Source organism: Cyprinus carpio, chromosome A13, assembly GCF_018340385.1.
Source record: "Cyprinus carpio isolate SPL01 chromosome A13, ASM1834038v1, whole genome shotgun sequence".
Classification (NCBI taxonomy): Eukaryota; Metazoa; Chordata; class Actinopteri; order Cypriniformes; family Cyprinidae; genus Cyprinus; species Cyprinus carpio.
Window position 1 is genome coordinate 14,959,138 of NC_056584.1, and position 144,179 is coordinate 15,103,316.

Sequence of the window (144,179 nt, forward strand, 5' to 3'; positions counted from 1 at the left end):
CACGCGGCGCTGGCAAACTGATAAGTAGCGAACAGGATGCACCAAACATGCCAAGCCATAAGAATTAAAGTGAAAAACTTTTTAACTAAGTGCTTGATTGTAGCAGTTATCTTGATGTGATCAACATATTCAGTGGTGAGGACAGAGCTCGTAAGTCCAGCTTTCAGTCACAAATATATAGTTATGGAGCGTTGCTGATCTAATGCACTGAACAGGGCTTAATGCTTATGGTCAATTCTCTAAGGACTTATGAGGATCTGACTTCTTACATAAAAAAAATCTAATAAAGATAATGAACAATGATTGATCTAATAGTGACAAGGAAAAAGGAAGCACCATGCTGAGACATATGTTTGGACCTTCTGTAGATGGACGATGGCAGAAGTATAACAAGACAGTTCGATATCTAATAGACATACTTTAGTCTTCTTCTAGGATAGACCATTTGCTACGCAAATCAAGTGATTTCATATGTAATATTAAGTTTCTTATGCTCATCAAGGCTGTATCTATTTGATAAAAATATTGAATATTATTTCACAAAGTAATATTGTGAAATATTATTGCAATTTAAAATAAAAGTTTTCTATTTTAATATACTTTAAAATATAATTTATTCCTATGAAGCAAAAGCAATTTTCAGCATCATTTCTCCAGTCTTAGGTGTCACATGATCCTTCACAAATCATTCTAATATGCTGATTATAAATCAATCTTGGAAAACAGTTGTGCTGCATAATTTTTTTGGGACTTGTGATATTTTTGTGGGATTCTTGATAAATAAGTTTTTAAAGGACAGTGTTTATTCAAAATATAAATTTTGTGTTACAATATACACTACTAAAATGTTTGTGGTCAATATTTTTTTTCTTTTTTTAAAGAAATTAATACTTTTATTCAGCAAGAATGTGTTAAATGGATAAAAGTGATAATAAAGACATATTTTTTAGAAAGATTTCTATTTTGAATAAATGCTGTTCTTTTAACTTTTTATTAATCTAAGAATCAAAGAAAAAAGTAAAAACGTTCCAAAAAAAAAAAAAAAAAGTAAAAATATTAAGCAGCACAACAGATTCATCACTGATAATAAATCAGCATATTAGAATGATTTCTGAAGGATAATATGACACTGAAGGCTGGAGTAATGATGCTGAAAATTCAGCTTTGCTCCACGGGAATAAATTATATTTTAAAGTATATTAAAACAGGAAACCAATATTAGATATTGCAATAATGTTTCACAATATTACTGTTTTTTTCTTCTGTATTTTTCGATAAATAAATACATCCTTGATGAGCAGAGACTCCATTAAAAACAAGGTCAATTATTTATTAGGTTTATAATATAGGCCTAACGTAATATTATATCAACAAAACAAACTGAAGCTTTTAAACTGATAGAATAGAATAGAATAGAATAGAATAGAAACTGAAGCATTTAAACTGAGATCTGTAAGTTAAATATAAAAAAAAACAAAAAACGTGAACGTCAATGCTTCTATAGCTATCTAAACATCCCTATGATGTACAGTTTGCACACTACACCTGTGTGGACTGTAAATGTCTCTGAGTTTTGTTACCGTTCTGTGCCCATCATCCGCTGTTTCCAGCACTTAATCAAAGCCACTCTTCTTTAATACATGATGACGTTTTTATTTCACATGTCATTGCGTTTGCGTCGGCTCTCGAGTTGAGCTATTTCGTAGGCTACGCAACCATTAAAATATTCGGTTTCAACAGCGACCTCATTTGGCGCACATCATTCCCCTTTCTATGAAACTGTAAACCGCATTCACCGGTTCTAAGTCTATCGTGATATCAACTCTATAGCGGTTTACCCGGGCATTGCAATTCATTCGCTTTCGCAAATAGCTTTCCCAACTCATTTATGCGTGTGCGCGGCACATTATTTCTTCTGCGCGGCAGCGGGTGGAAGAAGATGCGCGGCGCGCGCGCGCAGCTTAGAGGGAACATTGCCAAAGACTATATGGAAAACTGATTAACCAACACGGTACCAGCGTTCAAGCTATGCGTTGGCATTTTATTCTGCCAGTAGATACCTATGCCTAATTTATATATTTCATAGATGATATTACTCCCAAGAACAAATTTTAAGGTACAGATATAATTTGTTGTAAAGACAACCTAGAAAATAAACCCATGGCAAATTGAATGCACAAGCACACATAACTGAGTTAGTGACTATAGTAAGAAATAAGCATGGAAGCTCTACAAAAATAAGCAACAGAGGCTTGAGATGGTATGTGTAAAAAAGTTGTCATAGGCCTCCACACACAAGAGCGTTTTAGAGACAAAACGTATTGAAATACATCAACATTTTGAGGTCTGATAACTGTAGTATAAACAAAATAACTGACTCAGTGTTGTTGAATTATTATAAAAATAATGCACACTCAAGGTGGTAAACCGGCCACAAAACCAGAATTTAAATGACTGGGATGCTGGTAATATATTACTCAGATTTGCAAATAGTTTTTAGTATAACTTAAATTTGAGATGTCTGTTTTTAATGTCTAATGTGTCTCTGTCTTCCTCTCTCTCACCCACGTTATGATCCGTCGTCAATTATTCCTTACGTAGTTTCTAACTGAACAGATAGCAGTCACTACTGGATTACATATTTGGTATTAAATAAGTACTAGAAACAAAAATAGACACTATTTAAATATGTTAATTAGGCTTGCCATAGCTTTCAGCGTACGCATGTGCAATGAGGGATGTGCATAGGGCGACGTCAAATTCAAATTAGATAGAAAGAAAATGAGACACATCAAGGTGCTTATAATAATTGTTTACTTTACTTTCCATTTCAACCAATAAAAATACGTTTTGAGATTTTGAAATCCCACGAAAAATTTAGTTTCTTACAAAAAGTTTCACTTTAGTAAGTCAGAAAGTTGCTGGGATTTTTTTCACTCTTTATGTTCTCCTGCTTATTCAATTGATTATAGAAATGTATTCTTATAATACAGACTTAAAGGGGCGGTTCATCAAAGAATTAACATACTATCGCTTTTATGTTGTTCCAATCCATCGTGTATTTCCTTCACGAAATTATACATTAGTCAACATGACGGCTCCATTCACCATTCATTTTCAATGTATTGAAAAAAGATGCAGCGATATTGAAAGGTGACCGCTGTCAGTCCCTCACATTTTGCTTAACATCTCTTTTTGTGGGTCCACGTTAGAAAGAAAGCCTCTGGAACAGCATTAGGATCAGAAATGACGACAGAACGTTCACTGTGTGGTGAACTATTCCTTTAAAGTACCGGTGATCAACTTTTGAAAGAAAAAAAAAAAAAAAGTACATTAACTCGTTCTGACAGTTTAGCTTAAAGTGGGCATTGTTATTAAAAATGATGACCAGTCTTTTAAACGGTTTTTAAAATGGACGCCGCTTGTAGGCTATTTGCTTAAGTTCACGCCAACTGTTAAACTGGTTAGGGTAATCCCCTGTACGCAGTGGGAATCTCCCACGAACAAGGAAGTTTATGTCCAACAACAAAGAGGATAACACTTGAGAGATAAATTACGCTTTGAATCAATTGTTAGGTACAAAGATATGTACCCATACGCTTATTTATAACTTGGTGTTGAAGCACCTATATGAAGATAATGGTTAACGCGACGTGTGTTTACAACCTTTTTACTAAGATGTACGTCACAGGGATCGCCCATAGTCGATGACGTCATGCTAGGCAATAACACTTGGCATCTGATAACCTTCACTAGGTAAAGAATAGGTATATATAGTTCCCGGTTTTTCTCCTTGTAATGCAAAGACAAATGTTTTGAAAAACAAAAACAAACAAACACAGGAGCCACTCTGGGGTTTTGGGTATTTATGTTCTATGATAAAGAAGGCAGTTTCTTCAGACATACAAAAATACCCTGTTAAAATACAACTTTTGCCCTACAAAAAAAAATGCAGTAGTTTTTTTTTAATTGTCCTAAAGTTACAGGAAGATTCAAACTGGTGAAACTAATGTCTAGAGAATAAAGAAGTTCAACTGGCAATACCTGTGATATGAAAAAAAATGAAATGGTACAAATAAATAAATGTTAAGAAACACAAAACATTGAAACATTAAGTTTGTGTCTCTTGTTTACACCCCACTGAAGTAAAGCAGTAGCGTGTTGGAAGCGGAGGAGAGAGAGAGAGAGATGGGGAGAGAGAGCGAGGGCAGAAACTATTATTTAGTCTTGTTTCTTGTGAAGTTCGAGGAGGACAATGCAATTCAGACCTCCATGGGAGGCGCAGGGGTGATCCAACACTGACTCTGTATCAGTTACAAACAATCGCAAACTTCATTGTAAAAACAAACTTGCCTTTAAATTTTGGCCCAACAAATCCCACACCTCCTGATCTAACACTGTTCTTTGTTCTGAGCTGTTTTCACAAAACTATGGATTGGCAGCAGCATTTTACTGTGATTGGTAATGGAGTCCATGGTTTTTTAGTTACTAATGCTGGTCCATCACACACCCACACACATACGCAACCCCCCACACAAAAGGTCCTGCCGCAGAAACTGTACCAGGAAACAATACGCGAATACAAAAGACTGCCAGGCAAACCTTTGGACAAAAAAAAAATGAAGAATCTCATTTACAGTGACAAACAGGACATTTGTTTTTTTTTTTGTTTTTTCCTTTTTTTTTTGTTAATAAAAACTACATTATGGTGGCATAGAAAGACTAACACAATGATTTTTTAAAGTATATACCAACTACATCTACTGTACAATTTGTGTCAAAAGCTCAAATATATGTTTTAAAGCAAGCATTCTGACACAGTAAGGCCATACAAAAAAAAAAACATACAATACTTTACACACCAACGGTGTAACAAGCCGGAAGTCCGTGACCAAATATCAGTAGCAGTTTAAAAGCAGCACTGCGTGTTACCAAAGTGTGGTTCCAACTCTCTAAGGGACAACCTGTGCAGACAGATGTTGAAGGAAAAGGGGAAAATGCGATTAACGGGACAAACCCAAGAGTGGCAGCAACAGTAAACATTTCATGTTACCTGTAGATAGTTCACTGTTATCGGTTAAGGGTGAGTCTGATTGAATTTTTTAATCACGCGGAGGTTGCTATGTGGAATTGGAGAAGATGCATCGCCGAAGCTCTTTACGGGGGTAGTCTCTGAAAACACAAAGGCCAGCACAAAATCATTTCAAGTTTTTGATGTGGACTTCAAATGATGATGATTTACTAAGGTCCATTACCTGTGATCTCGATGTATCAATGGTTGGGATTGAGTAGGTTGGTGTGCAGAAGAAAGACCCTCCTGTGTCAAAAAAACAAAAAACAAAACTTGGGTATGGTCTTATTTGCTTGTTGATGACAGTTTGAGTGAAAGGTGCCAATTATGGTCACACCTGAGAATAATGCAATAAACCGGAGGAACAAAAAAAAACAAAACCTCACCACTGCTGGCCTCTCTTCACAGTCCAAGCCATTACTATTTGGAGGGTGCGGCTCTTTAAATGCAGAGTCATCAGAAAACACCTAAAGCAAAGAGGATTCAGTCACATATTAAGGCCATGTTTGGAAGTTTTTTTAGACTGGATTAAACATCGTTTTATATTTGTGATTCCACAGAAAGGTTGATCAATTGTACTGGAGTTTCTTGACTTGTGGATTTTTATAAAGAGCTTAGCACCTCTGTATCTTTGTGCCTCTTAGGGGGATCCTCCAGAGATGGAGAGTGAGGTCTCTTTGGTGCTCCATTGTCACTGTTGGGCAGTTCAGTGGGGATAGGGGAGGAAGAGGTAATACGTGGTATCACACTACGGGCCAACCACTGTAGGAATGGTGTTGCCAGTGGGAGGTGCTGGGGGCTTGGCAACTGGAGTGGTGCTGGGCTCTGAGAAAAAAAACAAAAAAAAAACAAGAAACAAAAAAAAAACAAGTATTAGATGAGTGGAATCAGAATGAATGCCAAAAAAAAAAAAAAAAAAAAAAAAAAAAAAGTGTGTTTCCCCCAATAGAAAAAAAGGAACAAGTCCATGATGAAGCACTTACTGGATCCGATGACGGGGAATGGACATTCCCTGTTCTGGTTTTGGAGGAGAAACTTCTGATGCTGTTTGGCTGTCTATGAATACAAGGACTGGATGCTTGGGTGGGGTGATACTACTGACAAAAAGGAAATGAAGGAAAGTGCATACAGAAACAAAATTAAAACATTGCTATAAGACACTGCCAGCGATTTAAGTAAGTAATTGTAAGTAAACAGACATTTTGACATTACAGCTAAACTCATATTTAAACATTTCTTGGTGTTTGAAAATGATGGCATATAAATTAGCTTGACCACAAATAAAAACATGACACTCTACATGCAGTTTGTGACATTTATAATTTCCACACTGCAGTGGAATATCTAAGAATAGAGTAATAAGTCTTGTTTTCTGTTCCAACCCCTAGAACTTCTAAAGGCGTTCTGGCAGTCAACGGTGATACTATAAACTGAAAAATGGCATTTCAGTCCCCTGGAGAGGTATTTGAGTCAGCATTTGAGGTGGGCATAAGATCTTGCAATCTTTCAGAAATTTCCTGAGAATCATTTGGTCTGAACTAGCTAAACAAATATTTTGTCCTGATTCAGTGGACACTACTGTCTTCAGGTGTGGAGACTGGCTGGCATGGTTTGCTGACTGGTATAGGAGAGCTGAAGGGGGTGCCGATGTCTGTGTCCCTGGAGCTGTCAAGCTGCATACCTTCCAGAGAGCAGCGCTTGACCCGCCACCATTTGAGCTCCGGTATTTATTTCTCCCAAACTCTGCCCAAAAGAGAGATGGGATACAGATAGGATATAGTTTAGCTTTTTTTTAGAGAGACTAAGAATTTTAATTTTTTTTTTTCCATAAACAGACTTTTTTTTTTTACCTTCTTCTTTTCTCTGCACAAGTTCAGGAGGCAGGTAATTGATGCAACTGTTTCTTCTTCTTCACATGTGTGGCCTCAATAGTCATGCCATCCTTTAGCATATTGATATTGCTCGCCTGCCTGTAAACTACAATGAAACACCACTTTTAGACATTAAAAGACCATTGAGTTTCCACAGGACATCCACAGGACATGAGCATGGTGGAAAACAATAGAGGCGGAGCAGCTTACCAGTATCTGTGAAGGACTGGATGTCATAGGTCAAGTCAATATTCACACAGTCAGAATTGTCCAGTTTTTTGAAGCTGATTCCAATAAACCACATGGAAACAAATTCATTCCTGTGGGAAAAAATCATGCAAATTTATAAGAGAATTTTAAGATCTAAAGGTCAATTGGGCAGTCTGTATATACAGGCCATTTGAAATGAGCATCTGCTGTTGGAAAACTCACACTGGCCGAGTTGTACTGTTCCATGGCCCCAAAATAAGTATGGGTATTATAAAATGTTGATTAAAGGTAATTTAGGAAGCAAAGCTGAAAGCCTGAGCATACTGCAACTGCTTAAAATCAAAATTTTAGACAAAACAAAACATTAGCCTCATGTTTTATTATAGCAGGATGGCAATACAACAGAAATCCAGTACAATGGTAGAAATGTACTGGTACACAATTTTGTTTTAACCCGAGTGAATATGTTCAAATGACGTTTGTTGGGCCGTGAAATGTCCGAGCAGTGTGATACAACACACAACAAACTCTGACGTAAACTGACCTGGCCATGAACCGTTGCCATGACGATGAGGCAAGACTGCGAATAGGTTCTTGGCGTGCTTAGCAAATTATCCAAAAAAAAAAAAAGTGAAAAAATGGCAAACCGAAACTGATTGGGGACCACCCGAGCAAAATTTTGAAACCTTTGTAAATCTTCCCACTGCAGTTCTCTGCATAAATTCAAGTAGGTGCCCTGTTTTCCCCACAGCAGAAATCACCGGCTTAACCCACAGCCTTTTTCGTTTTATTCACCGTCTTTTCAGGCAAAGAACGACACGCAAAAACATTGATAACAGTAAAGTTTCATTGTGGTTACAGGGTTATACATTTTTTCCCACCCAAGTCATACTTAGTTGAAGTTTTTCAGTTGTCTGTTGGAGCAGTGTGAACATGACAGTTATTTGTTATAAGTTAACTTGTTAGTTGGCATTTGTCTGTGCGGCATAATAGCTATAAATCTGTGCAAGACTACTTGCATTATTTACAGAAATTACCTTCAAAAAGATCTGGTATTGTACCAGAGGCATGTCATGTGATAAAATTGCATTAATCTTATCCATTTCTTTTGCTATACATTAATAAAACAAAAAAAACACTACATCATACCATTATGGTGATAAAATTTTTGGCCGTGCCATCCACCCATCTGTTACTTACTCATTGTGATTCTCTTTTGACCCGGGAAAAGACTGTGGGTTGACATGGGCAAGGGTGATGTACTCATTGCGCTCCAAATTTCCAACCAACACTCTTATCTTTGATTCCACCAGTCCAATCCTGTTGAGGCCAGAACATCATTATATGAAGATTCTGTGATTCCATACCCAGAACCCAATTTTATTTATTTTTTACCAGAGAACTGATTAGAGAGTGCTATATATTTATATCAATCTATCAACAACAACATTTTGACAGCCACTGTGTAAATGACTATATTTCATCAATTAATTAGAATTTTTTAAATAGATTTAAAAATTAATATGAAAACTGCCTTATGTGGAACTTACATGTTTGCATACAATTTATTTCTTTATTTAAATGTTGATTACTACATCAAAAATTAAATAACAATTGAATTTAATAATTTGGGTTCCTATAATATTATAGTAATGTGCAAGTAATGGGACTCCCTATAGTTTACAGCATAACTGAGGTAGATTTTTAGCCTGAAGCAAGCCACACTTTTTTTTTTTTGGTTAAGTCTCTGACACAAATATCATTAGTAGTAAAAGTTAAAATTCCCAAAAACTTTTTGCACACAAACAAAAAAAAGCAAGAAAGGATTTTTTTGCGCTCTTACCACCACTCCAGGTGGTTTTCCTCAGTGGATGCACTGGCAGTGAGGACAATGTAATGCCTGCAAACAAAACAACCAACATTAACTGATTGAACTGATGTTTGATATGACACTGTGGATATCCACTTACTTGTACTTCTGGAAAAAAGTTGGGAGGTTCAAACAAACTTGGACCAATCGGCTTTACCCTGAAGAATTTCATCTGTAACAGTGAGACCCTAAACACAGGAAATTTAGAAAAATTAGCAAATGGTCAAGAGAAATAGCCAATAAGAGACAATCTATTACACACCATTCTTGAACTCTTCACTCATGATGGTGCGTGTGGAAGTGGACACATTGTAGGTAGAGTTCTGTTGTGGATATGCAGGAGTGATGATTGGCATCAGATGATACCCTGTCTGATGGATTCACCTAAAGTTAAAATGACAAACTGTATAGTGAAAAGTCCAGAAAAAACTAGAAAACTGCATTTCATTCCAATGAACATACGAATACCAACCCTTGGATCCCAGACTGGCAGATTCAAATTGCTGTCTTCAGGTTGTTTTAAAAGCACAGGGGTTTGGCCATTCCCTGATGAAGCACAATTAGACCAGAAATGCAGTTAGGGGGGTGGGGGGGGGGATTGTGGATATTCCATGGCTGCAGGAAAGGACTAGACATTATCAACAAAACAATACGTGAAGTTTCAGTTCCACCATATGAACACAATGTGCTATGACCTCACCATTTAGAGAAGACCAGAAAGAACTTATGCACAAGTGTGTGGCGGCAACAGCATTTGGATAGAGCTGACAAGTTCTGGCCACGAGCATAGCCCAGGAAACTCCCCCCAAGAAAACCTAGCATGTTGGAATAGATTCCACGGCCTTAAAAAAAAAAAAACCACCAAAAAAAAAACACGTCATTGAATTGCAGTCTTAACTTGATTTTAGCATGTCAAGCCAAGATTCAGAACAAAAGAGATCAGAAGTCTTGATTTCAATTCAGACAAAAAGCGTCTAAATGCAAGTTTTAATCAGACGTACGTTTGGCCCACAAATTTAATCGCTCTCAATGTTAATCTGAAGTTCTCTTTATTAGGCACCAAATACAGGATCTCATCTGTAACACGGCAACCTGCAAAACACAAAAATAACAAGTAAAGCTATAAAAACAAAAAACAGACAAATTAGTCTGTAAATGTGGCATTTAAATAAAATCTTAGAGGGTATTACCATTTAGACTGCGAATGCATCTGATGTCCAAGGTTTCTGAGGAGAGAGTCTCCTCTCAGGTCCAGGTTATCAGGAATTGACTGTAGAGCGAGCCTGGCAAACAGCAGATCGATCTGGGTGGAGGAGGAAAAAAAAAAGTTTAAAAAAAGATATATCAACCAGGCTGCGTATCATAAACACTTCTTCAACTGTTTTACCTCAATTCCATCAAACTTGAACTTGATGACTGGTACAAATGCATCCTCCACAGCCTGAAAAGGAATAAAAATCCCTCTTTAAACAAAGCAGTGGCAGAGGTATAAAATGACGAACAGAAAAAGGTACTCACTCGTAGATCCTTAATCTCATCATGCCGTTTGCGGTTTTAGTTTTTCAAAGAAGGATGAAAACAGTTCTTTCAATGTGACGTGGGGCAACACACAATGCATCTATATCAGCACCTAGAGAAAAAAAAAACAATTTTATATGCACAATACAGTACATATAACCCCTTTATAATGGTGAAGCCTATCTTAATTTACAGTTGCAGATCTTTAAAGGTCATTCTGTTGCTCTACAGTACAATCAAGCTCATTAAATGTACCTTTTGTGTGCACTCCCAAACCTATATGACCCAAAAGTAAAGATTTTGCCACCAACATTTGTTACTGATGACAGTGGAAGATTCTGTGAGAGAAAAGGGAGGATTCAGAAAAGCATCTCATCACGTAATTAAGTGATCAGGTCAAGAGACCTGCAGTATTATTTACCTTTGAGTCACTGATTTCTGCAATCCACTCCTTCACAAATGAATTCAGCTTCCCAAGAACTGCAAGCCTATAAAACACACAAACACCCTTTTAATGCCAACAAACACACAAAACACTGTGCAAAAACTAGTTTGTGGGAGACATATTAGACACCTAATATTGTAATACAAGTCAAAGGATATTTAGTTTAAACCAGCAACAAATCAAACTGTGTAAAAAAGAAAAAAAAAATGCTTTCAAAAAGCTGTAACATGACCGTTTTACACAATTTCTTAATGGTCTCAGTGTTTTACTGCTTGCAAAACAAATGCACTTCAGACACCAGGGTATGGCAAGATATTTAAATAGTTTTGTACTTTTATGCAAGAGAGTGTCACTGTTGTGAGAAATCAGGTCTTCCCTTGAAATCGGATGTCCATTAGGACACCAAGCAATCCCATTGGAGCTAATAATTTTGATCGGGTATTCTCTTTAGCTCTACTATGAAACCACATTATGGTATGTTGTTTTAACTACGGTTATAATGATTATTAATGTCCAACACCTCTCCAAGTGTACGCTACAAGACTAAAGACTGCTGTCCACGGCACATTTGTGCATCAGTTGGAATGCTGGAGGATGGAATTTTAACAAAACTAGGCTGTCTATGCAGTATTTTTTTAAATGGGTGCTACATGACTTGAGAAAACAGAGAAAAAAGGCTGTGATATTCCCTTTCCCTAAAAAGGTTGGGAAACTTCAACACCAATAATGCATTGGGATCATTGCCATCCAAGATTTCTTTGTTATTCTGACTGTCCATGGGCAGGGATAATAAAAATGTGTAAGCCACATCGTGCAGCCCTATTACACATTCTACTGTGTGGCAATACAAAGCTGGTGAAAAGCTTCAAACTTGTCATTTAATTCTTGTAGTGTGCTTTGCTTTACAGCACTCTATTTTTGGGAAAGATGAGCAGGATAAGATTGGGTTAAATGTTGTCATATGTCCAAACAATAAGTCAATGTCTACCAAAAAAAACAAAAAACCAAAAAAAAAAAAAAAAAAAACACCACTACACATGTCTGAAAGATATTATCCGGTAAGGATATAGAGATTACTTCAAAGGTTTATGTTAGTACTTTCATCAAAGATAACGCACAGTTAGCAACAGAAAGGATAGCAACAGAGAGCAACAAATATTTGGCTTTTGGCACAGACCTGCCTCTCTTACCACTGGAAAGCAGTGACTCAATCAGCAAAGTCACATAAATGAAAGCCCTCACCTGTGATTGAGTTCATCTTCACCCTCAAACACTCCAAATGGTTTCATAGCCTCAGTAAGCTTCTGAGTGTAGATATGGTCTATCTCTCTGGGAAAGGCCAGGCTGATTGAAGAAGTGATGCCATAATGTTTCCGAGGCTGCTGCCCGCCAAGCGTACTGTTACCAGTCCTGCAAATGAAGATGTGATGATGACATTAATAACAGGCCCATGCTGCACTGTTGACATACTAAATATTAAAACAAAAAATCAAATAGTACGGAGCTCAGAACTACAAGAACAACAATAAAACATGAGCACTTTGTTTATGAAACATTCTCTAATCAGAACTTATGACAGAACTAAATATATGAAAGGTAAAAGAAAAGTGTATGTATGACGGATTGCGCGTGTGTGAGTATACACACACATATATACACATATCTCAATATAAACAATGTCGGACCACACTGTACTTCTGTATTCAAATGCGGTTTGTTTAGTGAAACGTAAACAAGAACTACAAGGACCGCGTTTACATCCGCCAGTATTGCCCAATGTTTGTGTAAACAAAGACACGACTACTTGGCCAACACCACCAACATACTTGGTTTAAATGCAGTTAACTACAACACATGTGTATTTAATTACTGTTATGTATGCAAGTGTTTTTTGAATAAAAAACACATTCAGGCCGCTTATCCGCTACAGCCTGCATTCTCTGACCGTTATCTCAGTAAACTGGCTAAACTAGCCTAGCACTGCATTTTTCCTCAACGACTCGTTTAACCTACTAATATCACTGTGAAGCACGGAACACTTACGTTGACATCTCTTTCATGACCTTGCGTAGAAATATCCAAATGTTTTCAGAACAAACACGTAGAAAACATGTAAACTTAGCCAGCAGCAGCCCCGTCTCAATTTATAACAATAGTTGTTGCTCCAATATGGCGCCCACCGGACAGACATCTCCCGACATGCTTTGCGCCCTGATACCCTCGGACGAATGTTTTCAAATACCAATCACGGTTTTATTGGACTAGTGCGAGCAATGCAGCTTGCGATCTGTCAGACACAGTCATTTTTTATGTTAAATATTACATTTGCACTCTTTGGTGAAAAGTAGTAATCCAGAGTAGAAAATTGATTTGTTTATTCTAGTGGATATTTCTCGGAGTGGGTTTATTTTTGAAAGTTATCTTGTATGGACACGTATTTTAAAGTTTTGTTAACAAAAAAATATAATAAAAAAATGTATTCAGTTCCACCGGCACTGGCCTGGTCAAAAAGTAAACTCACAAAGATCATATTGTGACAACATGCTAGCTAGCAGAAGCTGCTACTGCCGGATCACGTGACCAGTGCTGCGTAAGTACATCCCATGAGTTTTGTCCCTTTTCAAAATATGTGGGAATATCGATACTCTGTTTGGAACACTATTGATGGGTGGAAGTGTTATTTATTAAATAACAATGGACATTTGATTTTGAATGAAATATTTTATTCAACAAGGATAACAAAAATTGTATTATGTGCGGCAAAATCAGAAGATCAGAATCAGAAAGAGCTTTATTGCCAACAACACAGAGAGAAAAAAATAAAAAAAATCGACCAATAAATAAATTGTATGAACAGTGGTGCTATAGATGATAATGGAATAGAATAGAGTGAGATGCAGGGATGTACTAGGATGGAGGAGTAACAAATAAATATAAGGATATTGCACATTTTTTTTTATTGCTTAAGTGGGGAACATTTAACTGTTCAAAAAGGGCATATACCCTTATATTTAGTAGCTGGTATTGCTCCCTTTTAGCAGAAATACTTCTATTTTTTTTCTTATATGCCTGCTTGTCTATCAGTCTCTTACACTGAACAGGATACTTGTCTGTGTCATATCTGTGGAGTTTACTGTACTCTGTGTATGGCTGCTTCATTTGTCGTTGACTTTGGAGTGATTTTAAGTAGTTTGGAAATGTGTGTGTGTGTGTGTGTGTGTGTATATATATATATATATATATATATATATATATATATATATATATATTATATATATAAAATATTTATATATATATATATATATATATATATATATAAACGATGGCTGGGGAAAACACAAATAGGTGTGATTGGAAATTTGACTTGAAGATAGAGTGACAAACTGACAATTGTCCCGGGTGACAACAAGCTCACTGCTACATTAATGGTATTGGGCAGGGCTTTTCAATCTTGCCACAGACCCCAAATATAATCATGCCTGTGTGAGGGACCCCTCAAATTTTCCTGAATTTTAAAAGAAATCTTTATATTTTCTTCTATAAAGATCAAATTTATACTACGTTTTTCCTACTCATTCATTATAGTATATTAGTTTATTTTTTATCTAATTTGTTATCTAATATAATTTGTTTTATATATATATATATATATATATATAGATATATATATATATATATATATATATATATATATATAATTTATACATTATTTAACTTAGTATTATTTATTTATTTACTTTGTAATCTTATTTATATTGTTTATTATTTTACTTTCTTTTTTAATCTAATTTATTTGTCTTAATATCATTTGAATTATTTTATATAGCTACTACACACACACACACACACACACACACACACACACACACACACACACACACACACACACACACACACACACACACACATTCACGTTCATTAAGGGTTATAATAGGCTGTATCTGCTCCATTTGATGAGTTTTGGCATATGTTGTGATTGAATCGATTAGACACGAGCCAGGCTTTTGGCAAGATTCTTCCAAAGAATATGCTTACTGTGCGTAATCGCTTATCCACAGCGCCATCTAGTGGTTCCATGTGCTCCAGTGAGCAGCACACGCAACTGTACAGCAAATGTGGAGTGAGAGTTCTTTTAGTATGCCCAATACTGTTGACTATACTGTTCTAATTATTATGATTTGTAGCGTTGGCACTATAATATACCGGACTACATTATTATTATTATTATTATTATTATACTGTGTTTTTGTACCATTTTTTGAACAGAACGTCAAGATCTTCCAAAGAATAATTTAGTGAAATATATAATAATATATATCATATAATATTATGTAATAAATAATATATAGTAGACTACTATATATATATATATATATATATATATATATATATATATTTATATATATATAGTATATATATATATATATATATATATATACACATATATATTGTAATATTACAAAGTTTTATACAGGATAATGTCACAAATTCACAATTTCTCTGTTCCAATAACTAGACTAACAATCTATAAAATCTTCAAGGCGACTTGTGAGATGTTAAGCTAAAATTTATTTTGTTCATTCAGTGACCACTTATTATAAACATCAATTCCAAATTATATGTTTAGCCTATACTACTGGATCTTGTATAAATGTGTAGCAAAGCCGCAGCTTCACATCGTTAATTAAGCTTTCTGTTGTGCCATTTACATTCTCTAATTTTGGGTGATATTTCACGGTTTCGTCACACTTTTCTCTAACACTTTTGTTACACTTTGGTAAACTTTTGAACATTCTTATTTTCTACTCCAATCCTGCAGTAAGTGCAGTCGATTGGGTAGATTTTTACTGTGAGGCGTTTATTTAGTTATTTTTTATAAATATGTAGTCTATGTTATTAGATACCTTCACCAATTTAAGACCAAAAAACGACCCGGACAACGACATTTTATTTATGTCTTTAATATTTTAGCACCATTTTCAAATTTCAGTAATGTTGTTCACTTTATTTTAGATTGGCGGAACAGAATTTACAAAGGAAGTGCTCGAAGCAGAAAATAAAAGGCCCATTTGAACAATGACACTGAGTAAATTGCACATTAATAGAAAGAACTTTGTGAAGTATGAAATGAATATAATTCCGAAAAAGGGATAAATACAATAAAATACAATATTATATCAGGACTCACCGTCTTTAATGCTGTAGCCTATTTCAACAAGACAAGACAACACAACACATATAATATTATAACTGGACTCACCAGAATCTTTTTCTTTTCTTTCTTTTTTTTTTTTTTTTTTTTTTTTTTTTTTTTTTTTTTCTTTTCTGTTTTTTTTCTTCTTTTTTTCTTTTCTTTTGTTTTTATTTTTTTTTTTTTTTTTTCCCCCTTTTTCTTTTCTTTTCTTTTCTTTTCTTTTCTTTTCTTTTCTTTTCTTTTCTTTTCTTTATTTGCAACAGGTAAACAACTGGAGGTGTTCCTACTCTTAAAGGTATAGTTAACCCCAAAATTATTTATTCAGCCCCATTACTCACTCTCATGTCATTCTAAATCCGTATGAATTTCTTTCTTTCCTTGAACACAAAATAATATATTCTGAATAATTTTGGTAACCAAACCATTTCGGTACCCATTGACTTTCATTGTATGAACAAAAAACAACGCAGACATATCTCAAAATGCCCTCTATGTTTCACCGAAAAAAGGTTTGGAACACATGTGGGTGAGAAAATGACGATTGAATGTTTATTTTTAGGTACATAAACCTAAAACCTTTAACCAATGTTCTGGCGCAGCATAGCCTCTAGAGTTTGAAAGCATTTAGTAATCGGAATCGGTGCGTTGTCAGATTAAAGGGTATTGTTATTGTTGGTCATCACGCTATAGTAAAAAGGCAATTAAATAAAAATTTTTCTGCAGTATCGTGAGCCGGAAAACCAACGTGTTTCCTGAGCGTGTGTCTCCCGTGCTTACAGACAAGCTTATACAATGCCAGAGTTTGTGTGGCTGTGGAAACCATTTGCAAGAGTCGCTGTCCATGGTTCTGAAGCAATTATAATCACCAGAATTCCTCAGTCTGATTGAAATTATATCAATTCAATCAGCTTGCCAAATTATTGCTGGATAAGGGGTATGCTAAGAAATTCGGTCCAAATATTTCTGACTAAGAGATTGCATATACACTACATCTCTGTTTTGTGATTTCTAAAAAAATTAGTTTTATCTATAACAAAACACTAGTGATTGACATATTGATGTTCAGTAGCTACGTCGAGATTCTTCATTTTAAGGCTGTCGTTGGAGGCATCAAAATAACAATTTAACCGGCCATAGATTTAAACATTTTTGAATGAAAAATGCATACTACAGATATGTAAAAGATATAGATTTCTTTAAACTTTGACCCTTTTTATAATTGCAATACACATCAATTCGTGAAAATCGTCCAAAACAGGCAAACATTAAATAATCTTTATAATTTTGTCATTTAAAGGTATTTAACATTGCACTACATTAATTTTCATGTTGACTTAATATTGACGACTATCATCTTCCTCCTCATCATTATTAAGAACAAATAAATATAAATTAGGCTATATAAACGTATAAACTCTATAAAGTCTTCTTCTCTGCAATAAATCGTCACACTGCAGTGCGTTTTGTAGTCTTTTTACAAATTGTAAAATAATAAATAGAATTGATCAACCAAGCAAATGAATAGCAAAAATGTTTACACGTAACTTAGCTGTAAAAAAGTAGGATGAAGAAAAAAGTATACGAGGAATATGAGCCTTTAAGTTTTAAATCCCAAACATATATCTTTGTAAAAAGTCGTGTTTTATTTAATTATTTTTTTTCTCAGTTGTTTAATCTAACGCTCTATAATGTCGTAAAATCAAGTTGGTTAATTCACTTCTCTCGTTTCTTTTTGTGAAGTCTAGCGGAATTCCTTGTCATCATAATTCTGAACACTAGAGGGAGCCTGGAGCACGGCACATTGCTTTTTGCTCCCTGAATCTCCCAAACTCCGCGATTCCTTGTCCATCATCAGAAACCTCTTTAAAGACTCCGTGTTTATCCTTTAATCCCGTGTATATAATTAACATGTTTTATTAATTGTAGCATGTTTATCCCGTTTATTTTAACGCATTAATGTAATTATTTTGCATAGGGCCTATTTTAACTTGTATCTTAGCTTATTTTAAAAGTGTTAAGAGTTTTTATGTGTCAGGGGTTATTGTAGGCTAAATACATTAAATTGCTTCCATATTGCCTTTCATGCTAAATTTGGATTAAGCGCAACTGGGTTATCAATGACACTGGATAAATAGATATTGGATTGGATACTCCAGTTGGATTGGACTGGATTGATTATCTACAGAATGGTGATGTAAATTGTGTTGTTCATTTGTTTGTTGTAGGGTTTAACGCATATGTCTGTTTGAAGCTTGTTTATAATATGCTTTACGTATATATGTATGGTTTTACGTTATGTTATAGCTTAAGCAATCTCTTTTCAGTGATAACTTATAGGCTACAGCTACTATGCACAATCTATGAGCATAAAAAAAAAAAACCTTTTAACTCAACAGACAAACGACTGGCGTCCCTAGTGTGCTGTCCATTCATCATCCTATTAATGTAATATTAATAACTACTACAAGTACACCGGCTGGCATGAACTTGTGAAGCGAGTCACCTTGATATAGCCTAACAACACGCAATAATATCGAGTGTGTGTATTTTACTTATTTTTTTCTTTCTCTTCTCACAATAGCCTAATTGTAGTCTTTATGTCTTACAGCATGAGTCCACATGTAGTCTCACATGTAATCTGATTTTCTCCGTCTCTCCTTTTTTTCTTCTCTTTAACACACTCACTCCGTTGCTTTTTGTAGAAGAACCAGTAGGCCTACTCACGTTTATAATTTCTCCCACAGAGACGTAATCCCTTTGATTATATCTAATACCTGCCAAAGCCCAGATGGCATGCCCACCCATCGCTCAATGTGATAATGCCACATTGTGAAATCTAGCCATTAATATTAATTTCAGTCCGCGAATGTGTCTGAACTGCTGAAGCTTAAAATTCCTTAAAGAAGCCAAGGCTTGACTTACCAGGGATTTTAAGAACATTCCCATTTTGCTCCTCTCCGTCCTTTGAGGTAAAACTTGTATTTAGTGGGACATGTAGACTTAAGGTGGTCAAAGTCTTTCACAGGCGACACGAAAAGGCCTAATTCATTTTACGGTCAGTCTGAGCTCTTGTGTCAAATAACATATTCTTTTTTTTTGCGATGGTGGAAGTGGTGAAGTAGTTTGTTTTGATGTCTTTTATGGAGGTTTCTGTCCTTTATTTTTAGGGTCTTTTGTACAAATTAAACATGTTTTGGAAGCGAATGCACTTAGATAAAATAATTTCGATAATAATGCTCACTTTTATAGTGACATTTTACATCGTTAATTACTCAACCGCGATTTAAAGATCTAATATCATGATTACAACCATATCTGAGAGATACATGCATGCCATTTAATTTAGAACTAGCAACAAGACAAAGGCCGATTTAAATCCATCCAGGAGGGCCAGTGTATGGCCTTCACTCTTTATCTGTCTGTAAATTAGTCCAAAGTCTAACTATATGGCATCTACAAACTAACTGTGCGAACCACAGAGTATGGAGATCTTAACATACTAATCGCTACATCTGGCAAACAAAACACTCAGATAAAGAGGCAAATAAATATTTGGCCAATATTTTTTGTGTACTTTTTCATTTTCACTGTATTTGGATTACATCACTAAAATATGCCTCATGTACTGTAATGGCTTTAATAAGAGGGTTAAAGAGAATATAGAAGGAAATGTACACTTTATAAATTAAAAATATTAAAAACGTGCAATAATAATGTGCAATAAGAACGTTGCAATTGATTGAACAAAAGTAGCCATAACATAGGCCTATAAATAAAATAAAATAAATAAATAAATAAAAATTGAACCGAGAAAGTAATTTAGAAAACATTATCCAACTAACAAATTGTTTTCTTTGTTTTGCATATTTGTTTGTTTAGCACTAATGAACACAAACTGGTGTTAGAACAGGTACTAGTATTTAGGCTACCAGACACTTGTTTATCAAATGCTTAATAACGAGTGACAGGTGCTGTTTGAACACTAAAACGAAATGTAATGTGATGTATTGGAATAGTCTTGAAATCTATTACGTTGGAATGCATAAGGGGAACCTATTTTTATTAATAAAGATGACAACAAAAGCCACATAATGTCGATTTTTTCATGAAAACGCTTTCCAGTTAAAGTTAGGCAAATATATACGAACACACTGGCACTCTCTCTCATTCACAAAGTGCACGAGAGTGATAATCTCGCTGGTAAATCATAAATGCCAATAAAGCCCCTCTTTCAATATGACATCAGCGCCGGACAAGAGTTGCAGGAAAACAGATCTGCTGATGAATTGCCAGGGCTAGTGGGAAAATGAGAGGAGTGAAGCATGAACAGGGCGTTTGGCGTTGATTTATCGCATAAGAACCTCGGTCATTTCCATATGTTAAAATGTGCCCAAGGGGCAAGTCAGTCAATTTCCTTGAGCCACTATCCGTGGAAGGCAAGCACATGACCAAAATAAATTCAGCTGTCTTGCTTTTTTCCTTCTTCTGACCCATGGACCAATATTCATTTTTATTAGTCTTAAATAGTGAAACCCTACTATTAACTTGATTTTCGCATTTTAATAAAATGATCTACCAGCAACAATCATGGTATTTTGTAGATTTTGTAGATGTAGTTTGGTAATCTGGATTTTGTGTCATCCACAGGGCCTCGCGCATTGAGCTGAAACGTTATTTTAAGCATGAATATGTCATCGCACTTTCCTCTCAATCTCATTTTGTATATGTTGTTCTGTCACTCTCTCACACAAAAGCACTTTTTCTGTACGAGCGAGCGCGCCTGTCCGTGCATCGGAGAGATGGATATTGCAATGCATTTAACGTCTGGCTGATTTATGATGGGATCAGTCGCATTGTCATTTACATATTGAGATTCTGTTTGTACGCGGCGCTTTGTTGCTGCCTGATAGCTTCCATTCCTGAACGAGGTGTAGACGCTCCGTTTGCGCTGATCAATGTCCGCCTGGAGCAGGAACAGGCTTTCAGAAAAGTAAAAATGTGGAAAAAAAAGGCGGTCCATCAGCCAATGGCCAGAGTGGGCAGGTGCCGTGGTTAGTGTTACATCCCCAAATTTCGCCAGCACCGAAAGCTACTATACAGAAAGATCGTTCAGTCAAAAGCAAACACTATTTCCACACGTTGCATTCTAACCTCACTAATATTTGCTATTCACGCGTAAGGAAATATTCATTTTGAATATTATTGCATGCAGATTCAAAGTTTTCACAATGTAATCACGGTTTCCGACTACAGCTAACCTCACTACTTTTTTTAAACGTTATTATTATTATTATTTTCCACATGCACTTGGAAATATTTCGAGCAAGGTTAAACAATGCAATATTTCTGTGGTATGCATGAACTGCAGAGCACATTCCCTCTCGAGAGGTCCTAAAGGAATCCGTGGTGTATTTCTGTCAATCACTGTAATTATTTTATCTGTCAATTATAATATTCAAATAATCATATAGCTAACCCAAGAACCCTGCATGTTTCTTTGAATATTTTCTTTGCTTTAAGCACCTTATGTATGTGTGTGTGTGTATATATATATATATACATATATATATATTAAAGAATGACATAATTTATGCGCTGCACTCTTAAAAGTGCTTTAAATATATCTAGCTCCCTTTGTGCATGCTGGAGAACAGTGCGCTGCATTGAAACGAAAGCAAAGGCTGTATATACAAAATTCAGATCGATACGGTGCTTTTAATCTTATGCACTTGTTGAGAACAATGACCTGAAAAGCATCGGCACTGTCAGTGTGGTACAGTCGAGCGAATCCATTGGCATTCCCAGATAGCCCTCGCTCAGAGTTGACCTTTTTACCCAGCGCAAACCTGACTCAACTTTCGCGTAAAGATGTGACACCTCGCGCCGAGGAAAAAAAAAAAAACCCACACACGCACCAGCACAGCGATCAGTCTTGGTCCAGAAACAAAGATGTCAGTGTATAAGCCTGCAAAGCAGTTTCACTCACTCGCTCGCTCGCTCACGGGTCACGTATTATCTCCAGCATTCGACTTCAATTCCGATCGGTTCCCTATTGAATTGTGCCTTTTCCCCGCAGACTGTCACTTGTTCACGCAGCCTCTGCTTTGAGTCTCTGGAGCAGTCGCTATAGTCTAGTCGTACTTCTACTAGTTCGCAGGGATGTCTCTCTCTTCCTCCCACCTCGTGCATTGAACTAGCTTGTCATCGCGTTCGGTTATACGCTTCACGTCTCTTTAATTTCGAATGCATCGGCGCTGTTTACAGCATCTTTATATTTCTAAATCCAAGCGGCGGTTTACTGACACCCCCCTCCTCCCCCCAGTCGCCATTCTCTATAATCTGAACACATCTGAAAGTTATTACCCCGGCCCCTTTTCTTTCTAGTGGGCTGCTCCCACAATCTATTCGTCAGTGTGTTGTTATATTTTTACAATTACACTCTTGTAGTATTTAAGTCCCACCTACATCGTTTGCAAAACGCGCGAGCGAGTATCCTACCCTGCTCTATGTGATGTCCCTTAAGTTTCTGTCTGTTCTGGAGGAATGTGGCAGCGCACGCGGCGGTTGAACCCACATGCCCCGGCTCGGAACCTGTCTGTCCTGTTCATGCAACCCGACCGTGTGTCTCGCCGAGAAGCAGCTTGCGCGCTACCTCTGACTGACTGTTTGACCAGGAGTTGAGTGACTGTGTTTGCAACACCATCAGTGTCCACTACGAAACCTTATATGCGAGGTTCCTCTCCCCCTCTCTTTGTATATATAGCATGTCCGGCCCCCTTGAATCTCCTGTCCATTGGCTTTTCGTGCACTGTTTTCCTGCGTCCACCCCCAGCGCGCGCACACACACACACACGCCGCAGCGCACATTGCTTTCATTAAACATATCTCCCCCCCTCTCTCTCTTTCTGTGTGTGCGTGTCTCTCGCTCTCTCTCTCTCGCCTCTCCTCTTGTCCGGCCCCTGATCTTTCTGTCCATTGGCTTCTTCGGGTCTATTTTTCATGTCCAGCCCCTAATGAGTGTCCATTGGTTTTGTTATTTCCACTCCCTCCTCCCACTCCACGGCTTTGCCCTGCCCATGTTCTGTATGTCTGTGTCCATCCATCTCCTGACGTTCAAGTTCGCAGGGACGTCACGTCCGCACTTGAACTTGCAGCTCAGGGGGGCTTTTGCCATTTTTTCATCTCTCTCTCTCTTTTAAAAAAAGCCATGACGGCTATCCCACAATCCATCTTTCCTTCGCCATCTTTGTATTATTTCTAATTTATTTTGGATGTCAAAGGCATTGATGAAGATATTTTCTCTGGAGTCTCCCTTCTAACCCGGCTCTCCCGATGTGAACCGAGCTGAAAGCCACCACCAACCACCATGTCTCGCCGCAAGCAAGGCAAACCCCAGCACTTAAGCAAACGGGATTTTTCGCGTAAGTAAAGACAAATATATGCTGTGCTCGTTCGCTTTACCTGATTTTGGCTCCGTTCTAGTGTTGAGTTGCTGGAGAGCAGCGTAATTCTCAGTGAAGACACACTGGACATTGGGACAGCGCAGATCAAGTGGACTTTAGTGAAGAGAACGTTCCCATCTCTGAAATGCCTTTACGCGCACCTTCGTCCGCCGAAATGCCACAAAAGTTTGCTTTCCATCGCTGTACTTGGAGAAGTTCATGCCGGCTCTGTGTTTAGGCGCATATTTCTTGGCTCTCGTGCCCTAGTCGCCTTGACCACTTAAGAGCAAGCGCTCACATATACCGGACTGTGGTGGGTATTTGCACGCGTGCTTTCGCTCGCTTATTTACGCTCACATCTCGTGGAATGTCCCGTAACGCTGTCTGTCTGTGATTCTGGGCAGGATTTCCCCCCTCTCGCACTATTTTTGGAAGATTTTCAAAGAGTGGAAGTGAATTTTGATTGGGAAAAATCTCGTGTCAGACTGTTTACAAGCGCCGCGTGCGCGTATAACCCACTGCCAGCAAATAGAGCACGATAGTCCACTGTGTGAAGCTAACATTGCAGAGCAAGGGATTTGCACATAAAATTGATTTGAATTTTATACTTAAGCTTTTCTGACATTTGAAGCAAACACGATTCTAATAGACTCGTATGGGCTTTCGCTTAAAAGCAATAGGAGACGATTTAACGCTACGCTCTTTGCGTTTTGTGTGCATTTGTACAAGGATAAATTCGATTTCACTTAGGCCTGATTTTTGTCTTAAATGTCGGTGACAAAGGTAAGACGAAACCTAAATGTAATGCAGCTATTTAGATACAAGTGTATCAAGAAAACCAGTCAGTTTTGCTCTTTTTGTATGCACACATTCATAACCTACTACTAGGCTACTGTTCTCCTAATCATCATTCGAATTTTTATTATTATTATTTATTCTAAACATGCATTGAAGGACTGTGGTAGGCTGCAGTTTTGTAAATAATGTCTGCTTCGTATTTTATGGACCTGAAATGTTGCCAGGAGCATGAAGAAACGTAAACATTTTGGCTCTCGTCTTTTTCTGTTAGATTTTACCTTTTGATATCTCAAACGTAAAGCTACAAAAGCATTAGTTGGCGTTTTATTAGATAAACATGTTTGACACAAATCCCCAGTTGTTGTAACACTGTAAAGTATCTTGTAACAGTATTGGGTTTCCACACACAGGATCTGGGATCTCAGCGCGGGTTACTCCGTGTGTTCGCTGCTGTTCGTGTCAGAAATCCACCGCTAGGGGGCAGACGACGATCATAAACTAGACTCTAACCCGATCAGTTTCACCGCTATCTTTATCTATATTTGACCATATGTTAGCAAGAGCGAAACGTATTGTATATAGACTTGTGACAGTTTTTTTTTTTTTTTTTTTACCCCGTCCTGACCTGGCATGAAAAGTATATTTTTTATATCTTGTATTCTGTAATAGATCAAGTAAACTAGCAAAGGATGTTCAGGCAAATATACCAATTGTAGTTTATCTTGATAGACTTTGTCAACTAATTCATAATTAAATAGAAAGCAGTTATTTTTTAAAGTGAAAGAGACATTCTAAAGAAGAAGCTTTTATTTAATTACTTTATTGAAAACCAGTGTTCACGTTCATAGGCGACACACAGATACTTTTCTGAGTAGAGCTATTTAAAAATATTATCATCTTTTTTTTGGTAATAAGCTGCTTTTGTTTTTAAACACTTGAATTGATTTTAAATCTCTGAAAATATTATAAAAAATTATCTAGACCGTCGAATATTCTTTTGCAACATATTTATATAATTTGTTTATTTATACATGGTCAGTGTGTAAAGTTTCTGTAATATAATTCAGAAAATATGCATTTGTGCGGATATCTAAAGATTGCAGCTGCGATAGTAAAATAAGTACATAATTGTTAAAGCTAACAGTAATGTTGAATATAAGCTGTCATTTTATTATAACGTATTTTATTGCAGCTGAAATATATATGTTACCAATTTTATATGTTCTAGCTCGGTTTCATTATTAAATCATGACTGAAGTTTTGCATATATCGATTATCTCTGTGTTTTATCACAATCACACCTAGTTGGAAGTTCTACAGCTGTTATCATTACGAATTCATTACGAATCAATATCACTATGAATCACTCTGTATCTATGAATCAGATCTAAAATACTTTGAGTTCACTTCAAATCGGGTAGGCTTTCTATTATTTATTAACATGGCGAGCATTTAATCTCGAAAAAATAACAACAAAAACTACGTAATAGCGAAAAGAAGTACTACATAGAAGGGAAATTTATGACACGTTATTGTTCTTCATGTGCAAATGTGTCGTATATTTTCCTCATAAGCACGTCTGGGAGATACTCCACATCTGCCCCTCAATATCTGACCCAGACTGGGCTGAAGTAAATTTAACCGCCCTGCACATGATCCTTTTTTTTTTTTTTTTTTTTTTTTTTTTTTTTTTATCAAAATCTGTACCAATCATCACAGACTACAATTAAAATCTATTTTTTGATTCTCTGTGGCTTTAGGTTCATTAAAGCATGAAATTGGCAGCTTATAAAGAAGGTCAAGATTCTTAACCATTAGGAAGCTAGTGTAACCTATGTGCAAAAGATTTCACTAAACAGCCATTATAAAAAATACCTGCATATGTGTGTGTGTGTGTGTATATCCTACAGCTAACTTTATGGTGAGGGGCAAAAAAGCTAATAGTCCCTATTGTGTGAAGCATTTATTGCTGAAGCTGTGACTTGTGTTGGGTTTTCCAGATATCTACACGTGCTGTCCATGCAGTCATTTTATGATCCAGATGTGTGTATGGTTGAGTGCAACAAAGAGTCAGGCTGAAATTAATTTACCTCAGTTTTGGACACAGATGTTAATGCACCAAAGCAAATATAACAACAATTTTGTTACCTTTACTCTTATATCATAATAAATTATATGTTAATAAGATGTCAAGCCCTTGCTATTAGTTATGTGAATATTATGTTTTTAGGCTTGTTCACTGAAGTTCAACTGACAGTGACTAATAGATTTTTTAAATGTTTATTATTATTATTATTAGTTATAACTGGTAAGGTAATTATTGATCTCAAATTAAAAAGATAAACGTGAAACTAAAACTAAATTAAAAACTAATTTAAAGTGGTGGATTAACATAAAATGTTTGTTCTTGTTGTTTTATCCTGTTATGTTCTCTCTCATCTTGACTGCGTTCATTACAACACCCAGTCTCTAATATTCCCTCTGCTTTTCATTCCCTCTGTGTCGCATATGGATTCTTCCTGCGTGCAGCCGAGCCCCCTGTCTGCCGTGGTCTCGGAGGAGAGGAAGGAACAGCGCGGGCTGGTACAGGTAGCTCCAGAGGGAGACCAGGACCTGCTCACCTGTGGCCAGTGTCAGATGAACTTCCCTTTGGGAGACATCCTTATTTTCATTGAGCACAAAAGGAAGCAGTGCAATGGCACTTTGTGCATGGACAAAGCAGTGGATAAGCCCCCATCACCCTTGAATGGTGAGCTGAGGAGAGCCTCCAACCCCGTGGAGGTGGGTGTCCAGGTCACGCCGGAGGATGATGACTGCTTATCAACGTCTTCTCGAGGAATCTGTCCGAAACAGGAAAACATTACAGGTAACTTTATCTCATGTGATTTTTCTTTTAAAAATAGAAGGGCTGTGCGTGTATTTGTGTGAGGAACATTTGTGGTGGAGCCGAGTTGTTGTGTGGGCAACATATCGTAGACACATGTCCTTTCTCGGTGGGTCGCTTCGTTCGCAGCTCTGGAGATGTATCAGAGTGCTGAATATTTAAAAGCTGTGGGGCAGGAAGGGGAAAGGGGGTATATTCAATCAAACCTCAAAGTGAGAAGCCATTACGAAGACCAAAAGAGGAACTGGCATTACTTCATAGAGTACAAAGATTAAAAAACAAAAAAGCATTTAAAATCAGATTTATTATCTCAAGATCATCGCTGCTTGGAATCAAGGATGTCTTTCAGATTCTGTGGGATTTGGATAATTAAGCTCAGATTCGAACCGTAGATCACTTGCATGCTTCAGTTTAGCACATTTGCCCTTTGTGTTTCAAATCCTTTACTTGTCGTTCACTCTTCATGGTAATCAGATGAGACCCAAAGTGGCAGACTGTGACTTAAAAGTTGTAGATTTGTTGAAGTAGAGTGCAAAGGGTGTGTTCTTTACGGCATGGTGGACTGCTCATCCCTACTGGGAGAAAAAAAGGGGGGATGGGGGGATTTTGGCACTGGAGGGGTGGTTCGAGGAGTCCTTGCTGTGACAGGAGAGGCCATCCCTCTTGGTGTGTGTCCACAGGCTCATGGGAAATGCCTCTCTGTGCTGCACAGCCTCTCTCATGTGGTCTCGACAGATGTATCTTGATTTCGTTGTGGGTACTTCCATAGCCACATCTTATCCGTATAAATGCATGCCTGCACATTTTCACTTTCTGTCAAAAAAAGAAAGGAAATGGAAGGCCGTTCAGTTATTTTGGTTTGTCAGGAAACAATAACACAACGCTAATTATTTGTTTTAGTTTTGTGGATGTGCATTTTAATTAGCATTTGACTTTATGCACTATATAAAACACGGAAAATACAGTCATAAAAAAGATAGTCCCTAATTTCCACTGTGAACAACTTAAAATTAAAGACAACCCTGGAATCTTAGAGTAGCGTAAATCTAATCTTGCTTAAGCTGAACATTAAGTGAAATGAACTGCTTTTAGTTGTCAGTGTGTTATTATGTGTCCATGAGTGTCTTGTGCTGGTGGGGTTATTTAGAGTGGCTGTTTTTTTGAATATAGAAAATGTGAGAGTGAGACTTTCCAGTCTGTTTTTCAGGCCTGGCTTTACATTTGGCAATTCTCTGGTCTGCCTCAAAGATCAGGTTCCAGGAAGCGTCTGGGTCCGGTTAGCCCCATCAGCAGTCATTTGGACTTGACCCTTTGCTTTGGGCTAATTATCGTCTGCTGAGTTCAAGTATCAAGTTGTTTTCCAACAGTTCCCTCTTGCATAGTTTGAGATACAGAAAATAAGCCTCCTAGATTGTGTGTATATATATGTTTACAATAATCTGCTGTGGAACACACTTTTGTGCTATAGTACATTTAAATTTGATCAGATATGGAGGCTGAATGGGGTCATTTGTGTCTGCCTGCCCTCTTTGTTTTAAGCATGTTGATGCAGTTTCAGCACAAATTATACAACCTTTATGCGAGCTGGCTATCGAGTACGTCTCTAGTTTCTGTCAGCCGTTAAACTGGGTTATTAAACTCATTTACATCATAATGTATCAGGGTTCAGCTGATAGCGTTGGGTCACTGGTATTATGTATGCTTGTTATTATTATTATTTTTTTTAAACAATTTTGTGGGAAGGTCCATAACAGCTTCTCAGCATGTTACTGAATCTGCTGCATGGCAGGTCAGACAGGGAAGAGATATTAATTAGTCATATTATAGACGATTTCAGACATAACATATCCAAGGTTAGTTATGACTGCAGCTTACAGTGAATGTATAAACCATAATAATTTGAGAGAGAGAGAGTGAGAGAGAGAGAGAGAGAGAGAGAGAGTGAGTGTGTGTGTGTGTGTGTGTGTGTGTGTGTGTACCTGGGTTAGAGAGGTGGTCTAGATAGAACATCTCAAAACTGCAAGGTTGAAGGAAAGGTGATAGTTCAATGCTTTTAAGATATAGTTTTTTCACTTGTAATTTTTTTTATCATTTATGTGTCTGTTTCATATATATATATATATGTGTGTGTGATACAGACATATAAATGATAAAAACGTAAAAATGTGTGTGTGTGTGTGTGTGTGTATATATATATATATATATATAACATTTTTATTCTGTTTTCTACATTTCTTTCTATTTATTAATTTTGTAAATATTATTTTATTATTAAATTTTGTTTTTTATTTTGTATTCATTGTTTATATTTTAGATTTTTATTTTATCAATGAATTGTTATTATTTATTTAATCTGTTTTTAAGATAATTAGTTAGTTCAGACAACCAGATAAGGAAATTGGTATGTGTGATATAACAACTCGATTTCCATATAGAGCTGCTCAGTGTGAGAAAAGGCAATAACTGCCACAGAGGAATGGATTTGCTGTGTGAGCACAGAAAAGTGGCAATACACACGTGTGTGTGACTGTGTGTTACCCCAAACAGCACAATGTATCCTTGTGAGGGGGCCTTACTAGACAGGACTGAGACACTCTCCTCTCCCATGCAGTGATTTGATATAGTCATATTTATTTTTTAATTCCTAAAGGAGATTTTGAATCCTCTCATTTCTTTAAAATGGCAAAAAAATTAGACAGGTTGACACAAAAGTGTCTTGTTGAATTAATGTTGTTCCCAGAGCTTTGAATACACTCTGTTGATATAATCAGCTTCATGTCCTTTGCTGCACAATATAAGATGTCTGATGAAATGTAAAAATTATGCAGTGTAACATCCTATGATCTTCTGTTTCGCAATGCGTTGTCCAAAAACATGTCGGTGGAACAGATTGAATTCGCTTTGGCTCGCGATATGAGGCCATTTGGAGCTCTGAACTTTTTTTTTTTTTTTTATCAAGCGCTTTTCAAGACTCTGTCTTTCGCTATGGCAGCCCTTCAATTATGACTGCTCTCCAATAAATTGGCAGATTAGATCGGACTAACACTGAACGGACCTCAATACAGATAATTGTTTTTTAAATGGCCTTTGCTGGGTGGGTTTTTAATGCCTCTAACTCTCCTGCTCGCTCACTCACTCGCCCATTTTGTCACTCTCTCCCTCTCTGTTATGCATATGGCTGTAGCAGTCAATGTAAATCAGGGGCATCCAATTAATATTGAATCAATTACACTGTGTGTGATTGTCAGGCATGTGAGCCGCCTGCAATTTTCTGTGCCAAAATGTGACCTAAATGAGTGGCTTAACAAAGACCCCAGCAATTTAAGCTTTTTTTCCTTATTGTTTTTTTCTTCCTCCTTTTTTAAATCACATATTATCTGCAGCTTGACGATCTGTCATGATCATAATTATCATCAAAGTGCCTTTTTGGAGTTCAGCTGCAAGGGAGCGAGTGTGCTGACACTGATCGTTTTTTATGAGGACTTGTAAGGAGCAGCGTTAACTGACGTTCGGTCATCAGTGAGAACCGAGGCAGCCACGACAGTTGTTTTTATTTTCCAATATGCCCTGTGCAGCATGGGAGTGTGTGTGTTTCTGACAGACGTAATAGACTTTCTTTAGAGGCACGTGTGGAAATATGCATGTATACAGAGGCTGCTCAGTGTCACAAGATAATTTTATTTGTGCAGGTGTGTGTAGCTGCCACGGCTTAATATGGGGCGACACCTAAACCTTGCATGTAATTTTTTTTTTTCACAATCAAGAAAATTAATAATCAGGAAGCGACAAAGAGACATGTCTTACCCGAGCGGCGATGGTGCCCTGAAAGCGGCTCTTTATGAATATGCATTCGAACTGGGGGGGGAGGCATTCGCCTCTAATTTTCCAAATCTTTTTATTTCCTTTCACCAGCAAGATTTCTTCATACACAAGACCCGTTGTCCCTTTCAAAGAACACTGTGCTGTTGGAAGCTCATGTGTGTTTGTGTCTAGTCCCTGCATATGTGTACCATCTCCTGTCTGATCTTGGAAAAAATAGCATTACCGAATGTGTGTGCGAAAGGTGTGCAGTGCTTTTCCAGAGGGAAGAGGTGTAATAATAGCACAGAATGATGTTTAATTCTCTTGGAGCTGTTTTTCTGCATGTGGTGATGTGTCTCTCAGCATCCCTCGCAGAAACATTGTGATATTCTGCATCCTCGGGCTTGATTTGCATGATACAGTCGGCTCGGTGCTGTGGGGGTGGACGGCTTCCTTTCATTCGCCATTCTCATCTAATGGGCTACAGCACACATTTTTTGTTGGGTTGGGAATTTTGTGTTGCATGGGGAAAAAACGAGAATCCATTTTTGTTGTTGTTGTTTATGCAAGACTTATTTGTATTCAGTTGAAATTGAGAGATATTATATGAAAATTGTATATTTGAAGGCTTTATACCTTAAAAATCACATTGTTTTTACCTGTTTTTTTGCACCAAAGCCGGCGTGCAAGGAAACAAAGGTATTTAGCAGCCAGACGGGCACTGCCTGGCACAGTGCCACCCGCTCCGTCTCAGTTCTCCCACCCCCGCACCCCTTCATACGCTCTTAGCACCCAATGATGCTCTCACCCCCCCGATCCCTCCCTCCTGCAGACAATGGCATCGCCTCCTCCATCACAAGAGGAGAAATACCCAGCTCTCTCCTTTCTGTCTGTCCTCATCTCCATAATGCCACCTGATCACGCCGTCTTTCCGGGACTACCTCGAGTGATCGCTTTGTCTTTCCGGCGGATGTTAGATGAAAAATAAAAGCTATGCAAAAATGCTCCGTATCTGTTGTTGTTCGCAGGTACGTGCTGGTGTAGAGTTCGATTTTAGGTCTGTGAGAAGTGTGATTATGCCTTTCCGGAGAGATTTTGTGATCGTTTTACTGATATTCAAGCTCCCATCTTGTCTGATCTCCTCGTGTTTTTTTTTTTTTTTTGTACCAACATGTGTGCGTGTTTTTTATGTGGGTGGACGCGCACAGACCCACTGGGTCCTGTCATATTGCAGCTCTCAAATTGTGTCAGATGTTTTCGAGGAAGGTGTCCATAAAAATGTTTATGTACTACAAAGCATATTTATAAATCTCAGCGGATTACAGACAGCTTCTATAAACACAGATAGGAATGGTGTGGAATTGCTAGGCCATGTGTGTGTGTGACTGTGAGAGGCCTGTGGTTTTCTGCAGCCGGTATATGTGTGTGTGTATGTGTGTGTGTGTGTGGAGTTGGCACTAGTACTGCAGGACATCCCTCAGCGGCCAATGCCAAAGAGAAATTGGCACGGAGCAGGGCTGGAGGCATCGGGTGGGCTTCAGGAGGGTATCCTCCACTACTCTGTTTACCTTTTGCATACATACACACTGCCAGACACATGTAATAGCCTCGTCACTGCTCCAGAGCTAGGCCAGTTCATTTTTTTCCTCTTCTGTCTTCTTTCTTTTTATTCTATCTCTCCTGGTATCACAAGGCGGACACAACTCCACTACGAGGTCACCTTGACCAGCTATGCCCCCGCGCCAGCCGGGTTGCTCAATACGATCAATTCATCTGGGCTCTAATGGTTACAGATGGCAGGACTTTGAGTCTCTACAGACACCTTCAGCGCTTGGTGTATTTTTTTCTCTCTTCTCCCTTCCTCTCTGTTTTGTCGCTCCTTCTATCATTCTGTCTCTGCTAATCTCTTAAGGGCGTCTGCTTCCCACCTGTAGAGAAGAAAAATCACAAATGAGATCGCTTTAATATGTCAATAGTTGCTCCAAATGACACAGAGATGATTTTTTTTTCTTTTTCTCCTCAGAAATACCTTGGAAGAGATCTCAGACTGTTTCAGATTTGACAAGATATCAAAGTTTGTAATCAAATGCATTATTAGTATGAACTCAAACATTTCAAATTCTTTGAGAATTGAATTATCTGAGATATAGTTTTAATTTGATTTTAATTTATTTAACTTGATATTTTGTGTTGGTATATAAACAATTATCTAATATGTGTCTATTTTTATTATACTCCTAAAGAATATTGTGAGAAATAATTCAGAAAATGTTAACTTTAACTAACCTTTTCTCCTAAAATTACTTTTTTGTTCCATTTTAAAGTTTTTAAAAGTCAACTGAGCTACAAAATAGCTCAGTTTGTGTTGTATTCCTATGTTTTTCAGATTTTCATCTCAGAAAATTTCTTTAGGAATCTCATAGTTTCTAAATACTGCTAAGATTTGCCAAGATATCAGAGTCTGCAACCAAATGAGATCTCAATATGAATTCAATCATTTATCAAATTCTTCCAAAATTTCATTTTCTTGTTTATATGTAAACAGTCATCTCATTTGTGTCTATTAGTATTTCTCCTAGAGCATTTTCTCCTATAGCAAAACAAAGAATTTTGGAAATTACTCCTAAAGCAAAACATTTGGGGAGAAGTCAACTTTTTTTCAGATGTTTCTCCTAAAATTCTTTTATACTCTTTAATTTGTTACTTGAAAATTAAAAGTGAAAGAGCATGAGGTTTTTGCTACAATCTTGTGCTTTTTCTCAAATTATTCTACTCAGAAAAAGACTGTAGGAATCTCAAAGCTTTTTTAGAACAGATCTTCAATGTATCAAACTGTGCTCATTGTTGCCAATATAAAAAGTTTACAATCAAATGAGATCTTAAAATAAACTCACATTTCTTATCAAATTCTTCCAGAACTGAATTATCTATATTCATCTGAATTTAACTAATTTATAGTTTTACATATAAAATTTTTTTGTCAAGAAAATCCTAAAGAATTTTAAACAAAATATCTGATAAAAGCTCAACTTTTTCTTAGAAGTTTCTCTTAAAATTCTTCCCCCCTCTTTTAATGTTGTGAATTAAAACTCAAAGTCACCTGACCTATAAAATAGCAATCTCTGAGCAATGCAATTTTCCTCAAGGAAGTGCCCTCAGATTTCTCACACAGGTGAAGACAGGATGTTAGATACTACCTTTCTGATCCAGTTCTGTTAAAAACAACAACACAGTGTTAAGCAGGACAGGCTGTCTCTTGCAGGCTGGTGGATCCCTGTCAAAATCTTTCACTTAGACTTTTACTTGAAGCCACTCCACACCCCTCACCCATGTGAGGTTCTCAAGAGCGTGCGTGCCACAACTGCTGCTGTCCGTATCTCCCTCTCTGTGTTTGTGTGTGATTTGGGTGGTTGACTGCTCTGCTCATGTTGGTATTGGGTGCCTGCCTAGTTTTAGTGGGTTGTAGTGTTTGTGTATGTGTGTGTGTGTCCACGTATTTTCATCTGTGTGTGTATGTGTGGTTTTAGGCTCTGCAGCGCAGACTGTATGCAAACACTTTGCGTGACGAAGGCTCAGATATTTCACAGATTAATGATTAATTATAGTTTAATTTTAAATTTTTGCATATTTCTGTCAGATAGACAGTATATGTTAAATTTAGAAAATGAAACATTAGTTTGCATTAGATACATTTATAATGTTGGTTATGTTTATATGATTATTCTTATTGTGTTTGATATTGGTCTGGTGGGTGTTCAGATATTCAGTACAATAAGCTCACTGTAGCTTGTGTGTTGTGTATGCACATACTGTATATCCGTATGAATGCTCAGAAATGTCCTGTTCTGTCAGTTCCAGTGGTGACTGGGCTCTGAATCTCTTCTTTACTGTGCTGGAGAACTGTGTGGGTCACAACCCCTCACCTAGAGCAGGACGGCCTGTCATACTCTTTTCCCCTCCTGCCCGCCAATAAGTTAATTGCTTTATTTTAGATTTGAGTGGGATGAAGCCATCCAGAGCCCAGCTGCAGCACACACAGGCTCAACCTACCTGTGACCACAGAAGCTCTAATATTTGATCAGTGTACAGTTAGACATAGATATCAACCTTTAATTTATTGATAAAGACTCCAAATTATACTTTTTTGTGAGCGCTCAATTGAAAGCCTTCTTTTGTTTGTGTAATTGAGGAGAATTGAATTTATTTATCATGCGGCTTTTTTATAATACAACTTTTTTGTACGTGTTTTTTTTTTTGATAAATTCAATGTATTTATTATTTAGCTGTTGCTTTTATTTAATTTAATTGCTTGCATTGTAAGTATAATATTGGCAGTGTAATTCACATAACTAATAGAAAATGATCAACCTTCAATTTCATTGATAAAGACACCAAATCATCTCTTTTTTAAGACGTTGTTCCATGAGTGTTGAAAACTGAAAGTTCTGTTGGTATAATTGAGGAGAACTGAGTTTATTTCTCAGTGGTATGGCTTGTTTTGTGTGTTTTTTTAATAGTACAAAATGTGACATTTATATGTACAAAATTGTCTTTTTGATGCAGTGTATTTGTATTTTTTTTTAGCTAAAGCTTTTATTTGATTTAATTGAATTGCTTTTATTGTAAATATTATAGCAGCACTGTAATTTGCATAACTAATGGAAAACAAATGATTATATTGGCACTAAAGCTATTTTTTATTACCTCTGTTACCACTCTACCTCCTCAGATGTCTGCTACCACAAATATTGAACTGCTTTTCAAATGATCATTTACTCAATAAACCGACAATTGCCAGAAAAGTGTTTCCTCTTTATGAATGAACGGATATGAAACAGGATAAAGATTTCGAAGAGTCGAGTAAAGCTGAGAGCCAGCTTTGTTAAGCAGCCATTATTGTGTTGATTGGTCTCTAAGCTCACACCTAGACCCTCACTAGCCTCTGTCAGGCCCATGGGACTCACATACTCGCTTACACATACACACATTCTGGGCTTTTCCTGTTAACAAATTTGAGGAAAATGGTGCAACATCTACTTATAAAAACATGTGTTAGCGACACCACCACACACACACACACACACACACACACACCACACACACACCACACAACACACACACACACACACACACACACACACACACACACTGCTACTTCCTGACTGAATCTTACTGATAATTTGCTCAGGCTCATTTGAATTTTAAGCACTTCTTTAATCATCAAAGCCTAAATTGCTTTATGAATATGCATGGTGTGGGCAGACTTTAGTTCATTACCTAGTTGTAAATTCTAATGACCATTAGGTCTTCTCAGTAATTGCCAATTGTTTTGCATTTTTGATTGGCCTATTACCATATTCAATTCTGAACACATCAGCGTGGCCTGTGAGACCTTCTGCAGGGAGCTGTGTATGAAAAAGCATGCATGTGTTTATAAGTGTGTGTGCATGCTTATACAGGGGAGGGGGTCCTGTGGAAGAAAAAAGAAAAAAAGAAGCAAAGGTATAAATTGCTTCTGAGCTTTGCCTTTTTCATCCCAGGTTTTTGAACGAGAAATGGAGGTTGTAAATGAAAGCAACGTTTTGTATGTGAAGATTGAAAGTTCACCGGGAGATTTGACATATTTAATTTACTTGATGACTCTGCACACCCTCATTAATGCACTTTGCATACAGCGGCGCACTTAATCACAGCTGATCAGACCCAGCTCAGCCCGCTGCTGTAACATACTGCAGAGATAGCAGAGAGAGCCTCGTCTAACCACTCAAATTACGCACACACTGACAACAATTCTGCATTATTGATATTTGGATATTCATGCATTTTTTTTTCCTGCTTCAAACCGACCGTAAACCCCCTCCCCAATGAGGAAGCAGATGTTGAACACCTCCTTCAACCTAAACACACACACACACACACACACACAAACCCCCTCCCCAATGAGGAAGCAGATGTTGAACACACACACACACACACACACACACACACTAAACACACACACACACACACACACACAAACAGTCTTGCTGGGACTCAAATGCTAGTGCCATTTTTTAGAGAGTGATTTGTCTTACTAAGTGAGGCTCTCTGTTAACATGCTGAGGGAAATTAATTAAATCTTTCAGCACGTTGCGTGTGTCCCTCCGCATGTGGACACGTGGCTGTATTGGTTCCAGATCTCAAACATGCATTTGTATAGTCGGAACCCATATGGAAATGCACACGTAGACACGCACGCAAGTGGGGACATCCCATAGGCATAATGGTTTTTATACTGTACGAACTGTATATTCTATCGCCCTACACCAACCCTACACCTAACCCTACCCCTTACAGGAAACTTTGTGCATTTTTACTTTCTCAAAAAAAAACTAATACTGTATGGTTTATAAGTGTTTAGAAAAATGGGGACATGGGTTATGTCCTCATAAGTCACCCTCTCCTTGTAATACCTGTGTCATACCCATGTCATTATACAAAGTTGTGTCCTGATATGTCACAAAACACAAAACAAACACCACACACAACACACACACACACAACACACACACACACAACACACACACACACACACAACACACACACACACACACACACACACACACATATATATATACATATATCTAGACTTGTATCAGTTTATGCATTTCCCAAAAGAGAGTATGTCATCTGTAATTGAACCAGAAAGAGACTGAGAGTGGGCTTGTGGACAAAAAAATGTCAGTCAAATAAATTCATGCATATATTACAATGAGAAATAATCAGATAGAGAGCTGAAAAAAAATTAAATAAAATAATAAAATAATATTTTAATAATAAAATAACAATGAAATAAAAATATATTTCAATAATAATAATAGTCATAATAATAAACAACTAAAATAATACAAACAAACAAACAAACAAAAACCCCCAAAGATAAATAGTTTTTTTTTTTCATATTTTGCATATTGCTTTTTTCTCTTTTCTTTCCTCACCAGTTTTCGCCAAAAGTGCTTTGAGGGAGTGCTAAAACCTGCATTGCAATGAAAAAGAATTCTTAATCAGTAAAAAAAAGTAAGTTGTGCACGGCTGCATGGTTCACTCCTTGGACGGACACGCTGGTTTCAGGAGAGGAGGGGAGGACAGGGTTGGAGGGGAAGGAGAATATATTCAGGCCGGTGGGACTCGGCAGGCACTGTTTCCTCCGGACTCCTTTAGCCCTACCCTGGCTGTGAGCACGCTTCAAAGTTGTTAATATTCAGCTGGGAAACCGTATCCAGAACACAAATAAATTATTAAGTGCATGAACTTTTTAGGCAGTAAGATGAACTGATGGGGCACATCTGTGAGATCCAGGGTCTTTTTTTTTTTTTTGGTGGGTTTGTGTGTGTGTGTGTGTAGCGTGGTGTAGTATGGGTTTCTTTGCATGCATGTGTGTTTTTGTGCATGTGCAGAGTGGATCTGCCCTTTTTCGACTTCCCAGCCTCTGGTCTCCGGCCAAGGGCATGCATAATTGATTCCACACGCGCTATCATTTTCTTGATGTAATTGCCTTAGTAAGATATGATGAAATCTAATGGATAATTTATTGTCTCAAAATGGGTAAAGAAAGAACGAAACGGCTGTGGATGTTTAGGGGAAGAGGGCTGGCTGTCAATTTGACTCAGTCCCGGGCGGCATGTCTGATCTCTGTAATGTGGGTTGATTAGTTCCCTTTTCTCCTTGATTAGCAGACTTAAAGAGTAAATACTTTATCAATCTCTCCATCCTGTGGTCTTTTCTTCAGCCATCTGTGTCTAATTCCATCTTCAGTTCAGCTTTTCCCTCTTTGTCACCATCTCTTTGCACCTGTACAGCAGAAAGTGTATTGTCCTCCTTTGGGAATTATATTTTTTGTTTGATTGAGATGTCTTGCTCTGGACTGCTAGCAGTCAGCTTGTGTGATCTGTTGTGTGCTGCATGCATTCACTCGTGTGTGTGTGTGTGTGTGTGTGTGTGTGTGTGTGCGTAAGTGTGAGATGAGATCCTGGCAGAGGCTCTGAACTGTTTGTTTCACAGTGGGGGTTGTGAACCGTGTCTGTTTGTGCTCTGAACAGGAACCTATCCCTGATGGGTGCTGCTGTCTCTAGTCTGTTGCCTGAGTTCATACAACACACACACACACACACACACACACACACACACACACACACACACACACACACACACACACACACACACACACACACACACATGCATGCATAAACATGCAGTGGGGCTTTACCTATGTGCTTGGAACACGCATGTTATATAGACGACCTGCTCATGTTGTGTCTACCTTAATCCTTGTATCAGTTGTCAGCAGAAACCAGAACAATCTGAAAAGTGGGAGGAGAAATATTTTAAACTTTATCAGCCTGGCTAATAAATTTTACTTAGGTGACATAGTCACTGCTGTAAAGGAAGAAAAGTGAGCACTATGCGTTTACTGTGGTATATAGTTAGGAACCAAGAGTCGGTACTTATTCAGAACTTTCCATTTTTTTAAAATAAATACTTAAACCAAATGATTTTCATGACGTTCTATTCCGTCAACAGTTTGCACATATGTTGACGGAATACTGTACAAACCCGATTCCAAAAAAGTTGGGACACTCTATAAATTGTGAGTAAAAAAGGAATGGAATAATTTACAAATATCATAAACTTATATTTTATTCACAATAGAATATAGATAACTTATCAAATGTTGAAAGTGAGGACATTTTGAAATGTCATGCCAAATATTGGCTCATTTTGGATTCATGAGAGCTACACATTCCAAAAAAAGTTGGGACAGGTAGCAATAAGAGGCCGGAAAACCATACTGGATTGCCCCATGATCTTTGGGCCCTTAGACGGCAATGCATCACATACAGTAATGCTACTGTAATGGAAATTACAACATGGGCTCAGAAATACTTCCAGAAAACATTTGTCGGTGAACACAATCAACCGTGCCATTCGCCGTTGCCGGTTAAAACTCTATAGGTCAAAAAAAGAAGCAATATCTAAACATAATCCAGAAGCGCAGGCGTTTTCTCTGGGCCAAGGCTCATTTAAAATGGACTGTGGCAAAGTGGAAAACTGTTCTGTGGTCAGACGAATCAAAATTTGAAGTTCTTTTTGGAAAAACTTGGACGCCATGTTAAATCCGGACTAAAGAGGACAAGGACAACCCAAGTTGTTATCAGCGCTCAGTTCAGAAGCCTGCATCTCTGATGGTATGGGCAGCTTACACATCTGGAAAGGCACCATCAATTCTGAAAGGTATATCCAAGTTCTGTAACAACATATGCTCCCATCCAGACGTCATCTCTTTCAGTGAAGACTTGCATTTTCCAACATGACAATGCCAGACCACATGCTGCATCAATTACAACATCATGGCTACGTAGAAGAAGTATCCGGGTACTGAAATGGCCAGCCTGCAGTCCAGATCTTTCACCCATAGAAAACAATTGTCGCATCATAAAGAGGAAGATGCGACAAAGAAGACCTAAGACAGTGGAGCAACTAGAAGCCTGTATTAGACAAGAATGGGACAACATTCCTATTCCTAAACTTGAGCAACTTGTCTCCTCAGTCCCCAGGGACGTTTGCAGACTGTTATAAAAAAAGAAGAGGGTATGCCACACAGTGGGTAAACATGGCCTTGTCCCAACTTTTTGGAGATGTGTTGATGCCATGAAATTTTAAAATCAACTTATTTTTCCCTTAAAATGATACATTTTCTCAGTTTAAACATTTGATATGTCATCTATGTTGTATTCTGAATAAGATATTGAAATTTGAAACTTCCACATCATTGCATTCTGTTTTTATTTACAATTTGTACAGTGTCCCGACTTTTTTGGAATCGGGTTTGTACTAAAATACTTCGTTTTAATTTTTTTTGGTAAAAATATGTTTTCTGCATTACTATCGTTTTAATTTTTTTTGGTAGTAATGTGTTTTTTGTGTTAATATTATGTTTATGGGGCAGTTTTTCTTTAAGTGAGTTTACTTTTTTTTATTTTTCAGCATGTCCAATTTCAGTAACCATTCTAAGTCATTGTAGTTTCTGACTTGTTGTTCATATGTTAATGTGTAATTAAAGATACACATTATAAGTTTTGTTAGTTGTATATTATTAAATGTATTACCACATTTTTTTTGGTTCTTTGTTGTTTTATATTTATTATTGAAATAATCCCAGCATTTGGCAACAGAATTGCATTCCCCCCCATCATATACAACCCAAAAAGAGGGGGTTGAACTTTCTTAAAATGTCTAATAGTATGGGTGACATGTCTTATATACCACATTATTTATCAATTGTGAAGAATATTGGACAATATGATAAATGTAATACCTAACTGAGGAAAGGTATGAAAAGAATATATAATACTGTCTTTGATTGCGAGACAAAAACTGCATAAAATCACCCTCTGTTTGAAAATCCCCACGAGCAAGGACTAAAATACTCTTAAGTCCACTTCTTTTTTCCCTTTTCTTCTGTGCTTTTTCTCAGTCTCCCTCCCTTTTATACTTTTCCCTCTCTTGAGTTTCATTCTCTCCTTTGCATGTCATTCCAGGGAAAATCCAGGAGCCATATGTGCCTCGACACGTCTGAGGCTAATGCTAACCATTCTTTTTATCTCTTCTCTCCCCTGCTGTATCTCTCACACAACTCTCATTTTCATCCTTAATTCTTCTTTTCTAAGTCTCATTAATTCTAAGTCTTAAGTCTCATTTTTCTTCATTTCAAAATTACTCTGTATTAAAATTCCACCTAGTGTCTATGTTAAAAATCTTATATTTCAAATCTAATTTAAACCTGTGAATAAATAATGTTTTTGTGTTTTGAAAATTCTAATGTTATTATTTAAAATGATGAAGAAATATAAAGATTCTGCTCTATTAAATAAGCAGATTTGTCATATTGATCATGTGATTCTTTGAATAGACTTAAGAATAAGAATTGTTTAAGAATATCAGATGTTCTTACTTCCATTGAAACACAAAGATGCTTTTTGGATTGTTCTGGAGAATGTAATCGGATTTGACACAAGCATGTGGAGTCCATGCAGCTTGAGTGCTTCTGTCAATAAAACTATAAAATTCTGAAATTTTTAAATTCAATTTTACATGCAAAATTTCAGCTGACAGTATAATTTGTAGTTAAAAATATTTTATTACATTACAAAAATTTTAAATAGTAGCATGTTCACTTTTTGGACCCCACTGTATGTAATAAAACCAAGGAAGGAATGGATCCAGGTCAGAGAGGGCCTGGTCAAGCACATCTGTGCCTGTGACGGGGCATTGGAACAGGGGTGGCAGAGTGGAGGGGGCATCCACACAAAGACAAAATTGTACAGTGGGTCCATTAGCCTCCTTGGGCTCAGTGTGGTCAAACTGGCTGAGCCAGACAGGATGATAGATTGCTTTGTCAGAGTCCCAAAGTGAGCCCTGAACCTGAAGTACTTTGTTTATCTCCAACAAAAAGCGAAAGGCTTTAGAATAATCTGTCTGTTTCTTTTTTCAGAGAAAGAGTGAACGGCGAGGGGGTGAGGGAGGTGCTGGTTGAAGGGGGAGTGCTGGGGCCCTATGGTGGTTGTCCATTAACAGATGAACTTGGCCAAGGTCCAGCTGTTTGATGAGACAGTGTCATAGCCTGCACTCACTCTAGCCTTTACAATTCCTCTTCAGTCTTCTCTCTCTCTCTCTCTCTCTCTCTCTCTCTCTCTCTCTCTCTCTCTCTCTCGTCGGTCATGTTGTCTGCTTGTCTTTTTTCATACCTCTAATTTTCAGTCTGCTTTTCTGCCTCTCTTACTGGATTTCTCTCTCTCTCTCTTACACTGTACCTGCAGCCGATTCCTCAAATGCTTCCAGGTTCCTTTTCACTAAAGGCAAAACCAATGCTACTTTCTCTCCACCAGCTGCACCCCCTCCAATGTCAGAACCAGTTTAGACCGGTTAGCTGGCCTTGTAGCCTGGGCTCCGTCATGATCTTCTTTAGCTTGGAGGACTTTTGAGAACAAAAACAAGACACCAAAAGAAAATGAAAAGCAAAACTGATAATGCTCGCGACCTGTGGGTCCCCGTTGGTGATTTAAAGTAAAGAAGGAGCTCAAATTAATACGAAAAAAAAAAAAAATGCTATTTGGTTGAGGAAAAACACAATTTGGGGAAATCAATGTGTTTTTGGTGATTTAAAGTATTTGGGGAGATCAAATTAATACGAATTATAACAGGGCACTAAATGGGACATGAAGGCCTTTTGTGTGTGTTTTGCTGGACAGGGTCGCATATAGAGTGAGCCATAGCAAGGGTATTTCCTTGGTGGAGTCTGTCACTGTCCGCCCAGCTGCGCTGTGACCGCTTGACTGATCGCCACTTGCTAAGCAGCTTGCTGAACCCGGGACCCCTGATGTATGACCCACTTACCCTCGGCCAACAGAGGACACCATCGATTTCTCCCTCTACTCTGAGGAATGGTCAGTGAACCCTGGGCCAGCACTGACCAAGCAATAGTGATTCATCAGTAGAGAGTGTGCTTCATGATTCAGTACTAGAGTAATGTGAAACTTGGGATGGATTGTTTAATTTAGACATGGGTCTCTACAAGATTCCACAGTCATTAAAACCTGGAAATATCAGGAAAATTTAGGCATTTGTGTTTTTTTTTTGATGTTGTGTAATGTGATACTTGGGATGGTTTTTTTTATTTATTTTTTATTTTTTTAAAGAAATGGATGCATTAGATTGACCAAAAGTGACAATCAGGACATTTATAATGTTACAAAAGATTTCTAATTCAGATAAATGCTGTTCTTTTGAACTTTCTATTGTGTTAAAGAATACTGGAAAAAAAAAAAAAAAAAAAAAAAAAAAAAACTATGTTTTTAAAATGTTTCTCGAGCACCAAAGCAATATATTGTAATGTTTTCTGTAGGATCATGTGAAACTGAAAACTGGAGTAATTTCTGCTGAAAATTCAGATTTGCCATCATAGGAATAAATTACATTTTTTCAAAAAAACATGTAAAATATTAAATTACATAATAACTGTTTATTCTTTTCTATAGCATATTTCAAAAGGAAAAATTACTTGACTTTTAGCTTTTTTAACTTTTTAGTTTAAATGATACACGAGGTTGTCATTTAGATTTTTCCAGACCAAAAAGCAATGCTTTTATATAGTTTTATTTGTATGTGAGATTGTGAATATATACACTCTGCTACGCTCCTCAGAGCATTCAGTATGTCACCAGATGTTCATGACACAATCGCAGTTATGTTTATGCATTTTTATTAACCTGCACCAGTTTTAGTGGAATGATTTCCTGGTGAGTTTTATTTTTTTCTCAAATATGTGTTTGCCTGGAGGGCAGTCACATTTATTTGTATGTGAGTGAGTGTGTGTGGCTGACCTGAATAGTCAGTCCAGAAGTTTTCTCTAAGTACTCTTTAGGGAACCGGCTGTGTATATCTCCAACTCTTTCCCTCAATTCACAGGGACAGACCAGCAAATGTGAGTCTTCGGTCATATGCTCTGTGTGTGTGTGTGTGTGTGTTATGCATCTTCATGAATACCAGTGTCTCTGTTTTTAAAAGCAACAATTCACTCAAAAATGAAACTGTATCATTATTTACTCACCCTCATGCCATCCTGAAACTGTAAGATTTTATTTTCATCTGTGAAACAAAAAAGAAAATATTTTGAAAAATGTCCAAAACAACACCCTACTGACCTTAATTGTATGAACAAAATCACTTTCTTTAAAATATCTTCTTTTGTGTTCCACAGAAGAAAAAAAGTCATACAATTTGGGACGACATTTACAGGTGAGTAAATAATGACAGATTTTTTTTTTTGTCAACTGTCTCTTTAAGCAAACCAGCATGTACATGTTCGGCACCCAGAGATTTGTTTTGGTGGCAGATACACAGGTCACAGTGTGTGTGCTACATGAGAAGCCTGGCATTTCAGAGTGTGTTCTTGTTGCTGCTCATGTAGGTGTATGGAAGATCGGACTGTGGTACATGTAACCCGACTGAGGTCAGAGATCTGAACCCCAGATGTAACCACAGGCCAGATACGGCTCAGCTTGGGCCAGACTGACAGGCTGGTCGGACACAGAGAGACCAGAGTTGTACGTATAGGAGGACAGGCTCAGCATAGACAACATGGAATTCATTACACCCTGCCCACCGTCACTGTAGCTGGCTTGGATTTCTAAGGATAGATGTGATCTGGCTATGCATGTATTAAATAGCACAGAGCAAACGTGATACTATTTCTTGCAACTTCGGCCAACAGTCTATTTCTGGACACGATGTACCTGAAGACACACAATGTCCAAGTGACTGCAATAACATGCGTCTTATATTATTTAATATTAGCATTGCACTCAAACAAACAGGAACTTTCAAAAAGCAAAATCCAACTACACCAACTGAAAAATAAACTCCTCTACTTCCTCCTCTTCTCAACCGTCTCTTTCCCTTCACACTTCAATTGCTCTCTTTAAAAACTTGTGAGCAACGTTTAAATATTTAAAATGAGATAGATAGATAGATAGATAGACTAGTATTAGTATTAGATAGTAACAATATATTAAAATGAGATAAATGACAATAATAATAATAATTAAAGTTGTAAAATAAAAAAGTATTTGAGAAATATAATATAATAAAATTATTATTATTATAATTATTACCTGTAAAATTACAATAATAATATTTATGGCTGTCGTAATTAATTTCTTAATTTTCAAATGTTAACCCACTGAGCACTGAACCACAGAAAGCCCTTAAAGCTTCTCTTTTGTTGACAACAGCCAGTTTATATGTGTTTTTCATTACAAATTGGGAAGATGACAAGAAACTGGTTATTAGCAACACAGGGGACGTGAGTGATTTTTAAACCGCTCATCCCTTCAACTGCTTCTATTCACATCAATAGAGAGAGAACAAGGTAATGGGGTTGCTGGTGTTGGAGTTTGATGTATGGATTATGTTTACCGTGGCATATTTTGTTTGTGTGCGGGGGTCGTAAGATTGGGCCGTTTGATGAATGGACATGCCCTCCAGATTCACATCAGCACCTGCGCACCCTTCCTTTCCCTCCATCCTAAACACAGCAGCCAAAACTGCCCCCTCACACCCCTGGTGCACCTCCTTTTATGGGGTAATAATTGGCTTGAATTAAAAAAAGTGCAGACACAAAGAGGCTGCATCTTTTTTTTCTTCTTTTATAATTGTGTTTATATAACCCATTTCTGTTGTTTACTGTCCGTGCCATGAAAGGATATAGTTGTGTTTATCTTGGATACAGGTTCACCCACTGTTAGATGTATCTGTTTAGTTATGCAAACGTGAAGTCTTTCTGCTTACAGGGGCCAGAGTATCTGTGATGTTTGCTTTTGGGCTGTGTGAAGTCTTGTTAAAGTGCCTTTTATTAACAGTTTGCCTGGACAAGAGCTCTTTGGCACTGAGGCATAGAGTGAGAGTGAAAAAAAGGGAGAGAGAGAGCAGTTTTCCACAGCTATTACTCCTGCAGAAGGACCATCAAAAGCCACATCAGTGCCCTTAATGGGGTCCAGTCCACAACTGATAGCTTCAATGTGTCCAACAAAACTATAACCCTGAATACTAAAATATCCAGACAGCTTTATGTGTGTAATTCATTAGGTATAGAACATGGTATGTATAGAGAAATTAATCTGAGCAGCTGTAAAATGTGGGTTTTAAAGGAATAGTTCACCCAAAAGGGAAAATGAAAAACACAGCAAATTTTGTTTGTGTACACTTGGCGAATAAAGCTCATCTAATTCTGATTCTAAAAATCTTCTAATCCAGTTGGCATTTAACCGCTGTGATCAATGAATCAGTTAGCTGATTCTCATTTTCAGAGAAAAACAACTTAAAATTCAATTTGTTTGTCTTTTGCATCAGATCTTTTCAATTAAATGCTTCATTCAGTTCACTAAACCATTTAAATGATTTGTTCACAAATGATCAAACAGGTTTTGGATGAACCAATTAATGATCAATGAAACTGTCACTAAGAAAAGCTAGGGCAGATTTTGAGTAAATAACTTCTGTTCAACACACACATCTTTTGTAGAAGATTAGGAATAAATTAAAAGTGTTTTGGTTTTTTTTTGATGTTTTTTTTTTTTTTAAAGTTTTTTTTTCATTATATTTTAAATTTGTTTATGTTGAATTATAGTAGCCGCTGCATTCTTTAGAAATTCTCATTTTGTGTTCCACAGTAGAAAGAAAGTCATACCGGTTTGAAATTACATGAGAGTGAGTGATGATGTAACTTTTATTTTGGACTGATCTATTCCTTTAATTCCGAAATGTGGCAGAGTTTTTTGGCGAATGCAGCGCAGGCTTTGTGGTTCGCATTAGAGCAGAGGCCGGTGGCACTCTGTGTGGGGTGGAGAGGTGAGTGTGTGAGTTTGATCTGCTCCATTGTCTTCCCTCTTCACACAGTGCTCTCCAGTGAGAAGTAATCAATAGCAGCAGTGGCTGACTCTCTGCCTTTGTCTGCGTCTCTCTGCAGCTACTGAGAGACAGTTTTGACATCTCGGCATGCCGCAGGCAAACTCTTACCCTCTCTTTCGCTTTTGCGTACACATACACACACACATCATGCCAGCCTGACTGTTCTTTGTTCAATGTTGTACTGCTCTGCCTTTCCTGCACACACAGGGGCTTGTGTAGGAGTGTATCTCTGTCTCTCTCTCTCCCTCTCTTTTTTCAAACATTTCATTTTTATAACTCTGCGCTGTTAAATGCATTACACTGATTCCATTAAGCCGTGCTGTTCTGCTCTGAAGAGCTGACGCTGTGAACTCTGACCTCTGCCAGACTTTATAGCCTTTTATCGAAAAGTTGTTAATGCCTTTGATAAGTTGCGGATCGGCTGCATGTGTGAGGCAGCGTGCGTGGACGGGCCGTGGGGGAGGAGACTATGTGTAACCTCACTGCTAGAGTTGAGGTTGTATCGGTAGCCAGAGAGTTACTGGCTCTTGAGTTATTTTTAACTGTACAGTAGTTTCTTTTGCAGGACAGGGGGAGACGTACTGTAAAAGACACAGTTCTACTCTATTGTGATGAGACTGGTGAGATTAAAGTTGCACAAACCTCATGCATTTGGCTTTTTGCCCATTTGTACCTGGCTGGATTTTTGTTTTGTGTTGAGGATGAATGTGGCTGCAGCTTTTTAATATCTTTGAAGACTGTAGTAAAGAGTTGTCCCAAAGCAGTTATTTATTATTATTATTATTATTATTATTATTGTTGTTGTTGTTTAATTAACAAATGCATATTAATTGAATTGTAATGAGTCACTAATATTCAGGACAAAAAAGTATATATTAAAAAAATAATAAAAAAAACATAAATAATAATAATAATAACATTTTATCACAACTATAAAAAATAAAATTTCACAGTAATATATTACAAAATTGCTTTGGATAAAAAATGTCTGCAAAAATTGTAAATATTATACTTCTCTTCCAACTCTATTTAAATATAATGAAATCCAAATATGTTTTTCTATGTAACGTGTTTATATAATATTATATATAGCAGCCTTTCAGTTTCATTAATTAGCATTTTATTTTATTTTATTTTATTTTATTTTATTTTATTTTATTTTATTTTTTTGTCTCATGGTCCTCGTGACCAGACACAGATGACTGTTTCTGCTTGACCAGACAGTGCTGTTTGAGACCCGTTAACAGCGGAGAGCAGAATTCTCAGATGACCTCTCTGCCCTGCAGACTAAAGGACTGTGTAACACTCTTCATATGTCTTACACTCCCTTGTACTTTATTTATTTATCTTTTACACAGAAATGAACAAAAGAGGATTACTCTCTGACACTGAGCGTTCACAGGCCTCAGCGGAGGTGAGCATGTCACAGCAAGAGAGAGTAAACTGTAAGAGCAGTCCACCGGGGTGAGCTCTGCATTCAGCTGGTGGTCAATAAACGGATCCGTGTCCCCGGTGACCTTCACAATGGAGTGACCCCAGCATCCCACTGCAGTCACACACAGATCTGACCAGCGAGCCATACTGTGCTTGCCGCAGATACAGCCCAGGCTGCTGCTAACAGGAACACACGCAGAGCTGTTATAGACTAAAAGGCGAGCACAGTTCAGGATTGATTTTCTGTGGGTATTTGTGTGTGTTTGTAAGTGCGTGTGTGTTTATTTTAAAGCGGGAACTGGAGTATTTTCCTGACCACAGGAGCGGCCATGTCTCCTGCACAGATGCCCCGCTGTTTATCGGCTCTGCACTGTATGCATAATTTAAATGGAGACCTTAGCCACACAAATTAGAGATGGGGCTCCGTTATCATTCATAATTCTCATCTGATAACCACTAATAACAGCTCTCTCCCTCCTCCGACGATGCTTGCTGCATAATGGACCTAACAGCTTTAACCAAATTACCTCCAATACGCATATGCCACAAGGCTAATAAAGCCAAATAAATGTATCACAGGCCGGGTAGCCCAGTGCCTCCTAATGCATATAAATCCACGCTGGCTGGCTCTCATTACCCTGTGTGTGTAGCGGAGGCTAAATCCTGCCTCTATCATGTCCTACTCCCCCAGTGACCACTAGCTGCCAAGTCAGAGAGGCAAGCTGCCAGTAATCAGCGCACGATTCCCCTCGCTCGTCAGCGTGTGCCGAGCAGCCCGCCGCTGTCGTGGCCTAGTCCGAAAAGCGACACTCTTGGTGGAGATGAGGGAGGTTGTTTTGCATAACAGGTCCACCACCATGCTTCCTGTACAAGAGTAAAACTCACTTCTGATGTACTATAGATAAACTCGAGACCGTGAGACTTGTCTGTAAGAGAACTGCAGTATAAAAAGAGTAGTATTAATAAGTGATATGTCATTTGTCATTTTCAAAATCTGTTGACAACCTTGTCAATGGAAAATAAACATTTTCTGTTTTCATATTTATAGCTGATGCTGCTTGCTGAATGTACTATTTTTTGATGTTTGATGTTTTTGAAAGAACTCACTTCCAAGGCTGCATTTATCTGATTTAAATACATTAAAAACAATAATATGAGAAATGAGATGTGAAATAATATTACAATTTGATGAATAGAAAGTTCAAAAGAACAGCATTTAATTGAAACAATGTAAACAGTTTTTGTTTAATTGTTTTTGTAACAATGTTTAAGCCTTTACTGTCACTCTTGGTCACTTTAATGCTTGATAAATATGATCCACCCACACACACAGTCATTAAAAATAAAAAAATGGAATGACAAGAAAAAAAAGAGAAAGAAAAAAGGAGAGAAAATTATCAATTTACTTTATTTAGTAAGTATTTTGTAAAGTAATTTGATAGATTCAGCATGTTTGTGTGCATTTCATTTGCAATATTTAAACTGTATTATATACATACATTTAATTTGCAATATTTAAACAATTACATAAATATTTGTTTTCAAAAAGTTTGCTGCTAAACTGCTTTTAGATCTCTGTTTCAGTTGTTTCTGTGATGTACTGAAATATAATTACAAGCACTTCATACGTTCCAAAGGCTTTTTATCGACAATTACATGACATTTATGCAAAGAGTCAGTCCTTTGCAGTGTTGGCCCTTCTTTTTCAGGACCTCTGCAATTCGACTGGGCATGCTCTCAATCAACTTCTGGGCCAAATCCTGACTGATAGCAACCCATTCTTTCATAATAACTTCTTGGAGTTTGTCAGAATTAGTGGGTTTTTGTTTGTCCACCCGCCTCTTGAGGGGGGGCTTGACCCACAAGTTCTCAATGGGATTAAGATCTGGGGAGTTTCCAGGCCATGGACCCAAAATTTCAACATTCTGGTCCCCGAGCCACATAGTTATCACTTTTGCCTTATGGCACGGTGCTCCATCGTGCTGGAAAATGCATTGTTCTTTCACCAAACTGTTGTTGGGTTGTTGGAATGAAGTTGCTGTTGGAGGGTGTTTTGGTACCATTCTTTATTCATGGCTGTGTTTTTGGGCAGAATTGTGAGTGAGCCTACTCCCTTGGATGAGAAGCAACCCCACACATGAATGGTGTCAGGATGCTTTACTGTTGGGCATGACACAGGACTGATGGTAGCGCTCACCTTTTGTTCTCCGGACAAGCCTTTTTCCAGATGCCCCAAACAATCGGAAAGGGGCTTCATCGGAGAATATGACTTTGCCCCAGTCCTCAGCAGTCCATTCACTATACTTTCTGCAGAAGATCAATCTGTCCCTGATGTTTTTTTTTGGAGAGAAGTGGCTTCTTTGCTGCCCTTCTTGACACCAGGGCCTTCTTCCAAAAGTCTTCGCCTCACTGTGCGTGCAGATGCGCTCACACCTGCCTGCTGCCATTCCTGAGCAAGCTCTGCACTGGTGGCACTCCCGATCCCGCAGCTGAATCCTCTTTAGGAGACGATCCTGGTGCTTGCTGGATTTTCTTGGGCACCCTGAAGCCTTCTTTACAAGAATTGAACCTCTTTCCTTGAAGGTCTTGATGAACCTATAAATTGTTGATTTAGGTGCAATCTTAGTAGCCACAATATCCTTGCCTGTGAAGCCATTTTTTATGCAACACAATGATGGCTGCACGCGTTTCTTTGCAGGTCACCATGGTTTAACAATGGAAGAACAATGATTTCAAGCATCACCCTCCTTTTAACATGTCAAGTCTGTAATTCTAACCCAATCAGCCTGACATAATGATCTCCAGCCTTGAGCTCGTCAACATTCTCACCTGAGTTAACAAGATGATTACTGAAATGATCTCAGCAGGTCCTTTAATGACAGCAATGAAATGCAGTGGAAAGGTTTTTTTTGGGGATTAAGTTAATTTTCATGGCAAAGAAGGACTATGCAATTCATCTGATCACTCTTCATAACATTCTGGAGTATATGCAAATTGTTTTTTAAAAACTTAAGCAGCAACTTTTTCCAATTTCCAATATTTATGTAATTCTCAAACCCTTTGGACACGCAGCATGTTTGTGTGCATTTCATTTGCAATATTTAAACTGTATTATATACATACTGTATATATTCATTTTTTTGTTGGATAGTATTGATGCAGTAGTCACTCTGCTGATGCAGTTTACTGTGTTTGTATAGACTGAGTACATGTGGACACTGTTTGGTGTAGTGATGCGTGTATGTGTGTGCGTGTGCGTGTGTTTAGAGGAGAACATCTGGACATGACAAGAATGCAGAAGTGAAAATCTCCCACAGCAGACTAAATCACCCCCTTCATTCACTTCTTTATGTCTTCATCAGAGGCTGTGAGAGGCCCCCTGCCCACTCTCTTCCTCCTGTCTTCCTCCTTCTGTCCATCTCTCTGTATCCAGCCTGCTATTGAGCAGATATGTTAGAGATGTCCACGAGTACTTGGAAGTTACAACAATGATCGATTATTAAAATTCATAAATTGCGTCGAAATACACCTCGAAACACTCGTACTGATTGAAAATCATTCATCATTACATGAACATGGAAAAAATGAGACCTCGTTGTTTTTGTGATTTGTTATGGTGCCATTTTGGGATCTGATTGTTAAAGGGGCTCACAACTATAAGACATTTACCTTTTAAATTGTGAAATTCTTCTTAGGAATATCTTAATAGGTATCTGTAATTTCACATGAGGGATGCGTGAGGCAAAACATTTCCCCTGGTGTATTTTGCATCATATTTAAAATTGTTAAACTTTGCAAATTCATCACATTGACCAAGATAAAGCTGCTTAGTTTCGAAGTGACCTCTAAATAAACAGTGCTTCATGCCTCAGGGACAATGGAGATTCTTAGCCTGCAAAGTTCGAATTTCGTTAATATGGTTGTGCCCTAACGGTGACTTTCAGTTCAGGAACATCACTACTAGAATATATATATATGTATATGTATATATAGACACATTGAAACCTCACTAATGTGAAAGTCATACCCCATAGTGTCTTACTCCTCCTCTCTCGTGATGTTTCTCACAAGGTTTTCCTGCCACATGTGTCCACTCCAGACGGCTTCACCTCTCTACACCTGAGGAAAGCAAAGAAAAAAAACAGGTAGTGAAAAACAAAACCGAGAGAGCAGTGTCTGTGAAGTCGTTGAACCGGAACACTTTTTTTCTTTTTTTTTTGTTGTTTCATTGGTGTTCTGTGAATATTTTTTTTTTTTATTTTTAGGTTGGTTTGTTTTTCTTTATAAATACTCTCTCTCTCCTGTGTGTGTATGAGAGAAAGAGAGTACGATGATGTGTCCGTTGGGCTTTTGGCTCTTAAACACACATGCAGTGGTTTTAGTGTGGTGCTGTATTGCTTCGAGCTCATCCCTGACCTGCCAGGCCCTGTCTCAGATTCCCACGTTGGGCGTGTTGAGACCTTGTGTAATGACACAGTAAGCTGCTCAAACCTGTCCCCCCCACCACCTCTCCTCCTCCAATTTTCATCCCTTCTTCCATGCGCTAATCTTTTGCTCCTTGACCGGGTCCAAACTGTCACAGCTTGACAGACCTGTGACCGGAGAGCCAAGTCTCCATTCAGACATATGTGGGCTTAAGTTGAAAAGGGGACATTTTTATATAATCTATAAATCCTCACTCTTTCTTTCAGCTAGCACCTCCTTGTCTCCTGCTTGCCCCCAAATTTGCAGGCAAAAGCATATAGGTCTATTGTTGCATGGCGGCCAGGGGCTGTAAGAGAGACCGCTGGTCATTGGTGGGTTTTGGATTGGCTAACAGGGGCAGGGGAAGGGTGGAGTTTGAAGGGGGTACGGGTGCAGGTGGTTTGTGAGAGGAGACCCGTTGGGGGAGCTGGGACCATCCACTCCCTTGTTTCCCAGGCACCCGGCGTCTCTCTACGGTTACACAAAATGTCTGCCACCACTCCTATCGGTTGCCACCATCAGCGAGGCAAAATAAGGGACACCCCCCACCCCCAAAAAAGGACACAAATAATCAGTGAAGAACTCATAGCTCAACAATACATCATGAGAAAACATGCTCAAGTATGTAAACTTGCAAAAGAGCACATTAATATTGTTATTTTAAATTTTATTATTTTTATCATTATTAATTATTATTAGTCTTTTTGACAGTTCTGCAGCTGTTTCCTGGATTGGATGAATTTTTTATTATTTATTTATTGATTTATTTTATTTATTTTGCTTAAAGTAGGACTACATTATTATGGTAATTTATTTTACCATTTTTATCTTAATAATTTAGCATATTTTTTTTTTTAACTTTTTAAAATGCCAAATTGTATATGACATTTTATTTATTATTAATCTATTTATGATTAATATATATGATAAATTAATAAATAGGGTCTAACATAAGTTATAATCTAATAAAGTCTAAAAATATATAATAATTATGTCTACCAAGCTCTGATAATATATGGAATATTATATTGACAGATTATCCAAATTTTAATAAAACAATAGTGACCAAAAAAAAAAAAGTGACGTGACATACAGCCAAGTATGGTGACCCATACTCAGAATTCGTGCTCTGCATTTAACCCATCCAAAGTGCACACACACAGCAGTGAAAACACACGGAGCAGTGGGCAGCCATTTATGCTGCGGCGCCCAGGGAGCAGATGAGGGTTCGGTGAAAAATACTGTTTAAATAAATACTATAAAGTCATGGGGTCCAGAAACTGTTTGGTTACCCACATTCTTCAATGTATCTTCTTTTATGTTCAAAAGAAGAAAGAAATTATTACAGGTTTGGAACAACTTGTGGGAGTGTAAACGATGAAAAAAGTTTCATTCCCTTTAAGTGAGACAGTCCGCCATGAGCAAATGCTTCTCTGCAAACTGCGCGTTCATCATTAGTTACTGGACAGAGCCACTGATAACTTTCCCATTCAGCTCTACATCTGGAGAGCCTTGTGTTCAAAGGGCAAATGTGAGCTCCAGATGTTTTAAAACACACAGGTTTACTGCATGCTGCTTTAACGGCGCACGTTCTGGAGACCCAGTCGCTATGGAAGCAAAGACGCCAAAAAGCAATCACACACAAATGGGATTCTCTATTCTTATCAAACTGATTTCATTATAAACAGTGCAAAATACTTATTTGTTTATTTAAATATGTGTTGGCTTTTGTAAAATATGGGACAAATTGCATCCAGTATTGATTTGATACGGGACACATCTATTTACCTTTAAATACGTGACGATTCCGTATTTTAAGGGACGGGTGGCAACCCTAACCACTCCCCTGTTGCCAGGGTCTATTATTAGCAAGTGTCAGTCAGTTATCTGAGAGTAGTGCTTTTAGCTGCCATTTAAGTGGCTGACACTCTTTTTTTGCAGCAGATTAAATGAAATTTTAGGCCAGTTTGGCTTGGCTGCGAGCGGACAAAGGAGGCAGCTGTTGTTGGAAATGTAATCTGGCACCACTGGGAAAAGGGTGCCACGGCTGACGCTGCTCACCAACTCTCCCTCAATCTGACGCCTTATTTCCAATAGCGGCAAAAAGTCCCATTCCATCCTCATTAAGCACACAGAGAGCCCTGATTTGAAAAGTTGACATGGTTTCTCTAACCCCATCCCCCACCCCGTCCTCTCAGAGTTGGACATACCGTGAGATACACTCCACACCCTGTTGATGAGTGAAGCTTATTTAAGAAGCATCTTATTTTTTAATTTCCTTCTCAACACTTTCACATACTCATAGTTGCATTCTGTTCTGTCAAGATTCATGCGATTTCCTCAGAATTACGCTTTTATGCCAGAGTAAGAAGCTCCAGACAGGTGAAGGAGCCTTTGTGAATGTGTGTTTGTGTGTGTTCTGTAGGTCAGAGGGGATTTCCTGGTCTGATTTACTGTACCGTGACACTTATAGTGTCACCACACCCTACCCAGCACTGCATATCAAGTGACACGCCAAAGTTTCTTTCGGCCATGTTTGTACTTCTACCTCTTCCCTCCAGAGGTGTGTCCAGACGTTTTTGACTATAGTGGCCCCTGTAGGACTCAGACTCATGCAGGGGTGATTCCCTGATTTAAATTAGCAATCGGTTAATCAAGAAATTTTTCATGTTTATACCTGAAGACTCCAAATAACATGCATTTTTATTTAACTTTTTTTTTTATTCTATATGTTTAAAAAATAACTTAAAACGCTACAAACATAAAAAAACAGTAGTAACTAGTAACTAAATCAGTAACTAGTTTTTATTGAAGAACATACAGAATCAGAATCTTGAATCTTCTGGAACAACAAATTGAATTACATTACAATTAAATGTATCTACACCCACAGTTTCTGAATATTATGTATATTATGTATATTATGGGCAGCCTTTAAGTCAGAAAGGTTGAGAAATGCTGCGCTGCACTGATCAGTGACATTGAGATTTCAGCTAAGCAGACCTACATGCTTTTTCTGGATAACACTGATATGACAAATTAGAGTCTGATCAAAATAAACATAGTGAAATGAATCAGATTTTCTGAGTGTGATTTATTTTCTATAGTTTGCACATTATTTTGGTTCTTTGTATGCTACTTTTTTAAATTCTGGTTTTGTTGTAGGTCGGCCAGTGTTTAGAGTTTTAAGATATGCCTGTCTGGACCTGCCTCTTTAATATGTAATATTTGTTTTTGTATACAAAGTACTGAACCCTATTTTGTGTATATTAAACATATATAAGTGTGTGTGCACAGGGATCTTAGTTTGTTAGAGGCCTCTCTTTGCCCTTTTCCAGCTCCGATGAAACGCGTGAAAAGAGACAGTTGTAAATGAGTGCAGAAAGTAGAGGGGGTCTGAACTGTGAACGGCATCAATTTTAGCCCGCCTGCTTCCTCACGCTACTGCAGGGCAGAGAGTATTGATGTCAGCGGCTGTTTGAAGCCAGTCTGCGCTAAGTGCTCTGTTCTGTGACTGGAATCTGATTGTCTGTTTTTAATGAAATGGATTAGTTCCACTTGTCCACTGTGAAACGAAATCATTTCGGTCCATTCAGATTGGCTTCTAAAAACAGCCTGATACTGTACAGAGCTGTGGTATTTACAAATACAGTCCTAGTTTGCACCGCAGCCTGAATATGCATTATCTGTTTGGCTGGGAGCCACAAAGGGCAGAAACAGCACAGCATGCGCTTTGCTCTACTTACAACGCTTTATATAACTTGTTCTTGTGTTCTGTAATGCAACGTGGGGTCGAGGACCGAACTCAGAAGGGCAAGGTTGGGGTCAAAAATTAGAAGCTGAAACAGGATCATATGCACATAGTGAAGTCTCGCCTACACATACTCGTATAGAGAGAGACCGGTGTCCTTTGCTCATCTCAACTACTGGAAAAACCTTGTAGTTGAAGGCTCAAACGGGTTGAGTCGATTTTCTAGAAATGGTAAACACACTGCATCATAATAAATGTCAGAAACACACACCTCTCTCTTTTCTCAAGGCAGTTTTTTTGGGGAAGTCCAGGCACTTGAGATAAACATCTGAGATATTTTGCATCAACCTGAGCGACCTTACAGAAAGCTCACCCCCCACCCCCCATTCTCTTTGCTTCCTTGTACCCTGATTCACGCCACCCCTATGAGATCTCTGATCTATAGGACCCCGGACACATTTTTGGCAGAGTGTGCAGGTAATGTTCCAGCATGCTTTGAGTTGTGGCTCCTTGCCGTGTTAAAACCTGATTTATTGCTTTTAGTCGTTGAAGAGGGCTTGCAGGTACATCTGCGGTAATTAAAATTTCTTTATCAGTTGTGTAAGCATCCTGGTAGGAACAGGTCACATTTTTGCTTATGAATGGCTAGTTTTCTTGGTGTTCATACATGAAAAGGCCTTCACGCTGAGTTCAGAGCATTTGCTTTGTGTCCAACTCATACCGCTAACTCTGTCTCCGAGCAGAAAAATGGACGGAGATGAAACAAATGGTAATAGGTTTGTTTTTGCAGAGGAGGGCTCGGACTGTGGCCGTACTGGCTGGTTGTTAGAGGCGGAGTGTTTGCAGCCCGAGTGCTGAGCTGTCAGCGGTAACATACGATGGGATGATATGGATTAGAACACTTGTATTGAATTATCTGTGGGACTGGGAGTAAATGTGGGTAGAAGCACTGCCATGAAGAATTAGACTGAGCTGCAAAAGCCACAGCCCTGCATGTATAGCATCCATATTACCACCCCGTTATTGATGGTAAATGTTATACTGTAGTAACGTCTTATGGTAAATGTTGTACTAATGCCTGTCCCCCCAGCCTTCCAACACACTCATACAGTAGGACAAAGGTAAATATTTGCAGCATTTTCTTAGACTGTCATGCAATGTTGTGCTGTAACTAAAAGCAGGAATTCTAGTACCGTCACAATAGCTGCTACTTTTGACAATAGGTAGCATGACATGGCAATTCTAAATCACATTTTATTTATTTGATCAAAACTTTGGAGCCAGTCAAGCTTAAGAAAATAGTCAGACACACTACCTTTTCTTATGTGTAACTTTGGGAAGTCTGATTGATTGGTTAATGCAGATGGTTCATTTAAATGTTAATAAAAAGTTTTGTAGATAAAGTCTGAAAGTTGTAGATAAACTGCAGTGTTTTAGTTGTATTTAGTGTAAATGTATCTTTTTTATTGTAATTGGCATTGTTTTGTGCCAGTATTATATAGTAAGCTGTTTTGGAGGTAGTATCTTTTTTTTTCTTTTTTTTATATATATAATTTTGTAAATTAATTTTAGTTAATATATGTAGCTGTTTAAGGCCTTTGTATATATTTTATATATTTTAAATGGTATATTATTGTATGTTTATTATTCTATTTTTATTTAAATATTTGTTAGTAGCTTCAAGTGTAGCTGACAACTTTTTATTTTATTATTATATATTTTTAAAGAGTTGCTTGACTTTTAAATACTTTGAATTTTGGCTTTTTTACTTTGGATGCTACTTTCAAACTATATTCCCCAGCACTGTTATGTCAGACATATGGAGGAAGTGCTTTGGTGTCACAAATCCTAGAGGTCTCGCTCTCTTTCCTTCATTCTCTCTAGTCTATCGCTCTCTTTCTGCTAATGGCTGTGGCCTGTTAAAGGGGGTGGTAGAAGGGTCAGCCTGAATTTTTATCCCGATGAAGTGCATGGCCACAGAGTGGCTTTGAGTCATGCACTCTGTCCCGCATGAATAAAGCACACACAAATACACTCAGACAAGAGCTTGTCCATTCACCTCTGCCTCGCTGCCTCTCCACGGGCATCTGATTGCCCTTATCAGCATATTGACACTTGGCTCAAATTGTTTTATGACCATGTGGAAGGGGTTTGTTTCCTGGTCTGATGCCCTTATCAGCATATTGTATCATTTTCACCCACGCTCCTCGTCTAAATTTTGTTTTTCTTACGTTTATACATCTCAGTGGCCTTGGCCCTCGGCCCTGATGGACATGTCACCTCTCTAGCACCAACATGTACTGTAAACGACGATACTGAAAATTAGACAAGCAGCAGATTTCAAGCCCAAAGATTGATGTGAAATGAGATAGACAGAGACAATCTTTCTAGCCAGGTCATTCATTTATGCTTTATGAACTGGTCTACCTCACTGCCCTCTGGACACTAGCCATAATTCTATTTAATGGTATAGCTAAATGAAAATTCTTTCACAGTTTACTCTTTTGTGATCTGTATGACTTGCTGTCTTCTGCAGAACACAAAATAAGATACTTTGAATAATGTTTCAACTGTATTAGTCAATGAAAGTCAGTGTGGTTCAGAACAACACTGGACTCCACTGACTTTCACTGTAAAAAAGTGAGAATCCTTCTTTAATATCTTCTTTTGTGTTTTGTATGATATGAGGTTGTGTATTTTTGGTATGATTTTTGGGTAAACTATCCCTTTAACTACTTTATCTTACAGGGAATTCCTCTTTGGCTTCAGATCCGTCACTAATTTATTATAAATTCAGCTGTATTTATGAGAAGCTTTAAATGAACATGTAATTTCCTGGTATACGCTCCAGTATTATGGATCAGGCTGCCAAAACATGCGTCTCCAGGGAGAGAGAGAATGAATGAGAGCAGACCCGGAGTATTTGAGCGATTGAGACGAGGGGCAGCTCTGCAGGCCGCCTGCACTCAACTCTCACCAGCCGGCCATGCGCCAGTCGGGAGGAATGCAACAGCACTGCCTTGGCTGCTCTTAAAACAGTGCTCTGTTTGTGTGTGGCCTCGTATCCCTGCTGCGCTCAATAGATGTGCTCTTGAAGGCATGGATGTCACATGTTCTCCCCAGACCTGGTGGACATGTCACACAGCTTGGGGCAGCAGTCAGGAGGGTGGTGTGATGTATCAGGTCAGCCGGAGTTCTGTAGGGTTTGGTGTCCTCGCACTATTGGAAAAGTTTTGTCAAGTTTTACATCTTCACTCATCCTCCTCCAACACACACATCTCTGGTAGTAGTCGGTGTGGTTTCTACGTCAAATTTGAGGCATGTATGTTATGGCTACACAGAGAGGTTTTGGAGTGAATCGGGGGCTTGCTGGAGAGTGAGTCACAGAGTTCCTTTGGGAATGAGATAGGGAGTGTTTGTTGGCTTTGACATGGTTTGTGTGTTTAGATATGTTTGGCCTTGGCTGACATTACCTTTAGTTCTTGCCCTGGCAGATCCAGCCCGTTCGTCCTGCCCGCCCCCTCCCCCTCCCCCTCCTCCAGGCCATACCAGAAAGCAGAGAAAGGCAGGAGCAACAAAGAAACCCAGATAGCGAATGTTGAGGGGATTCTGGGAGTGGAGCATGGGGAGCGCAAAGACAAAAACAGGACAGGAGAGACATGAGAACAGGAATTCCACTGAAACCTGAAATGGCTTCAACGAAAAAAGCCAAGGTTATTTATGTGATCGCACTCGAGGCTATTTTCCAGAAGGGTGGCATCCTGCTGAGCCTGTTTAGCAGTGATAGGCCACATGCTATTAGCATCTGAGACCTACCGGTATGTGAGGCCGGGTGAATTTATGTGAATAGCAATTTAATCTTCTGGTTTTAATGGGATATAAAATCCCTTCCCGGACAACTGTCCTCTAATAGGTCTTAAAAGTTGTTTGTTGGTGTTGAGATGGGGGTAATTAGTAGACCCATATCTTTGGGAGAGGGCGTCGGTGGTCGGGCCCTGGCTCTTCCTGCGTGGCCAGCCGATCTTTTGGGCCTGGCTAAAAGGCGCTGGCCACTCCTCGAAGGGAAGCATTTGGAGGGCTTGTGACCGCTGCGCTCAAGGGGGTGGAAGGGGAAATGAATGGCAGAGCACTTAGAGTATCTCTGATGGGAACATTAGCCACATTAGACTGCTCTCAAAATGCCCTAATGGAGCACTCACACTCAAGCACGCACACACCACTAAAAAAAGGATTGCAAATAGTTTTCTGGAACTTTTTAATGTGTGATTTATATATTTCTGTAATTTGCAAGCTGACCTCTCCCTTGCCTCTTAAGTAAGATAAAAAACTAAACCAGGACGGCCGGTAATTTCTCTGGACGAGATTGATGATAAGAGACAGCGGTAAAGCGAAGGGATCTTCAACACCTCACAATCTCCTTACATGCCCTGTCTTTAAATCAACTCCTGTGCAAAGACCCGGTACTTACTCTTGTCCGTAGCTTCTTCTTTATCATCCCCGTTTTGCTCCACCATGTGAGGAGCTACTGTGGGCTTCCTTTAAAGGTGGTGTATATATGTGTTTTGGGGGTGTTTGTTTGGCGCTAGTGGGCGGGGCCTTGGTGTTTGTGTAAATGTCAGGGGCTGTGTCGTTATTGACTGCTCTGTAACGGTTGTGTGCCTCTGTGTTCTCCTACAAAACTAGCCCCAGGCGGCCTGCTGCTGCAATACAGCCTTTCTTCTGACGTTCATCAAACTGCTGCCTCTTTTCTCTCCCCCTCTCCCGCTTTCTCCCTCCCAACCCCTGCTAGCCTCTCGCTTTCTTTCCCACTCTTTGGATATGTTCTTTTTAGGGCAGTGCCCAGTTGATGTGCGCTTGTCCACCCTGAATAATTTAGAGAAATTTTTGTCCTCTTGTCAGACACAGGCCTGAGCCGTGAGGCAGAGTGAGTGATCTATCTGTTTTGGACCTTCTCTCATCGCTGTTCATTTTTCACCAGCCTCACCAATGTAGTCTGCTCACTGTGTTCTAACAAAGTCTCTTATGTTTTTTTTTTCTTTTCTTTTAGTTACATTGTTTTTTTTTTTGTATTTCTTGTTATTGTGTATACAAGGAAATGCAGTGTAAATTTAATGAAATATTTGTGTGTGCATTGGTCCTGACATACATAAATACAACAATTTTAATATAAAAAAAGACTTTAAAAAAAACCAAAATATTGTTTTGTATTTTCTCATTTATTCATTGATTTATTTTGACAGACAAAAAAGTTTTTTTTATCCCTATTATATATATATATATATATATATATATATATATATATATATATATATATATATATATATATATATATATATAATTTTATGATTATGGATGTGATTTACTTTTTTAATGTGTCTTGCAGTGGTTTCCAGTGTACGCTGCATTTCCTCCGCTATTGATTTGACTATTAGCTTCTGTTAGCATATCAGGCTAGCTCCAGTCATATATCAGGGGTTTTACCCATGTGTTACTCATAAAACACACACACAGGATCCTCACACCTCTCTCTGCATGTCTGTCAGCTCTTGTAGTGCAAGGGTCAGTGGCTCCAGGAGGCAGTAAGAGGCAGTTATGTGAATAAACTTTTTTATGGCTCTCTCACCCCCCTTACTGCCATCAGAATCATTGAGAGGATTTTACTGTTAACGGGGCAGCAGTTGCAGTATATATATGTGTTAAAAATGTCCTTTTATTGATTGTTGCTCTTGGTTGAATATATTGAAGATGGTTTTCTAATACAGAGAGAAAAAGAGAGAGAGAGAAAATGCTGAGAGATGAAGTGGTGAAACTGGCTGAAGCCTACACAGTGTTTTCCAGTGTTTTTAATGATCATGTTTACGTGTGCACAAAATTTTACATTATGATTTTTTGACATATTCTGGTTGTATTCTGTAAACATATATTTACAGCTATTGAACATTTACATATTCCTGTTGCAATTAATATTTAATGTTTTTTAAATTAGTTTTAGCACAGTAATTAATTCCCACTCATGTCCTTAACACGAAGACAGAAATTTCCAACAAATGTCGCTCTTGAGACGAAAAATTTCTATTCTAATATTCTCAATATTCTAATTTAGTTCAGAATCAGACTCAAAGTCCCATTTGCTTCACTTCATTTTCTCTTACTTGCTTTTTCTCTCTTCATCTTTTCTTGTTATTTTGAGAGCTCTGGGCATCTGTGAGACAGAAAGCGGCCTCTTGGTGAGGCGAGGTTTGTGTTAGATTGTGTATGTGTGTGTTTATGAGACAGGGTCAGTCTTGCTGAGGTTTCTTCTCCTGAGACCACAGACCAAAAAGGGCTCTGACTTACAGGTTTAACTTTTCCTTTTGTTCTTTTCTCTCACTTTCTCTCTTATCAACTCCCCCCTCCACCCTGCTCCTTTCTGAACCCATGAGGTTGAGTCAGTGCAGACCTGCAGCCAGATAGTGGAGGATTTTTTTTTGTTATTTTTTTTTTCCAGAATTAGTCTGGGCTGGAAAAAACAAACACCTGAACCTGAATGAATAAGAGCAAAAGAGAGAGATACCAGAGACGATATAAGGGGGAGGAGCTGGACCACTTGTAGGAAAATGTATAAGAATAATTGTATTGTTTAATGTGGCAGATGTAGGAATGAAAGTCCTTGCTTTCATTGGGCCAGTCGGCTTTTTTTCAAAAATCAACTCTAGAGTTCACATGCAAATTATCTGAACCAGGGCTTTAACAGTATCATATTTTCACTACACAGATTACTGTGGCCAAAAGAATTCATGATAACATTGTAATTTCATTATCTAGACGGGCTGTTGCATGTTTTTAGTAAGCCACTCGCAAGTGAAAATTTCAAGTAAAATGATAAACAGACCTAGAAGTTTATTTCATTTATTTTTTTCAGTGTATGATTTATGAACACACACTGGCACAAAGTTAGTGGATATTGTGTGTATAATGGCAGCTTCGGGCAGCAAACGAGGTGCCAACACGGCTAGCTTGGATGACCCGAGAGGTACTCATGGGGGGAATCACTCTCAGCTGAAATGTTCAAACAATCACTTGAATCCATGAAAAAATTACATTTGTATTAAGATTGGAAGTGCCATTAGTGGTCTACAATCAGACAAATATGGTGTTAAAAAAGAGTTGACTTCGGCTGATGCCACAATACAGCAATCGCTTAGTTCAGAAAAAGGAGCAACTAAGAGCTGTTGAGGACTCGGCGATGGCTGCGAGTGATACTCGCGTGCGCCTTGAAACTACCATGGCCAAACTTCAAACTTAGGTCAACTCAATATCTTTAAAGTGCAAGGATCTCGAAAGCAGATCAAGCAGATCACTGTTTCGGACTTTCCCCGCAAGCTGTTTAACTTGGGAAGAGAAGCTGCTGCTCAATCAAGCTCATAGGTCACTCCAGCCAAAGCCCAAACCCGGGTTAGCCACCAAGGCCCTTCATTATTAGGGTCCACTTCTACCATATTCAAGAACAGATTTTCCAAACGGCACACCAAAATGGAAGGCTGACCTACAAGGGAAAACCTGTCTTTGTCCTCCCTGATCTTACAGCTAACTAGGCCAAGAAAAAGCAGCTTTTGGTGATGTGTGCAAAAATCTACAGAATGTTCAAGAAACTCGATTCGTCTTTCATCATCCTGCCATCAATTTTTTTTCACTCGTAAAAAATAGCTGTTTTTTTTGCACCATGCGTTGGTCTGTAGTCTGTCTATAGTTTGATTTGAAACTGATTTGACTTGATTCTAACCATTTTGCCCATTCATGGCATTTTTGGCTTCATGGCATGGTCTTGCATACACCTGGTTGAGGGAGGTGTTGGAGTGGGTGGGGGTTACAGGTTTGTTTGTTTTTCAGAATATTTTTTTATTTTATCCTTTTTTCTCTCTCCTTTTCCTACTGTTGTGGCTATATATTATGCATTGCACAATCCATACTTTTTGTTCATTTTCAACATGTCTGTATATATATGTGAAAGGACTTGGCCATCCTTCTAAGCTTAACAAAGTGATAACTCAAGGCTTACAAGCTAAAATTGTCTTTTTGCAGGAAACCCATTCTCAATGTCTCTGACCACACTAAATTACACAGAAGATGGGACTCATAATATTTTTACTCCTTATTTCCTAGTATAGAAAAAGGGGAGTTGCTATCCTTATTGATAAAGATATTTCTTTTAATCTCTCAGATGAGCTGGCTTACCGTAATGGTAGATACATCATATTATCTGGGCTACTGTTAAACACCCTTGCGGTATTGAATAATATCTATCAAAAAAATATTAAACTGATTATGATTTTGTTTGAATAGTATTTATGTAATTTTTATTATTTTCAGTTTCAACTGAATATTTATTTGTGTTATTAGTTTTTATTCTTTTTTTATTATTTTGTGTGAATATAGCTAGACAGATTTTATTCCTCATTTGAAATGTTTAAACATAATCCATTAGAGCAAATAAAGAATTATACTTGCATGCCTGCTAACATAAAAATAGCGGCTTGTTAGAGTGATTTGTTTTATGTATGTGTGTCTTTCCGAGGGCATGAGTCCAGTACCTGTTGTTTGCTGAGCTTTATGATGGTACTATAAGGCTGATGAGTGATCTTCTGTGGCCGACAGCTGCTGCTGCTGACTGCCCTGGTCTGCATGTCCCTGCACATCCCTGTTCTCTTGTGTATATATGTGTATGTGGGTTTGTGTGAAGGTGACCGCTGACCTATTGCGTGTGAAGGAACAGGAAAAATTACTACTCCGAATTTATTTGAACACCTTCCATCACAAGTGTCAGCATTTGTGTGCTTGTTTGTTTATCTGAGCATAGGGATTAAAAGGGGATAAATGCAGACTAAATGCAGAATAAGAGCTTAAAAAAAACCCACTGGAAGCCCCTCTTGTGTACTATACTTCATATACACTATAACACAGTGACAGAGCCGAAGGTAGCTGAATAATTAATGAAGTACAAGCGAACAGACTTCCAGCTGTTCAGCCACCGTAGGACACGCTATTCATGAATGTTTGAATGTCCTATAAGAAAATATATTCAAATTGAAAAAGCACAAAAAAGCCTTAATGGAAATATGAATTGCCCAAGTTGAATACGATGGGGGACAGAAAGGGCGACGAAAAAACGCTGAGCGAAGTGCAATTATGTGAAAGCAAATGTTATGGAGCCTCAGAACTGGCTTTGGTCCTCTAATTAAAATGGCTGAAAATGTTTTGACAGTGTCTGAAGCCATGCCCCGGGCCCCAGCTCTGCGCAGCTCCAATTTCTCTTCCTTACAGATGCAGCGATACATTTATGCAGAGCGTGCTGTGAATATCTCACTCACCCCCTCCCTTCCTTCCCTCTATTTCATTCCCTCGTTCTCTCTGGCTCTGAGAGAGACAATGAAGAAAAGAGGTCTCCATGATCTGTGCTTCAGAGGCTGCAGCCGAAGCCCTGACCGTGTGCTGGTTTCTGCATTGTTATAGGAATGATCTGTGTGTTTGAGCAACACTGATGTCGTTTTGGTGTTTGTGCGGGTTAAATGAGTGCTAAGGTTTAATTAGTACTCAGCCATATTGAAAAGTATATTTCAAAAAAAGGCATTTTTGTAAATCTTCTGGAATACTTCAGACCGAATCTGAGATCTAATTCCAATAATAATGACTTTTTTTCAGTAGTAATGATTTTGGGCACAAAGCCCTGTGTTCCTTCACAGGAATAAATTAATTCTGGGTGTAATTAATTGATGCATTTGGAGCAGTGTAGTAGTTTGCACAGTGATTAATTAGGCTATTCATGACAATGAATGTCACTCTTTCTTTACCATCCTCTACAGTCTTCTCATTCTTTCTAGGGTTCCATATATGTGTGCGTTCATCTGGATGCTGGTATTGCTCTCAGCATTTTTTCCCCTTCATTTAAAAAAAAGGAAAAGAGCAAAGCACACAACCCTTCTATGCTGTAATTTGTGCTCTCTATAATTTTGACATTTTGGTTTTGGGTTAAGAGTAGTCTACAGTTGCCACCAACAGCAGTGAGGTTCTCTCCTCACAAGAGAGAGAGAGAGAGAGAGAGGATGTGCACACGGTTTTACGCTCTGACGGTTATATAAAGGTTTGGCCATTTAATTACAATCATAAACACAGTTTAAGAGGCTCATACTGTATTATTGAAATTATGTTTATGTGGTTATGTGGGAATTCATTTTTAAACAATCCATTCCAGTGTCGCAGGAACGACAGTTACAATAATCTGAGTGACGGAACAACGTTTTTGTTCATTGTTCACGGGTGTCTCCTCCAAGAGTACTCCATCTATCCCTCTGGGGCTTCTGCTCTCCAGGCATGTTCCCCAGTGGTAAAGCGGATCCCCAGTACCGTTCCTGGGCTGCTTCTACATGAAGTTATCATTAGGATGCACACACTCCCTACATTCACATACATGAGCAGAGGATGTTTGACTGCTGGTTAAAGAAAAGGTTTCACTAGAATTGTTCTGCCTTCATATATAGTATTTAGACACTTTTTTGGACACTTAAGTCTGGTGTATGAATGCCATTGTATTAGAACAATATTTTTTGGAAATATCTGCAATTTTTAGAACATTATCATTGTTTTATGTTAATTTATTTTTTAAATGGTCTCTAAATGATTTGTAGAGGATGTACTAAGTTCACGCAGGTGTCCTGTTTAGAAAAATAGAAAGTGTCTACACAATTTTACTGTTCAATAGCTTGGGCAATAACAAGATTTTTAAATCTTTTTAAAAGAAGTCGTCTCTTATGCTAACCAAGGCTCCATTTATTTGATCAAAAAAATAAATAAAAAAATAAAAATACAATAGAAACAGTAATACTGTGAAATGGTATTAAAATTCTCTATTTTAATATATTTTAAAATTTGATTAATTCCCGAGATGGCAAAGCTGAATTTTCCGCATTCTAATTTGATGATTTGGTGCAAAAAAAAACAACATTTATTATTATTGTTGCAAACAGTTGGTTAATATTTTTGTGGAATATTTGGTTATACTTTATTTCGGTAATCCACTTCAGACATTCTACTAACTGTAAGTAACTTTGCAATTACATGACAACTAACTCTCATTAGAGGATTTGTAGACTGTTAGGTTAGGGTTAGTAGAAGAAGTTGCCGTACTTGAAAAAGTGACTTATAGGCAGTAGAATGTCTGTTGAGTGACCATCAAAATAAAGTGTTAATAGATATTAAGCAGACAGTCTGCTAATACTATGACTACTAGTAGACATGTAGTTGCAAAGTTGTTTATAGGTAGCAGAATGTCTAAAGTAGACTATCAAGTGTTACCACATATTTTTTAAAGGATTCATATATATATATATATATATATATGTATGTTATATAGTATATTTGATTTTTGTGTATGACCTGCCACCAGTGCCAAAGGGTGCAGAGAAGCACAATGTGGATCACAGCAGGGACTCTGGAACTCTCTAGCAAACAAGTCAAACCAACTACGACATGCTCACGTGTGTCTCACATGTGCAAATATACATTTACACACATATAAAGTCCTGATTGGCCTCCTCGCCAAAACAATGATGCTTTTATATCCTAGTTCTTTATAAGCACTCGGGGGTAATTGTGTTTTGTCTTCATTCTTGTGTGGCAGATTGTACAGCAGCACCTAATGACACACCAAGAGTATTGTGAAATTAGCCTCATTGTTGCTCTTAAATACTGTAAACAACTTCTCGTATTCAGCAATAGCAGAATGCGTGCACACGTTACACTCGGGACTGATCAGCCAGGTTTGATTTGACTGGATTGAGAGGGAAACATATGCCACTCTCTGTGGTTATCATTAGCTGGGCAGACCCTGTTTATCAGTGTGTATTTCTGATTGGAGGGGACACATCTCTCCTCACTGTAATGATGATAAGGAGAGGGGAGTCAGGTGTGTGGAAATCCTCTCCCGCTCTTAATTGTGCTTGCTGTCCGGCAGGCAGGCAGATGGGAGACATGGTGTACATTGGAGTTGATTTTTTATATTTTCTGTTATTAGTGAAAAGTTTCGTTGTTTTGGAACTTGAAATGTGACCCAGTTGCTCATCCTCTTGCTGAGGTGAAAGTAAAAAAAGGCTTCTTATCAGGGTTTGGGATGGCTAAGGTTAATAAATGTGAAAGTCAGATTTTTGTCGGCCTGTCCAGGTTAATTACTGACATGCTTCTGCCCCGGAGTACCAGCTCTTGTTATCACATTATCTCTTTTAAGTCAGTCTTTTTTCCCTTTTTTTCCCTCACTCTGTCTGTTTGGAAAGCGCAGTTAATTGGCGCATTACATCTCATTGTTTAGATATTAGTGTGCATTCTTTTGCCGAGGCGGTGCATAATGTTTAGGTTTAGAAGACACACAGTGTGAGAAGTGTCTCAGAGTCTTTTGTGGGATTTTTATGGTTCTTCCTCTGTCCAGCTTTGTCATTGAGCAAGTGTTGGTCAAACAGGCCTTTGTTTGTGGCCAGTCATTCGGCACTCCACAAAGAGTCTGGAACCGGACAAAGAGCTGAGTGTGTGAGAGCGGTGCTGGACCGACCCAGCCAGACTGCTTGGAGGAATACTGATACAAGCCAGAGACACACATGACCTAATCACTGACACACGTGTTAAACACAGACACCCATTAGATGTCTTGTTCTGGTGAGAATTAGCTAATATTTTACTACTTATTCTTCTTATTTTATATCTAATCAAATCAAAAGACAAAAATTTTGTCAAAAAAACACTTTTTAATATATGTGTAGTCAGCATGAAATAAGGTTCTTATGTCCTGCAGCATGTTCATGCTATACTCCTTATAAAAGTATTTTAAATAGCATTTTGCTATTGTTTATTATTTATAAGTGTGTGTGTGTGTAAATGAGAAAAAAATGTATGAGTAGTTAGATTAGTACAACAGTTTTTAAAAAGTGCATGCATTTTACTTGAAATATTTGTCTTTTAAAAATTTATTTGTCACACTGCAGGACAATTCATAATGAATAAGCAAAAGCAAAAAGTTATTTAAAAATTGCAAATAATTTAAATTAATGTTGACCAGTTGCAGAATCTTGATATATACTACTAATCAAAAGTGGGATTATTATTATTTATTTTTTTTTTTTAAAAACACTGAAGACTAGAGTAATGGCTGCTGAAAATTAAGCTTTGCCATCACAAGAATAAATGACATAATAATAAAATATATTAACATAGAAAACAGTTGTTTTAAATTGTAATAATATTTCACAATATTACCCATTTTACTCTATTTCTGATGAAATAAATACAGCCTTGGTAAGCACCTTTATAAAAAATGACCCCAAAACCTATGAATGGTAATGTGCACTTTATCATGCACATTTATAGATTTTTTTTTTTTTTTTTTTTTTTTTACCCAAAATCTAGATTAAAAAAGTTTGACATTGACTGATTATTTAATGTATTTTATTTGTAAGTGTTAACAGGATTCATATGCATTGTTCTTAATTTACTTTATGAAAATGTAATGCTTAAATTGTAATGTCATAATTTTGAGACTTGAGCAGGTGCAGAGGTGAAGGGACACCTCAAACACAAATATATGTAGAGGCTCTTGAAAGCATAAGCCGCTGATAAAATTCAAAAATGATATTACATGGCACTGTCCTTTCTCACCCTGCATTCGGTAATCCTGTTACTACATTGTTGCATTACTTCAATTACCATTATCTCTGAGAGCTGTTGAATCTTAACATAATCGTCAAGGACAAAACAAAAGGAGCCGCAGTCTCAGCTAGTGACAGCAGTGAAGCTGTCGAGATGGAAGGCTGAGAGTACAGCTCGCTGTCCAAATGACCTGCGTCTTTGCATGTAGGAGGTTTTGAATCGCTGTATGCAAGTGCTTTCGTATCCGGTACTTTTGTTTGCCACGGACGCCGTTTGTGTGCGTGTGTGAGTGAGGGGGGTGGATTTTTTAGTGGTGGGAGGAAGAACAATGGATGAATCTGCATGTCGGGGATATTGGGCTGCCCGAGCTGTTTTAATCTGGCATTCATCTTAGTCTGCCAGCGCCATCGATCCAGACGGCACACATAGAAATGCACCCTGCTCTCTTAACAAAGCCAACATGAGACATTACTTCAAATATACACTCTCTCCATCTATATGTGTCAGTCATCCATGTGTGTCAGTCAAGATAAATCCATTCGTTTCATGCACTTAGCTGTATTTAAGTGTATTTTAATGAAATTGGTATGACAGTAAAACAATTTTTCATTTGTAAATGCACTTGTGTAACTAACACAACAAGTACCAACAAACAGGTTATGTATGTGTGTTTGAGTGCAGTTTTACAATAAAATACAGCTGACCTGTCCCCTAGGTGGATTTTATATGTTTTCCACCTCAGACGAGCTGTCTGAATTTTGCACGAGTCATAACTTGACACTTTTTTTTTTTTTTGCACTGTAAAGCTATCTGTTTGGTGTGCTAAAGTTTTCCTGCACAAGATGCAGCACTCAGCAAGGGGGAATTTGGTGGATGGGGGGGGGGTTCACAACATATTTCCTTCCTCCATGTCTCCGGTTTCACCATGGGCACCAGTCACTCTCTGCCAAGCCATCACCGCTCTGTAATACAGCCTTACTTTTTGTCAAGATCATTCAGTGTGGCTTTATCTAGCTGCAGTTTAATGTGTTTGTGTGTGTGTGTGTGTGTGTGTGTGTGAGTGTGTGTGGTGATTTAGCTGGATTAGTCGGTCCTGTGAGGATGTGGTTGGCAGAGTGATTGGGGGGAGTGGGGGGTGCTGTGAGGGGTGTTCTTGTTTTCTCGTGGCTCTGTGCTGTAACATTGCTCTGACATTTCCCTGTGTAAAAACTGCCAGCAATGCACTGAGCGCTCGCATCCGTCTGTAAGTAGCCGTGCTGCTGCCAGCTCCTGCAGACCAGTCCAACAACTGTCACCGGCAGTCTCTGCCTCAAACGTCGTGGGTTGCCAGCTTGTCCGGACTGACCCGCTTTCACTGCAAATTGGAGAGCTTTCTAATTAACTGAGGAATCTGTGAAAATTAGAGCAAGGCCGCTTTCCGAAATTCTCTATTAAATGTTCTAAGTGTCAAGGCACAGATTATCATTACATTTAGCAAACTTGTACACTCAGCGGTGGCCGAGAGACTCGAGCCAAGCAGCTGTGAACCCAGTCTGCTTTTACTGCCCATCCGTCTCAAATGCTCAGCTCTCAACTTCTCCTCTCAAAAAGACAGTCAATGACACAAAGAATACTCTTTCAACTCTCTTGAGAAAATTAAAATTAGACCGAAAGGAGGGGGAGGCTGATTTCTTTGGCAGGCTGCTGCTTTTAATTCCACCCAGTAAAATCTTCAGAGTCTAATAGCAGATTATTGGAGCACCTGTCGGTGGCTGGCTGACTCCTGTCATCGGAACAGATTGTGACAGTTTTGTCAGAAGAAGAACCTGGCTGTGAGCGTGCCAAGCACGATGCCCACATGGCACATGCCGGTGCTTGCTAGAGGCGCGCCAGTCAATAATATCGCCGCCTGCGTGAAGCTATCAATTATTGTTGCAATTATTTGTCTAATTATTCTGAATGTCATGTGAAAAAGATATCCACTGAGTATTGCCATGTGTAATGAAATGAAGCGGGCCCTTGTTAAACGTGGAGATGCGGTAACCTGTCCTGCAGAGATCCCTGTGGCTGGTGAGGAGACGGCAGACCCTCAAAGTCTATTTAAAGAACTGAACCTTTTGAAGACCCTATATTGAAAGGGAATTGGGATGTGTTCGACATGAGGCAAATTAAAACTCTTCGTCAACCTCGACAACAACAGATAGCCATTACGGTTGTAGCTGTGTGACAGGAGTGAAAAATACCCTTTGCATGATAATACAAAAATGTATACTAGTTTAAACCTTCTGCAGGTGGCAGCAATTAAATGTAATTTCTGCAGATTGTAATGATCCATAATTTAGCTGGCCTTTGCATCAACCCCCCTGATATAAAGTAGTGCGCAGTCTTGATTTGGTGCAGGGATTTCAGCTGTTGGTCATGAGTTAGATTGTCAGAAGGTGCTCGTGGGTGGCAGGGCCATAGAGCATCAATGTGCTGTTATTTTTCTCTCTGTACACAACAACCATCACCACCCTCACTGCCCATCTCTCTCAGCTGAAAGCTGGCGTGTGATATCCTCACCATTGCGCTCTTGACCTTGGATTATTTATTTTATTATTTATTTTATTTTTTATTTATTTAGATGTCTGTTAGATTTGTCTGTCAAATCTGAATGGCTTTGTCTTTGATATATACCAGGGGTATGTGCAGGTTTTGTGGTTATTTGAAAAGATTTTGATTTTTGTCTTTTAAACATGTATGTTTTGTTACCTATAATTAATAAATATATATCTCTTCTGAATTTATTTAAAAAAATATTTCTCAAAAAAAAGTTTCTCTTATATTTTCCCTTTCAGTTCTCAGTGAAAGACAAACAAGTTCCATTGTCTTATTAAAAAGATAGGAAGCTCCTCAGTGAGTGACCTCAAATGATAATAATGCTAAATGATGACCAATATAATTTGAGTAAAAGAGAAAACATTTATGGTTTGATGTCACTGATAGGGCTTAAAATGATTAAAAAATGTTTTTTTTTTAAGTTTGGGAAACACCGGTATATGTCATATTATTTTGAGCTTTACTCCTGTTATTCCTAACAGTCATTCCTAAACACTATCATTTATTTGTTGTCCATATTTCTCATGTAGAGTGGGTATGTGTTTTCATTTACCATGTTTAAGAAGTGCCAAGGCAGAGACAAAATGATGACAGCACAAAAGGGTACAGCGATGTCCGGAGGTGGCTGTCTGCCCGCCACAGAGCCTTACAGAACCACCCCCATTTGTGTGCATTAACAGGATTATCTGAGAAAACCCACAGTGGCTCTAGCCAGCCTTTCCTCCTCTGAGCAGCAGAAAGGCCTTGCCTCGTTACATGCTTTACTGGCTATTGAAGACTTCAGAGAAAGCCCCTCTGAGGAAAACAAACGAGATGAAAGAGTGCACACTGCCTGTTCGGCTCCGTTCAGCACCTCTTTCAGCCTTTCTTCCCGCCATCTCTCCATTTTTTGCTTTTTTTCCATCTACCCTCTTTCTCTCGGGATGGTTGTAAACAGTACATGATAGCAGTTTAGAGACCTCTGGCCTGTGGGGGGAGTTAAATCCATCTCCCCTGTCCATTTTCGCTGTTTGTTGTTGTGGTTCCTGTGTGGATGATGGCTCTGTTCCTGACTGCTTGACCTTGCATTTTTAGGAGCGTAGGTAAAAAACTGTACCTTGCATGTAACATCCCTTTTAGTGCTGGTAATTTTCAAAGTTCAAACCGCTACCTCATGAAAATATCCATTTCATTACCTCATGAAAATATCCATTTCATTGCCATTTGTGAGTTAATCGTGTGTTTTTTAACTATAGGCAACCTGAACCTGCTGCTTGTTTACCTGTTGATGGTGCAAATGGTATTTGCAGCATTTTGTAATATATATATTATTTAGGAATTTATTAATTGCAGTTATCAAAAATGTTTCTGTAGCTTTTGACAGTTTTCCATCTAGACTAAATAAAACATTTAGACTTGAGCATATTTATGAGAGAGGTGTATTTTTTTTTTCTCCAGTATGTTTTGTAGTAATGAAGATGTTTTTCCTTTTTTATTAATATTTTTAACCATTTTCATAATACTTAATATATGTTGTGTACATGTGTGGTACAAGTGTTGAAAGAGTTGTTACAGCATCTGTTAGTTTGCTACCAGGGACCAGACAATTGGCGTCTGCTAGTTTTTAAAGATAATAAAGATATTATAATATAATGTATCAGTTCCTCCAAAATGCAGAGATAGAAATAAATAAATGAATAAATGGGTACCATTGCATTCAGCATTTAATGATGAAAGGCTCTTGTTTCCAGCCTACTTCATTATTTAATCTCATAAATGAGGTGATGGAGGAGTCACAAACATTAAATGAGATTACAAATGCAATGGCAGGAAAATCACTGGTCATTGTAAAAGTGCCATTGACAATGAAACATTCCTTTGCTGTTACAATTATCTACATACTTTACTATTTCACTTATAAGGGAGTAGATGGTCTCTCATTTTGCTTTTTTTCTCCCTATTCTATTGGTAGAATCCTTCATTTCCATTTTAAGCAACTGTTGCTTAAACTAATCTTTTTTTGCACTTTTATTTATACCAATTTATTAAATTGAATTCAAATTTTAAAACAATCTTTTTTTTTCAATGTGTGAAGTGTTTGCAACAAATGTTCCTATTCTCCTATGGCTTTGCAGTGACATAAACACCTGCATTTAGTGTAATGTAACCTTTAACACATCTTAACAATGTGTGTGTCTCCTCTGCTGCCCCTTTACAGGATATATTTCTGTAATCCTTCCAGATTTTGTTTACTGTATGCTTCCTGTTCATCTGTTTTTGTACATGGATGAAAGTGTTCAGCTTGAGAGAGCACTATTTTTTGCTTTTATAGCTCTGCTGACAATGGTTACAAGAACCGGCTGAACTGTGTACAGCCAAAAGCAGGAGTGTAGTACCCCATGCAAAGACCTGAGCTAAACCCCAACACAGTCTTTCTCTGCTGGACTACCAGTGCTTTGTCTGGTCTGTTGTGAAAAGCTCTGCTCCACTGGGTTCTGGCCTGTAGTGCTGTTTGAGAGCATGTTTATAATAAGAGCTCTGTTTACTGTTATGTGATACATACTTTAGCCTGCTGAGGGGCTAAAGCCGATGAGAGACTGTTAGTATGGGCCGGGGGGCTGCACAGGCCTGGGGTCTACACTGGAGATGAGGAGGTTCATAAATGATTAAGATACAATTTGTAGGCTTTTTTGTAGGTCCGAAATACACTAGGGAGCAGCTGAGAAAGGAAATGAGTATGAACAAACACATGTAGAGATCTATTAATGGTTCTATTCTAGATCTAGAGATCTATTAATGGTTCTATTCTATTCTATTCTATTCTATTCTATTCTATTCTATTCTGCTGTTCCTTTAAATGAGTTGCAGTTAATATCTTTGGTACAGTTAGAGAATTAACTCTTCTCTTTTGTTTTCTGCAGGTAAAGATGAGCCCAACATCTACACTTGCACAACCTGTAAGCAGCCATTCAGCAGTGCCTGGTTTCTGCTGCAACATGCCCAGAACACTCATGGCTTCCGCATCTACCTTGAGAGTGAGCGTGGAAGTCCGCTCACGCCCCGTGTGGGAGCTCCTTCGGGAATGAGTGCAGATTGCTCCTCTCAGCCCCCCTTGCATGGCATCCATCTCCCAGAGGGAAGCCCATTTAACCTTCTTCGGATAGCCAACTCTGGACGCGATGGACCCCCTCTCAGAGAGGGCCGATTTCCCCCTACGCCGCCTCTTTTTAGCCCTCCACCCCGCCATCACTTGGACCCTCATCGCATGGAGCACCTGAGCCCGGAGGATCTGGCTTTGGCCACCCACCACCCGAGTGCCTTCGACAGGGTGCTGCGCCTCAACCCCATACCAATGGATCCCCCAGCTATGGACTTCTCTCGTAGGTTGAGGGAACTGGCTGGTAACACCTCAGGGTCATCTCCTCCTCTCTCACCCAACAGGCCCAGCCCTATGCAAAGGCTACTACAACCATTCCAGTCAGGAACTAACCCACCCTTTCTCTCCACCCCTCCTCTACCTTCCATGCAGTCCCCCTCTGGCTCCCAGTCCACCCCGACCCCTCTTACGCAACAGCCCAACACGCCCATGAAGAGCAAGTCTTGTGAGTTCTGTGGGAAGACCTTCAAGTTCCAGAGCAATTTAATTGTGCATCGACGCAGTCACACGGGTGAGAAACCCTACAAGTGCCACCTGTGCGACCATGCCTGTACGCAGGCCAGCAAGCTAAAGCGGCACATGAAGACACACATGAACAAGTCATCGCCGATGACTGTCAAGTCTGACGATGGCTTGTCCACAGCCAGCTCCCCTGAGCCTGGAACCAGCGACTTGGTGGGTAGTGCCAGTAATGCCCTCAAGTCTGTGGTAGCCAAATTCAAAAGTGAAAATGATCGTCTGATTCCAGAGAATGGAGAGGAAGAAGAGGAAGAGGAAGAGGAAGAAGAAGAGGAGGAAGAGGAAGAGGAAGAGGAGGAAGGTGAGGAGGAGGAGCTGGAGAGAGATGGAGGTAGAAACAACTACCACTTCAGCCTCAACCTCAAAGCTGCACGGCACCACGAGAACAACGGCGGACGTCTGGGTGGGGGCGAGGACGGGATCCCGCGCTCACTGCCTGAGGTTATGCAGGGTATGGGCTTGGCAGCCAGCATGCAGCACTACAGTGAGGCGTTTCATCAACACAAGCGAGGAGCCCTAAACTCTGACAGTGATGCACATAGGGACATGTGTGATGAGGACTCGGCTCTGGAATCAGACAGAGTGGACGAGGGCTGTGGCCCAGCTATCAATGGTCGAGGCTCATCCCCCAGTGAGTCTGCCTCTGTTGGTTTGTCCAAGAAGCTCCTACTGGGCAGTCCCAGCTCACCTAGTCCTTTCTCCAAACGAATCAAGCTGGAGAAGGACTTTGACCTCTCCACCCCTACAATCCCCAACACTGAGAATGTCTATTCCCAGTGGTTGGCTGGCTATGCTGCCTCTCGGCAGCTGAAGGACCCCTTTCTGAATTTCGGGGACTCCAGACAATCGCCTTTCGCCTCGTCTTCAGAGCACTCCTCAGAGAATGGAAGCTTGCGCTTCTCTACACCACCAGGGGACCTGGATGGTGGCATCTCGGGCCGCAGCGGGACTGGTAGTGGTGGCAGCACACCACACCTTGGGGGTCCTGGCCGGCCCAGCTCAAAAGATGGCCGACGCAGTGACACCTGCGAGTACTGTGGCAAAGTATTCAAAAACTGCAGCAATCTGACAGTGCACCGCCGGAGCCACACGGGTGAGAGGCCTTATAAGTGTGAGCTCTGCAATTATGCCTGCGCTCAGAGCAGCAAGCTAACACGGCACATGAAAACGCACGGGCAAGTGGGCAAGGACGTTTACAAATGTGAAATCTGTCACATGCCTTTTAGTGTGTACAGCACCCTTGAGAAACACATGAAAAAATGGCACAGTGACCGTGCATTGAACAACGAAATTAAAACTGAGTAGCGGTGCAGTGTGATGGCTCACTTGCCCGTTAACAGAGAATAACACCCCACTCCCACCCTCATCCTTGTAGATTTCCCTGTTTTGCTAGTCCAGTGGCGGCTAAGACAACTTGCTTGGCACCACCAGCACACCCTTTTCATTTACCGTTGAATGCATGATCTGTATCGGGGCAATACTATTGCATTGACGCAAACTTGGAGCCTTTCTCTTGTGCAATAATTTACATGTTGTGTACTTTTTCTTTCCCATTTTGGAAAATTTGACAGCATGCATGATATATTTTGGCTAATTTTAAAAATAAATTGTCCCTGGTTGGTTAGTTGTTTAGTAAATGTGTTGCTGTTTTATTGTTCATTATTTTGATTTTTTTTTCTTTTTTTTCTTTTTTTAAGATCAAAAAAAAAAAAAAGAAAAGAAAAGAAAAAAACAACCATGCTGCATACATTCTGTAATACATATCATGTACAGTTTTGTGTTGTAACATGGAGGATTACAGGCTATCACTTAACCCTCTTTGGATGGACTGGATATATCGCACTTAAACTAATCTTTCAAAAAGATGTTCTGTCCATATAGGGTTAAAATATACTAATTGGGCCCCAATCACAGAATAAAAGTAATGACAGCCTTTGAATTTCTTAAAAAGGAAACAACATTAAGATTTGAATTTGTACTATCATTTGGTAAAAGAAACAAAAAGAGTGCCTTGGATATCTTGAAATTGCATTGGTTAATCTCATCTGCTGTTATTCTGGAGTCTCAGCTGGATAATATATAAGGATCGATCGGATCCTCAGAAGGTTCTTGCATCAAGTACCTGACAGCTATAGTCAACATTGACTTAGTAAAATAGTAATAATCAAAAAGCTAAGGAAATTTCTAGTTAATCATCATTAGGTACCTATGTAAAACGTATCCCTCCATTGTGGTTTATGTCCTGGGCATGGCACATGCAGTATATGGTGTGGGATTTAGCCTTCTTTACTTTGTCTATCTGAAGGTACTGTACTTGACGGTACTAGTTTTCAGTCCACAATCATTTGACTTTTCTGTTTGTTCAAGTCTTTTCTTCAGTAGCACAAGATTTTGATGTTTATTTTATGACCATTGTTAGTGTGAACAACCATGGCGAAGGAACACCTAAGGGCATTTGGAGCAAACTAATGTAATGTACACTTGAGAATTGGTTATTAAGAAAGCATTGAAATATTTGCAGCTGTCAGTGATGATTAACCATGAATTGCCTACAGGTCTGAGTCAAAATCTTATTTCTTTATTATTGCCTATGTCTGAGCTCCCTAAAAGACTAAATGAACCTGAAAGACTGACTGAGCGAGAGAGAGACAGAGAGGGAAAACCATACACTTCACTTTTGTTCCTTTGTTTTATATGAGTTTCAAAAATAGTGTGGTATAAGTTGACATTCAAAGGAGACTCTTTTTCATTGTTGCATTATGACATTGATGACTTTAGACAACGTTTTTTGGTGTTTAGACGGCACTTGAACTCTGCCCTTCTTTTTATATTAAACATGCTATTTGGAGGTATAGTAGCTGAATATAAATTAAGATTGCTTGCTTGTTGGACAACGAAGTGCACTGTTAAAGTTTCCCTGTTTACAGGTATTCACGAGAGGGAAAACTTCCTATTGAATCAAACATGGTGTCATTATTTAATGTAAAAAAGCCAACTCCTCCTCTCACCTCATGAAGATAAAGCCCAACTCTGATATATTATTGTGTCAAAGCACACAGTGCTTGACAAAGAATGGACAATTGAAACTTGCTGCTTTCACTGCAAGAACTTTTTTTGTACAAATCTTTTTTTAAGTATGAAAATAAAATGACTTTTTTAAAAAGTAACATTTCATTATCTTAGGGGAAACTGTATTTAAGTTTGTTGTTTCTCTTTTCCTCTTTGACTTGGTGGTGTTCAAGACTTGATCACAATATATATATAATGGGAAAAATCTGTGATTTTTTTTCATTCTTTTCTTTCTTCTTTTTTTCATCTTGGTTCTTCACAGCTCTTCAGGTCAAAATTGCATTGGGGAAAGGTTTAAGACTATATATAAAATATATAATAGAGAAACTTAAATATAGGAAAATGCACATCATGTCAGTTCCTATGCTAAAACACATTTATGGTCTACTTTCTTCTGTATTTCTAGAATGGTATTTGAATTAAATGTTCACCTAGTGTAGGTACTACAGTATTTATATTGAGGCTTGTATTTTTAACTGTTGCTTGTTCTCTCAAAAGGTATTATTGTACCTTTTTTGGTAGTGGAAAAAACAACAAGCTGCCACGGTATATTTTTTTAATTTGGCAGGATAATATAGTGCAAATTATTTGTATGTTTAAAAAAAGAAAATGGGGGAAAAAAATCAAATTAAAAAAATGAAAGTATGTGGCATTGTACAAAGGAGGCCATTCAATGGTTTCCCCGAGGAGTCTTTTGAGAATGTCCACACTAGCTAAAACAGGTGGTTGTACATATCTTTTTTCTGTTCTTTTTTTTAAAAATCTCCTTTGCTGCCATTCTGTATGCAGTACAGCAAGCTAATGTTGGGTTGTTCTGTAGTGTGCTTCTGTCTTTTCACCCATCTCACCTGAATACATTCCAGCATCTTGAAAAAAAGCTAAGGTCATATGCAGTAAGCAATAGGGCTGTAATAGGGATGTACAAAAAAATCATTCAAATAAATGAATTCAAATAATCAATGTTTTGCAGGTGTTTTTATTTTTCATTGCCAAATATTAAATGGTGCTTTATATTTAGATTGGGATGACTTTCATATGCAAAGCATATTTAAAAATGAAATGGAACTAAAGGAGCAGCCCACTTAAGTTCATACTCTTTTGTAAATGGCAAATGCGGAATATTTTGTTATCAGCCTTTTCTATTCCTGTTATGAGAGCTGTTTGTTGTAACTTGAACTTGAACTTTATCTTTTTCAATGGGAGTCACTATTTATTATTGCTTAAATACTCCGTTCAAAACGGAGACATAGAATGGATTATTTTTTGTTCGTTTGTTTTAATTTTTCTTTTTTTTCTTTTTCTTCTTCTTCTTTTTTTTTTAAAGAAAGAAAAGAATGACCAAAGGTCATTGACAGACTTGCTTTTTTGTTGTTTTTTTTTCTGGTCTATGTTGAGTTTTATTGGAGAAACCACTGTCGCTGTTTTCTGGCAGTTGTCTACATTATCCTGTTCACCAACCATTTTTTTGTCCCTTTATTGAAAACAATTAATAAAAAAATAAAAAAAAATGAAAGTATATACCCGTGTCTGGTGGCAAAGATTTCTCTCTACATTTTTGTAGAGTACACTTTTATTTATTTATTTATTTTTGTCAAGGACACACACACACACACACACACACACACACACACACACACACACACACACACACACACACACACACACACACACACACACTTAAACAACTCAAAGTATTCTTACTAAAGCCATGACGGTGTTTAACTCTCATTTGCTTGAACTCCACTGGGTGTGTGCATGTCAAATAATTAGGACCGTCATCCTGAGCAGCTCTGGACTCGTGGCACCTTTCCACCTTTCCCCTCCCCTGTTCCATTACCCACTACTGTGTGTTCATGTGGTTCAGCAATGCAGTGTTTAGCCCAGCATGGGCGGAGTAGGGCCTTCAGGCTGCTCTGCAAATCTCTGGGGTCATGTGACCAAGTGACTTACCTTAAAAAAGTGTTACCCTTACCTGTTCTATAGGTCAGAAAAAACAGCTTAGCAGATTTACCACATATGCAGATGGAATCTCCAAAAATGTTGCCTACATTCACCAGTTCAGCATTAGCTAAATGAACAGAAACTTTTTTAGCAGAATAAATTCTTGACCACAAACTGAGTGTTGTTTATAATGATGCACACTCAATTTTTTCTCCTTTGTCTGTTTCTTTAAGATTCCTCTTCAAACACAAGAAAGAAATAGCCACTTGTGTTTAGAGAAGTCTATTGTGTTTTGGCAGGTGGGAAAGACGCAAAACTTCAACCCCTCCCTTACCCAATCATTCCCATTTTATTCATCTGGCTCTTGAAGACAACATGTCACTCTACTCAAACATGCTTTAAGACAATCACTGACTTTTCTCTCTCATGACTGAGAAACGAGTGCTCATTTTAAAACATGCACTGAAATTCCCTCTTTTTTTCCTTTAATGTTGATTTTTGAGAGAATCATTTAACTCACACTCATGTCTCACATAAATGCCTTCTTTCTTATGTGGAACAATTTTCAAAAAAAAAAAAAAACAAAAAAAAAAACTTTTTGGATTAACTATTCCTGTCATGGCCTGTTTAATAGCAACCAATACATCAATTTATTTTTGAAATTCATGGCCTGTCAAAAATTAAACTAGCAACCAATACATCAATTTATAAACAGACAACAAATCACAGTATCTCCAAATATTCTTCTTTTCCCCTTTTCCCAATGTTTTGTAGTTCAGAATTCTCCAGCCATTTGGAAAATGTGAGTCTCAAAGCACTAAGGTGCATGGTTTGTTTAAGTTTTGTGTCTGTGTGGACTTGGCTGTGCAAATTGGGTCTCCTGATCAAAAGTTCCTTGTGTTCATGGTCCACTGGCAGACATTCTGCTCTGGTCTGTTGAGCATGGGGTTGCCAAGCGGACTGTACCACTGTCTAAACAGAGGTTGACTCAGTTGTTTAAACGTTACACGTTGTCAACTTTATAGTTGGTTTGAGAGCTTGTGGTACTGCTAGACACGAATGCCCTTCTTGTGTGTTGAACTAGCTTTGCATCATTTCCTTTACTCCAGCTTGGCTTTGCTCTATTAATTGTGTGGTGTGAGGTGAGTGGGCACAAAGTAAGTGCACCTTAATGGACAATGACCACCTCGCACCCACTCTCAAAGTATGTGGCAGTTAACCAAGGCAAGATTTACAGCACATCATCTGAATGTAAACTATACTCTCACTCTCTTCACATGGCAATTTACACACAGATAAAACCTCCACACCAATTTGATCTCAATGAGAGACAAAAGAATAGAGGTGATTCTTTACCCTTGGTCAAAAGGGCTTGGTTAAGAGGTTATGGTGACTAGATTAGGGCTCAAACGTCACACCAAGCTCAACCTTTGACACTGACAGGCCTGCCCAAAGGTTTGTGGGGTCAATTGGTCAAGTGTCATTTTATCCTTATTCCAGTGAGCCACATCTAACATGTTTTTCTTCTCTCTCTCTCTCTCTCTCTCGCTCTCTCACTCTGTCTCACTTTCTTTAACGGCAGGCTGTCAGGCTCCTGGAGTCATTAGAAATGGACACCTGCTTGCTGAATGGGGGTCGAGCAATGCCACAAGAACTTGTATGCTGACTCCAATCTCATTAAAGGTGGAATCAGTCTCTTCATTGTTGTTTTCCCCCTCAAGCACAGGACAACAGAAAGATAGTTAGGAGCAACCATGTGTGTTCTATGATTAGATTTGTGAGGGATAATTAATCACAAATGGTGCAGGGGAGAAAAATATACATACACACACACACACAAACACACACACAACCACACACAAAATCTCAAACAGCAGCAGCACCATCATTTGAATATGTTAGTGCTTTAATAAGCTAACTGATTGATCCCAGGTGAACACTTTGTTGTGGAGATTGCAATGCCCTTTAGGTTTGAATAAACAGAGCCCGCAGCCCACACTGAGCCCTGTTTGGAGATAACAGCCTGTTTGAATGAGGCATGTTGAATTCTGAGAAGCTGTGTCATTCGAACTGTCCGTAAGTATGTCACATATGGACTCTCTCTCTTTTTCTCTCCAGTGGTGTGAGGCCCTGGAGAGACGTGTCATTTTTAGAACACACTGTATATACAGTGAATACCTTCTGTGAGCATTAATGAAGATTTTAGTTTCACATATTTAAAAGACGAATGAGAAATGACTTTTATTAAGTTGTCACTTAGCCCAATAAAACCTGAGTCGCACACTACTTTCAAAGAGGCCAATAGGTTAGCCATCTGCTTGAACAAACCGAGTGCAGACTTTTTCCACATTTTCTGTGCAGATTTTTTGGGAAAAATCAATGGATTTCTGTGAAATGGAATTAAATATAGTAAAATGTGTTAATCTACTGAGAGTATTATCCAATTTTAATGACTTTTGATATATGTAGATATACATTTACTTGAAAAGCAAAACTGCATAAGATATTAAATCTGACTGACTGACTGAAGGGAATAAATAAAATAAATGTTAACATTTTTATTGAACAAGACAAAATACTGATTAAAATCATATTATTAATATTATTATCATTATAAAAAAATCATTTATTTCACCATTGGTAACTTGTTTCCCACATATATATATTTTATTATGCAAAAACTAATAATTTATTAAACAAACAAATGCTGTACATCTTGTGGCAGTAAAACTTTTAAAAAAATACTTGTTTCCAGTTTTCTGGAAATCCATGGACACAGATTTCATGTGGTCATGATCATCTATTGACTAAAGTAATAAAAGAACACTTTATGTTCACAAACACACACACACCTCAAGCCTTGAACCACAGACATTAGATGCTGGAGTTTAGTGTTTGGTGACTTATCCAAGTCCCCTGCCCTTGCATGGCCAACAGAGTGAGTGTGTCATTACCATACATCTATCAGTGTCTTCCTGTGTGTGTGTGTGTGTGTGTGCTGTGTGTGTGTGTGTGTGTGTGTGTGTGTGTGTGTGCATGCGTGTGTGTGTATGCCTCTCTCTCTTGTCCTCTTTTAGCAGCCTGGGTCATGTTGGACGAATGGCTGGCCTTGTTCTTACCCTGGCTGTTTGCTGAGCTGGGAAGACTAAAGTCTATAGATAGACAAGAGACTTGGAATGCAAGGTGTGGACAACCAAGATAAAGTTAACACTGTGTGTACTGAAGGGAAGGGTGTGTGTGTGTGAATGGTCTGGAGTGTAAAGGTCAGAGAGTCAAGTTCACTCCCTAAGGAAAAACATTTCTGGTTTATAAGTGTGTGCACAGTATTGTATCTAGATTAACTGGCCAATAATCTGTTTTCCAGTATCTGAGTACTTGTCTGTGGTGACAGTCTGTAGTTTCTCACACATCCACATATACAACTTTGACGCTCTTCTCCTCTCCACAGGGCATCTGGTGCAGGCCTTAATCCCAAAGTAGCCTGATGGTTGAGAGCAAGTGAGTGTGTCCAGGCAGACTGGAGCTTATCTGCTGGAGAAAAAAAAAGCCTGTCCGTGCTTGCTGTTAACACGTCTCGTTCCTGCTCAACTCTGGGAGCTGTGCAGGGTGACCTGGGTTAATTGCAGCTGCAGAGATGAACAGCCTGGGTCACCTTCGCTACGAAAGAGATGGGGAAAAAATGAGGTAATCATAGAGGACGGCTGAAGCTGAACTGCAGAGATTTTTTCAGGACAGTTTCTAATGGCTGGTAGAGGACTTTAGAGGGGAGGAGAGGACGAGACAGGTGTGAAAAGGAGGCATTGCTTACAACTGGTATTAACTGAGCTCAGGTGATTAAAAGTGTTCAGTCCTAAATAGAGATGTAAACGGAGTCCAAAACCACATTCATATGTTTCACACTTTACAATTTCTGGAGAAAACTACAGCCATTTTTTAGTTTTGTTTTTTTCATTGTTTGACTGTATACATGTATTACTTTCTCCTTCTTTACCCAGTCAAGTGTTTCATTAATAGCCATTGATATCTTTTCTTTTGGTAAACAAAGTCTAATGTAAATGCAGCTATAGAGAGGGAGTTGAAATTATTCCATAAAAATAAGAATTGTCCATTTTGATTTCATGGTGACTTTAAAAGAAAAACGTCTGATCAGTAAATTCAGAAAAGTAGATAAAATACTACCTTGTCCATCTTGTTTGATCATTTGTGGTCTAATAATATGGGCTGGAGAAGAACAGTGTGGCCAGATTTGAGGCTGTGTTTTGTCTAGTGGTCCTACTGTTTTGTGTTAAAGTGACCCGAGCGCACTCTGTCTGACGCTTAAGACTGTTTTGACACTCGCTCACGTTTGTATCCCTGGAGTCACACACATAGGCACACAGAGAAATGCGTCAGGAACACAGTAAACATTTTTCATGTGTTGTAAGCGATTTCAAAAGGCCATTCCATCTTCATTTTACAACTTCATGGTCTCCCTGGTATGTTCTCCATGCTGTTTCCTTCTGTCTAAGGCACAGCTCTTGCTCTTTCGCCCAGTCTTAAAACATTTGGTTTAGATTGTATTTTGTTTATGCTTTTTAGTTGTGTGTTAGGCATGGCTATTGTTCTTTCGCCCAGGCCCACAAGAAAGGAAATGTCTTGCATATCTGAATCCAAGAGGAGGGTCGTGCAGCTCCTCCTTCTGAGTCCTGTGCTGAGATTGGCCACTGTTGCAGCATGGCAAATGTAAAAACGTGAATCTTTTCATTTCATTTTTTTTTAGCTTTTTTTATCTTATCTGTTGTCAAAATATGTAATTAGATTAATATTTTGTAAAAATAAATAAATAAAAGTAAAGTAAATATGCTGTAATTTAGGTGATTATTTTATTCAAAGTGATTTAAAGTATTCTTATAACAGTGACAGTCCTTCTGGAGCAACTTTTTCTCTCTTTTTTCTTTTTTATGATAAAAAAGTAGTTTAAAAATTAGTGGTTATTTTATCTGCTTTTGGAGATTAAATATACACTGCCATTTAGAAGTTTGGGGTCAGAAAGACTTTTAAGGAAAACAAAAAACAAAAACATTTAAGAGCAAGGATGCATTGATCATAATTTACAGCAAACAGTTCTTTTGAACTTCATATTCATCAAATAATCCTGAAACATTTTTTATCACAGTTTACACAAAATATAAATAAAATAATAATTTAATTAGTTATTTTAAATTGTTATACATTTTCATAATACAACTGTTTTTACTGTATTTCTGATATATACAAAAATAAGCCTTGTGGTGATCATAAAAGACCTTTCTCAAATTTTTGGGTGGTAGTGTACAAAAAAATCTTTATGGCTATTTGCCAGCACACAATATCTGTAAACAAACAGATTAAATGCAAGATCAAGTCTGGTCCTATTCATTTGATCCTGTCCACCACAAGTCAGCATAAAAAGATGCTTACCTCACTTCCTCTATCTGTTCCACCTTCCTCATGCTGACATGTGAACTTGTGAAAAGACCTTACATTAACCTGTCTGGTAATGACTAAACAACACATTGCATCTTAATTTCTGAAACTTGACTCTGTAGACTTCAGTTTATGAAGTGAGTGGATGAGGTTTGCTCTCTGTCTTCTCGCCCTCCTGCGTGAGGGATTTTCTGTTTACACACCCACACTGTGACTATTGGGCCATCAGGGCCGAATTAATTTGAGTGATCAATAATTTCTTCATCAACATTTTCATTTCCTTCCTCTGCTGGAATGGTGGGGGCCCATTAGTTGTGGTGTCTTCAGCATGGTGTGTGTGTGTGTGTTTGAACAGCGATGACATGGCCAAGGTCGGGCAGCCAGTGGCCAACTAGAGATCACGCTCTGAGAGGTGAGAGATATTTATTTCTGTGAAGACCCTCTCATACAGCCTGTTATTGAACGAACACACACACACACACACACACACCTCATACAGCCTGTTATTGCGCACTCACACAACGCACACGCACGCACACACACACACACACGTACACACGTTTGTTTTTGAGAAAAGTGGAGACATCCCATAGGCGTAATAGTTTTTATAATGTACAAACTGTATATTCTATCGCCCTACACCAACCCTACACCTACACCTACCCCTTACAGGAAACTTTATGCATTTTTACTTTCTCAAAAAAAATCATTCTGTATGTTTTATAAGCGTTTTGAAAAATGGGGACATGGGTTATGTCCTCATAAGTCACCCTCTCCTTGTGATACCTGTGTCATACACATGTCATTATACAAAGTTGTGTCCTGATATGTCACGAACACACACACACACGCACGCTGGGTCTGAGGGACACACACACACACACACACACACACACACACACACACACACACAAACACACCAAAGTTTATGTTGTCCAAGACTTTTTCAACTCTGCTTAAAGTGATAGTTCCAAACCTGTATGACTTTCTTTCTTCTTTTTGTTTTGTTTTGAAAACAGTGTTGTTGTTGTTGTTGTTTAAGTCCCTCTTGACTTACACTGAATGAACCAAAACAGTTGAAACATTCTTAATTTTTTTCTTCCAAAAAATGCTGTGGTTGCCAGAAGCATAAGGTATTTTTAAATAAAAAAATAAAATAAATCAATGGTATTTTTAAAATAAAATATATATAAATGTAAATGTATAAAAAAAAAATACTTTTTTGGGGGTGAGAAACAATGACAAAATTGTTCACTTTTGAGTGAACAATCACTGTAATGTGTTTGTGTGTGTTTTGTTCATGTATACAACACATGATCAAGTGTGTGTGCACTTTCTGACCTCTGTGCTCAGCCCCACAAATCAGTATTTGGAATAACTGATCATATCAGTGGTCCCGTCTTCTTGGAATGCCGTGGATGGCCACAGGTGCCCATTACTTATCATGCTAAATGATCCAGGTCAGCTCGGTCAACATTCCGGAATTCTCTGAGACAAGACAACCCTGGAAAAGGGGGCAAGATCCCCCTCTAAATTTCTCCTTCTCAAATGGGCTATCATTTATAAGAAACTGAGCTTCTGTGTTGAAATAATGGATGTTTATGACCATCAGATTCGAGCAGATTCCAATGTACTACTCCTACAGGGCCCACTAATGTGTGCCACTTACCTACCCGGCAAGTGGCATTAGTGCACTGGCCCTCCATTTCCCAGCAGTGCACATGGAGCCTCGCTTGCTCAGAACTCAGTTCTTTTGAAGGCTTGTTCAACTTACAGTAGGTAAGTCTTTTAGGTCATCTACTTCTGTAAATTTTTTAACTTTTTTTTCCGATGGGTTACAAGTTCTAATTATAAGGATGTGTGTGGAGAATCTTTTCTTCCTTTCTTTTCGTCTCTCTCTTTCTCTCACATTATCAAGCCAACTCTGTTACTGAGAACAGGCCCAGATTCCGGGCCCTTGAGATGAGCTGTACTACTTTAAATTGCCTACACAAACCCATCTCTTTTTGACACCTAGTAGCTGTCTGTAGCCCATTACTGACTGTATTTCTGATAACTCAGCTTTATGTAAATGATAAAAAATTCTACTCAAACAACTGAGCCTAAGCGCCACCCTCTTAGTTACTGTTGCTAACACAGACAAGCTTTTCAGAATGAACAGTGTGAGTTTCAATAAAAAGTGCTCATAAAGTGCTAAAACAACAATGACAGTGCAAAGCATTTGTTCTACTTCTTTATAGGAATTGTTAAATTATACAGTGACAATTAAAAACTACTTAATAAAAAAGACTGTTTGTATTATCTGTGGATATAGCTGTCTGAAATAACCCAGCAACAACATCATATTTGTTTTGTTGTATTGTATTTACTGTATTGTTGGAAAATTTATGTAAATTTTGTGTTGTAAAATTATTCAAACACACAGATCTCTCACAGACTCATTAAAAAGAGCAAAGGCTTGTTCGAGAAAATGGCAGAGATTTTAAAGCTTAGTGAAAGGTCATGCTTTTGCAAAAGAAATACTCTTTAGCCTGCTTAAAAAACAGTACTTATTACTGAAATAATATAAGAAGAATATACTGCAAACTGAATGTAATGTTTTTGAACACTTAAGTGCATGTTAATTGCAATTAAATGAAAAGATATAATGGTTTAAATTTATATTAAATGCAATTAGCCAAACTTTAGAGTACATTTTTACCCACTTAAGTAGGACGCAAGTACATCTTTGTATTTAATTTCATAATTACTTATATTGTCTTTGAAATATGGTTAAAGTGTACCGCTGAATGTACTGACAAACATTAACTAAAAAGTAACTAAAAAGTAATTAAAAGTACTTTAATGTAATTTCTATTGAAACATGCATGTCATGTATTTAGGCATATGACAGATCTGAAATGATGAAATTGCAGTTTAGTAAAATATATTTACATTTTTAATTTGACATTATTACAAAGTGCACTTCATAAAAGTGTACTTAAGCATGCTAATAAGTCATGCAAATGTGCTCTCTTTAAGCACACTTAAGTGGCCTTATATTTCATTATTAACATTGTATTTCTAATATTGTATTATATTATGCAAGATGTGAAGTAAACTGCAAGTGCACATTCAATAAAATTAAGTGCACTTCTTTTTCATAAGGACAGTCATAATAAGGTTGTCTGAAGATGTGCATCATATATTGATGCCTGAGTTTTATGTGTTCACTGCACAAGTGTAAGTGTTATGGGTCTTGTGGACGCTAAAAGGTTAACCTGAACATGAGAGCCTGACTCATCTCCATCCATTTTTGTTTGTGAAACAGTGGAAAATGCCTGAAGGCTTGTGTATGTGTTTGTGTGTTATTTGTTATTTTTCTTTTTCTTCAGGGACAGGTTGTAATTGTACCTGAATCTTAATCGTATTGGATTTGCTTTCGTTTATCTTTTCTGTTTGGTTTGCACCCTCTGCCCGCCGGTGCTGGTCACATGCTTGACCTGCTCAACTGGCCTGGACCACACCCCGTCCTACATACCTGCTCCTCACCTGCACTGTACTGAGTGACACTTTTGTAAGTACACACATACGCACACACACGTACACATGCAGCTGCATGCAAGCCTCTTCAGGAAACAAGAGTTTGAGAGAGCGGGCAGCCCAGCCCAGTGGCTGTTTATTTGCTCTGCCGTGTGCGTGAGGAGAGCTGATGATTGGCTCCTCTGTCATTAGAGCACATCGCCGTTGCTGTTAAACCTTCATCTGCTAGATTAAAAACACAGCAAGCCCTTTAATGTTCATGAACTTGCACACTGGAAACAATTACCTAAAAATAACAAAATTATAATAACTTGAGCCCCTCTCTGCCAAGGCAAAGGGCAAATAATTAGTGCGAGAAAGTGTGTTTTCATTGTGTAAAGCACACATGCAGTAGGTCCAAATTGCCAGTGTCTGTGTCTCATCTGGTCAGTCAATAAACTTTGCTGAAATGCTTCCCTAGTTTATACCTCTGTTTATGTCTCAAATTTTCCACGATCACACATTTAATCTTTTCTTCAAGAGCTCATTAAAATGCAATGGTAATGAACATTTAATGAGAACACTTTAATCCTAAAGCAAACCTGATTTTATTTATTTTTACTCCCTTCCTTGATGCTAAACATTTTTAAGCTCTATCTAAACATGGTATTAATGCTGCGTTTGATTTACTTCAGAAGTCGGATGACGGATATCGGAGCTGGGAATGACGTCACACCCAAGTGGACTGTGTTCCAGTAGAGAAGTCAGAAAAAAATGTAATGGAGATCACTCATGTTAGCATTAACAGTGTTAGCAAAAACAGAGCATTACACTACATTTTATAACCGTAGACACTCTTATACACCATAGGGAATTTAACAGAAGCTTTATAAATATTATTATTATAGCTTTCACTTTGGCTCACATAGGGAGCAGCCATCTTTGGTGTTGAGCAAGGCGGACCGAGTTCCTGAGAAGAATCTCCAACTTGCGTGAGCATTCCATTTGAAAAACCAGACATGGAGCTCTGAATTTCCTGCCTCCAATGACAAATCATACACAGCATAACATGCACCTTAAATGTGTCTCTTGTGACCTCTTTGGATTTTGAGGGGAGGGTCTACATACACAACCATTAAAACATTTGGTAAGAATTTATTTTTGTGTCTTTTACTATATATATTATATATTCTACTTGACTATATTTTAAAATGTAATTTATTCCTGTGCGATAGCAAAGCTGAATCTTCAGCACTCATAACTCCAGTCTTCAGTGTCACATGATTCTTCAGAAAATCATTCTAATATGCTGATCTTTCTTTTCATTATCAATGTTGAAAACAGTTGTTCTGCTTAATATATTTTTTTAATTCAAAAGAACACCATTTATTTGAAATATTTTTTTTGTAACATTATAAATGTTTTTATTATTTCGATCAACGTAATGTGTTCATGCTTAATAAAAGTATTCATTTCTTTAAAAAAATCTTACAGACCCAAAACATTTGAACTTTCGTCCATTTGTGATGAATCATAAAATAACCAGTATATTTTTAAAATTATTATTTGATTTATTTTAAATAAAATTTAAATTAATTAAATTGAAATAAAATAAACAAAACATCACCACTGCAATGGTCCCAAAATGAGTCTTAATACCAGGTGTAAACGGGGGTCATAGTATTGTGTGAAGATCACCCTCGCAGTCTCCTTTTTAAAGGAAAACTCCGCCTTCTCTTTCCATATCTCCTTCCAGTTATGTGTCCCTGACTGACAGCAACCTGGCTTACAGGTGTGACGATCACATGACCCCAAAGACCATCCTTCTCGAAGAGCACTTTTCTCTCAGATACTGTTGGTGGTATGGCAGATGCCTGAGGATAGCGACTTGATTGACGGGTTGCACAGCGTGAAGGGGAGGGTCAGGGGAAAGCCGGGGGCAGCAGTGAGGCTCAGGGATTGAATGTCCATTTTCTCTAATAATGGGTTATAGTGAAAAGGTCAGCTCCAGTCATCTGACCATGAGAATGGGAGAGAGAGAGGGAGAGAGAGAGAAGAGAGAGAGAGGGAAAGAGAGAAGAGAAAAGAAAAGAGAGATGAACGCTATGCCAGGGGCGGAAATTGATTGTCTGGCAGGGGGAAAGGAAATGAAGGAGAGAAAAAGAAAAATGGAAGGCTGGTAAGCAAAGAGAGGGAGAGGGGGTGGAGGACAGAGGGTTGTCATGGCCAGTCTCAGATATGCATGCCTGCTTTTTAAATTACCATCAGCGCTTTATTACTCTCTCCTCTCTCTGTACCCTCACTCTGACATCCATAGCACCTGAGAGAGGACTTCCTACTCGCACCATGGCCACTAAATCTCTGCAAAATAAAAGCAAGAAGCATCCAGTGAATACAAAAAACCAGCCTCTAGGCCCCAAGTGGAGTTGCATCTCTTCAGTGGGTGTTGAACACCCATGGACAAGTAACAGCTTTTTGGCATATATACCAATATTACACAGTGATATTATTTGGGGAGAATTGCTTTAGCTAAATATGTCATGAACAACTTTGGGCCATTTACCATCTATTTCCTCTTTGATATTTACTGTAAGCTTGACTCATTTTTCCACCTAGGCTTTCTTACTGGCACCCATATACCAAAAAGGCTCCATCAGTCCTCAAACCTCTAAACAAAACTGCTTTTGCTATCTTCATTTTAAAATTCAGTCCAAATTCAAGAGTTAAATCTCATTTCAATTCAATTCAGAATGCTTTTAGACAATAAAGTCTAACAAAATGCATACATGTTTCAGATAATTTAATAATGAGTTCAGCTATGAATAAGAATGTTAGGACATTTTAAAGTAAAATGTAAATTCACCATATCAGTTTTGAAATCCTATTTTGAATGCACCCCCCCCCCTTCACATTGCAACTTATATTTTTAAATACATTCTGCGAAATTTCTCAGACTTTCCTTGTGTGACGCACAGCATATCACCTTCAGCACTTGTATTATGGGGGCCTATGATTGTGGTAGCTGTATATTCCTTCTTTAAAATTAAAAGTATCGGGTAACACATTAGCTTTATTAGCATCCACTAGTGCTCATCTGAAGCCTTTGGGGACAGTGGGGATTTTCGTTTTTCAGGGGGCTCTTTTGATACGCTTTGGCCTTTAGCATTTCTCCACTGGATCTCCCTTCATCTGCAGCAGACTAAACACGGGCCAACTCTGTCAGAAGCAGCTCTGCTCTCCAGTTACAACCACCAGCAATGACCCACAGGGTGGGTCAAGTGCTCTGCCCAAGGTCATGATGGGAGGGCAGAGGTGTGATGGGGCTGGTAGCTGGAGGGAGGGGGGTGAAACAATCTCCAGGGATCTGTTCCTTTTGAGCCAAAATGGTGTGCAAGCCACAGAAACTGAAGACATCCTTAATGAATGATTGTTGCTTCTGCTGACTGTTGGGAGTCCATGAGGAACTCTTGTGAGATAAATATGAATATACAGGTGCTGGTCATATAATTAGAATATCATTAAAAAAGTTGATTTATTTCACTAATTCCATTTCAAAAAAGTGAAACTTGTATATTATATTCATTCATTACACACAGACTGATATATTTCAAATGTTTATTTCTTTTAAATTTGAATTATAACTGACAACTAAGGAAAATCCCCAAATTCAGTATCTCAGAAAATTAGAATATTTACTTAAGACCAATACAAAGAAACGATTTTTAGAAATCTTGGCCCACTGAAAAGTATGAACATGAAAAGTGAAAAGTATGAGCATGTATAGCACTCAATACTTAGTTGGGGCTCCTTTTGCCTGAATTACTGCAGCAATGCGGCGTGGCATGGAGTCGATCAGTCTGTGGCACTGCTCAAGTATTATGAGAGCCCAGGTTTGCTCTGATAGTGGCCTTCAGCTCTTCTGCATTCTTGGGATCTGGCATATCGCATCTTCCTCTTCACAATACCCCATAGATTTTCTATGGGGGTTAAACTCAGGCGAGTTTGCTGGCGAATTAAGAACAGGGATACCATGGTCCTTAAACCAGGTACTGGTAGCTTTGGCACTATGTGCAGGTGACAAGTCCTGTTGGAAAATGAAATCTGCATCTCCATAAAGTTGGTCAGCAGCAGGAAGCATGAAGTCCTCTAAAACTTCCTGGTATACGGCTGCGTTGACCTTGGACCTCAGAAAACACAGTGGACCAACAACAGCAGATGACATGCCACCCCAAACCATCACTGACTGTGGAAACTTTACACTGGACATCAAGCAACATGGATTGTGTGCCTCTCCTCTCTTCCTCCAGATTCTGGGACCCTGATTTCCAAAGGAAATGCTAAATTTACTTTCATCAGAGAACATAACTTTGGACCACTCAGCAGTAGTCCAGTCCTTTTTAAGCGAGATGCTTCTGACGCTGTCTGTTGTTCAAGAGTGGTTTGACACAAGGAATGTGACAGCTGAAACCCATGTCTTGCATACGTCTGTGCGTAGTGGTTCTTGAAGCACTGACTCCAGCTGCAGTCCACTCTTTGTGAATCTCCCCCACATTTTTTAATGGGTTTTGTTTCACAATCCTCTCCAGGGTTTGGTTATCCCTATTGCTTATACACTTTTTTTCTACCACATCTTTTCCTTCCCTTCACCTCTCTATTAATGTACTTGGACACAGAGCTCTGTGAACAGCCAGCCTCTTTTGCAATGACCTTTTGTGTCACCTCCTTGTGCAAGGTGTCAATGGTTGTCTTTTGGACAACTTTCAAGTCAGCAGTCTTCCCCATGATTGTGTAGCCTACAGAACTAGACTGAGAGACCATTTAAAGGCCTTTGCAGGTGTTTTGAGTTAATTAGCTGATTAGAGTGTGGCACCGGGTGTCTTCAATATTGAACCTTTCCACAATATTCTAATTTTCTGAGATACTGAATTTGGGATTTTCCTTAGTTGTCAGTTATAATCATCAAAATTGAAATAAATAAACATTTGAAATATATCAGTCTGTGTGTAATGAATAAATACAATATACAAGTTTCACTTTTTGAATGGAATTAGTGAAATAAATCAACTTTTTGATGATATTCTAATTATATGACCAGACTTTTGTCAGGTATTATATACTGTATATGCTAACAGACCAATAGAATAGTAGTATATCTAAGAGTAATATCTAGTAATAAGAGACACTAAAGGTCAGTGTGGAAAATTTGGTGAATTTGTCACTAAATTATGTTTAAAAAATATTTTTTTAATTATTTATTATAATTAAAAAAGTTATTTATTATATATATTTTTTTTTTATAATTTTTTATTCTGCTATACTTTGATTACATAATATAATGTTGTATTATACATTTATTATATATATTAAACAGAAATGCCTTTAAAAAAGGCTTTTGTCACTTTAAATAACTGTAAGCAACAGAGAGTGTTATGTCATGTTAATGACTACATGCACTATTTTTTTCCCAATGCAAAAATGAAAGACGATAAATGACCCAAAAGAGATGGGGGGGGATAGAGAACTGAAATAGAGTGGTAGCAGAGTCCCCACCTCTCAACACACACACATTAATAACAGGATATTAAAGAGGTGAAATAATTAAGCTAACAAGAGCTTGGCTAAGCTGTCTCCTAAGGTCCAATATCGATACATTAGCTTAGACAAGTGCAATGCATTTTACATGGGGCCCTGGGAAAATGATTGATCAAGGCATAATAGCAGGCCCCACTCCTCTTCCGCCATTAGCCGGGTCAAGCTGGCAGGCCAGTTTGTCTGGGCATAGGTCAGAGCCATGCTATAATAGCTCTGCTGCCATTGCTAGTGAGTCTGTGTGAAAAAGTACCATTAATTAGCATTACACAGCTTTACACACACACACACACACACACACACACACACACACACACACACACACACACACACACACACACACACACACACACACACACACACACACACCACACTACTCATTCAGCTCTCATTGACTACAGAATGGCCAGAGCTCTGGCCTTCTCTCTCAGTGCCTAACACAGGCACACAGCCATCCTCTCATTTGTACAGACAGAAAGAGATGTAGGGAATTAAGGAGAGAGAGAACGAAAGAGAAAGAGACCCGGGGTCTGACTGGCTGCCCGCTTGCTACTCCTGTTGGTTTCACTGGCTAATTGAATTGGCTTGTCAACAAAGCCGTTGTCATTCAGTAAGTGAATTTGTTGTATTATTGCGCATCACAGCTGCTGCAAATTGTCTGCTATTTCCTGGAGGCAAAGGCAGCCCTCATGCCCTGTCACAAAAAGCATGAGATACCAAAAAAAGATTAAACAAATAAAAGTAAAAACGCTAAATGACATAAACAAACAGAAACAACAGGGGTGCCACAGACAGCGAGCGAGCAGAGAGAGATTCAGGAAGCAGGGAGACGGGCAGGTGTAATTGCAGCGCTGTTGTTTCAGCTGGGACTCAAAGACAGAGCCCACACTGGCACAATGGCTGTGCCCCCTGGCACTGCTTGAAGGCCTGTCCATGCCCCTACCCATTCAAAGAACCAGCTTTATCTTTCTCAATCTGTTTGTCTCTCACATACACGCATACAAAACAACCACTCATTGAAGTGGCCACTGAGCTCTTTGTCTGTTCCGTTGGTTAAAGGTGCACTCATTTTTTGTTTATGCTGCGAAAGGCCACAATCACACACATCTAAAGAGCAGATGAAAATAAAAGTTTTTATTTTATAGATGTCGTGTTTATGGCAATACAACTCTGATCTTATTTTAGAAGTGCTCTATTGGCAGTTGTTGTGATTAATTTTTTATTATATATATATAAAAAAACAGAATTACTGACCTGGAAAAAAAAAAGGATTAACCCCCTTGTTTCAATATTTTGTTGAAGCACCTTTTGCTTTAATTACAGCCTTTAGTCTGTTGGCATATTTCTCTATTAACCTTTGCACATCTAGACTTTGCAATATTTGCCCATTCTCTTTTTGATTTTCAATGGGATTTAAGTCTGGGCTCTGACTAGGCCATGCAAGGACATTCACCTTTTTCTCTCTAAACACTGTGTCACTGTAGGATCTCTAAAAGGAGGCATGACACCATATCTATATTCTGAGTCTTTGCATTTATTCTGAACAGCAACTTCACTTGTTCACGCTAAACATACCCTTCTTCTTCTCCATCTTAACTCTGACCAGTTTCTTCATGGCTCTTTCATCTAGACTGGAGTGACATCCTGATCCAGGGAGGATCTGTGTTGTACCAAATACCTTCCGCTTCTTAATAACAGACTTCACCGTGCTTGTATCCATCTCCTGATTTGTGCCTGTCCACAACTTTACCCCAGAGATCTTCTGACTGTTCCTTGCCACCCATAGTTTATTGTTTGCTTCAGATGCACTACCAAAGAAACTACCCTGAAATGCTCCAGGAAAGCTAATCAAAATGACCGCATCTGCTTACAGTTGAAAGTCAAATGGCTTTGTGTGCCATTGAGAAGGTGATAAGCTACACCTGATTGAGTTTGCAAGTCATCTTTAGGAGAGAAGTGATCCTTTTTCCAACTCAGTGATTCTGTTTTTTATACAGCTGGATAAATCAAAAACTGTCTCCGTGTTCATTTCAGGCTGAAATATATAAATAAAACAAATATTTTTGATAACGAAGCACCTTTAATTTCCACCAAGCGTGAGAACGAATATGAGGTTTTTGCACGTTTACCTGCAGTGGCCTGTAAAACAATCAAAGCCTGTGTGTGATGTGGGCATTTTTAGCAGTGTGAGCTGTGTTGTTATAAAATCTGTGTTCCTGTGTGCACCGCTCACTCCATCCTCTCCCTCTGACTCAGTGCAGGGCATCCAGTACTAGAAAGCATGCACATGACCCCATGCTTATGTGTATGTGCTTATTCCAGGCTAACCTTTAGGCCAACACTATTTGTGGAAAATTACTGTGTGTGTGTCTGTGTGTGTGAATCAAACCCTGTGTACATCACTGACTGCAAAAGCTGAGTATTTATTGGATGTTTGCTTGTTTCTCACCTCTGAAGTAACTATGTTAGGCAGTATTTCTGTGACACTTTGCAGTCCACTCTGCCATGGCCACTTTTAGATGATCTGCTTCAGCGGAAGGCTTTTAAAAGGTGTGCAAGGCCATGGCCTGATTACCAGACACTCACATACTAAACTGCTGAGGCCACATGACACTCCGCTCTCTCATCCTCCTCCTCCTCTCACTCCCCTTCTCCTTCTCTCTTTCCTCCACCCACATTTTTAACCAGAGTACCCTTACTCTGGCCTGACTAGGTTACACCACTATGCAGTTTCTATTGATTTCCACCATCAAAGAACCCTACAGCCAAAGACTCTGTCTTTCTTCTTTAACTCTCTCTCTCTGTCACACACACACATAGAAAAATAATAAACATGTCACAGTAGCCTCAGATTTCTGTCTCTAACTTCTCTCAGTTTACATGAAAAGTCTTGTCCAGTGTTGAGTGTTATTAGCTTGGCCTTAGGGACTGGCCAACCTCGGGTCACATTAACAGTTAATTTTCTCAAGTGCAAGTTTGTTAATCACTGTAAATGAATTATACATTGAAAGGCCAGTCTGTCAGCTTAAGCTTTAAAAGAAAAAATATGCTGTTAGCTTTAACATTTTGTCAGAAATTGAACACTATTCATTAAAATTTCTCACTTGTGCATTATTTAGTCGATGTGGAAGGAATACTAAAATACTCTGATACTGAAATAATCTTTCCGTAATATGCAATTCTTATAAAATGGCTCTTCAAAACAGCTGCTGAATTTACAACGTGTAGATAAGTGTGATCAGTGCAGTGGTTAATGAATTAAATTATTAAATTAAATTATTAATGAAACTTTTAAGCAATTGGAATGATTAAGAGAAATCAGAACAAGAAAATCATTTAATTCTTCACAAGTCCCATTCCTAATACTGAAAGTTAAATTTTAGGAGGAAGAGTTATAAGAATGAAGAAAGTGCATTGGTGGGCCAGTACTTTGGATGGGTTAAATGCAGAGCACAAATTTTGAGTATGGGTCACCATACTTGGTTGTATGTCACGTCACTTTCACTTTTGTCACTTTTACTTTACAAAGTAAAAAGGAATGCCAAAAAGTGGCACCATCCTTGTTTAGATCTCACAAAGGGGAGAGTGTGTCCAAATTTAGGTTTAGAAATTATTCATAAGATTTTAAATCATGGCATCATTCGCTTTTAGGGAAAATGAGATTTTACTATGCGGTTGCTTATGAGCAACTCCCACCCCAGACAGAGGAATGAATGGCTTAATGCCAAGGCCAATTGAGAGACACTGTTGAGGGCCAGGGGGTAGATTTTCATAAATTATTCATCATTATACAAAATAATCCTTAGCAGAATTGGGAAAGGGGGCTGAGGCGACGGTTGGGGCTGGAAGCTGTTTTTGGTTGGGGATTTGGGGGCGGGGTTGCTGTTTGAGGATTAGACATAAATATGTCTTTCATAGCATCCAGGTCCAAATAGTCTCCTCTGAATATGGATTGATATGACTGTAATTTAATGTACATGATGGCACTGGATAGTGGACATATCGGTTGTAGATGGCAGGGTGGAAGAGTGTGATGACCCGGTTAAGCCGAGCGTTCTCTCTGTGAGATGTCCCTCTCCGACTGGAGTCCCAAATTCAGACACTATGCCTGAGAGACCAGACACTTCATCACGACCTGGGGTGAGACCCAAACACACCCCGCCATACAGTCACATGGACACACACACCAGGGCACACCCTCACACAAAATCATTCACACACAGACATGTGACACGCATAGGCTAAAGACAAACCCCACAACCTTTAGATAAAAAAAAAAGTTACACGTATGTTTAAAGAGTGAAAGTGAGGATGAGAACAGCCAAATTGGAGGAAAGATTACTAGTAAAAATCTAAGGCCATCTACAGTATTATAACAATGTGAAGTTAGACAGGGTCACCTAAGCTGTCATAAACAGAGTTGCTCTAGTCACTTTCCATGAATACAGTACATAGATCTGGAACTCTTTAAATGAAGTAACTTTTATTTTCCAGCAAATGGTCAGTGAAAGGAGGTATTTAACCTTCAGAAAATGTTGATTCTCAACCTGAGGAGGACAAATTAGATTGTATATGAGCTGATTTATTTTGTATTAAATTTTTATGGGGTTTTACAACACTGTTTGTAGAATTCTGGACATGTCTAAAAAATATAAAACCTTGAAAATGATACATTTATGTAAGAAATGTAGCTAAGCACTTTTTATATTTTATTTTTTATAGAATAGTTGAATTGAATAGTTTTGAATAGTTTGAATAGTTGAGCTTAACAAATGCCGTACAATTTTGATAAAAATTGAGAAATTGAAAGAGATTATTGATTTGTCCTCCTGCTGTAGAAAGTGTCCAGTATTTCTTGGACCTCACAATATTGAATTTTACAGATCCAAAAAAAAAAAAAAAAAAAAAAACTAAACAAGAAAACAAGCACACAAAACTCAACTCCCTGCTTAAAAGATGAATTTCTATGTTGGTCCAGACTAGTTAATGCTAGTCTACCTGGCAGGACAACAACATTTAAAACACAAAATAAATACTGGTTACCCGCAACACAATTTTTCCTTCATGGTTGTTGAGGCTAAGCAAAACCCTCTAGACCAGGGTTCCTCAAATCTTACCCCTGGGGGGCCAATGCACTGCAGTGTTTAGCTCTAACCCTGATCAAACTCACCTACCTGTGATTTTCTAATGATCCTGAAGACATTGATTAGCATGCTCAGGTGTGTTTGATTAGGGTTACAGCTAAACTCTGCAGGAAAGTGGATCTCGTGGGCCAGATTTGAGGATCCCTGCTGTAGACTATAATTTTCTGAGAATTTATTATTATTATTTTTTTTTTCTGAAAAGATGGCAGATCATATAAAGTTTACTATCCTGTTACCAAATCCATATTTTTTATGACATATGAAATCGTGCAATGTGCTTGAAGGGTCATCTGCAAAGGAGCCTTATCAAAACCAGGTGCTGAAAATAATCTTGTTTGAAAGTCAGCGTGAACCCCTGCTGCTCAAATATCTGCTTGTGTTCATCTCTATACAAGACCTTACACATCTGGCCCTGAAATATCTTAAAAAAAAAAAAAAAAATCAAGAACAATGCTCACTGATGGAGAATTTAGCATTGGAGCCAGTAAGCGGCTTTTAGTCTTGAATCAGAGTGATAATTCTCCCCTGTCACCCATTGCACAGGGTTGTAATTACTGTCCCTCTTGTGTGAAAGGCCTGGACTGATCAGTCCCCCCCGTTGGCTCACCTCTTCTCTGTAACTCTGAACAAATGGCCTAAAGAGTATCCCGAGCTCCCATGGCCTGCTAAAGGGCCCTTGATTTATGAAATTACTGCAAACATGATTGAGGTAGTGGTGATGATTATTGTAATAATAGAGCCACTTGATGAAAAAGAGTCAGCGCTAAACTAGGCATACCTAATGAGGACTCGCAGATTGAGGGATGCTTGTGCGAAAAGTGTTTTACATGAGAATGAGTGTGTCAGTTCCCTCTCTCTCTCTCTCTCTCTCTGTAAGAAACTGGGAAGTAGTTTGGCTGGGGTGAACCGAATACAATGTGGGAACTAGCAGTGTTTCTGAACCCCCTCCCATCAACTCAATTTACCGCCAAATTCAATTGCCCATCACCACACTTTCATCAGATAAACCTATTCAACAAACATCTTAACAGAAAACTCTTTTCTATACTGCAGTATAATGAAAACACAACACTGTTTTGTGAGCTTCATTATAGCTTTATAATAATAATAATAATAATAATAATAATAATAATAATAATAATAATAATAATAATAGTAATTATACAAAAGTTTGGGTTAGGTAAGTTTTTTTTTAATTATAGATGTCTCGTGCTCACGCATTTATTTGATTATTTAATATATTTTAAAATGTCATTTATTTTAGTGATGGTAAAGCTGAATCTGGTAAAAGTTAATTGGTAAAGCTGAATTTTTTTTATCACATGATACTTAAGAAAACAATCTAATACATTTAATCTGTGCTCAAGAAACATTTCTTATTATTATCAATGTTCAGCTGTGCTGCTTAATATATTTGTGGAAACTATGATTTTTTTCCCCCTCAGGATATTTTGAAAAGTTCAAAAAGAACAGAATTTATTTGAAATAGAATTTTTTTGTAACACTATAAGGCCTGGTTTCACAGACAGGGTTAGGTTAAGCTAGGATTAGGCCAAAGTTCAATTAAGACATTTAAGTATCTTTTATAAACTTGCCTTAGAAAATAACATTTTCTAAGGCAAGTGTGCATCTTGAGACAAAACAATGGCACTGACATATTTTAATATTTGTCAGGGCAAGTTTCTTTCAGATAACACAGCCCAGACATGCATTTTGGTCTGGGACTAGGCTTAAGCCTGGTCTGTGAAACTGGGGGTAAATGTTTTTAATGTCACTTAGATTAATTTAATTTATATATTAGTTAATATTTTTAATATATTATTCTATATACATTGATGAGAGCTGAAAGTCTGTTGGTAGTGAGTTTCGCAGTTTTTGGGGCATAAGAAGAGCCCTGTTCCTCAAAGGATGAAAAAAAGTCTGAGAGACAACTAAAAGATGTCTTACATTAAGTAAAATTAAGTTAAGTGAGATCCAGACTGAAATCACCATGGTTGCTAAACAGATAAGATCTTAACAGATAAATCTTCAGCACTCCCTCCTGCCCAGGCTCGCTGGACCAAGCAGAGCGGCTGTGTGTTAAGAGCTATTGAATAATAGTGACCTTTAATAAAGAAGGGGATCCCCAGACTTCTTTTTCCCAGACACCGCACTGACCTTTCAAACCAGACGAGGGCCAAGAAAGGAGGGGGCAGGGGGCAGGGGGCAGGGGGCAGGGTTTCTCTAGGGTTTCAGACTGTGGACTTTGAACTGGCTAGTCCCCGCTGTCCTGTTGTGTGTTTCACTCTGCCAGGGATCTCTCTTATCCCCTCCTTCTTCCCCCCTCTTTTTTTATTGTGTTTGGGGAGTGTTCTGCATGTTGAGGCCTGAGCTGCCGGGCCTGAACCCTTGCTAATCAATTTCTCTGTGAAGACGAGTTCAGAGGCAGGACGAAGAATGCAGCCAGCGCTCTCTGACATCACTGGCTTTGACACTCGTGTCATTTCAGACAAGGCTAAAGGATTACACCAAACAAGAGTAAAGATGCACAAGAGAGACGGTGCCAGATTTGAACCCCTCTTTGTTTCAACACAGCCCCGGCCCATGAAAAATAAACAAGAGAAAAAGTAAATCGCGGGCGACATCTGACACCGAATGCTAAACTGTCACTCCGCCCTGTCCATTCATTTCGAAAATGCTGAAGTGGGTTGCCATGTCCTTTTGTTATCTTACACTCTCAGACAAAACAGCCCTGTACACTGTACACTGGCCCTTAATGAATACCTATTGTTCAAACACTTTAGCTAGCTCAAACAGCCCTTTAAGATGCCCATGAAAAACTGGGTTGGAGATAAAGCCTCGGGTCTGCGTGACATTCCCTCCTAAAAAAAGAGGTAAGCTCCTTCAGAAGAAGCATACACTGAAGGTCATGTGAAGGATCTTGCGTGGTTTTTTGTTTTTTATATTTAAGTTATTAGTGATTATGGAATGTGTAATGGATACTATAGCGATTGTGTTTTGTTTTTAGTAAGCTTGTACTATGCAATTTACTTTTTTCTTTTTTCTCTTTTTTTCTTTTTTTTTTAGAATAAAATATTTTGTTTTTTTTTTTTTTTTTTTTTTTATATTTTTTGTTTGCTGTTGAATGATGATTCTATTAAAGAGTGAAGTGAGGACAAAACCATTAAGACCGACTGTAAAACAGTTCCCATTGGAAAGAAAACAAATTATATCTCTTTAACGTCTCAGTTGTTTCTCCCACACACCAATTAAAGGAAATGGAGAGCAAGTTGAGACTTTTACAGAATTACCTTTCAGATGTTACTTTTGAGAAAAAGACTTCAGTTGTGTTCTTAATGTCTCCTATAGCATTCCACAAACCATCAGCAATTAAACATTTGAAAGTTTCAACTCTCAGTGTTTCTCATTAAATGCTTCCAACACCAAAATAATTTGATCTGACAACAAAATTAATTTTTATAGTGCTATGCTCGTACCGTACTGTATGTCAAAAATGTATGCATTTGTGACTATTATTATTTCTCCTAAAGAATTTACAAGCAAAGTCAGAGATAATAAGCTCTAAAATAGCAACCCTTGAGCAATACAATTTCTCTCTGGGTTGTTATAAGATAAGATCATTCTAGAGGTCCTCTCCTGGATATTCTTATGACATGTATGATCTGATATACATGAGCGGCTGATATTTCTTTGTACTCGATTCATTGTCTGTGCAACTTTTACACTATTTAATTTGGTATGCATGAGATACATTCTTGGAAGGTTAGTTTATGATTATATATATATATATATAAACATTAAAAATAAACATTACAGAGCATTATGCTTAGGTTATCACAAACAAAACAACAACAACAACAACAACAACAACAAAAAAAACCCATCTAACATTCAGGGAATGCTAGTTTATAGATATAAAACTGAAAAAACAAGACCAAAAAAATAAAATAAAAAACAAATCCCTTAAAAAGCATTCTGTACTATAGGTTCCCTTTAGGTTATCACAAAAATATCCCAGTAACATTCAGGGAATGTTAGTTTTTGGTTATAAAATAACACCTAAAAATAACCATTAGAGAATATTCTGTATAGGTTCTCTTTAGGCTGTCACAAAATCGTCTTTGCAACATTCTAAGAAGGTAAAAAAAAAAAAAAAAAACCCTACAAATAACAAACATTCAAAGAAAGTTATAATTTGCGTCCCTCCCAAAAAATAACCAAATGTTCTTTGTTTCCTGGAATATATGATCATCACCTCTATTTTTTCCTCCCTCTCTGAGAAGTGACCTGCCATCAGTGGACTGCTGTCAGCTCAAGGACATCTCTCCACACCATGTGCAGAAAAAATAAAAAAATAAAAATAAAAATCAAAGCATGTTGACTAAGAAAAATAATAACAGCATCTTCTTTTCTCCCAGGGCCTGTCTGGTAATGGGGGTAAATCTGGACCACTATCTTCACCTCGTCTAATTGCTTGCAGTATGACAATTGAAATAGAAAGAGGAGAAAATCTCAGTCTGTATTGACCACATATTGGCCTCTATTTCACCAAGCATCCCCCAATTTACACTCTTGATTCGAGCTGCTGTGTGAGAGTGTGCTTGTGTGTGAGAATGTATGAGTGTGTTGAGTGTGTGTGTGTTTGATCATTGATCAATATCTGTACCCTTTTGAGACCCTGTCTAGCCAGTTTCCTCCTGCTCTTCAGGAGTCTAATGAGTGGCCTTGTCGTGGTAGGATGGGGGAAACGGCCAGGCCCACTGCAACACCTAAAAGATGGGAGAGACCTGTGACCTTAGACCCTTTACCAAGGACAAAACCAAGATGTAGTACATCTTGGAATGTATTTATATTACAAACCTACACAACGGAAGTATACACTTTGAAATAAGCGCATGAATGTATGTACACTGCTGTTAAAAACTTTTAGGTCAGAAACTTTTTTCTTTTCTTTTGAAAGAAATCAATATATTTTTCAGCAATGATTCATTAATCAAAAGTGACAGTAAAGACATTTACAATGTTATAAAAGGTTTCTATTTCAAATAAATGCTGTTCCTCTGAACTTTGTCTTCACTGAAGAATCCTTAAAAAATGTATCACTGCTTCCCTCAAAAAGTTAGATTATAGAAAGAAATGTATTTAATTTATCCAAAATATGAATAGTATTGAAAATATATTAAAATAAAAAATAGTTTGATATACTATAGTATAGCTTGATAAAAAATATATTGAAATATAAAATAGTTATTTTTATTTTTAATATTTTACAGTCTAACTACTGTATACATTTTTGCTGTATTTTTGGATCAAATAAATTCAGCCTTGGTGAGCATAAGAAACCATCCCCAAACTTTTGAATGTAGTGTTTGTCTAAATAAAAATATCTATTTGTTATTTGTGCAAAGATAAATTTACTTCTATTTTTAGACAAATAATAAGCTATAATTTAACAATCACTTCATTAAACCACTCCATTAAATGCACTGCACTTCTGTAAGAGGGTGAGAACAAAACACATGGCCATGATACTTTGCAACATGAACAGCCGATCAGAACTATTTAGTTATACTGGGTTGCTACGATATATCTTTATATACTAGCATCTCTTTAATTAAATTTGTTTGTGTATGCATCTGTTATCATGTGTTAGCATACAGTAGGTAGATACTGTAGATATCTAGTATAGATCTGTTCAATGATTGTGTGAGCATTTATGCAAACAACATTTCTCATTGTCAGTAGTCTGGGAAGCTGTAATCGCTAGATGGCTGCTGTTGCTTTCTTGTCTTCATGACTGTGAGATTGCAAGCATGTGACATCAGTTGAGGAGCTAATGAAAGATACTTTAAAGCCAGCTTTTCTTTCTCCTCTTTCCTCTTTTTTGGCCACTGACTCATTAAAGCTGGCCTATACTTTAACCGTTGTCTTGATGCTTTTCCTCTCTCTCTTTCTCTCTCTCTCTCTCTCTCTCTTTTCTTAAACATCCTCTGTGGCCTGGTTTGACTTTATGGTTTGACTCCTAAGCTGTTGGATTATCTTTATCCTGCACTTTCTCTCCTGTTCCTTTTCTCTTTCATTTTGCTGGTGAGATCCAGGAATACATTTCTAATCAGATGTCAGGGAAAAAAAAAGAAAAATGAGGAGGAGAGAGAAAGATAGAAAGGAAAAGAATGACTAATTGAAGCGAGGGATTTCTCCTGATCTGTGCTCGGTTTTCTGTACTTACAGCTCAGTCAACTTGCCCTTCATTTCCATGCCTTTATCTGAGAGCCGAAAGAAGAACGCTTGCCGTCTCTGGAACATTCTGCTCTTTCACTGTTGTTCACACTGATCCAGCAGCTGTGAATGTCACCCAGATCTGTCCAGTTTGAGTTGGTTTAAAGGGGACTTGGAAAAACACCATTTTTATTGCTCTTTAGAAATAAAAGAATTTGAGAATCTATGTCCTCATGATCTAATGTTCACAAACACAAAGACCCCCCCCATAATTATGCTGCAAAAATTCCATTGTATTGTCACACTCACGAGCATGTTAAAAAAATGCTGATGTTTACTCATAAATGCCTATTCAATATTTCATAACTTGATCCAGCCTAATGAACAATAACATAACATAAATTATGCTAATTATAACATAGACATAAGGGAATAGTTCACCAAAAAATATGCAAATTCTTTCAAAATCATGTTGTGATTTCACAGTACTCTTTTCCATGCAATGCAATGCATTCCTTACTAATAAAAGCCACTACCAGGCACCAACAATTACATAAAAGTAGTGCACATTATTTATGTATTTTTTCTGAAGCCATATGACAGCTTTGTGTGAATAACAAAAAACAAACAAACAAACAAACAAACAAACAAACAAAAATATACACACCTACACAACAGAAGTATACACTTTTGAAATAAGCACACTGTAAGTACACTGCTGTTAAAATTTTTTTTTTTTTTACCTTTTTTTTTTTTACCTTTTTCTTTCTTTTTCTTTTTTTTGAAAGAAATTTATATTTTTCCCCCAGCAATGATTCATTTATCAAAAGTGACAGTAAAGACAATTACAATGTTACAAAAGGTTTCTCTTTCAGATAAATGTTGTTCGTTGTTTATTTGCACTTTCTCTTCATCAAAGAATCCTTAAAAAAATGTATCAGCGCTTCCCCAAAAATAACTGCTTTCAACATTGACAATAACAAGAAATGTTCAAATCCACCACACTAAAATTCCAAAATATATTGAAGTATAAAACAATTATTTTTATTTTTATTATTTTACAGTCTAACTCCTGTATACATTTTTACTGTAGTTTTGGATGAAATAAGCCGTCAAAAAACAAAACAAACAAAAAAAAAATCTACTTTTGTGAATCATTTTTGGGTGAATTATTGCTTTTTGACATTAATTCTTAAAAATTGTTAAAGAAGCTGGAAAATACTTCAAATAATGAGGCAAATGTTTTTGGTAAATGGGCGTTGTGGGACATTACTACAAAAAAATCATTTTAAGAAAGGTAGCAAGCATGTTTATTTATTAAAAAGGAGGAGATTGGGCTTCATGTAAACAGTACAGCAAGGGTGCCGTTAAGGTAGAAAGTGCTCAGAGACGTAAAAGTGAGAGAAAAAACGAAGGAGGGAGCAGTATAGAGGAAGGTCTGGTCATTCTTTTGCTATGTGGTGGATTGAGAGAGGTTGGCCGGTCTCCTCTGATAAGGCAGTTTGTGGAAATATGAAGGGGTTAGCCGTTTGTTGCTTCTATCCCTTTTTTTCACCATTTCCTTCAGCGTAGTTACTCAAGAGGCCATGGTCAGCTATAACAGACTGATAAGGAAATAAGGGGTCTGATAAACGTGCGTGCAGAGGCCGTGGGGAGAACAGTCAGGGAGGAGAGAAGCCGGCAGAATAAACAAAGCAGTGCCCTGCTCTCTGTTTAAGAGATTAATTGCAGTGGTGACACCTTTGCCATTGACAGGCATCAACAAGGAACATGTCTTTGACTTTGTCTCATTGTGGGGAGGAGCAGCATGCGTGTTAGTTCATTGAGGAGCCCCGTTTCACTGCGCTGGGAGCAGATGCTGCTCATTGGCAGGCATTCAAGCCCTTTTATGAATGTTAAAACTCACAAATCAAAAGAGCCTCGCGACAGCTTGACAAGTCTTACAAAGGTCCCAGAAATTAAAAATTAATATCTATTCATTATTGCCCACAGTTGATTCAAAGTCATGGTTGGATGCATGGAGGTTTGCACGAGGTTTCTCTCTAGTTGTTGGGAGGTTTCCGGGTAGAAGCAGCAACAATTTATGCATTTCAAAAGAGTGTTTTGATTAAAACAAATAAGAATAATAATGTTAACAGTACTGTTTCCAAATTGTATAAATCTTAGAATCTACATTTCTTTATGCAAAGAACTTTTTTGAGTCAAGACTTGTATGCGTGTCCATGATAAAGAAAAGATCATGAAAAGGATGCAAAAATCATATGATTTTGAAAGACTTTTAATGGCTGAAAAAATGTTATTAGTAATTTTTTCACACCTTGAAAAGGTCAGATTATTTATATTTATTCTGCATGTTGGTTTCAACATATGATTGTGTTGGTCCCACAACATGAACTGCATTTTTAATGCATTTTTCACGTCATGTGGAGGAAATTTTATTTCTATCTGAAATATTAATATTATTATTATTTGCTTCACTGTACTAAAGAGTGTTCCTTAGACTGTCTCTGAGTGCTTCAGTATGCTTGAGTTTTCAATGAGCTGAGAGATAACATGAAATCTATTTGATGTGTGTGTGTGTGTGTGTGTGCAATACAGGTGTGAGACAGAGATGTTATTTTAGTTTCTTAGATGTCCTGGCTACTTAGAAAATTATTTGGATTAAATTCTTAGAAACTCAACTGGAGGACATAGTTGGACACCTTAAATGGACATACTGTATATGTTGAATATGCATTATGATTGGATAAGATCAAAGCATCCGCATTTGATGAAGGTTTTCAATTCAATTCAAGTTGATTTGTATAGCGCTTTTTACGATACAAATCATTGCAAAGCAACTTTACAGAAAATTAAGTTTCTACAATATTTAGTAGTAGCTTATCAGTGATGACTGCCAGTTTATGTGCATACGGCAGAAATGTTTGGAAAAATCAATAAAAGACGTAAACAAACAGATGATTAACACTATTAACAGCAATTATGCAATCAAACTTATAGGAAAATGTGGTAGTTCTGTATGTTGTTTCAGGGTTAGCGTCATCTAAGGGCCTCTGAGGGGTTGGCATCATCTCTTCTCAGATGTTCTGGATCCATACTGGAGCTTGTGTAATTCCTAGTTACCACGGGAAGGTATAGATGTTGAGTTTGGGTGTTTCCTTTTTGTTGCAATCTACAACCAACCCTGAATGACTGTATGAATGAACAGACCTTTTCCTGCAGGAAAATAAATATTCAAAAGACTTTTGTCTCATATACCTTTAATTGAAATGGAAAATTGCCATGACATTGGCCCCTTCAGTATGTGTAGTTGCTGCATTGTTCAAAACATACTTATTGTTAAAAGTGTCACTTTTTATTTCCTTGAAATACATTGAAAACATTAGTCTAGACATGGGTTCTTTTGAGATGTTTCACTCAGAGTGTTATGTTCAGAAAGTAAAGCCTGTCCTTAGGACAACTCGGGGGGTGGGGGGGAAGACATGATTGAACGACCGACGGAATACAAAGAATGACTTATATCTTCCTTTTTCATGCCCCATACTTTTCAGCAGCCTCTTAAAACACTTTCCCCTCATTAAATACTGGAGTCTGGTCGCTGCATGTGGTGTTTATATTTTCACTCTTTGGGCCTGTGAGAGAGCCAGGAGTCTGCTCTCACTCTGAGGGGGATGGTGTGGTCACAGCCTTGAGAGACTTTAGCCGAGAGGCTGTCTGTTTGATGGAACCACTGGCCCCTGTTTCCTTCCTTCCCCTTCAGGACAGCTTGCATGGTCATATTGGCTCTTCTGCTCGATCTATCCCCCACTGCCAGCACCTCCTCTGGGGCCAGTTTCGTTTTTAAGCCTGTCCTTTCGACACTTGGCTGAGCATGGTGGTCCGTGCAGGACCCATCTAGTTCCTGATTCTCAGAAAAGAGAACACCTGTGTTACAATAAATATCTCAAAATAAACCTCAGGCTCACCAGCCAGTATCAAATGCAAAACAGTTCCTGATCCGTGTGGCGGTTTCCTCCTAGAAAATGAAGGTCATGCTTTATGAGAAATGCGTGGCCTTAATATCCACCGCTAGAACTTCAAAATGTCTCCTTTGACATTGATGTATTTCATGCTTGGTCTGGAAGTAAACCTCCGGTTAAGGTCTTAAAGCGAATAGTGTCATTACAGACCTTTCACAAAGTCGTACGGAATCACTTGTGCATTGCAAAACCCTCATAAGAGTTTGATTGCATTTAAAGTGCCTAATTAAATAAATATGAAATGTATTTATTGTTATAGCAATATGTAAATGTCTTATTCCTCACCGAATGGCTTCAGGCAAAAGCAATTGAGGGTTTAGGCACTGGGGGTGGTGTGTAAATGTGTGTGAGGTTTCTTCTTTCGGGCCTCTGGAGTGTCTCACACAGTCTTGAGGGCTGGTGGCAGGGTCTCTCAGCTTATATGTTCCTATAAGCACTTGCAGGCTGAATCTTATCTGCTCTTAATCGGTCCTCAGACTGTCCCCTCGAACACTCTGCCTGCCCCACTGGCCTCTTATCTGGCCCACCACCACACTCTCAGCCCCTGGCCACATTGATGCAGCACTACATGGGTGTGTGAGTGCATATATGTGTATTTTTTAAGTGTACACTGTTGACTCACAAGTAACAACAGAACGATAAGATATGGGACACATACTGTAGTTACATATCTTGAAGTGACCCCAACTCACAAACACACACTCAAAGATGGAGAGCTTAAACATATTTGATAATCTAAAGACACTTACTGGATTGGCTCAGTGGTTGAGGAAAACATGGGGGAATTTTTTTAAAATCATTTTAGACCATATGAGGTTACAAATATTTAAAACAGGCAAGTTTCAGAGTAGTGCGGCATTCATTTACGAGAAATCTCTGGTTGTTCATAGCCACATGTGGTTGTTGCATTTAAATTAGATAAATCTGGCTGTTCAAATGAGAAGTTACATTTAAATTAGATTGCTCTGGATTGTTGTTATTTACATTTGTCTACTCTAAAAAAATGAAAATTTCTGTCATTATTGACCAAACAGTTTTCAGTTACCATGGAGACCCAAAATGTCAACTTTCGTTAAAACTGTGTTCCACAGTAGAAAGAAAGTCAAACAACTTTGGAACCACATAGCGGTGAATTAACGAAGACTAATTTACATTTCTTTTGTGTAAACTATTCCTTTAATATTAGAGTTTTTGGAAGTTTGCATCACATTAGTTTGATTTAGTTTGTCAAATGTTTTTCAATATTAATAGCAGTGAAGCAGCTGTTTAAATATGCCAAATAATTTTTTTTAATGAGGCTTTTTTTTCTTCATTAGATATCAGGACAGTTGTATCTTTTTTTTTTTATTTATCCCCATCCAAAGGCATCAAAATACATTTTAGTACAGACCTTGAAAACATTACTCATTATAGAAGAAGTGCAAAAATGTATTTTTTTGAATAAATTCATATATAGGGACCAAAACGGGCAAGGGACTCTACATCACTTCCTCTGCACATAAAACAGAGGGCTGGAGGCTTCACACTTTCACAGTTTCACAAGACTCTCTGTTCCTCTGCACTTACGGTTTACTCCAAACTGTGTCCATTTCACAAGAATAAATTACAGCAGCCTGTTGGCCTCTCTTCTCTCTCTTTGTCTTTCTTTCTCTGTTCTTCATTTTCTCTGAAGCTATGTTAGCCACACTCTTTCCCAGAGGGAACCAGCACTGTCAGCTCCATGGCCTCACATCTGGAGCTTCCTGCTGGGCTGGATCGGACTCTCCACCCTCCGGCCTCCCTCCCCCCCACCCCTGCTCTCACTGCCACCGAGCTGGGCATTATCCTCCTCCCCAGCTTCAGAGTGCAGGCTGGCACTCCCTGCCTCCTTCTTGCCAAAGTCCCTTTCATTTAAATAAGATTAAACTCAAATGTGGAGTGGGGGCACACACACTGGCTGGCCTGGGAGTTGAAATGATGTTGCAGAGCACTAATCTATTCCATAGCCAATCAGCGAGAGAGAGAGAGAGAGAGAGTTTTTTAGTTTTTTAGTGGGAAAGAAAGAGAAATGGCTTTATCTAAACAGTCTTTAAAAGGAATAGTTTACTAAAAAATAAAATTCTCTCATCATTTATTAATTTACCTCCAAACCTGTATGACTTTCTTTTTTGGAGCACAAAAAGAGAAATTTTGCAAAATGCGCAAAAAGAATACACTATATAATAAAATAATACACTAATAAAATATAAATAAAATTACATTACTTTTTAAATAATATTAGTGTTTGTATTATATTTGTATAAACTTCTCTAAAGAACATTTAAAATCTTGCTCAAAATGCAAAATTGCTCATTTATCATAAAAAAATATGAAACATAGGACTTGTTCTAGTATATTTGAAATACACATATCTTAATTTTTAAAACAGGTTTAGTGTATATTTTTTGTCATATTTTGCTAAAAATGTCTATGATATAAGGATGTTGAGATATTTTAAGACAAAACCACTGATTATGAAAAACATTTTGTTGCAGTAGGAAACAAATGGGAGATTCAGAGTCAGAGAAAGAGAGGCAGTGAGGAGAGAATGGGAGAGGGCAGGCTGTGTGCACTGATGGTCATATTCGTCACATGGCCCGTTATTCAGTGGTCACACTCTTCACAGCGGCCGACTATTGATCCCGTGATGTTCAAAGAAATAAAAAGGCATTGATCTCGAGTCACATGAAAACATCTTAAAAGGATGAGAGAAATTCCTCTCAGGATGAGCAATGGCACTTTTCTAGCTATTGACTTGTGCACACACAGTCAAGAAGACATTAACTCTCTGTCTCTAACCCTTGCAAAACAATTCAACAGGATAGCAACAAACCCCTTAAAGGCATAGTTCACCTAAAAAAGAAAATTCAATCTTCATTTATTCACCCTCATGTCCTACCAAACCTGCATGACTTTCTTTCTTCAGTTTGGACGTAAATGAAGACATTTTGAAAAATATTTGTAGTTCCCATTGACTTCTGTTTATATGGACAAAAAATACAATGGAAGTCAATGGGAACTGAACTGTTTGGTTACCAAACATTTTTCAAAATGTCTTCTTTTGTGTAATGCAGAAGAAAGAAAAGACATACAGGTTTGGAAAGACATGAATATGAGTAAATGATGACAGAATTTATATTTTTGGGATGACTGTCCCTTTAAAGATACCCAGCAATGAGTTGTACATTACAACAATTAGCATTTCCTACCCATAGGACATTCCATCCGTCTTCTCTACCGAGGCCTTTTACTGCATATTCAGCATATAAAACACTGCATTAAGAAGCCAGCAAACAATGCACAGCACATAGATGCTAATGTGTGGGTCAGGGGGATGGCTGAGGAGAGACTACTGATTCTGGGTGACACAGGTCAGGGAGAAGGACAGCGTTCTGTCCATGGGGCATCAGCTGCTGCCTCTCTGCGAGGCATATCCAAGACTGATTTGCATGGTTGTGTCCAAATATCCATGTATGTGTATCCGAACGGAAGATCCAGGGAGCAGGAGGATATTCCAATAAGCCTGCGGATGGGGCTGCTTGTTCAGACTACTTGACCTGGTCATCATCATCCTCATTAGAATTATTAATATCTCAGATGGAGGCAGAGGGGTGCATTAATGCGAGCGACTCTTCTCATGCATTGTGACAATGCCTGTCCCCTGTGTCTGGCTCTGGATCCAACTGAATCTGATCAGCTCGATTCTGCCACTGTTGCTGAGATCATGCAGTCAGGGTGAGGAGAGAGAAAATCATGGGTGTTAGTGCAGTGTGCGGCCCGGCCTGGCCGCAACCCACAGCCCACAGGATATGCTGAATCCAGAATTCATTCCTTTCATGTCAGCAAATGAAAAAAGTTTGCATGGCATTTGCATTAATAATCTGCATGCATTTGCCAGCTTTACATATCATATCTACAGATGTGCGTATTCATGGGATGAGAGTGAGAAGAAAGAAATGTTTGAGCTCTTAATTGCTCACACAAAAGCAGCAGCTTTGTAAACAAACGTAAACTCGCTGATATATTTGCATATTCATGCGGTGAACGTTTTTTTTTTCCCCCTCAGAAGGTGATGAGGCTTGAAGTTATTTATTTTCTTTGACAGTGTGAATCTTTCAGTTAGGGGCCACCTTTTTATTGTTTTGACTCATTTATCACACACAGACACACACCCACCTCAAACAAACACACACACGCACACACATACCTTTTTATTAAAGTATTTTGGCTCTTCTTTAAAGCTTAACAATGCTGCTACTAGCTTTTTGAACCAATAAACCAGAACCCACATTGACACACACACACACACACACACACACACACACACACACACACACACACACACACACACACACACACACCACACACACACACACACACACACACCACACACACTAAATCTCTTTCTCAGCATATTTATGACTCTATTGTATAATGTCTTTTGTTTACATTCAGTGTGTTGGCTACAGTGCCGTTCCTCTCTGATCCTGAGCCTGTAGTGTAGGCATTTGTCCACTAGGGTGTGTTTTAGCAGGCTTCAGTTGCTTCAGTAGTAACATGCTGTGAGAGCTAACAGGGTCCAAATGTCATTATTAACTCATGGCCTTTGGAAAAAATAAAGATTGAAATGTGAAAGAGTTGAAGTGCTTCACTGTACTGCAATGTATCAGTTTCATGCATCTGCAAGCACTAACAAATGTCTAACAGTAACTCCCTCACATAAACAGTTAGAAACATTACTTAGGAACATTACTACAGATTTTCTCTTGATGGGGTAGAACAGAATGGGATATGTTTATTATGTAGTGTGTTAGCAATTATTAAGTTTATTAGCTTCACAGAGTGTCATAGTAAAAATGTGTATGTGTGTGTGTGTGTATTTATAAATAAGAAATTAATGTTTATTCAGCAAGGAAGAATACAACTGGACAGAAACATTATATTTAATATTTCATAGATAACATTACTGTTTTACCCAGTTTGGGTATTACAGTTTGGGTGACACTTTTGTTGTGTATTGTGTTGTGCTGCTTAATGTTTTTTTTCAAGATTATTTGATGAGTAAAGCTAAAAAGAACAGTGTTCTTTTTAAAATAGAAATCTTTTCTAACAATATAAATCTTTATTATCACTTCTTATAAACTGAACACATCCTTGCTGAATAAAAATAATTTCTTTCAAAAGAAAATAATAATAATAATAATAAATTACTGACCCCAAACTTTTGAAACAGTAGTGTAGTGCTGTTATTTTTTAACTTTTTACCTTATTCATGCATCAAAAATCCTGAAAAAAAAAGTATCACAGTTCCAAAAAATATTAAGCAGCAAAAGTATTTCCAATATTGATATTAAATCAGCATTATAATAATGATTTCTGAAGGATTATGTAACACTGAAGACTGAAGTAATGATGCTGAAAATTTTTATTTAATCACAGGAATAAATTATACTTTAAAATATATTAAAATAGAAAACCATTATTTTAAATTTCACAATATAACTGTTCTTTTTTTTCTGTATTTCTGATCAAAAAATGCAGCCTTGATGAGCAGAAGAGACTTCTTATAAAAATATTACAAATCTTACTGATCCCAAACTTTTAAACAGCAGTGTACATATACACAAAAGTGTGCTTTTATGTTAAATTGTGCTTTCTAGGCATGGAAAAAAAAATCTTTTAAATTAATGAAATCTAAATAATTCATAGAACTTCTACTGTGAACACACTCACCTTTAAATTTTTTCATTTTCACAAAACTTACTTTCTTGCTTTTTAAATCCACTGTGTAAAAACAAAACAAAACATTGTTTGTTGTTAGCTGTGATGTAGATTGTAGATTGACTGTGCTTAACTCTCCCGAATCATGTGTAGCTTAGCTTGTAGCTTGAACAAGCTTTTAAGTAGCTTTCCCAACACTGCTTCTAATCACACAATAAAAGGACAGATATAGTGTTAAAATTCAAATCAACTCTTTTCTGAACAGAGGAAAGCTGCCAGTACAGAGCTGAAGTTTAATCATGCAATGAGTGACATTTTTCCTGTACTTCTGACAAGTGCCTCTTCAGCACATTCACACCTTAACTTAGTTATTTTAACCTCTCATTCGTAGCCATTATCTGGATTTCTTTCCACCAGCTACAATATTAAAAATCTTTGTGCAGAGAGGACAGGACCAAAAACTGCTCAAACACAAAGTGAAGACTATTAAAAAAAACAACAAAAAACAACAAACACTGCAACCTTCTGTTCTAATCTGCAATAACACTGTTAAATACGATTGTTTCAATCCCTGTGCTTCTCTTTCTGTCTTTTTTAACACACCTTTTAGTGAGGCTAAAACTTTTTACTTTCACACCATTTGCATTTAGTCACATACACACACATGTATACACAAGCACACAAGTATCACAAACTAACAGACATACAAACACACAAATTAGCTACTTGAGTAGTTCCACCAATCCAGCACAGACTCATAGTAAACAGGCCAGATTCGCACCAAAATACACAGTTTGTCTTGGAGTGAAGCCAAGTACTAGTGAGGCTTGTTAGGAAAGCTTTCAGTTAAAAAGCCACTTTTTGGCAGGAGTGGGGGGTGGTAGGCCACAGCAGTGGGTCAGAACTGCTAAAGTAAATAATGGGTTAGGGGAGAGAGAGAACCATTCCTGTTAATTATATATGTCAGCTGACACAACGAGCCACCCCAACTGCTCTCTCTCTCTCTGTTCTCTGGTGTCACGCTCTTCTTCTGCTTCTCTCTCACTCTGTTTCTGGACCTTTCTATTCATCAGCTTTTCGTTCACTAGCCCTGCCACATTTTTCATGCATAATTCATCGTTCTTTGTGACACATGTAAGTGAAGAAGAGCAAATAATGTTGCTGCAGCGGGGTCTCAGGGACACAGTTCCAAGTGAGTCCTTAATGTTTGCATACAGTTGTGCGGTAAAAATATATAGGTAAAATACTCACTCACACTGAACAAAGGCCACTATAAATCGTTCCCTTTGTTGTAAATCTGCGCGGGTAGGAAACATCTCTCAATCACACACACACACTTAATGTGTCAATATAAAACACAAAAATCAGAAAATGTCTGAAACGTTCACCTGTAGCAAGAAGACACCAAATAAACAACTAAACAACAATATTTATACTTTATTTATTTTTTAGTTAATATGCACTAATTTTATTCAGCGAAGTATGCATTCAATTGATCAAAAGCGTGATGTAAAGACTTATAACAAAATAGAGTTTTAAATAAATGCTCTTCTTTTGAACGTTTGTAGTGTAATAAAATCCCAGGGGGGAAAAAGTATCAAGGTTTTCCACAAAAATATTAAAGATAAAAAAACATATTTTATCATCAACAACAGGTTTCTTGAGCATCAGATCAGCCTGTCGGAATGATTTTGACGGATCATGTGACACATGAGAACTGGGAATAATGGCTGCTGAAAATTCAGCTTCGCTATCACATGAATAAAATTATATTTTAAAACTAAATAAAAATAGGAATCCGTGATTTTGAAAATTGTAATAATATCATTATTTTAGAAACCTTTTGCAATTATATGTCATGTATTTTCAACAGTCAGATAAATGCGGCTTGGTGAGACTAAGCATTAAAATAATTGTATCCACCAAAAAGTTTTAAACTATAGAGTATATTAATATTAAAACATTTAAATTAAATTTGTAAACAAGGAATTAAGATATATTTTCAAGTTGTATAATTTCTACATATGTTTTAGGGGCTTAAGACAGGAAAAATTTCAGAATGGCCAATTGCCCCAAATTCCATAATATATGTGAACTTGGACGTAAGTAAAGTTATGTGCAAGTGTTTGTAAGTCTTTATCAATCTAGAATTATTGTTGTGGGTTTTTTTTGTGTTTTTTTTTTTTTTTTTTTTTTTGCTTCTCTGATGGCATTATGCTCAGAGATTTTCAGAAATTAGGGAATATCTTTGTGTTTACGGTGGTACTTGGAAGGTCTAGATTTGATCAAAGGTGATAATTTGGCCTGAAAAGTTTGAGAATTACCAGTCTACAATCTATTCAGACATGACAATGGGCTAGGGACAGGGACAGCCATAGTTGCTATGAAAGACAAACTAAGAAAGCAGCATGAAAGACCAGGGATGACGCACAATGGGATACAGGTAGAATGGGAAGAAATCTTGACGGATGCCTTCATCACTTGAAGAGAAAGGACAGACAGATGGGGAAGAATCATAAGCAGAGACAATGGGAGCTTCCTGTTAAAGGCGATTAGCGCAGCAGTCAGGGGGCTCTTCCTGCCCGCGCACAGACAGCCTGCGCAGGTGAGAGCAGCCATGCATGCCCACTCTTTCCCTCCCAGTCCATTGAGGTAGGCTGCCCAGCAAGACAGGGTGGAAGGGGGGCAAGATTAAACAGTGGGAAGAGTTTGGAGACCTTAGTACTGTTTATTCTTAGATTTCAAAACATGGAGGGGGGGTTGGTGAAGCCAAATCCCTGCCGCGCTCATTCCCCTCCTAGGGTCTCCTCCTGCTTTCCTCTGGCTGCCAATCATTCCTCTGCCACGGGGCCAAACGCAGGCCTTTCCAAAGGGGAAGCATTAGCAAACACCACTTTGGGCTGGTCCTCCGCAGATTTGTTTATTCCTGTCTGACGAAAAACTTATGCATTTCAATATGATCTTTTTGGAGGCTATTCTGCTTGGTGAAGAGTTCTTTTAAAATGTGTGTATTTACCACATTATGAGGTGTTTTATCATCATTTTTCATCTTCCAGCAACTTTCCGTCGTGAACTGGTCTTGACCTAGGGGAGACCATGAAATGTGCGCGTGTGTTTTCAGTGATGGTGTGCATGGCTGTTCAGGGGAAATCAGAGGCCAGGTGGCAGGTCCTTTGCGAGGGTGACGGTTTGTTTTTTGCAAGACTGCTCTCAGCAGATAAGCTAGCTGACTGTGGGATCCAATGTGTTCAAAAACTTTTCTCTGCTGGGACCGCTTTCATCTGTGTATCATCTGCTACTTATCTAAACAAAATCTATTGTAAAATATTAAGAAGAGATCAGATGGACTTTCTAAAGTGAAGCTAACGTTAAAAAAGCAAAATGTTTAAACACACACACACAAACACCCAACACACACACACACACACACCCACACACACACACAGCATCACACACACACACACACACACACACACACCACACACCCACACACACACACACACACACACTGATGCAGGGGCATGAAATATCATACTACACATATATTTCATATTATATACTTAAAATTAAAAGGCACTAACTCAAAAAAACATACAGTGCGACCAGAGTAGTCCTGATTACTGAAAGAATGACTCTAATGAGATCTCTTATTTTTAGATAATTAAACACATCCTATGGTGATGTACTATGTTATGCTGTATTTACGACTCATAAATCTTCAATCAGTGTAGTTACTGAGCTGAATGTTCAAATGACAATGTGTAATTATAGAGTGCACATTTTTCTCAATAGTTTTTTAAAGTGATTTTGTACAGTAAGATTATTTGCAGCGCATTTTAGAGAAGAAAAATACAATTTCAGTCTTTTTACTTCAACACATTTCCAAGTTTTATTCAAAGTTTTCTTGCAGTTTCTTTGTAATTATTTGTGAAATTTACTTTTTTTTTTCTTAAAATGTTCATTCTTATAAGTACTAAAAGATTTGCTAATGAAACCGTTTAAACAAATTAGAACCTGAATTTCTATGAGGAATCAGATCTGGAACCAGAATTGTTAAATTATTCCCATTTCATATCCCTAGGTCCTGGGTTATTTGATTTTCTATGTGCGATAAGACACGGACTAAAGAAAAAAAACTTAAAACAACAGTTGTTAAAATTTACTCAAAAACTTTAACAACTTAGTGGTTCCACTAGCACTGGTTTGAGCCTTACATTTTTTATAAACACACAAATATTATATATTTTTGGAAGTTGCTTTAAAATCAACTTGGCTCAAAAAATCTGAACGTTTTTGTTAATGAGCATGATGCTTCTGTATCCAGCCATTCCTCGGGTGAACATGTTGAAAAGAGCTGAAAGGTCTCTGAGAGAGTGTGAGATGATGCAGTGGATTGATTCAAGGTACCATATGTGAGTCAGAGCCCCTGCAGGCTTACAGCCTCCACCAAGAGAACAGAGTCTCCTTGATCTTCTCAGCCCCAGGTCTACTGCACTAGGAGAGGCACAACAAGCCCTGAACCCACCCTAAAACGATTGCATTTGTTTACCACACGTCTACTGGATGAGAGCATCCGCTTAACACTGACGAAGACCTGCCCGTGAAGTTTTCCTCCCAGTCTGACCGTGCCGAGAATACTCCAAGCCTCCCACAGCCCCTCCTCTTCCCCAGGCCCGGCTACCAAAAATAGCAGCATGGTGGAATGGACTGTGACCCCCTCACCCTGCAGTGTTAGTCTCGGTTATGGTGCAGATGCCTTTTCCCCCTTCAAAGGTTGCTAATGCTTCCCTTTGGATCAAAACCCAAACTGTGCAGAATGTCCTCTTTCCTCCTTTTTTTCTCTGCACATTTCTCTCTCTCTCTCTCTCTCTCTCTCTCTCTCTCTCACTCTGTCTCTTCTAGTCTTTCTCCTTCGCTCGCCTCCTTCCTCTCTGTTTGATGCCAGGGGGCAGCAGAAATTAATTCAAACTCAATGCATATTGCAAGCGCTTTTGGTCAGTGCTGCAGCGGGCGAGTAATGACACATTAGTTTTAGCGAAGTGACCTGGCCACCTCACGCTCCATAATAAATAGCTGGGGTCTGAAACAAAACTTTGCCCGTGTCTGCCATGCATGCCTTCAGAGTATGCGGTACTTAAAGGAATTTTCAACCACACAAAGATGACAAAAAAGAGGAATGGAGGAAAAAGAAGAAAAAAGAAATAGCATCCCTTTAGGTAACAGAATGATTTCTGCATTGTTTAATATTTAATCACCTTGCCTTCCCAACATTCAGAGTTTCTTTTTGGCATATTCTATATGAAAAATATATACTTAATGTCTGAGGAAGCACATAAAAGAAAAACAAAATTCTCACAAGAGCTGGGGAAAAAAATCATTTGTTGTTCTAAAGAACAAAAATAATGCGGGTGATAAAAGCAGATGCTTGAGGCCATGTTTTTTTTCTTTTTTTGTCTTTATTATCTACCTTCAGATCCTGGATTCTTTTGGTTTCGAGGTTGGACGAGGGTGTTGGTCATTTTGTAGTGTTTTGTCGAGCACTTTTTTTTTTCAAGGTGTACCTTTATTTGGACTGTGCATCCTCAAATCTGTGTTTGTTTTCCACATAATGCAAAAAATCTCATTAACGCATGTTTTTGACCCCATGATACCAGCACCAATTTGAAATAGCATATTTTTTTTGTTTGGAATATTAAGCTTGCACCTTCAAGTTATATGAGTGATACAATCAAGTTAAAGCACGTTTGGAGCTTGAATGAAGCTTTGAATATGACTTTTGCAGAACTATGGTTAGAATGACTGAACCTCATAAGAAAACTGTTGTGAAGGCCACAGAAATTCAGTTTTAGGGGGAATGTCAAACTGCATTTTTGCTACTCAATGGACTTTTCCGATTTTACCTGGTATTTAACCCCCTCAAGCACAGTTACAGGTACAGAGACAGTACACAACTTTAAATACATTTGAATGAATCCAGATGTAGTCACTCTTCAGGACTCTCACTACAAGCCCTTAAGAGTGAGTATGGAATACAAAACTTCCGTTTGTTGTCACAGCCATTGAGCTAAGTTTTTGTTTGGGATATATGAAGCTCGCGTATTGAAGGTAATTTGACTGATACCAATCAATCGAAAGTCATTTTTGGAACTTTTGAAAATGGATCTTGGCCCTACGGTTAGAATGACTGAACCTCATAAAACAAACGTGTTAAAAGGACACAGGACATTCAGTCAAAAGAAACCTTCCTAAAAACGGGGGGCCCTCCCACATGGAACGGCTGATAGTGAACGGTATGTGCAGGATCACTGCAAGAAAATCCAGTTTGCTATTTACCACTAATGAAGATCCTAGGTTTGAATGTCCTTTATTTATTCTTTAAACCCCATCAGATAATTAGTTAAAGATCTTGCCTGGTTTTAAAACCCATGCCACGCCGCCAAGGGCCAATCAACAGAAACATAGTACACAAGGTTAAATAAAAAATTTTTGAAGGGAGTTCAAATGTACTTACCCTTCAGTGTGCTTGTAACAAGTGTTCTGCCTTCAGAGTGAGTACAACATAGTTATGTTCATTTCGGAATACATTTCGGCCGTCATCGGTGTATGTCAGCTTGTACGTGGCAATCCCTCAGTGTGGCCCGTTTCGCGGACGGAGGCTATATCTGCTAATCGCCCAATAAAGATGAATCTCTCTTCCCTCACCGTCGTCTCCTGTAATGTTGTTCACACCCTATTGGAGCTAAAAATTTTAATAGGTTTTTTAGCATACCTCCATATTCCTTTAAGGAAGGGGGTAACTAATGACCAGCTGGGAGTCAGCCCTGAGCGCTGACCCCCTGAGCAGACTGGGCTGCCTGGCATCATTCTCAATAAGGGCGGACCTTCCAATTATCCTTAGCAGGCCCCCCGGGTGCAGGCTTAGCGGCCCCGTCCACTGACACTGGCCACATTGCTGCACGCCAGAACAATCTGCATCTGATAAGGAATGTGGGTTCAATTTACTTTCACATGCGGTGTTGTTTGCAGCCAACCTGCTCATGGGTGGGAACACATGCACAGCTGTGGACTATAAGACATTATAGCTGTTACCTCCATCAATAATTTTTAGTGGAACATTTGGTCTGGCATTGATTTGTCACCAGGTGCATGCATACTAAAATGTTCAAAGCGCCATGTAAAAAACAAAAGTGCCGGTAATAACAGTCACAGTATAATATGTGTTCGTGTTTTGTAAAGACACAGTTGTATATTCGTTCAACAAAAGAATTTAGGGGAGGCTGTCAAAGTATGGCACTGTCAAGGTTTTGATACTGTAGCACAACCTGTGAATAAGTGGTCATGCGGTGTTGTCTCATTAACGTCCATTGGATAAAATAGTGGGATATAAATGTAAATAGTAAGTAATTCTCACATAAAGCATTGTCCTCCCCCCCGCTGTTGTCTGCAAATATCGTCACTAAAATTCTTGTTCATTTGGGACAGTAACAAAATATAGTAAGATATTAAAATTAAATTACAATTTAGAGTTCTAATTTAAACTTGTCATGTTCTTTTGCATTGAAAAAAAAAAAAACACTTTGTCTTTTTTATCTCATATAAACAATGTAAGCTGCAGTATCACATTCAACAACTGAGGTGTAAAAATATATTCTATTTTCTTGTGGGGCAGTTGTTACTGAAAGATCAATACGAATAGGGGCATACGAACGGTCTGCCGCGGAGAATCTAGTAAGACTGGAGTTGCAAGGGTATCAGGTGCGGGACACTATGTGAAACAACTTGGTTTCAGGTCTAACGTGATCGAAAAATCCGTGTGTGGGCTTTTTTGTTTAGCAACATACAGTAAAAGGTTGCATTTGATGTCAGCTGAGATTAGAAGGTTACCAAGAGGACCACAAAACGTGGACAGAGCTTTTTCAGTTCCTGGACTGCAATATGCATTAAGACAAGGGTTTGAAACAGACAACGTGGGGGGTCGGCGTTGGGCAGGTCTCTACCTGAGGCGTCAGACTATGGTCACCATGTTCATAATTACACGCTCAACGCCGGGTACTGTCCAGCTCCGCTCTATCTGCACGGGTCGTCTTCTCACAATCATTGCACCTGACCATCACATCGTTGTGCATGCCTTGTCTTAAGGCACCTCCGATGCTGCACGAGCTCATGGCAGGCTGTCAGAGAAATTTGTCCAGTTGTGACATGGCAAAATGCATTGTCTTAGCACTCCTTTGAGTACACCCTTAGTCAAAATGAAGGCTAAGCCCGTGGACGGTTCCGGAACCTTACTGCTCTTAGAAAGGGGCCACACTGGTGCTTGCTGCTAGATGCAAATTGGACCAAAAACGAGGCCACCTAATAATACTAATGTGACATTTGGAGGGTTGCAGACGCACTGCCTACATGACGGACAAAAACCCGTACATGAAGGGAAATTATTAGATAGGGCACATAAAACCCTACCCCCCCTTACCCAGAAGACAATGTGCAGCACAATATATGTTGCTTTACAGGAAGAGTCTGTACTTCAGCCAGACCTGCGCTGCTGTCAGTATAGTCTTCAGGGGATTACAGTCCATTATTCTGCTATATTGCAGGCCTTGACGGTGAGCTGGTCTTTCCATCTTGATTTATTACACTATAAGCATACGCATTGCAAGGATTTAAGTAAAATCGTGTTTCCAAACAAATAGTAAAAAACAAAAAAACAAAAAACATAAGTTTCTCTGTGTGTGTGTGTGTGTGATATGATATACTAGCCTACACACACACACACACACACACACACACAACAGACACATCCTTGCGTGGTTGTTATGGTTTTTATATGTATCAAACTGTTATTTCTCTTGGCTTACACCAACCCTACACCTAAAAATACCCCTTACGGCAAAACACTCTTTTTGATATTATGTTTATTAAAGCCTTTGGTTGTACCGGGGAATATTGAGGTGTTCCTCATAACCATTGTTGAAGTTTGTAGTACTGTCATTGCATTATACACGGAGCTTGTTGTCCTCATAAACCATGCCACATCACCACAGCACAACACACACACACACACACAACACACAACACCACACCAGCACACACACACACACACCACACAGTACACACACACCAACACACACACATCTGTTCATTGCAAGTTGTCCATTCGGCAGTGGTTAAGTAGTTTTAGATGCTGTTTAGTCCGGTCTGGAATGACCAGCTAGTGGCTAGTGCAGGGCTACTCTTGTGTCAGGGTGTTTTAAAGTGTTCTTTTAAAAATACATTAAGCCCAAGCTGCTGAGCAGTTTGAAGTCAATAGCTGTAAATACTTAGTTTATTAAAATGAAAAAAATGGGAAGATATAATGGGATAGGTGAAAAGAGGAGTAGTGGTCTCAGCCCGTGCAAAAAATTTCAGAACTAGTCTACCTCAGTAACGCGTAATTTCTTAAGCGGCACTGATAAGCCCGTGGTTCTCTTTTAGTGAGGTGCGATGGGCAGGCTTGCTGATCCTCAGAATGTCTTTCTAGTGCGCCAATGATAACGAAGTTATACTATTAAGATAATGTCATCTACTAGTAGTAACTCGAGTAAAGGAGTAGTTCGATTGTGGAAACACTGTCGTGAGCGATTTAGAGTGAGCGGGTATACCGATCTTCGTTGCAGCCACGACACTTGAGTATACCAATCGCCTATCGGCCCGCAGATATAATGAGCATATACTACACTCACTAATTGTTTCTCCAACAGGGGACTCCCCGTCCAGTTTTGCGCACCAGCCATGAACTGAAGTTTGTAATTAGTACAGCCATTTCATTTCCGAAGAAGGGTTGCAGGCAATCGTGGTTAGAGAGCAAAGCTAAAACGGACCATGAAAAGATGATACGTGATCTGATACAGCATAGTGAAACCCAGACCCAAAAGATCGAAAACTACAGGATGAGATCAGACATAATCTCACCGCAATCTGGAAACTGGACCGCACTTTTTCCATTACTAAGCTGATTAACAACTGTTTAAAAATGCCGTTCTGCTACAAAGATGAATAACCGTCTAAGAACAGAGACTATTAAAGAAATAATAACCATCTATACAAAAGGGGGAACCAAGAAATCTTGCCTGAGCGTAGGAAAAATCCAATTGGACACATTTGCTAGAAAAATGTAAATGAAATGTGTAGATCAACTGAATAATAAATTAGGGTGACAAATGAATTATAATCCCTGCCCGAGGAAAAAAGGGGCTGCTTACTATCAAACCAGCTACTAAAGGAAACATTGTAATCCTCAACAAGCTTGAAGAGAAACAAGGGTCACGGTTTCAAAGCCAGCCGAGAATGGTGTGCAAAATCAAAGGCTTCTGCTCCTTACTCTGCTAATTGTGACCGCGCAAGCGGCACAGCTTGATAATTGAAAACAACTTGTGCTTGATAAGGACATCCAGCCTCTGGACCTAAGTACTGTACTACACAGGGCCAGTTTTTTACTTGTTTTGTATTTTCCACCAACAAAAAGTGGGCGTCTTTTCACAGAAAAAAAAACAAAACAGAAAAAACAAACACAAAAACACACTCAAACTGCATACACTTGCACTCACAGTTCCTTGGGTACTTAACGATAATGAAGTTTTTCACTTAAACAGCTCCAGTTAAAAATGAAATACTAACGTCGTTAAGATGAGTAAATTATGCAAAAACTGTTTCATGTCGCTGAGCTGAAAGTTGGCCCATTAAAAAGTTGGGCGCTTTTGCTTGAAGGCAAGCCATGAAATGGAACTTCATCTTTGTTCATCTTTGTTGTTGCGACCAAGTATCAATCCAGCACTTAAAATGACCACGAATAATAATGAACAACTCAATACTCATTATCTTTATTCACTCAATGAACATGTTCTGTACCAAAAAGGCTGCTATATTGCTAGTCAAATATTGAAATTCTAAGTTTCAATTATTAATATTTTTAATTCGATACAAGCAATATGACATTAAACAGTGAGAGGCATGTATATGCAGAAAGAGAAGGAAGAAGTATGCTCCAAGGCTTCACGGCAGGGGACTGGCTGGAGACATTGCAGAAGCTTCCTGAAGTTCTTAGAGCACTGCTGTATAAAAAGGTAATCAATGACCTCTGAAAGAGTCTTTAAATTGGAATTACTGTGGTGTGTTGTGCAATGATACACAAGATCAATCTCTGTTATATATACGGCACTATGTTTAGTACTCTGAGATATTGCCTGTCTGTTATCTTGCTCTTGCTACTGACGGTAACACAAGCGTTGTTTAATTGAGCCCCAATCGTAACATGACGGCTTTGTTCAGGGTGGGGTTGACTGCTGGTGGTGGGTCTTATTGGGAACGGTTGTTTCCAATGGCTCATAAGTGGCACCCAAGTTGTCCTTGTGGACAGTGTGAATTCAATGATCGATTTCAGGTGTTGAAAGGCCATCTAGTCAGTTTGTAAATAGAAAATTCACCACACTAATCAGTGGCTTATCATCGATGTCTGATGGAGAGGTGGATGGACGATGTGATGCGCCTGTTGTTGTGCACTCAAGGCTGTTTTTAAAACAGGGGTTGGCACCTGAGAACACATGGTGTGTGATAGTTATAACTATGTACTCTCCAGGTGGTCGTGCCGGAAATGTACTAAGTCTGTTCCATGGGGGATGCTGACCCCTGTAAGATATAAAATAAAATGTTGGAAATTTAATGTTTGAGGTTTGCAATGTATCCATTTTTTAATACTGTATTGTTGCAACCTGTGTAGTAAGCTTGTCAGTATGACATGTGAAGCTCAGATGGGAAAATGTGCATCTTGAGATAATTAAAATGTAATTGTTAATAATTTAAAGGAACAGAACAAATAAAAACACTGCAATAGTTAACAATGCACTTATGGAAATCTAGACAAGAATTATCATTATAATTTTTTTTGTTTTTTGTAATATCGTGAATAATGTTGAGGGGGGGGGATTGAGTTACTTTCTTCTGTGGGAATTATATCAAATATAACGCACTGATGCCGTCTTTGATCTTTCACTGTGATGGCCACACAGGAAAACAAAGTATAATGTTATAAAATAATGTATAAAACATTAATGCCATAAAATATTAGATTTTTATTTTTTTAAATTTTGGCTTCTTTATTGTAATATCTGAAAATTTATTTTTACAAAAAGACTATGGAGTTAAATGACAACTATACAAAGATAGTCTTGGTAATTCCTCTAAGATAATCTCTCTCGGGCTCTTCCTCTCTCTCTACTTCTCTTGCCGGCCATTCGGCTCTTTATCTCGTCTCTGATATAACTACAATCAAAAAATTCATGATGGCATACAAACACCTAAGAATGTTGTTCGACTGTCCCCTGAAGTTGCATTACACAGACACCAAATAATGTGGAACTAATGCTAAAAAACCGAAAAGTACAGTTGATAAGGAGACAATCTGACTGGCAGACTGCAGGCCGGTGCTGTTGAGTCTGGCAGACGAAATGGAATAAACTTTGTGGAGTTGCATGATGATTTGGTGTTTTCCTTCATTTACGGACCGTCGAGCACAGGTTGTGATGATCTGCTATGTGTGGAGTTCAAAACAACACAGCTCTCTGAAGGAGATATAGTGTAAATTGCATATTCCTGTAAGTGAACAATTATAATTGTATCCGACTCTATGGCTAAAAACCGGAATTAACTCGTTCCATCTCGCAGACCTGTTCCTCGTGGATTACAGGATAGTGAGTTGCCTCTATGGTTGTTAGAAAGTTAGCACTACTTGGTCGTTGAAGCCCAGCCAGACCTGTCCATGGGATTCGGTGGAGGTAAACTCACAGGCGCTAATAGGGGGACTGTTAAAGCTACACGTAGATAATTGGAAAACAGGAGGAAGTCATCCTTACAAAAGGCATCTACTGACGAGCCAGCCTTGTTACCAAAAGTGCTTTAATAAATTAATGTTAGTTCCCTTCCCTGTTCAACACTCTTGTCTTTGAAATAAGGTTCTTGTTTTTTTACTTTTTGGGGGGGCTGCTGAAAGGACTAGGCTAAACAGTCGAAATCCATTTTCACCGTCCTTCTTTCTTTTCTCTTGCCCAAACCATGCACCCTGCCCTGAGTCTTTTCAGGGTGACGCGAGAGGCAATCAAGCACAAGAAAATACTCTCTTCTTGTCTCTTTTTGGCACCATCAGCACATTTTCATTTTTTACGCATGTTTAATTGGCCTTGCTTATCCCCACTTATTCCTCAGGTTACCCCATCTTTCTGTAAAATGTCAGAGGAGGAGAATGTAAAGCGAACTGTGTTTTGAGTTGTAAGGTCATGTGCCGAGTATATATGATCCGGGCCATCATATTAGCCAAGGATGTTCAGGATGGGCTGAGGGAAAGCATATAATGCTCCCCTCAGTGGGCTAACGGCTTAGGAATGACAGGAATGAGGAAAAAAAAATTTGTCCAAGGTCATCACTGGTTTGGTGACGAAAATAGCTAGTTATTTTCTGGCATCATCAATGCTAAATGTGCCAGTGTTGTTTGGGCTTTATTTTTATAAGATCTTCTAGCTGCTGCTTGCTGCTAGGAAGATGATAACCTTTTACTACAACAAGAGAACATTAAGAAGCAATAATAACCATCCAAAAAGGGACAAGAGAAAGAAATTCTTGCCTGACAAACCACTGATAGTTAAGACACACCTAATGCACATTTTAAACTTGATGTTTATTAATTTTACAGACTGACAAATATCTTAACAGAATCTATGAATCTGACTGAAAACACTGTATAGCTTATGTAACTTCAATTGTTCTTTTTCTGCATTTCTATTTATGATTTATACCCTTTTATTATGCATATGTATGAATCCGGTAAAACATGCATTTTTACGATTTTTATTTTTATCTTGTTTATTTTTTTGCGTTTGTTTCTAATGTAGTATTATGCTAAGGGTTGCCAGGTCTCCATCAATCCGTGAATCCTTTGTTGCTTTCAGTGTTTGGGGCTGATTTCTCCTGCGGATGTTGAGATGTGCATTTGGTCAATGCTTTACATAACTACATAATATGAGTTATGTATCAGTACGTTAGTGTCAACTGTGTAGGTTTTGACACTCTGGTTACATTTGCATGAGCCTTTGCAGTTGTGCTGCACATGCTTGTGAATGCTCAGAGGAGTCTGGGAAGGATTGTGCCGGGAGGTGCCATGCTGTGCCGTGTCTGTCTCTCCATGAGCTGTGATGATATGCCGGGCCAGGTGCAGCAACCCTCGTCCGTCAACGGGTGGTGAGCATCAGCTTGTGGCCCTTGGATCGGGAGCATGTAGCCCCGTGGGTGTGCTCACTTTCTCTCTCTTGCACCCCCTCCCACCTGCTCGATTTCCACTCCCGTGTGCTTCCCGGGAGCGTGGCCATGCTTCCTACCTGTATGCTTAATCTGGGGATTTGTCTCAAGATGAGATGCCTGTTATTTCAGGCCAGAGTAGGCAGGGATTGTTCCCAGACGGAAAGAAAGAAAAGGGCCCAGTTCAGGCCCCTTTTTTTTCCTTCTGCCTAAATGTCATCTATTGTTGCTGAGATTATACACAAGGGATTTTTGTGGTTAACAGTGCATTATGAGCAGAATTTTGGACAGCATTTTAATATCCGTTAATGAGTGTTGTTTAGAGACATCTCTGTTCTTTTTAAAACTCATCGGGAGAAGAGTCTTATATAGTAGTCTATAGTCACACAAAAAGCTCCGGTGATCTCTTATCGAAGTCAGAGATCTGCAACAGATGTCGTTGACACACGCGCTCGGTGATAGAGTTCGGCTCCAATAATGCAACGCCCACAAACGGGAACATTCCAGGTGGACGGGTGAAGGTCTGTAGAAACAGGTCTTTGCACATCGCTGTTTGTCTGGTCGCATTAGGCTCATGTATCTCCTCGATTAGGCTGCTTTGGATTATGATAGGCTGTCTGTACCCTAGCGGGGAAGACTCTACTCAGTCGCCGTAATAGACTTCTGTTTTCTAAGGATCTTCCTTCTTATCCCGGACATCATAGGATAAATCTTCAGGAGTGAAGCTTCCGTATGTGTCGATAGTTTTCGTGGATCGTTTTCATTTCGCCGTTCATCGACAAAAGGGTGCACATCACGTAGGTCCGCCCCGTAACACACTCTAACATGCCATAAGTAATAAGGCTGCCATGTCTTTATGGAATGACACCAGTATCCCTTTCATGTTTGTTTGAATGCCACATGGACTTGACCACACCAATAAAGAACCCTCAAATTCTGTTTAAAGTATGAACAGAAAGGGGGGGGGGGGGGGGGGGGGGGGGGACCTACAGTTCTGCTGCTGCCTTTGAAAATGTTTTGGAATACAAATCATTAGTCAGGAGGTGACCTCCGGCTGCGGTTTACGTTTGCTTAATAGGCTGCTAGTTTTAGCCAGCTGAGTATTCCTCACATTTATATACCTTCATTTGAAAAACGTTCCGTTGGTTAAACTCTGAAAGACGGAATGCCAGAGAAAAAGATCACAACAGGTAACCACATAATGACAGCAAAAAGGCTTTTAGAAACAGACCACAGTGAAACTGTAAAATAGAAGAAAACTAAGGTAAGTATAGGATTCCTCCTGCAATGCTAATGGAATTGTAAACAGATTCACACCGCTCTGACACATGTCATTAGCGTATACTTGCAAATCATTGTCCTGAAACATCTTTCGATTAATCATGGAAACCGTATTGTGAAAACGGAGTCTCCAGCTTCTGTCAGCACTGAGGCCATCATCGCCATTTCCCTCACCGATAATCGTAAATTACCAAAATAGGACGGCCAGACGGTTGTGTTCCCCCCCACCCCACCGAACCTTCTCACAAACTTTTGGTCTGTGTATCAGCCTCTGGGTTTTGTGACTTTGTGTGATAGTGCATATGGGGCCGGCCTTCCTACTCTTAGGCCAGATTTCAGTCAATATTTGAAGGGCAGGGGGGGAGTTTTTTTTTTTCGTGGGGGGATCCTGAAAAGGCCCATTTGTCCTCCCGGATGGTTTTGGGGGAAAAGAAAAAGAACAGGCAATTACCAGCTTTTATACACCCTTTGCAGCTATTGGCCCTCCTTTACTACCCATTACACAAAGATATAAACTGACAACCAGACAGACGCGTGATCAGAGTTGGGGACCACCCCTGGGATGTTTACACTCGCAGCTTCTTACAGATGGCCTGTTCGCCACCCTGTGTGAGTAAAATGCAGGTCACTGCAAGCAATAATGATAGTAATTGAATAAAAAAAAAACGAGAGAGACCAATCTATGAATTTCAGCACATGCCACCTGCTCCGCCTAGGCATGGACCGATTGTTCCAAAAAACCAAAGTATAGCTCCTTTTGAGTTAGCTCAAGTTAAAACACAAAATCCTTCACAAAGACCGTAAGCGTTTCTTTGATTTCTTTTGAGCGCTGGCGGGAGGTGGGCTGCCAGACGGCTACCCGCACACAGAGAGGTGCGGGTAACGAGTTTTGTTGCCAGGCTCTGCCCCGAGGCGCTCAGAGGCCAACTGTGACCGTGTTAGCACCTGCTGCTGGGGCCCTTTGTGTGGGCATGGACACGTCGGGCACATGGAGATGGGCACGCAGCCACCGACTTCGACTCACTCCCAAACGCCACCTGACATCAGCTCTACATGAAAATGATGTACGATGGCAGTCTCTGCCCATCCTCCCTACCCACCCAGTCAACCCAGCGCCATTACACCTCAGAGACCAGCCCCCCCTCCTAAACGCCAAAACTGATGCCGGCCTACTCCGTGAGGCGCCACAGGACGTGAATTTAAAATGTAAACAACTATCTCCGGGCCCCCGAAACGTCACTAGTGTAAATTAGGTATGTACCATCTCTTATCATCCCCCGTGCCATGTATTAGAATGATTAGCTCTACGACCGAAGGTGCGCCAGCTTATCAAAATATGTCAATAATCAAATGAATGGAGTTTTGTAGCACTTTGATTGTTTGGGCTCGGCTGCCAAGTTATCCGCTTCTCAGCGAAATGTGCAGCTTGAGGGCAGGGGTCTTCGCAGTGGTCTGATAAATGGGGTCACAACATCCAGCCCCATCCTCTTTATTTCTGGATTTAAAAGTTGCACTTTGTATCGACCAGATTAACCACAGCTCCAACTTTAGGTTTTATTGGAACTCCACCTCACCAAAACCATTATTGGATGGAATGGTGTTGTTTAGAAAGATGCTAACATCAGTATCCTTCTGGTAACCAGTTGGCTACCCTCGAAACATGCAAACCTGGGCGCCCATGCCCTTCCACCTTGCAAAAACATGCTAACTGTATATACAGGACTCAATAAAAGCCATTCTGACATAAGAAACCGGCCTTCTAGAGTGGCACAAAAGCAAATCCGCTGCCAAAGAAATCACGCCCCAAAGAACTCCCATAGTGGTGGAGCTAAAGCCGCAAACATGTTTCTGTCCTCTCCGGCCTCCCTCTTTTATTCAGGAAGGTAGAGCGGCAAGACGGCCCGACTCGATTTTGGCGTTGATACTCAATTATACCTTAGTGTACATCAACTTGGCAATCAAACTTGCATATCAATTTAAGTTGGATTTTTGAACTATGTGCCTGCCTGATCCTTTGTGTGTCCAATTCACAGTACTGGCTGAGCAAATTAATGCAGAGAACCCCCTCACTCTTGTGGACACCTTTTTGATCCCCAACATTATGGCGCTCTTCCATTGAGTACCACATTTTTATGACTGAACTTTCACTCTCTCAATTAGAGATGCGCCAGGATATGCATGCGAAAGAACAATGCCAATCCCTGACGTGATACCAATTCACTTCCCCACTGTTGCAACTCGTCCTCTTTTGGTTCGAAAGCTGCACTGATAAATAACAACAATAAAAAAGGGAGAAGGGGGGGGGGGGGGGCCATGCCTGGACTATGGTAGGCAACAATGAGGCCTGGGCAGGATCGTTGTATTTGACAGGGGACTGTTCGCAAGTCAACTGGCTTGGCAGTTGCCTGTGTGCAGTAGAACTAGACCCTTTAAAGTGGCAGCAACCTTTTTGTCCCAACGGCCGCGGAGAGAGGCTTCTTTTGTAACGGATGTCACAAACAAAGCACCTGGTGGGCCACCCAGAATCAGAAACAGTGCTATTTTGGAGCGATCCCATTTTCTTCCTTAACATTAAGATCAGGAGAAAAAATCCACTTGCCTTCATGTTCTATTAGGGGTCTTTACAATGCATTCGAGAAACAAGCATCACACCACAAGATTTTTACACCACAAGGCAATTGTAATGCGAGAAAATGGTTCTTGTCCCACAACGTGATTATTATAACGTTCATAATATTACCATCGCCCCCCCACCGACAGCTGGCATACAAAGAGAGCTAGTGTTTACCTATCTTTACATGCTCAGGGGCAAAGTGAGGGGCACAAACACGCATGTAACCTAGACCCATTCAGGGGTTGCACTCCAGAAGCGGAGGCGTGGTCAACAGGAGCGTAGCTGACCCAACTTCAGCTTAAAATCTGAGATGGCGTCACCACAGAGAAGAAGATGTTCTTGAAGATGGCATGCTCTTCTGCGGTTCTTTTCTAGTTCTTTTGTGATCGTAGAGATCTGCTTCTCCTGTCCTCGCACAGTTGTTTTCTTCAAAACCTAGGGCCCATCACATGTGCTTCAACGCCAAAAATAACTCATACCCGAGAATTTGTGGTTGGATTTTGGTCTCCGTTGTTTTCAATGTTGCTGTTAAATTAGGATATGCATCCCCAATTCCACTTATGGCAACTAAATACGCATAACATAAATGTATAATAAGTTGATATTTAAACTATAATAGGTATATAATATCATATAATCTAATTCACATCAAGGTAGACTTTTTATTGTACACTACTTTAATAAGGAAATCGTATAGTTTCATATTGCAAAATTCTACTTTATTATATAAAAGGGTATTTGTTCGAGCTTGTCAAGGCTGTATTTTGGCCAAAAAAAGTTGTAATTCGTAATAGTTTGTTTTTACTACCATGAACTGCTGTAAACTATCTGCCAAACTCTGGTTGCTTTGTAAGCACACAGATAAACTGAGACGAAGCAGCTTTGTCTCTAATTACTACGTGCACACTGATTATTAGATTAATAACTTGTCTAACTCGCTTTAGCAGTATTGGAATATATTGCATTAATCCCTATAATACTGTTTATGTATGTGTAATGTGTATGGAGCTTTCACAGTTTACAATTTGAATGTGGTTTAGTTACGTTCTGCTTGCTAAACGCGTCCATTTACACAAAAGGTCAGTATTGATACGGAATCGACTGCAGGCTCTCTACAAATCCAAATCCCTTTTTCTTAAGTAAACTTTCTTTACTTCAAGATTTCAACACTCAGTAAAAAGCAAAATCTTAAATTAAAACCGCATGTTACAAAAGAAAACTATGCAGTGAGGAAAAGATCAATGGACTAATGTTGACCTTTTTCACCTATTCATTCAGACACGAAACTGACTGATAAAGACGTTGAAGCCAAAGGTTGAGGAAATTAATTCCTACTCGAGTTTGAACAAACTTAATGTAATTCCCAGTAACCCAGTCAATCCATAGCTATTTTGTATTAACATACTAAAAATGGTATCTCTGGTCATTTGCCGATTCATTGCTCACGTCTCGTAACTGACCCTGTCTTTTCACCATAATTTCACATGCGTTGTAACCACTGTCACTCCTGCCCGTAATACATGGAGACGGACTAGGCTTTGATTTCTTTTCACTCCCCCTCACTCCATCTTCTCTCGTCTTATCTCCTACGCAAGTATAATAAAAAGCAAAGCGCAAGCGTAGTTGGCCTATCATTAGAAGAATGTTAAATTGAGTTCCATGATAGTAGGCATTTTCATGCATGGGAAAGTCACTCCACCGGATGTCGTTAAGTGACATGCAATATACCGCGATGGAAGATCATAAGCGGTGAGAAGCGGGACTGTATTGTAATGTTTCTGCTAGTTCAGACTAATTGAACATCTCCCACACCCCCCTGATCTTTCTTTCTTTCTTTCTTTCTCTTCTTTCTTTCTTTCTTTCTTTCTTTCTTTCTTTCTTTCTTTTTTCTTTTGATTCTTTCCTTTTTATTATATTTTGCATAAGAGCCAAACATTCCGAAATGTAGTAAACATTATAGATACCTGTGCAATTAAATCTAACTATACCTATCATATATATATCCCTATAAATATTATAGATAATATATATTATAATATATTTAAATATATACGATACTATAGATATATAATACATATAGTTTGATATCTATATATATATATTAGACTGCATAACTACAGGCACTTAAAAAAATGGTCCAGCTGGTACCACACCCCACACACACACAAAAAGTCTATATGTTACACGTACATAAATGATTTCTTGACCCTTAGCCATCTTAAGATTCTGCATCACAGCTAAAGAGCTGTGTTCCTGGGACATATTAAATCAAGCTAGGGTAGTAAGTGTGTGTGCTGGGGTGGCCATGTGTAGGACATCTGGCGCATGCACAGGATTAATTCAGTTATATGATCTAATTCCCGTGAACCTGGAAGGTGTTAATTGGGAGAGCCAAGGCAAGCCGAGTCTGAGTAAGAAATGCCACTATGTCCATGTTGACTGATTACATGACAGTCTGGTGGGAATTGGGGGCCCTTTGTTTACGGTTTTCATTTTGACATTGGCACAAAGCCAAGGACTGGTTACGGTGCCTGGTGCTACAGAGTACTGTCGGGCTAATTCTTCCTGTGGAGCGCTCCTGGGCCTTGGTTGGTGCTCGGGGAGGTAGTGTGTGATGCACAAAGTCAGAGGATAGGCCTTGACCGCCTAATGTCTGGGATATGAGCAGGCGTGAAAACAACATGCTACTTCAGCTCTTTGTGTTCAGTGTATACTAGTCCGACACACTCCACAACCTGTCCAAGCAGGAAAACCCCACCACCCTCCTCCCCTTCCGTATTGTGCCAAAAATATGATCGGCGTTGTCGACGGGCAGATTCTCACCACCCTACCAAGGCCTATACGTGTCTTTTTAATGTCTGCAAATAACTTGCACTCCTTTAACAGACCAGCGATCCTTTTCATCATATATATCATATATGTTTTATTCTATATATATATATATATATAAAGATTATTATATATTACACTAATCCTCTATCTTTCAACATCCCTCTTCAACATTCCCTTCAACATTTCTAATCCATTATTAAACGATCAGGAGAGTCGAAATCCAAAGAATTAAACTCAAATACTATTAGTTAATGGCTCCTGCCTCCCCTACCCAATGGTTCGGCTTTACACCAGCTGCGATCGTCCTGACCCCCCCAACACTTTAGAACAAATGTACCGACATTTGATTTTTCTTAACCATTCAACAAAGTAGGCCTTAATCCCAATGCTGTAACCAACTGTATCATTAATCTACCCTATCTATTGTTAGGTTGTATTACCCTCATTAATTGTATAAAAGCTACTAAACTTAATCATTAAACTAATATTAAACTAATATCTTTATTGTAGAAAATTGTTAATCCAACGCTTCTTAGTAAGGACAAACACTAGCCACAGTAGAAATTTGAGTGAAAAAACATTTAAATTCTATAGATAAATATTAATGTAAAACGAATATCTAAGAAAATTGTGTGTAACTGCTTTTTATGCAGTATTTGTTGCATTTCTACATGTTTGTGATAATTCCTGTCTTGAGGATTCAGTTTCAATTTTGCAGCAATAATTATTAAATGAAAGAAATATTATCGTTTGCAGGAAATAAGAAATTGCACCGTATTTGAAGCTTAACCTTCGGGTCAGGGCAAAGGTGGACACACTCTCTTAGTCTCATTTGTGCCAGGCAGTTAGTCGGGCATGTGGGTGTTGCCAGACGTTGTTCCAACTGCAGCAGTGGGACTTGGCTGGGCTGCCAGCTGCCCCTGGAAGGCCTCGCACGATGCAGCCCCTGCCCCAGGTTGAGATGAACTAAATCTTGAGAGAGTTGGACTTGCACCGGCATGCTTGCTGGCCAGAGAGACAGGCAGGTGTTTTTTTTTTCCCCCCCCCTTTTTCCCTATTCCCGCTTCCTCACTTCTCATGCCCAAGCGAGAGTGACGAGCATAGCACTGACGGATTATCTTGTCTGCTTTCCCTTTGAGCCTAGTCCCTCTTCTTTCTCTGGATCCTGTGCGCTTGCTTTCTTTCGTTGTTGTACCCGCCCACTCACTTATTCATGGAACAGGTTCAACTCCCAGCACTGATGTCTGGGAAACGGAAGCTGGACGCTACTCCCGACCTTCCAAAGCAGGAGTGAAGTGGCGTGTTTCTGAGATTTGGTGTGCCAGCGTGGAAAATAGCAGCCCGGCATATGGAGGGTAAAGAAAAGGCTTGCTGCGTTAGAGATGCTGAGGGTTGAAATAATTTCAGAGTTAACAAAGTACAGTTCTAGATGTGGCTTAGGACTAAATCTGATAAATGTCAACATTGAGTCTGTTAAGAACTTCAAGCATTTGAATATGAAATTACACAAAATATGTACACCTTTGTAAATATGTGTATGCCAATGATCACACTTTCAAGTATGAAAATATCATCTTTCTTGGAATCCGCGCTTTGCGTATGGACTTTCAGAAGTTTGTTTGTCAGTTTTGTAAAAACTTGCATTCCTTTGGGCTCTTCATGCTTAGTGCTTTACCCTTCCATGTTACAACATGCTCTGTTTCGAAAACTCATTGTCTTTTGGTAATGGGCTCAAAACGAACTTGTCAAACCACTTCTTGAGGCTTTCTTAATTATAATGAGAGCTGATGACGCTACAAAAACAACTGAGTTCAAGGGCTCCTTAGCATCTAAATTAATCCTGTTCATGGTGTGTTCAGATGACACTAGAGAGTAAAATATACATAAGTGTGGGGGCTGCCACCCGCAGTGGAAGTAGCACAATGTAGGAAGTCTCACTCTTGTTGAATAAGGTTTTTTTTTTTTTTTTTTTTTTTTTTTTTAGCAAACACAGGAAACATTGTAACATCTTTATTCCTGCGGGTTTTGTTGATTCAAGTTAAAATGAAAACATTCAGGAGACATTAATTTAAAACAAGTGGTTTCATTTCACAAAACTAAAAATATGTGTTCGAACATTTAACGTTTAATCCACATTTAATTAACAATTCACCAATTTAATTATTTTGAAAAAAATAATTATGAAATTACAAAAAAAAAATAGATTCAACAATAATCTGAGGTCCCACGTGACCCCAAACCTAGTAACATTGTTTGAAGATAACAAAAAAATGTTTTTCTCTTTTGGGGTGTTGTTTTTTTTGTTGTCAGGTTTTTTGTTTTTGTTGTTGGTTTGTGTTGATTTGTGTTTTGTGTTTTATTTTGGTTGTGGTTGTTTTGTTGTGCATTTTTTTTCTTTTGTTTGGTTTTCTTGTTTTGGTGTGTTTCCCAGTAACATTGTTGAGATAACATGTGTTCTAGCCTCTGATTGGAATGTCTGGAGAAAGAAATTAGCATGCCTCCCTAGAATCATTAACACTTACATAACTCTGCTATCGTGATTGCTGTGGTGAGGTGTGTGTGTGTGTGTCTTCGTGCTCCAGAGAGACTGAAGCATTAGCTGCAAATCCTGCCTGCCGTCAGAGTTTTATCCTTGGCCTAAGAGCTGCCTGATCAATGGTCCTGCTCTTCTGAACAGCAAAACCCCACTTTGAAATCTTCTCTCACTCATCACACCGTCACCTCGAGCCAAAGCGCAGGGAAACAGTATGAGACCGGGAGAATACAAAACATAAGAACCTTAATGTTTTTTAAAATTAAAGAATTTGACAAACTGAAGAAACTCTTTGGAGAGAATTCATCATTTCTTTAAAATGAGCAAATGACATGAGAATTATGTGGGGAGCCAGCCAAGCTTGGGATTTATAAAACACTCAACAAATACCCCTTTGACTGAATAAATGTAAAACTACTCTGTTCAATTGTGCTGGCAAGGTGCAGAATTAAACCTCTTGAGAATCTCATGGAATCTGGAAACATCACTAATATTGCCTGTACTTTGCCAAAACCCATTACTGCTAACACCATCCACCCCCCCAACCAACCCCCGCCCCCCACCAATCGTCAGGAGCTCCTTTAAGTTGTTACTTATTTCTGTAGACAGATGTGATCATTCTCGAGCACCGATATATTATGTCAGTGATGTGACCTACATGCTAACCCTCATTATATATCATAAAACAGCTAAAAAAAAACTCATATGTGCATTGATTTTTGCCTGAGGCTTTTGTGTGTGTGTGTGTGTGTGTGTGTGTGTGTGTGTGTGTTTGCTCAAAGCAACACTCTCAAAGAGCATCAGAGAGCATGACACAAGTTATGACCTTTGATATTCGACAACCTAATGACAACCAAACCTACTGGAAGCTACTGGTTAAAGATGCTTTCAAGTAGCTTACACAATAGAGTGAGAGGCTAGCAACACCAAGGTCATGGGTTCCCAGGGAATGCATGAACTGATGAGAAATGTATATACTTGTAGTCACTTTAAGTTAAAGTGTCTGCCAAATGCATACACATATTGTAAATAAAATGAAAAAACAAAGTATGAACAAGAGAGAGAAAAAATATAAATGCAAAAAGAACAATCCAGCTCATGATTCAAACTAACAAAGCATGCTAACAATGTGTGTCTCTTTACGCTAAATCGCTAACTACAAACCCGATTCCAAAAAAGTTTGGGACACTGTACAAATTGTGTATAAAAACAGAATGCAATGATGTTGAAAGGTTTCAAATTTCAATATTTTATTCAGAACACAACATGGATGACATATCAAATGTTTTAAACTGAGAAAAATGTATCCATTTTAGGGAAAAAAAAGTGATTTTAAATTTCATGGCATCAACACATCTCAAAAAAGTTGGGACAAGGCCATGTTTACCACTGTGTGGCATCCCCTCGTCTTTTTATAACAGTCTGCAAACGTGTGGGGACTGAGAAGACAAGTTGCTCAAGTTTAGGAATAGGAATGCTGTCCCATTCTTGTCTAATACAGGCTTCTAGTTGCTCAACTGTCTTAGGTCTTCTTTTTCGCATCTTCCTCTTTATGATGCGCCAAATGTTTTCTATGGGTGAAAGATCTGGACTGCAGGCTGGCCATTTCAGTACCCGGATCCTTCTTCTACACAGCCATGATGTTGTAATTGATGCAGCATGTGGTCTGGCATTGTCATGTTGGAAAATGCAAGGTCTTCCCTGAAAGAGATGACGTCTGGATGGGAGCATATGTTGTTCTAGAACTTGGATATACCTTTCAGCATTGATGGTGCCTTTCCAGATGTGTAAGCTGCCCATACCATCAGAGATGCAGGCTTCTGAACTGAGCGCTGATAACAACTTGGGTTGTCCTTGTCCCTCTTTAGTCCGGATGACATGGCATCCCAGTTTTCCAAAAAGAACTTCAAATTTTGATTCGTCTGACCACAGAACAGTTTTCCACTTTGCCACAGTCCATTTTAAATGAGCCTTGGCCCAGAGAAAAAGCCTGCGCTTCTGTTTCATGTTTAGATATGGCTTCTTTTTTGACCTATAGAGTTTTAGCTGGCAACGGTGAATGGCACGGTGGATTGTGTTCACCCACAATGTTTTCTGGAAGTATTCCTGAGCCCATGTTGTGATTTCCATTACAGTAGCATTCCTGTATGTGATGCAGTGCCGTCTAAGGGCCCAAAGATCACGGGCATCCAGTATGGTTTTCTGGCCTTGACCCTTACACACAGAGATTGTTCCAGATTCTCTGAATCTTTGGATGATATTATGCACTGTAGATGATCATAACTTCAAACTCTTTGCAATTTTTCTCTGAGAAACTCCTTTCTGATATTGCTCCACTATTTTTCGCTGCTCTCTGAATCTTTGGATGATGATAGATGTAGATGATGATATCTGAGAGACACTGCCACTCTGAGAGGTTCTTTTTTATACCCAATCATGTTGCCAATTGACCTAATAAGTTGCAAATTGGTCCTCCAGCTGTTCCTTATATGTACATTTAACTTTTCCGGCCTCTTTTTGCGACCTGTCCCAACTTTTTTGGAATGTGTAGCTCTCATGAAATCCAAATGAGCCAATATTTGGCATGACATTTCAAAATGTCTCACTTTCAACATTTTGATAGGTTATCTATATTCTATTGTGAATAAAATATAGGTTTTTGAGATTTGTAAATTATTCCATTCCTTTTTTACTCACAATTTGTACAGTGATTCCCAACTGGAATTGGGTTTGTATTACAAACAAATCAGCTCATTATGAAAGCACAACAATGCAAGAAAA

The 144,179-nt window shown here is 38.6% G+C and overlaps 1 protein-coding gene and 1 pseudogene across 2 annotated transcripts; one reads left to right on the top strand and one right to left on the bottom strand.

Moving 5' to 3' along the window:
* Positions 1-5,120: 5,120 nt before the first annotated feature.
* Positions 5,121-13,220, bottom strand: LOC122147305 (annotated as a pseudogene).
* A 9,945-nt stretch (positions 13,221-23,165) lies between these two features.
* Positions 23,166-81,123, top strand: LOC109078940 (B-cell lymphoma/leukemia 11A-like). 2 transcript variants are annotated; one of them, XM_042768953.1, is made up of 3 exons: positions 23,166-24,404; positions 26,949-27,285; positions 76,399-81,123. In XM_042768953.1, the coding sequence occupies exons 1-3, from the start codon at positions 24,390-24,392 to the stop codon at positions 78,456-78,458; spliced, it is 2,412 nt and encodes an 803-aa protein (XP_042624887.1). In that variant the 5' UTR covers positions 23,166-24,389; the 3' UTR covers positions 78,459-81,123. The 2 variants fall into 2 exon arrangements, with proteins under 2 accessions (XP_042624887.1, XP_042624888.1); XM_042768954.1 differs by having other exon boundaries at positions 23,166-23,604; positions 26,954-27,285.
* The last annotated feature ends 63,056 nt before the right edge of the window (positions 81,124-144,179 follow it).

Bases quoted from the DNA above. Each gene is read 5' to 3' on its own strand.
- LOC109078940 (XM_042768954.1), top strand. From the start codon at position 23,546: ATGTCTCGCCGCAAGCAAGGCAAACCCCAGCACTTAAGCAAACGGGAT. The intron at 23,605-26,953 runs GTAAAGACAAAT...CGTGCAGCCGAG, and splicing joins AAACGGGATTTTTCGCGTAA to CCCCCTGTCTGCCGTGGTCT. The intron at 27,286-76,398 runs GTAACTTTATCT...TGTTTTCTGCAG, and splicing joins GAAACAGGAAAACATTACAG to GTAAAGATGAGCCCAACATC.